General features: G+C 38.1%; 2 protein-coding genes and 1 long non-coding RNA gene across 3 annotated transcripts in view; 2 read left to right on the forward strand and 1 right to left on the reverse strand.

Annotated features, from left to right (window-relative positions):
• Positions 1–4,681: 4,681 nt before the first annotated feature.
• On the forward strand, positions 4,682–25,405 carry LOC136845110 (uncharacterized). The gene is made up of 2 exons (XR_010855077.1): positions 4,682–4,805; positions 24,625–25,405. It is a non-coding gene; the product is annotated as an uncharacterized lncRNA (long non-coding RNA).
• On the reverse strand, positions 12,261–64,308 carry LOC136845109 (mitogen-activated protein kinase kinase kinase 4-like). The gene is given in 30 exon segments (XM_067114938.1): positions 12,261–13,577; positions 13,775–13,954; positions 16,002–16,102; positions 17,446–17,568; positions 18,463–18,631; positions 19,159–19,346; positions 20,020–20,190; positions 21,587–21,666; positions 22,498–22,614; positions 22,969–23,075; positions 25,532–25,747; positions 26,360–26,524; positions 29,952–30,101; positions 32,124–32,329; positions 32,871–33,097; positions 34,841–34,956; positions 34,958–34,988; positions 36,024–36,181; positions 36,328–36,501; positions 37,453–37,668; positions 39,012–39,159; positions 45,575–45,631; positions 48,130–48,944; positions 50,877–51,002; positions 51,890–52,075; positions 53,634–53,824; positions 56,252–56,284; positions 56,920–57,032; positions 59,436–59,609; positions 64,046–64,308. Coding segments are annotated over 30 exon segments (4,983 nt in total). The 5' UTR covers positions 64,207–64,308; the 3' UTR covers positions 12,261–13,493.
• A 42,011-nt stretch (positions 64,309–106,319) lies between these two features.
• Positions 106,320–144,179, forward strand: part of LOC136845111 (uncharacterized) — a 90,608-nt gene continuing 52,748 nt past the window's right edge. Inside the window, exons 1-2 of the mRNA XM_067114939.1 lie at positions 106,320–106,829; positions 143,631–144,179. The exon at positions 143,631–144,179 is cut by the window's right edge and continues 455 nt beyond it. Coding sequence (XP_066971040.1) covers positions 144,067–144,179 — 113 coding nt within the window. The 5' untranslated portion in view covers positions 106,320–106,829; positions 143,631–144,066. The remainder of the gene's footprint in view (positions 106,830–143,630) is intronic.

Genomic DNA, 144,179 nt, shown 5'->3' on the forward strand with positions numbered 1-144,179 from the left:
AGAGAGAGAGAGAGAGAGAGGAGGAATCCTCTCTCTCTCTCTCTCTCTCTCTCTCTCTCTCTCTCTCTCTCTCTGCACCACACACCCGCCTCCGCCGGCGCGCACTAAACAATGAATATATATAAAATCTTAAAATAACGACTTTTTTTTTATTAGAATTGAATATATATCATTTTGTTAACTTGAAATTTGATATTCCTGATAAGTGTAAACCTATTCTGCCGTGCTGTTTTGCTGTGTTTATTTATCTGATTACAGCACTGCTGCACAGTAGGCCTATATAATATATATCAGTGGTTCTTAACCTTTTTATTACACGGCCCCCCCCCCAGGAAAATTCCCCCCTCCCCCAGATTTAAAGGAAAATTTTAAAAAAGGTATTTTTATTCTTTTGGGAATTAATTAGCGACATATTTAACTCTTGTTTAAGAGAATAACGAATATAATTAGAGGATTTTCAACTTCCCCCCTGGGGTTCGTGCCCCCTTGGGAAATAGCTGGCGTCCCCCAGATTGAGAACCACTGGTATATACGTATTTTCCTATAATGTATTGCGATATTAACTCCTTCTAAAGTGTACATTATGTATAAAAATCTTATTGTATATAGAATCTTTCTATAATGAAATGAATAGTCATATATTTTCCTAAAATAAACAGTTATGGTACTAATTCAATACAGAAGTTTATTTAATAGCTATTTTTAATGGGATAAAGTATATTGAATCTTCTCTCTCTCTCTCTCTCTCTCTCTCTCTCTCTCTCTCTCTCTCTCTCTCTCTCTCTCTCCTCGATCGAGGAAATGCATAACGAATTAAGTAACTTTTACCAACGTGTTTTCAAATTTGATGACAGATAAGTACATACAGCACTCATCTTTTATTCAAAAAAGAAAATATCTCATCCAGTGAACATAAAAAATATGAAAGACACGTTCGTTCCTTTTACTGTACCTCCTTTCATATTCTCTGTCTTCCATCTTACTCTCCTCAACCCTCTCCTAACAACTGGATTCATAGTGCAACTGGTTTGAGGTTTTCTTCCTGTTACTTAACCTTTCAAACCTTTTACTGACAATTTCGCCTTCGACCTAAATTTAATATTCAGTTCAGTTCAGTTCAATACATTTTTATCTATTTATTTTTCTTTGGGAGCTTAAATTCCAAGTCAGTGGCCCCTTTTGTGGGGGTGCTTGTTCCATAATAATAATAATAATAATAATAATAATAATAATAATAATAAAGTCTGTTGTTTTGTCAGGCGTTGCGAAATAATATGGCAAAAAATTGTTGGGAAAAGTATCACAGATTGGACTGAGATAAGATGAATTTTATATTTCGCAGCGCTGACAAAACCAGACATTATTATTATTATTATTATTATTATTATTATTATTATTATTATTATTATTATTATTATTATTCAGAAGCTGAAACCGATTCTTATGGAACAAGCCACCCACAGAAGGGGCCACGGACTTGAAACTTAAGCTCCCATCGGTTATTAGAACAGAAAAAAAATATGAATTTACAGACATGATTAAATCTATAAACATATACTTATATATTAGATATATTTCCTATATGAAACCACTTTTAAATTTATTTACTTATACCTATAGTTACCTATTAAATTTTATTACGGCGCCAATAACCTATAGGTGTTGTGACGCCAGTTGTAGCAGTCGTAAGTCAATCTCTCTCTCTCTCTCTCTCTCTCTCTCTCTCCCATGACAACGTTGAACCAGGTGCAGCGTCTGTATCAGAGAATTTTACTCCTTAAGTCCCCGTACCATAAGGTTGAACATTACAAATCTCACTCCAGAGCACAAATGAGTATGTTACATAAGTAAATGGTTTCTTCTCCTTTTCTTATCAATATAACTGATAAAACACCTATAAAAATTATACATATCAGTATACACACTAAGCAGTCTGTATGTATATATATGCGTGTGTGTATATGTATAAATACATACATACACACACATATATATACACATACTGCTTAGCGTAGATTGATATGTATATAATTTTTAAATGTGCTTTATCACTTAGCTATATATTTTTAGAATAAAAATACGAGAAAGTTCTGTTATATAGAAGCTACGGGTGGTGAGGGACCCTTACTTTTTTCTCTCTCTATGAAGATTTGCACAATACTTTTACAATATCTAATATTCCTCTCTCCACAAAAGAGTTTTGTTTCCCTACTAACAGTGAATGACAGTGACTGCCTATGTGAGTGGCCATTTGAGACTTTAGGCCTACATTTCAAGTTATAGGGGTCCCTCTTCATGTTTACTGCACTTACCACCCAGGTGACGCATGTATTCTCTCGAGCTCCGGCCCCCATCCCCAGACACGCACATACACATACACACACACACACACACACACAAACCAGCGTTAAGACCCACTCCTACTAACTCATGACTTCTCCAGTTCAGATACGGGAATACACTGGTCTACACACACAGAGGTACACACACCAGGAATACACTGGTTTACATACACACACACACTAGGAATACACCTGTCTACACACACACACTCACACACACACACTAGGAATACACTTGGCTACACACACACACACACACACACACACACACACACACACACACACACACACACACACTAGGAATACACTTGGCTCAAAACCACACACACACACACCCCACACACACACACACACCCACACTAGGAATACACTTGGCTACACACACACACCCACCCACACACACTAGGAGTACACTTGTCTACACACACACTAGGAATACACTTGTCTACACACACACACACACTAGAGATACACTTGTCTACACACACACACTAGGAATACACTTGTCTACACAGACACACACACACTAGGAATACACTGGTCTACACACACACACTAGGAATACAAGGAATACACTGGTCTACACACACACACTCGGAGTACACTGGTCTACACACACACACTAGGAATACACGTCTACACACACTCACTAGGAGTACACTGGACTACACACACACACACACTAGGAATACACTGGTCTACACACACACACTAAGAATACAAGGAATACACTGGTCTACACACACACGCACACTAGCAATACACTGGTCTACACACACACACTAGGAATACAAGGAATACACTGGTCTACACACACTCACTAGGAATACACTGGTCTACACACACACACACACACACTAGGAATACACTGGTCTACACACACACACACACACACACTAGGAATACACTGGTCTACACATACACGCACAGGCAGACACCATTAAGTTAGACATAATATTTAAACCAGTCTCTTGTTTTCCATTTTATTAACATTAAAATATTATGATCCAAATAATTCTCTCTCTCTCTCTCTCTCTCTCTCTCTCTCTCAGGATCGTCGGCTGTACAAGAATGATAAACAAAAACGAAAAGACGAGTTATTTAGTAGACGTTAAATATATCACCACCGATACCAACGCCCATATGCCCATGACCACACCCATACCCATTCCCACACCCGTACGCCTATACAACCATACCCACATAGACTCATGGATACCCTATAGACGATTTCCTTAAAAAAAAAAAAAAGTGAACATGGAGATATTATTTTGATTAATAGGACTTTTACTTTCATGTGATTGTATAATTTATACATATTATCAATATTCTGTTTCAAAATTAATATATATATATATATATATATATATATATATATATATATATATATATATATATATATATATATATATATATATATATATATATAGATATAGAGAGAGAGAGAGAGAGAGAGAGAGAGAGAGAGAGACGAAGAATAAAGTGCTGAGTATAATATTCATAAGCAATGTGTAATATTTAGGCCTATATTTGTGCGTCTAGTTGTGTAATAATTGTCTCTCAATTTTTTACATATTTTACAATCTATCTGCCACATACGTTCATTCTTTCCTGTATTTTACGAGTTAACTGTATACTCGTATCGTTATTTTACAACGTAATTAATGTGTAATGCGTAAAAAATATATGACAAACTTATGACGGTCTTTTTTGTATAAGTTAACTAAAATTCATTTTCCGTCGTCTCGTAAGTGCAAGATGATTTAAAACGTAATTAATGCATAAAAAGTTCATTTTCCGTCGTCTCGTATGTCAGTGCAAGGTAATTTACATCGTAATTAATGTATAAAACGCATAAAAATCTGTGACGCATATATTGTACACATGACGAAGCCGACGAAAGAAAACGGGAGGAATTGAAACGCAAGAGAGAAAGCGTTCAAGATCGTATTCATTATTTATTATCAGCGTTGCTCATTTATAATAAGTATCGCAATGTTTCGATCTTAATGTATACATAAAACGTATAAAATGTATGACGCATTAAAATGTATAAATGACGAAGCTAACGAAAGAAAACGGGAGGAATTAACGCTCGAGAGAGAGAGCATTCAAGATCGTATTTATTTTTTATTATTTATTGCTCACTTACAATAAATAACGCAATGTTATGATCAAATTTAGTATTGAATTCTTTTTATCCTCCATTATAGAGTTTGATTCTATTTATTCCATCTCGTAAAATAGACTTTAATTCCTTAATGGGTCGTAGATTCCGATGCTCGTTTGTTCCATATCGCGCCATTTATACTGATGACGCTTTGATTGGTCCGCCAGTCGCCTTATCAACCACATATCAGCGCAACCTGGTTGGCGGGAACCTCAGGAGATCACGATGGCCGCGAAAATCTTTACGAATTCGATGATAGCGACGGAACAAGGCATCACATCTTTATATTCCCAGTGAGTATCTCAAGCGGAAGGTTGTAGTTGTTGTTAGGAGTTGTTATATAGGTTGTGATGGCTGCCAACAACCCAACATCAGCGGAAACATGTGGGTGTTGTTGCCTGGTAGCAACAAGCAAGGCGGACATTTTGGGACGCTGGTTGTTCCACGTGAGAGATCTCGATTTTTAAAGTCTTATTTTTCAGTCGTTTATTCCTTCTGAGTTTCTAGTCAATTCTCGGTCATTGATTCCTTGTGAATTACTGTTGTTTTTTGCGCCTATTCAATTCCCGTGAGTCGATATGCTAACCTGTGTGTTGTCTAGGTCCTGATAACCATCGCAGGTGTCTTGGCATACGTTTTAGTATCAGATGTTATGATAACATAAGTTATCATAAACTATGTTAACACATGTTATCCAAGTTTAAGCTCGGCTACAATAGCCTAGATTTTCATTGGTTATGCCAACAAAGTTTATCATATGTTATGTTAACAAGAATCTGATGACCAAGATTAGCATGGGCAATGCTCACCAGCGTTAACATACACTATGCTAACCAGCGTTATGTTGGCATATGTTATGATAAGTGTTATATACCACATGTTACACTAATTAGTGTTAATTTGTTACCCTAACCAGTGTTGTAATGTGAGCATATTTTTATTGTTTAAAGTTGGAACATATTTCATAGTCCTTCAATAATAATAATAATAAAAAGCTTAATGGTTTTCTTGGCATATTGGAGTGATTTTTTTTCTTGCCATATTGGAAATAAATATATGACTGGAAAATTATAGTAAATCAATCAATTTACTTCCAAATCATTTTATCCTATTTCGTTTCAATTTCATTATTCAATTAATTGAATAACCAAAATAGAGTATAATTAGAACCATTCAGAGTTCGACTATTCTTTAATAAAAGTTTAATAACATATATATTAACTAAAAAAAGTTACCAAGTACTCTGTTTTTGAATTATCACGCAGGCGTAGAGTACACAGTCTAGCCTTTTCATAAATACCTTAATTAGATTATTTTTCTGTTATCTATTTCACAATATCAAGTAATATTAACCATTGGTAATACTTGAAATAGTTAATATAACAAATATCAATTTCTAAATGAATATGGTGAGCTTTCGTTAAGATTGACAGTTTTTGGGAAATGGAATTCTACACTGAACCTCATCTAAAACTTTGACCACCGATACTTGGAAATGTTGTTGCAGACACTCTTTCAATTTGTAAATGAATAAACATAATGGACTTTCGTCAGCTTATGGCAACAATCCACTTAAAGAAATCTTATGTTGCAAGAGAAAAACTTGGGGGAAAATGAAATCTCTAAATGATGTTTGAATGTCTTTCAGAATTATTTACGCTACTGGGAGTGAGGAAAGTGAATGCAATATTTTACTACGATAAGAAGTAAATTCTATTCGCAAATTGAAAGAATTGGGACGATCATTTTTTGACAGATTTTTCTTTATTGGCACAAGGCCTCTCTCTCTCTCTCTCTCTCTCTCTCTCTCTCTCTCTCTCTCTCTCTCTCTCTCTCTCTCTCTCTCTCTCTCTCTCATGTTACACAAAGGAGCGATAGTTCTGGTGTTCTCTCTCTCTCTCTCTCTCTCTCTCTCTCTCTCTCTCTCTCTCTCTCTCTCTCTCTCTCTTTCATGTTACACCAAGGAACGATAGTTCTGGTGTTCTCTCTCTCTCTCTCTCTCTCTCTCTCTCTCTCTCTCTCTCTCTCTCTGCGCAAAGGAGCGAAAGTTCCGGTCTCTCTCTCTCTCTCCCTCTCTCTTTCTCATGTCATAGTGCTAGCTTAGGTCACGGGGAGGAAAAACGTGAAGTTTTATGTTCCATAAAAAGTGAAATTGACGGCAAAGTTTAAATACATCCAAGTGACTGCAAAAGCAACCTGAAAAGGTTTTAAAAGCGGATGCAAGCAACTAAATAAGTGATAAAACTCATTTGGAAAAGGACACGTGCAATATTTTGTGATAAATGGTGAGTATTATAACCAAACAGAACAGACCATACGTGTGGATGTGTTAAGAAACATCTCAGCCTCAGGCTAAAAAAACTCTTCAATGATCATGAACATCAGGATATCAATACATCTTATTCCTGCCAGCTTTAACTTTTTTAATATGTGTTGATGAAACCAGGTTAGTAAGAATTTTCACGGTTCCCTTTGTGTCCAAGAATAACATATATCAAATAAAAACCCCTTTGGAGAATTATCTGGGTTTTGTAATTGAATGATTTTGTGGTCATTTGAAATAACAGTGTGACGGATTCTTTTGCAAAAACAGTAGAAATGTTATTCCTAATCCGAGACCCTCATTTGTTGAAGACATCTTAGAGAGTTTAATTGATTGTCTCGGCCATTAAATGGTTACAGTAATGTAGTTAGGTGTTGGTTAGACTGGCCGAATTTAGGAGGTGAAAATCTGTACTAACCAATACTCATAATGACACCGATATTTTGGAATGTAAAGGACAGTTTTATTTGAATTTGGTAAGTTGACCGGAAATAATTTTAGATGAGGGAAATTCAGTTCTGAAACTAGTGGTACAGGGCCTCTCTCTCTCTCTCTCTCTCTCTCTCTCTCTCTCTCTCTCTCTCTCTCTCTCTCTCTCTCTCTCTCTTTGTGCTATGAAAAGGAGCAATTATTGCTTGCGCTGTAGCAAGACCATCTCTCTCTCTCTCTCTCTCTCTCTCTCTCTCCCCATGGGTTATTCAAAGGAGCAAGTGCTTATGCTGTCACAAGATCACTCTCTCTCTCTCTCTCTCTCACTCTTTGTGCTATGAAAAGGAGCAATTATTGCTTGCGCTGTAGCGAGACCATTCTCTCTCTCTCTCTCTCTCTTTCCCCGCATGGCTTATTCAAATGAGCAAGTGTTTACGCTGTCACAAGACCACTCTCTCTCTCTCTCTCTCTCTCTCTCTCTCTCTCTCTCTCTCTCTCTCTCTCTGTCATGCAACTCTAAAAGTCTAAATAGTAAAATCAAATGTTAGAGTAAATCTGGAGAGTTACTCTTCTCCACAAAAGTGATAAAGAAGATGACAGTGCATACAAGGAGTTAAATAATCAATAATACGTCTCAGGAAAAGGATTCGCGAGATATATTGCGATAAAATATAAACACTGTTACAGGTAAGGGTAGTTAAGCAGCCATTATTCTTCCTTGGACTTGTGCTTTTTCGAGTGCTCAAATAAACATAACAGTTCACAGGTCCAGGATGAAACTCGGTAGTTATCGAACGTTGTAGTCTCTTTCTCATCCCGACACAAATCGGTAATCATAACCACATTTTACGAACAATTCTGCGATCACTTCGACTCTACGTAAAGCTACCGGCCTTGTCCAACACTTATCAAACACATCACTGGTAACTAAGTTTTCCTTACGGTCTTTGCATCAACCAGAATCGAATTGCGTCCTAATCGAAGTATTAAAACCTTATCTCTTATGTGAAATGTGTCAGCAATCTCTCTCTCTCTCCTTTTCTATCTCTTGTTATGACGCCAGTTATGATAGCCATAATCAATCAATCGCTGTCTCTTTCTCTTCCTAACACAAATCAGTAATGAAAACCACATTTTACGAACAATTTTACAATAATTTCGACGCTACGTAAAGCTCCTAGTCCTATCAAACACTTATCAAACCCTTATACCACTCCTAACTAACTTTTTTCTTACATACTTCGCATCAACCAACGTCTAAAAACGTCGTATTCGACGCTTTAAAACCTTAACTCAGGGGTTCTTAACTTTTCGATGATTCCAGACCCCCAGTGGGTTGTCCAATATGGTCCCATACCCCCTTCACTTGACTGTCGAAATACATTAAATACATTAAATAAAATAAATACCAGTACCCAGAGATCGAGTCCCATACCCCCAGCATTTGGTTCCCATACCCCCAAGGGGTATGGATACCCCCGGTTAAGAACCCCTGCCTTAACTCGTATGTGAACTGTCTCAGCAATCTCGTCCCTACCTCTCTCTCTCTCTCTCTCTCTTTGTAACGCCAGTTTTAATAGCCATCAATCAGTCTCTCTCTCTCTCTTTCTCATCCTGACAGAAATCAGCAATCATAACCATATTCTACGAACAATTTTACGATTATTTAGAATCTTCAAACCCTTATCAAACACATATATAACTCCTATATGACGTCAGCTTTAGTGGCCATCAATCAGTCTCTCTCTCTCTCTTTCTCATCCTGACACAAATCAGCAATCGTAACTACATTTTGCGAACAATTATACGATTATTTAGAATCCTCAGACCCTTAACAAACACTTAAATAACTCATGACTAACTTATAAAACACTCATATAACTCCTAACTAACTTTTCAAAAACTGATATCACACCTAAGTTTTTCTTAATACTTCGCATCAACCAACATCTAAAAACGTTAACTCATATTTCTCGCCTCTCAATAAAAAAAAAAGAGAAAATATTTTATATTTGATTCACTTTACGGGGCCAGGAACGCTATAGCCACCTATTATCGAAAAAAGAAACTGAATTCTTCTTCGATGCCGTTTATCCAAATGTGCCTAAAATACGCTTGTTACGTTATTTATTCCATTTCCTGCCGTCGCGTCTGATTTTGCATCGTATCTGACGTATTTTGAAAGAGATTGCGACTAAATTGCGTTAATATTTACGGAGATAATGCCATTTTAAAGTTTACGCATTTAAAAAGGCGCGAAAGAGTGAAGTCTTCGATTTAATTCAAATTGAAAACCAACGAATTCCGTACCTTCGTATTTTCTTTTGATTTTCTCTATCTTTGTACGAGAACTAGTGAGTGGTACGATAGCATAGGGGGGGCCATCTTTCTAAAGTTTGGATGATTGTAGCGCGTTCGCTCGCGCGTAAGGTTAAATAAATTTAAGAATTGTGATTATTATTAATTACTCGCTATAAATATTATAATTTACTAAGTCTGAATGTTTTAATTATCTTTTGATTTCCTTTTTATTTTATCTACTTTCCAAAAGTGTTTTCCCCCGCGTCTTCTTCCATTGCCTAGCAACCATCTTTCCCACGTGACGTCACTCGTTGTTTTGAAATTGTAATCGCCTGAAACACGAATTTTGACTTCTACTATGATAGTAGAGTAAAAATTCGACGAAATAACTCAAATAGTAGTACTATTTGCCGTTATTTCGTCGTAGGGTAAAACGATGGGGCATGAGACACATAGGTGGCAGAATTTTCACTTTTCACACCGATATTTAATTGGGGAAATGAAAAAAATTAAACCTTTAAGAGAACCTTTCAAAAGATTGAAGCCTCATTATCAAAATGAGCTATAGGAAACTGCCATACGAAATAAAATAAGCATGTGAAGTCTTCGTAAAATAGGTGTTGAAGGCAATTTTGAAACCAATATGGAGTCCCCCCAAACGCCGATACCCTGAATGGCGCTTGGACACTTCCTTCCCAGCGATCATTTACCGATGTACTGAACGCTAATTGCATGTATATGTAATGTTTATAGATATTACTCATGATCTGAGTTGTAATCAGCACGATAAAACAACATTTTGTTGCCTACACTAGTGAAATTACGAGACATGGATTTTTACCTTGTAAATCCGTGGTTTTATCCTTACTAACATCACAAATAAAGCTCCACAGTGCTTATTTGATTGTAGTTATACACATTTCGTTCTTGATTCACTCAAAGTATCACCTAAAATACGCGAGCATGTTTCTTTACAGAACTTCACTCCTTCAAATTAGCGAAACTGTGACGGGAACAATTTTCCAGCCTTATTGTACATCTGGCTGCCACAAACATCCGAGAGCGAACGACGCATCAGTGAATCGTTCATAATAAAAACGTATTTTGTTGTTAGAACTTTTCATTGATTTAATTCCATATTACTATGTACACTTCTGAGACATGTAATGTGTACATATGAATGTTACCACTTTGGCAAAAATGCAAGAAAGTTGAGTTATGACAATTTATATGGAATTGGTACGAGAGTCAAGATGCCATGACGTCAAAATACGGGTTTGAAATAAAGGTTTTAAATCCAAAATTATTACTTAAAACACCACTATATTTGACAAAACTTACACTGTGTATGATATATATATATATATATATATATACATATATATATATGTAATATATATGTAATAAATTAAATAAAAAAAGATAGGAAAAGAAAGTTAAATAATTTACCCCCTTAGAGGGTATCTCTTTGATCTCCTGGCTTGCCGACATTTTGGGGCATCAAAAATCTCTTGCTCCATTGATAGTAAGCAATGCTTTGCATTTCCTGTGACTCTGTGTTATATTCTGCTCATCTTATTCTATTCCAATTTACAGGCACTTCTAATCTTTCCCAGTCAGTTAGTTTGAGTTGCTTCTAATGACTTTCAATCCTTCCCTCTATTCCTCTGTTCTGCATTTCAGACATATCCACCACCTCCTCTTCCGGTTGTGCAGTTAACACCGGGTCGTTGGTATCTGTCAGCTTTTATGGGTTCCCTACTCTGCACTGATATGTAAATTTTCCATTTTTAATTGTAATAAAGGATTTACAGTCTACCAAGGTTCACCACAATTTATTTAAGTTCTTCTGGTATGTCTAGATGTTGTGTTATGATGCTGTGACATAACTGGCTTAATGTGTCTTTCCAGTTAACTGTAATAATCATCTAATTGTGCTTTCTGTCACCTCACATAAACAGTTATTTTGTTATCTAAGCAATGGTTTGTTACAAATGAACTTATAATAACTTTGGAACAAGAGTATATTTTGCAGATAAAAAGCATTACCTTAAGCCAAGTCTACCCATTCCCTTCGATTTGGCACAGACATCTCGTTTTTGGAGTATGCTTCTTCCAGACAGGAGTAGATGAGATGTTGAATTGTTGACCCTACCAAAGGGGCAGGGGTCTGCAACCACCACCAGACCAGAATAATTACCTTTTATTCCTTAGACATGGGTATGCAGTGAACTCTTAGAATCAAACAAAAGCCAATTGAATGCAATGGTTTGTCCCCTGTAGGGGGTTAGTGCCGTTAGTGCACCTCATGCGGTGCACTGTAGGTGTTACTTTAGGTTTTTTGCAGCATGCCTTCGGCCCCTAGCTGCAACCCCTTTCATTCCTTTTACTCTACCTCTTTTCATATTCTCTTTCTTCCATCTTACTTTCCACCCTCTAATAACAATTGATTCATAGTGCAACTGCGAGGTTTTCCTCCTGTTACACCTTTCAGACCTTTTACTCTCAATTTCTGTTTCAGCGTTGAATGACTTCATAGGTCCCAGTGCTTGGCCTTTGGCCTAAATTCTATATTCAATTCAATGGTTTGTATTTATAAACCATAATATTCATTTTCAAGGATTTCATTTCATTTGAATTCATTTGAAAAGTATACAAAACAATACAGGAAAATATTTAAATATTAAATACAGTGTTCATTTCTTTAAAGTTGTTATTAACTAAAAACCACATAAAATATATAAATAACAAAACAAAAATGTATCATATTTGAGACACTATTTATAATAAAAATAAAAGGGAATTAAGGGTATAATTCTGTAGTCTGCAATTCTCTTGGATAACATTCTGATATCTTTTTGTTTCCTTCATTCAAAACAAACTTGAATGCATTATGAAAAATTGTTTTTACTTTTGAAGTGAACAACTTTTCTGAAATTTGAATTGAACAAATTGTCTTAAATGTTCGTCAAATTTTGTAAAGGTGAAATGTCCAACATTTTATGTACAGTACATATATGCAATGTTAGATACATTAAGTCATTTTCCAAAAATTAAATACTGTTTTCTAAAGCATGTGACAAATTTTTCTAATAACTGAAACCAGCTTACAAAATGTATGAATACAATTTGTTCTGTAAAACATATAGCAATCTCATAAATAAAATAAATTTACACTGTCCACCTTGAAATCCAAAGTTTTATAAAAAAAAAAAAAAAATGAAAAAAAACTTAAAATGCTAGATTTACATCTTGATGAAACCTTTAGAGACACAATGGAGCTTACAACGTCATATTCCAAAATGCACTTAATCCTGAATAGGCAATACACTGCCTATTTGTTATCATCCCCTGTAGTTTGCATACATGAGCATGAAACCACTGCAGCAATTAGCTAGCAGCAAAGGTCGAGGTAAGTTAGAATCCAGAATATGCAAGAAGCTAAGATAGCAGTGGAAAAGAGAGAACCCGTACCCAACTTCCATGTTAACATTAACTCCTCCTGATTAGTTATTTTCAAATTTATGAGCAAGGTTTATCACATTTATGCACTATTCAGGAGGAGATACTGTCTAACCACATGGACATTCTCAAACGGTCTGCACAAAATATCCATGAAAAGTACCCCTTTTCATTATTATCCTCACAATGAAATATAAGATTATAGGTTATTCTACGACAGATATATGGTTGGATTCAGCAGGGAGAGTTTTAACTGCACCCGTTTTCATGTTCCTATATACAAACCCTTCAAGCAATGACATAATAGTTTCAACTTATTTTTCATTTCATAAATGAAAAGGCATAAAAACTTAGGCACAAAAACATAATATAATTAGCCATAAAAGCCAACTAGGATGCAAGATTATACTGTGCACCAATACAAACTACCAATGGAGATATTCTTTGTAAAACGTAAATAGTAAGTTTAGGCAGTCGACAACTTCATGTAAGGCACAAAAGGTGAATTTGAAAAAAGAGGTAGTGATGTACAGTCTTCCCCTGTATCCACCTGCAAAGAAATAAGTGGTCAGTTTAGTAAAATAAGAATCAACTTCTGTTTGCATTGTTCATTTTCTGTTGCATACGAAAAAATGAAAATTCACAAAACAGCATTTAAAATGAGTAAAATGAAACAGCAGGAGCATAACTTACTTTTTCTTACAATGAGATGCTTTAATAGGCATGAAAAATTTTAGAACAACTAACCTTTACAAATGTATGGTCTAGCAAATGTGATGTAGTTGCTCGTAATTTTGGATCGTGTATGAAGCACAGCTGCAAAAAGGTATGACCTTCATCTGAAAGTGACTTTGGTATAGTGGGGGACTGCCCCATTCCAACCCTGAACATAATCTGCACACTGCTATCGTACTCAGGCCATGGACGCTGAAAGATGATAATTAACAGTCAGTATACAATATAAATTCAACATACAGTATAATCAAATAAGCCACTCCGTGGCAACTGAAAGTTTTTCTTTGGCACTATATATAAATCAGTTTCCACGAAAAAAGCAGGCATCTGGTTTGGTGGTATATAAAACACGCACACACAGAACATCAATCTTTACCTCAAATATAAAAGGTCAAGAACAATTTTAGCTTATGGACTATGAGCAACTGGTTTTGGTGATGCTGTGATAAATTTTGGACACTTCCCTTACAAAACTGGTTTCAGAGTATTTTAGAAGAGCTATAAGTGACTACTTTATGACTACAAGTAAATATTATCTGTGTGGCTGCGACTAAGTGACCCTCACTTGTTTCCCAGACTTGAGGCTCAAGCACCTTTATATAATCCTTGACTGCAAGACACTGCAGAGAAAATTTCCATTGCTATCAAGGCCATGGCTCAAGGCATACCACCCATGTTCAATTCCATTACATTCATGAACTTGGAAGAGTTGGTCCTCAAAGGACACATTTAAGCAAAGGATACCAAGACGACCAGAAGAATGATTCAGTCAGTAAGGAAGAACCTTAATCCTCTATATACAGTGTACAGCCATTCCTTTAACTACTAACAAACATATGCAAGAGAAAGAAGCAGCCTTTTGGGACCTTTCCGGCTTCCTTTCACCACTAAATCTGTGGGACTCCACTTCCTATTCCCAAAAGATTTCTTCAGGAAGCTGGACAATACAGTGACCAACACAGTTACAAGTATTCAAAAGGTGGACTCCAGCATGAACATTCTCCCCACACGCCCTTTCAAACTCTCAAGGGAGCAAGGGCGGCAGCTAAGTCTCAGGGTGTTGGAAGAGGATTAGATTGCCCTTCCTACTCCATCACCTTTTTTGTTGCTGGATGAGTGTCAGGAGCACTAGAAATCTGGACAGATCCCGAGGCTGGGGTATTCCAATCCTTTCAACTGAAGATTTAAAGAAAGAAAAGAGAGAGAGAACTCTTATCCTCAGTGCCCTATGGGCAATCAGTCAAGTCACAATCCAGCCCAGAACCGAGGGGAAAGTATGAAATAATTCTTTTGCCTCACTTGACCATATCAGCGACTCAAATTACATGCTTGAGAAGGCGTGCCATCCACATTCATCCTTTTCACTTCCTGAAATATTCCAGTCCATATTCTACTACAAGCTTATATTACTGTAGTGGCAAAAGATCAATCCGGACAGTAGGCAAAAAGAAAATGTGGGAAAATGTCACAGTTCAGAACAACCACTTCGGGCAAAGTTGAGTCTGATAAAAATAGTTGTTCTCCAGAACCCCCACCCGGCAACAAAGCTAAGATGTCTGAGGGGGATCTGGTATCTAAAGGAACTGACACTCATGCATTTGTCATCAGTGTTTAAGGGTGTTGTTAATTTATAAGTATAATCAATAATTTGTTTAAGACAGCTGCCACCTACCAAGAGCACCCACGATGTCTCTTTGTTCTGTCACAACTGGTGACCATGCTGGGAGAACTTTCTAGATATTCACCTCTGTTTCAACATGTTAAAGGTTGTCAGTCATATGAGAGATCAAACCAAGCACTGACAGCAAAGTTGGACATAATTTTTTGCCATGCTCAACCAGATAAACTAATTGAATGCTAAGGGTGAACAGGAATGCTCTCTATCCTCACCCTCCTCGATTCTAGAAGTAGTTCAATGCATATTCAACCATGCACTTGTGCTGGTAATGAAAGGTCAATCCTGACACTGGAAGAAGATAAAATGGTACAGGAAAAGATTGAGACCACCTGACTAATATAGTTTTTAAAGCTAATTTACTTTAGTTTACGAGATGAAACCATGCAGCTGCTCTCTAAACCCCTCTACCCAGACACGGGGCAAGTAGTCTAAGGGCTCTAGTATCTAAAGGACAATATTACAGGGCTTTGAACAATTATCAAATGAATGTATTCAATTGATTAAACAAACATTTATAAAAACCTATTTATCATAAGGACAGAGAAATAATTGTACACACACCTTTCCAGTTGCCATTTCAATAACAACACATCCCAGTGACCATACATCAGCTGCTCGACCATGTCCTTCGCTGGACTGAAAAATCTCTGGTGCCATGTATGCTAAAATGGAATAAGAATTGAAATATAGCAATCAATGTACAGACAAAACAATTTACTCATCAACAGATAATGTAAGCAACTATTTATTAGTGTAATCTTGATGAACTAAAAGGAACGATACACAGACGGTTCAACTGAATACAAGGATGAATTTAATGGAAGCTTGTTAAAATAAAAATATTATTCATATATCAGCAGTATTTGAATACAATGGGATACTGTTTTAGAGAGGTTAATACCACTTAGACATAAAAAGACCCTTATGGAAATGTCTTCCCCCTCTCCTAATCAACAACAAAAATATACGAGCATAAGGAGCTGCATACGTTAATGGTTTTCTGGTTTCCAAACACACAGGATTGAAACTGTTTTTGAGTTGCCAGTCGTGCATACAGTACTATACTCTGAAGGACTGCTCAAAGTATAGTTACCTGCAGCAAAGATTCTACCTAGATGGAAAATCCATGTCTGAAAATGTGAGAAATGATGCAGATATTCCTGCACCCATCAGCTTCTTAAAAAGCTGTCAGGAGTTTTAAAAGAAATATTTTATTTTCACTTCTACTGACCAATATAATTCTCGCTTTCTAGAGCTATTTCCTTAATGATAAGAATAAGTGTATCATTTCCCTAACTTACTTATTTTGTTGAGGATAAGCATAGTGTATGAATGATTCATGAGAGGAGCATCACTAACTTTGTCATATATCTAGCAATAAATGACCCTTGGAGTTTCAGTGTTTGGGCCATGTCCTTAAATTTCATTCATTCATCCACGCTTTGTCCTTAAATTTCAAATATTCATTCACAACAACCACAAAAATTAACAATCTCAATATTTTAACATTTACACAATTTCCTAATTCAATACTAAACACGCCATGAATGAAACATCAAAATGTGTCTTCTGGTTTTCATGAATAAATAAATAAATTAAAATATACGAAACTATTGACATGGCAATAAGACCATTCTTTTTTACAAACCTTTAAGAAATTTTTAAAATGAAGACTACCATTTTGTTGTATCACTGTCAACTTACAAATCAATAACTATGAATAACATGGCCTATAAATAATTGCACATATAATCAATTCACTTTCATATGCCTAAGCAACAAAAATTAATTACAGATATAAGAATTACATTAAGAAAAGAATATAGTGAATGATATTTTTGTAATGGCCATAGTAAATGAGGCAACTTCAAAGAGACATATATTTCATTAACAATGAAAATGAAGAATTTTACTTTAATATGAGTCTATGGCACAATTCAGATTTTAAAAATATCATAACATTACTAGTAATAATGTTGATCCTTATAATTCAAGCTTTCCTTACCATGTGTGCCAACAATACCCGCCAATTCTCCTACTTCAGTCTGATGACCCCTGAGTCTTACGGCACAACCAAAGTCTCCCAGCTTCAAAATGTTGCCTTCTGCAGTTAAGAATATATTGGCACCTGCAAAAATGAAGTATTAAGAATATTTTTCCTTAAAAATTAAATGGATCACCATCGATGCAACTGAAAAATACTAAGCCTTGATTCGGGCTAACTTAACAAACTCCTAACATTTGCATTCCAATAATCTGGTCAACACGCAGAGTAGGCAGACACAACTACGAAACAATTCTACATCCCCTGATTTTACCAGCAAACTGTGAAGCACTGTATATGAAAATAAGAAAGTAAAAGTTCTTGAAGCAAATTTTATGTTGTTTAATACACGCTTGAAGCCAAATGTTTACAGTGCAACAGCTAAAGAGAGTTCATCGCCAACAGCAAACTGCCAAAAAGGTAGAAAATTACGTTTGGTGCGTGCGTGAAATTTTGAAATGGTGTGACCATAGAATGTAAACATTCATGGCCTAAGTATGGAAGCTCATAACAAGAATGAGGAATTGGTGGAAAGATGTAGTATGAAGCAGCTGGAAAAAATTAATACTTCAGTTCTCAGAGATTAAGAAGCATAAGACATGTGTTGAGAAGGGATGAGAAGCAGTTAGATATAAAATCAGTATAAATGGAAGCAGTAAAACAAAGACCTGAAGGAGGACTCAAAAAATCATGATGACCTACAGTAAATGTGATGGGAATTTAGATGGACAGGACACAGAACAGACAAGAGAGGAGATAACTCATTTTATGTAGCTAACCTCATTACTGAAAATCTGAAGATGATGATATTTACATTATTGTATAAAAGAGGGCAATGCAACCGAATCCAAATTACCATTTTAAATATCTGAATATGCAGAAAATTGAGACATTTGGCCATTTTACTTTCAGCATTGCATAACTACCTAATTCAATAAGCCATCTGGATCAATAAATGTGAGGGAACACTCTCCATACCTTTAATATCCCTATGAACGATATTTCTCTCATGCAAGGCATTCACTGCCTCCAATAGCTGCCTTGTATATTTTCGTACAAGTTCTTCTGGAATGCCTGTTTCTGTGCTGATAGCTAAACTCTCTAACGTGCCTTCATCACAGTATTCCATGAACATTAACATTTCATCCTGGAAAAAAATAAACTTGCGTAACTTATAACCCACAAATCTCAAAAACTTCAGTTCTTATAGTGGTAATCATGAAATGTGATGCAGAAAAGTATAAATGGACAATATCTTTTGGGCTCTGTGAATAGAAACCTTGCAATGCTTATTATCACACAAGCCCTTTACTCACTTCCCCGTACAGGTTAGTACAGTGCACCTCAGGTAGTGCAAAGGGTGTTTGCAGTCACTAAAATGTCCCTTTATCTACATTTCAGCTTCATTTCTCCCAGTTTCCTTTAGATCACTCTTCTATTTTCAGAATCTCTTTCTATTGCTTACCAAGTACTCAACCTATTTTACCTTTTCATTGTCTTAGGTACTGTATGGCTGAAAGTCCACCAGTTCTTATCTATATGGCCTAAACTTCACAATTCATGCATTCATTCCTTTACTCACTTTCTACACATAACATTCATAGCTCCAATATTACAAAACAGATACTCTTCTCCTTATTACATGTATGCAACACAAATATGTCCACCACTTACATTATGGATTTCAACTCCATAGCACTGAACAAGATGGGAATGTCTAATTCCCTCAAAGATTCTCAGTTCATCTGCAACTCTTCGGATGGATCTGTGGTCATTAGGCTGTAGTGGTAACACCTTCATTGCCATCAATTCTCCAGTGTTGTTATTAACTGCTGTGTAAACTTTCCCAAAACGTCCTGCACCTGAAAGTCAAGAGGAGTTATACTATACCAGGTTTAAAATTATGGAACATATAGCCATACTGACAAAATTATTCAGCAAGGAAATTCAAGTTAACCAATTGCTTAAGATGGTTCATTTTTTCACTACCACCATAAACTATTCCAAACTTTTAAACTATTCATAAACTGCTAAACCTCTTCACTGCCCCATAGTGATTGCTTCTTATAGCTTTAACCACTTTTTGGTCCTATATTTAAGTTTATATACATTTTGAATATCATAGTTGATTTCTAGTGTTATTTCTTAAAATGACAAATTTTTAAAGTAATTTGTATTTTTCCTAACATACAAACCTGAGGTCTTTATGTATGGGAAAGTTGATCCCATATGTAAAGACCTCAGTTTGAATGTTAAGAAAAATACAAATTTCTGACATGAATAACATAAAAGTCCTATCTGGCCTAAACCACACTCTTCTATTACAATAAAGTCTCTCCTCAACTATCTCCCTTCGATTGATAAGCATTCTTTTTTATACTGTACTACCAACAACAGCTGAAGTTTAAAAATTAAAAGTTTACATGATCCTAAAAAACAAATTTCTACAGAATTTAAACTTTCAAAATATGTAAAAACAGTCTGATTGTCAACAACTAAAGAAAAGAATAAAGCAATGCAATGCAGCGTACTAACCAATCTTAAATCCACGCTGCCAAGAAAAGCTAACGTTACGTGGCTTGAAAGTTATCTTGTCTCTCTGAGTTGCTGACACTCTCCCGATCACCTTGTCTTCACGGAGGGAAGTCTCAATTCTCTGGTCCAGAATTGTAATCTTCCGTTGTATCCGTTCAATTGGTTTTTCTGCTAAAAATATAGAATGAAGTGAATGTCATGATCAAATAATACTCTGCAAAAGGAACAAATGCAAACTTAAATGAATAATATATCTCTGTGCAGTAAATTTGAGAAAAATATCTCTTACCAAATAAACTTGATTTACCTTGAACTCTATCCTATCATCCTTTAGGGTTGAAAACCTCAAAATTCCTAGCTTTGGGCTAATTTGGCTCAGCATAAAATAAATTTTAAAATGTTACCATTGTCAGAAGCTAAGACATGGACCAACCAAGATCTTGTCTGATCTAGATTTTGCCTGGTCCTCTGACCAACTGAGTGAAAGCTGCACTAATATATATACGGTATACCAAACTTTTTATGGTTCCAAAAAAAATTCCTGAGTTTTACCTCGTAGTGTGTGTACTTCCTTCTGCCTTTTACTCTTCATCCAATTTCTTTGGTCATTTCCTACTCAGTTGTTCAACTTCAAACTTAACATTGCTCCAATTTTCACCTCTCCCTTCAGAACAAATCCTTTGGGCAAGCCTCCTAAGTCTCATCAATATGAATCAATTGCCCCTAAACTATTTCATAAGAATCTATTATAATCCGCAAGAATAAAAAGTATGACACTGGTCAAATTCCCTTGCCCATTACTGTATGATCCATGGTTGGTAATAACTTTCCTACTTACTTTCCCTTAATAATATTTGACAGCATTATTTCTAATGTTAACACATGGTCTTTCCACTTATTTTTAAGCTTAGGCAGCTTATTAGTATCAAATGTTTGACTTTAACTCTCCTCTCCTCATTCCCCTGCGAACAGCTAAAATCTGCGAATACTTAAATCCCCTCTAAAAACACTTAAAACTGCCCATTTTGATAGTTTAAACACAAAAAAATCTAAAAATGCTTATACCTGAGTATTTTAATAGTTTTATCACAAAAAGTGCATTTAGTCATGAAAATGATATAGTAAATAGTGAATATTTCTCAGTGAAAAATACAGTGAATGGGTGAATTTTCTGCAAATAATGAGTATATACGTTCCACAGAGAAATCTGCAAATCCGTGAGTCCGTGAATAGTGAGACCACAAATACGGGGTTTATTGTATTTAGTGTATCCTTAACAAGTCCCCTTCTATAATCATGTGTCTCCTATACCCTAGTTCGTTAAAGACAGCCTTGAATTGTACATTAACTGCAGTGACTGCCATTTGCCAAAAACAAAAATAATAATCTTGTCACAATAAGGAATTATCATACATAGATAAAGCTGCAAAGAGACACATACAAAAGTGAATAGTCAAAAGAAGGCACGAGAATGCTGATGAAGTTTAAAAAAAAAAGGCAGTTTTTACCCTTTCATTAAAAAATCTTAAGTAATAATGACATGTAAAATAACAACAATAATAATTACCCGTGGTGCCTGGAGAGCTGCCATCATTTGGGTCATTTGCCTTCTCCATACTATGACAACTTCTTCGTAATACATTTCGCCTGTTTAAGAATTTTCATATATTAACCTCTGGTAAAAAGGTGGAGGCTGAATTTACAGTGTTTCAAAGCAATCAACATGAAACATTAATTCATGGGTGCCTTTGCACTACAATAAAACGTCATAAATAAATGTCAGCAACTTATCGCATGCTCATCACAGACAGGTTGAATACGAGTCAACAACTTGTTGGTAGTCCTAACTAGTGCATTTATCAAAGGATTTGTCCTCCACTTATTGTCACATTAGCTTTCAACATGTTCATGAGTCAACAACTTGTTGGTAGTCCTAACTAGTGCATTTATCAAAGGATTTGTCCTCCACTTATTGTCACATTAGCTTTCAACATGTTCATGAAATGTAAATGACTATGTTTCAACATGTTCATGAAACGTAAATGACAAGTTGCTGACATGTGTTTGATGCGTTTAACTGTGGTGTGGACACATCCTATGATTAGTACAAGTCTGAAGCAATGCTGAACTAGCTTTATAAAGTAATAACGTTTTTAAAGCATGTGTAGTAATTTTTTCATCACCTTTCATGTACTGGAAACAGCAAAAAGTAATCTCTGCAACTCTGTTCATAGAGTAAAAAGTAATTTCCGTAACTGTCCATATAATACACAAAGATGTCATCCTTGAATTATTACAAAAACACAAGTGTGAAAGCGAACAACTATTTGTTTTAAAATTACAATGAATTAACAAATAATGATTATTATTAATATTATTCAGATGATGAAACCTATTCATGTGGAGCAAGACCACAAGAGCTACTGACTTGGAATTCAAGCTTCCACAGAATATGGTGTTCATTAGGAAGTAACTTACCTTATTAGTAATGGACTGTCTGTTGGATTCACTGCAGGAGAGTTTTCCCCGGTGGCAGGTGATTGATATAAGGATTTATCTGGTGGCAACTGACTGAGTGATGAAGCAGATGAAGACCTGTTAAAGACGAAAACCCTTAGAAGAAATCGGTTACACGATGTGTACTTGTGACAACTAGTTTTGCTGAAAGAAAAGCTGTGTCATGGGTAAAATATGCCATAAAACATTAGCTTTTGACCATTTAAGTGGTAAGATGTGACCTGGGAACCGTGAAGGAAAAACTGTAGTGTTACACATTGGCGTCTACTCTAGTTTACAGTATTTAAAAACACTCAACGCAAACCAGTGTGTGTGTGTGTATAGTACACTGAATGTATAAACACATCATGAGACATCAAAGAATGTAACATTCTTAAAAATACGTCTCAGCAAATATACTGTAAATGCAACTTGCTCACAGAAATACCTCACCTAAAGTGCCGTGGTAGCACAGGTGTCAAAGGAGTTGTGGGTTGTGGTGTTTCAGGAGCAGATCCAATTATATACAAACGACAGTCTTCTATTTCTTCAACAAATTTCTGTTGGGGAAAGTAATTAGTTTTTAAACATCAGATGACACAAATTGCACTCTTCTTTGACAAGATAATGAATATAATAATAAGCAGTTCCCAGTCCCCATTACTTCTAAACTTAATCCTTAATCAAAGTTGCTGGTTTTAATGAGCCTCCTCCAGCACTGACCATTACTACTGCTGATACAGGAGTCTTCTGCACAGAACCTTTTGTACAAAGACAAACATTCTTCTGTACAGAACCTTTCGTACAATAACATAATGGTCACACAGCTTACGGTGTGCTTTGTGAGGTACGCTACGGACGGCACTATACGGTCTTTTTAGCATCCCTTTGAAACTTAATGTAACTCAAGCGGTTTTCTTAAATTCATAATAATTCTATCCCAGGGAAACACCACATATTGTTAATTTACCAAAATATTTTCTGTAACTTCTCTTAACTTAAATAGTGCATGTGAAATGAACATGAAGTCAAATGATCCACAACACATGAAACTTTAATTCAAATACTTTGTAAAATGCATAGGACAAAATTCTCTAAAAGCCAAAATTACTGTCCTAAAAGTACACAATACTAATCTCTGTTGTGATATCTGTACAAAACTTGATTGACCATCTCATGGACACTACTGCAAAATATAGTTAAAGCAACTCAAGTCTGTTACCTTTCTATCATTACCCCAATCTAAACCTTCTCTACTATCTCTGATAATCTATGAGAATAGCAAATGACAAAAGTGAAAACATACTACCTTGTAGCACCCCACAATTTGCCGCAAATTCACTTGACAAGGCGCCCTCATCAAAATCAACATTGGACCTACTTCACTCATGGTTCATTTCAGTTAGCTTTAAACATTTAACAGGAATACCATAGTGACACAAAGAACTTCCATAATATTGGTCTGTGGATGCTGTCCACCTTCCATGATACTGTTCTGTGGATGTTGTCCAAGTGCTTTCTTGTAATTAACAAAAGCCAACAGAAGATTTTTAAAATTTCAAACACTGCTCCAAAATACATCTTTATCACAAATATTTTATCAGTGCAACTCCTTCCTTTTCTAAAATCAGCTTGTTCACCTCTTAAGCTTTTTATAAGTCCCTTTCTCCAGCCTATCAAAAATTACCAAAAAGAATATTTTCATTGCAATCACCAGGTGTAGTGCCTCCATAGTTACCAAATTCAGTCAGGTCAGCTTTCTTTGTTATCTTTGCAATAACTCCAAATTTCCAATCATACAGCATTGTTTCCTTATTTCATATTCTGCAAAACTTTCTAGTTAGTATACAAGGTGTCATTTCTTATTTGCTAATACCATCTCTGCAGTGATTTCATCAAAATCAGGTGTTTTCTATCTCCTAAGTTTATACATAACTGAATCAACCTCATAAGCTGTGAGCTAAATCATTATTACATTCCAGTCTTCTTCAGATTGTAGTGCATCTTTCAAATTTCCCCCCTTACATCTCTAATTCATGACCTTAGAAAACTGTTCTGCACAACCCTGATCTTCTGATGTTGCTATTAACCCATACAACATTTTGACAGGTATGCACATGAGAGAAGAAAGTTGCAGGAAGAGAAAACTGAAGAATTTGGATAACACGGATAGAAGAGGCCAAAGAAATCAGGTAAAGGGCAAAAAGCAATACAGCTGGAGTCTGGACGGATGTCCTTCATCATTTCACAGTAACCTGGGTTGATAGTACCCTAAAAGGCTTTAAAGTTAAGTACAGTAAACCCCCCGTATTAGCTAAAATCCGTGAATACTTAAAACCCTTCCAAAAACACTTAGAACTGCCTATTTTGATAGTTCAATCACAAAAAAACCCTCTAAAACTGCTTATACCTGAGTATTTTAATAGTTTTATCATAAAAAGTACATTTAGTCAAGAAAATGTTATGAAAATACAGTAATTAGTGAATATTTCTCAGTGAAAAATACCATGAATGGGCAAATTTTCCGCGAATAATGTGCATATATGTTCCACAGAGAAATCCGCGAATAGGTGAGTCCGCGAATTGTGAGACTGCAAATACGGGGGGTTTACTGTAATATCTTATTAAAGCTGTGAATTAACCTATTTTTCACTGAATACCAAAAAACTAGGACATGCATATAGCTGCATGAATATTAAACCAGAAATTACTAGAAGGACCTGGCCCCTACAAAACAATACTTTAGCTATAAATAAAGTTAACTTGTTAAAGTGTTATACGAAGGATGCACCTGGAAAATTGCTGGAGGAAGCACATGAGTCCTTAAAGAATATGTTAAGTACAGAATTTCTGTGAAGAGTGTCTAACACTAAAATAAAATTATCTGTTATACATTTTCTTGTGTAAATCCACCACTTACAAGTCTGTTCAGACCAAGCCATGAAACTACATTATGAAAACAAATCTTTACTGAATAGAATACCCTACATGCAAAAGGCTTAATAAACAACCATACCTTGAAGTCTTCATCAGTTAAGTGCACTGTATTGTTTGGGTCACAAGTGAACACAATGAACTCAAGGCCGGCATTCGCCCATCGTGGACGCTCTCCTTTCCCGCTAGCATAATGGGTCTGGATGAATTTCATCCACTTCCTCGCCAAGGAAACCAAAAGAGGTGCAACACTAGTGCGGTAATGGCCTGTGACTAAGCGAGTCACCTCTTTGTGATACTGGAAAGAAATAAACAACAATCTGTTATTGTCATACATTAATTCTCCAATTAAAAAAAAAAAAGGGGGGGAAACTCTAGATTCTCCAGGATAGCCGCAGCTCTTGAGCAGAAATGGGAATGTGCATAAAATAAGATGCACTGCAAAGCTACAAACCCACGACACAATCCAATAATATTTCATCCCGATACATGTATACATAAAGTAATCAAGTTTAACAGTACAGTAATTTGTTGGCATCTTTATGTCTTCACTGACTATGGTAAACTATTCAGAATGAGTTCTGCCACTACAAGGACATATACGTCAGTCAATCAATTAATTAAATTCATACGAGGGTAAAAACTAGGTTAAAACCATAGTGAAGAAAGAGTCACTGAGAGAGTAAAAGGAATGCAATGGAGAAACAGAAATGGACAGAAACTAAATGAAAAAAAAAAAGACATGGAGCAAAATAATAAACAATTCCTTGCATGAGCAAAGGTTGATAAGAATTTATAAATTTTTCCCTCCTAACCACCTGCTCATATTTGTCAGTCTAGAAAAATGAAGCTTCAGTATACTACGACTAAAAAGAAAAAAAATAGATTCTACAAGCGACATAAACCTCACCTCAAAACCAAACATGTAATACTGATGCACAACATCTCTTGTTACGAGGCGTAGCTGACGACGTTCGATGTCGTCCACATCTGGAGTAACCTGCTCCAGATCAGTCATGTTTTCCACTTGATCCAAGTTCTTCAATAAACTTCTACACAGCTCTAAAGCCTCTTTCTGTTTGAATGAAAAGATACCTCCTTTATATGACAAGTCAAGTGTCAAACATTAAATCCAGTTTTCCATAAATGAAAGAGCAGAAAAATTTCTTACCTAAAACAATTTATAAAAGAATAAGAAAATAAAATTTTGCATGAATATGAGCTGAAACATACATGATATATTATCCCCTTACTTATGTCTAATGTCAATAATATGACTTGTCTGGTGATCAGGGACATTCATAATCCTGGTTAAATGTATGAAGTGTGCAATAATTAACAAAACAGGCTAACTTTTCTTTATAGAATTTTTCTATAGAAAACACCAGTTTCCCTACACTGTGCTGATTAAAAACATAAGCAGTTGATGTTAAAAAGTCAGGTCAACTCGAGCTGCCATTCACAACAACCAGCATAAACAACAAAACATTTAAGTATTTTGACGGCCTACAGGGAGGGAACGTAAAATTGGAGCTCTCTTCTCTTCATTGGTGTCAAATTGCAAACTGAGCACTGTGCCTTCTCTAGAGTGGGCACTTAGCATTCTCAAAACAACTTTGCATGATGTTTATTCATTGTAACCAATTGCCCTGATGGGTTATGTTTTACTGACTAAGCAGGATCTGGATCAGTGACCCTCATCCCCGTATTGATCTCATCCCTCATGATTATGGCACACAATGCACGAATCCAGGTAAAAAAGTCACAGGGAAAAAAAACTGAAAAAAAGTCACAGGAAAAAGAGTCACAATAATCTTTCCTAGACAGTGACCCCCAAGGGTTTTAACCTGGTATGCATCCAACTTTGCGGCATGTTTAGGACAAGCCCGTTGGGGATTGATTTTGTTAACCCGGTATGTACCCACCTTTGCAGCATGTTTAGTACAAGCCTGTTGGGATTTCCATATAAGCCTAAACAAAAGACTGTAATTATCAAAAAGATAATGACCCCCCAAGAAATATTGTGAATTTTTTCCCTGAGACTTTATTATCGGCCACCATATATTAAGGCAACTTTTTTTCCTACCCAAAATTGTGACTTTTTTCCTGTGACTTTATTACCGGCCACCTAATGCACAGAGAGATATACATTTACTAGGGTGCCTGCCCTTACAACTAGTAAATCTGAACCTATTCAGACCTTAATTTCAACTATCCTGTACAACTGGACAGTGTACTTGACACCAGATAGATTCTATTTTCCTTAGCAATCATAAATTTCACTAACCTCAGAACCCACAATGAAACTCCTGAGTATCCATATTCTGGAAAGCTTATGATGATAACCTATGCCACAGTTTTGTATTCATCTGGTTATCATACAAATAAGAATGGAGAAGTATGTTGATCCACATCCTACTGGATTGAATTGCTTATGGTGAAGAGGTATGAGTGATCTTTCAAATATAATCCCCCTCTACCTACTTGCATAAGCCTGTCCATTGCACATTGGTCAAATGATGGTCAACCCTAAAACACACTTAGGCTAAGTGTCACGCCTTGCCTCAATAAACAGTGCAAAAGAGTCAGAGTGCTTATCTTTCCAGCAATGTCACTAACTCCCTGCCCCCTTAAACAAAGAACATAATACTGTACCATGGTTACTTAATCAAGCAGTGGAAACTAATGTCTATAGTCTAAATGAGCTCCTTGGAAAGCTAATACTAATACAAAAATGTAAAATGTGGATAGGCATATGTACTCTTTTACCCCAAACAGGACACACTGAGCCTGCAGTATTCCTTCAGCCTCCGGCTGAAACGTTCTCTGCAATGTAATTTCCATCTATTCCCTTTGATTTCTTTCCATTTGGTTTTCAAATCTCAATATTTTATGGCCTCAATGTTTACATCTTAGAAGTGAATCACTTGGGCAGGCTCCACAAAAGCCATAAATTTTGACTAGATGATTTGCTCAACCTAATTATATCATCATAAACATTTGCCTTTGTGGGATTAAACATGAGATGAGTTTTCTCCACACTCTTCTCTACCAAACTCTTGTTGCCTGAAACCCTATAAAATTTAGTTCATCTACCCCCTTTTCCATGACTTCCTGGACCTTCCTACAGGCCTTCATCTTGCCACTTCCATATCTACTGCTTTCCTGACTGAAACCAAATTCAAATGACAATAATAACAAACAGAAAGGTCTGAGGGTTGAACATAACAAAAAAGCAAAACCCAGAACCAACAGAAAAATACATATATAATAATGCTCACACAATGACATATTCACAAACACCTTATTGAGCTCTACCCACAAGCAAACGACAGTACTGTACCTGGGAAAGCCATCACCAAAACTCCAAATTTTGTAAGCATATCCCACTCTTTCACAAAACAGTCATAACAAGACCATCACTTGCATGAAGACAGTATGCACACAAATGCAAAGCACAAGCATATACACCCATTGTAATTATATTAAATGCACTCACCAACATTTAAATTTATGAAAACCACTATAATCAGTCACTACACAAAAACTAAAGGACCAACAATGAACAATGAAGATGACAGTGGGGATGAACATACGAGTGGAGAAAGGGTATCTGCAAGTAAATGAGTGGTATATTATTATTTTTATGCAAAGCAGTTTAATAAAAAAACTAAGTGGCCCAAAATATTTGTTCTTAAATGACAGGTGAAAATTGGAGCAAGACAGAGTTAAAAGATGCTAGCTGCTAGGTGAGAAAAAACCAAAGAGAAATGACATATAGTAGACGATACAGAGTATTGCAGGTGTGGCCACGAGGACACTATAAAAGACTATTTTTAGCACTGTATACTGTGCCAACCAAGGTACTGTAGGATAATGAACAATAAAAAAAAAAGCCACTCCTTCGAATGAAAAGGAGATCTTTCTTCAGCAAAAGATGTCTTACTGCTATCTGAGCCTTTTCCCGTTAGAAATCTTTATTTCTAGACTGGTCTCTGACTGACCAGCAATTATAGCAGCAATAGGATAATGTTTCTTTTCATAATCTTCTTAATGTTTTTTTTAAAACTTACAGCTCCTATCTTCCCATAAACGCAGTTACAGAATTTACCTGCCAAAATTTCCCATGCATATCTATCAGTTGTTTTCAACTGATATAGTTTTGGTTGCTGTGACTATGAGTACTGTAGTAGCTTTAAACTGAGGCAGAAATAAATACCAAATATTTTGATCAACTGAATTATAAATTACAAGCCAAAGGAAGTGGAAAGTTACTGTAAAATATTATATATTGCTCATTTCATGCAATTCTAAAAACAATTGGATAACATCATAAAAAATGTAGCGACATTACAAAAATTGGACAAGTTCCAAACAGCATCTATTTCAAAAATTCTTTAAAAATTAAAACTCAATAGCAAGTCTTATTAGTGTAAAATGTTACCAACCACTTCCCTTACAATTCTTTATACGACACCAAAAATAATAACAATTAATAGTACCTTTAGCTCGTCAATGGAATGTGTGACTGCCTTATTTGGTGCTGTCTGATCCCTTACTAAAACAACAGCGCTTCCCATTGACCGCTGAAATTCCCTTCGTACTGGAGACAGCATCGTACCAGAAGGAACCACAATCATGAGGCTTGACACCTGAAAGATATATTTATATATTATCTACTTCCATGAAATTATAAGCTACACGTTTTTACGACATAAAATTTTGATCAGTTAAACAAAAGCTCAACAAATGAAAAGGGTTGGACTCAGGAAGGACATTCATCCTTAAAACATTTACTTTAACAAATTACGAAATGAGCCATGGAATAGGCTCCTTAAGAACAGGAAAACTTCAATGAACCTTATGGACCATCTTAGCCTTACAGCTCCTTGGCATTGTAGTGATTTGCAAATTCAACAGTTCACTGTAACACAGGGACTCTGCTGGGAAGAACAGAGAAGCACACACGAAATATAAAAATGTTCAGACTACAAATGCCATGACTTCATTTCTTTTTACTGATGCCTTGCTTCTTGCCACAAGACTTCAGTATCATCACACCTACTCACACAAGTTCTCCACTAGGAGACTTTAGTAATGCACCACACCATGAAACTGTTCCACCCACACTGATGTGGGAAGAGATGAGTACCTCTCCTTCACATCTACAAATTAGATGGAACAATTAGTATTCAATACTAAAAACATGTTCTTATGAACCCATTAATCATAAAGAGCCTTATTTGGTGCAAACACCTCCAACTTGATAGACCTTGAAGGATGAATATCCCCCTTAACACACCCAAACTACACTCTACTGTTCTGGAGGGTGTCGTTTCACTCCTCGACGAGGCCTTGCTTTAAACAGACACATGCTGCTGTGTTCTCCCAGGATTAGCAAAATTTTGCTGTTATTTTGACGTGCTACTGATTTTTTCATTCACCCATTTCCTTATTAATTTTAATTCATTCTGAATTATGTGTGTAGTGGTTGGTGGTGTGCTTCTCGCTGCTGTGTTACTGTGAGTACTCACTTGTGTTTTGTTACTTTATCAATCTCGATCCAAGGGATTTCCGTTCTTTGATCTCCAGTGTTTGGTGATTTTCACGAATCACGAGAATCCTTAAATTTCTAGCATGTAATTTTCTTTATTTCACCATCACAGTATTTTGTTTTTTTGCCACTTGTTCAGTATGGGTGCTTACCAAAGTCCCTATTACTTGCATTTCCCTTGGCGTTTACTTGTTGCCACTCATATTCTGTGAGTTTCTGCAACTTTCAGATTTTTGTTTCAACAGTTCATCGTAGCAGTTACCTTCGGTTCTCAGTTTTGACCCAAGTCTTTCACTGTGCACCTGAGCACATTACTTTTTGCTATTAAAACCATTAAGATGTCGTTGCACGTGATCTGTATCTGTCCCCTTTCTAGTGTTTGTTGTTTGGGGATGCATAGTTAACCCTTAGAGATTTCGATGATGCTGACATCATCCTATTCATAAACCCTAAAATTCCAATGACACCAGCTGCTGTAAATTTTTAGCAACTCAGAGTCCTCCTCTTTTTTTTACATTTTTAAATAATACAATAAAATACAGACAGTCCACTTGAAAATGACAGAAAAATTAGCTTTATGCTATACAAATGAATTCACAACAATAAAAATAAAACATTGCCATGTCTATAATCGTTCAATCTGGGCTTCGCCAAAGACAGCTTTTGGAACCCCCCACAGCCTAAAAGGGTTAATTCATATTAAACATGCCACAAAACCCAATTGTTGCAAGTCCTGTAATTCCTTCATGTTGTCCAACGATAAGGATCAGTATCTAACGTGCCCTTTATTCAAGCGGGCAATAGTATTCACTGCAGAAAATCTGTACAGTGTGTGCGAGTTGGTATGTAAACCACCAACTCCTCTATGCTCAGAGAAATGAATGTGAGCTCTCTCTAGTCTGAGCCGTGTCTGTCTGCTTCCTGTGGTACAACAGGGTGGTGTCACTGGGAAATCATAAGTGGGAAAAAAGGCATCTTATGATAGATGTTTATGATTAATGGGGTTGTTGTGGACACTCGTATACCTGATTAACTAATTTACAATAAACAAACAGTAATGCAAAAATTTATTGCCATGTACTTATAATAATGCATGTCAACAGCTTATGGGAAACATTACCTGCACCCGTGACAGGGTGATTGTGCAGTCAGCAGTTGGCTCAATCTTGATTATATCCCCAGACCACAGGCCTGAGAGGGAGTTAGAATCACACCTCATAAGAACCAAATAACCTCCTTCTTCATCTGCTTCGTGTTCCAGTCCAATGCCACCTACTCTCATATCAAGTAGGTGCCAAATGTATTCTCTCTTATTCTTAATTCGACCTGAAAGAGCAATCTTAAATTAGGTCTCTGCTGTTTCCTAAATTTCATCAGCTGACTATCATGAAACAGGTCTCACGTTGAACTTTGAAAAGATTACAATACTTAAACCTTCTAATACAAAATATTCAAAAGAAGCTTTAATCTTGTAATAAGTATGTAAATCTTCTTCACAAACTTAAAGGACATAACCCATTCATGAAGAACCAAATGACTCTTAAATTTATGGTACTACAAATATTCATAAACATTAACTGAACACAGCAAGGACAGAATCTTTAGCAGAGTGACCCCATTATTACTTGTTGCTGATTTTACATGAAAAAAGGTCTCACCAAAAATACAGGCCTCGATAAAACACAGACCATTTGATGGTTTGAAATATCGAAGAACTGTACCCTTAATTATAATTTGCCCATTAAACACAGTAATACCTTAATGAATCTACGATTATGGTACACTTGCAAAAGACCTGAGGGACACCAAGGTTCGCCTCCTGAAAGCAATGCACTACATGATACTGCAATAGTCAACAATTACCTACCAGGTACAAAAATGAAATGATTATGACTGTGCGGAGCAATGACTCGGATATGCCCTGTAGCCTGTAACCTATCTAAAACGACAGACTGACTCTCTCTCGCGTCAAATTCAGCTGCTACCTCGAGGTCCTTCCTCAACATCTTTGCCAGACTTGCAGCTCTCAATGACCTTTCCCGTGTTTCACCCAGCAGGACTTGTAATGCTCTGCATCTTTGGAGAAGACGCTTTCTGAAAAGCAGAAAAAAATGAAAAAATAAAAGAGAATTGCATCAATTTCAAAATACAGGCAGTCCCCGGTTTATGACCGGGGTTCCGTTCCTACACCGTGTCGTAAGCCGAAAATTGTTGTGAGCCAAAAAATTGTTGAAAATCGTCAAAAATCCTAAGAAAACCTTACTTTTAATGCTTTGGGTATATTGAAAACTATCTAAACTGCATTTTTATTGAGTTTTTCATAAAAAAAAACTCCAAATTTTGATTATTTTGCCGTTTTGTAGCCATATTTCTTCCGTTGGATCAGTGTTGTAACCCCAGAACGTGCTGTAAACCGGGAAATAATTTCTGATGAATATATTTGAAAAGTGTCGTAACCTCGGAACGTCGTAACCTTGGAACGTCGTAACCCAGGGACTGCCTGTACTGTATTGTATAAAATGTTATTATTACTTCGATAAATGGCAGACACCTTCCTTACTGTCCTAAAAACCAGTCAGGCTTCGATGGAGAAATGCCCCACTCATTACATCAAGTAAAGAACCCTGCCTTCCTCTGGTAAAGTTAAGTGGTAGAAGTTCTGCAAGGAGTGGTGCTAGCTGCCACATTAACCTCTTGGAAACCTCTCACCCTCAGACAGCATGTTGGATAACCTCATGCATGAAGATACAACACTTCTGGATGGTCATGAAACCAATGAAGGTGAGGCTACCTGAGGAGGCAACTTAAAAGTAGGAAGAAGCCTTGGACAGATCTGTAAACTACAGTAATTGTAACCTGTTCATTTACAATTTTTATGATGCCACCTTCCAGCTCCTGGTAGCAACTGTATGGGAGTCTTTACTCTGTGTAAGACCATTCAACTATGCAATTTTAAATAACTATCTGCAAATCCAAAAGTGGGAAAAATGACATTTTTATAATAAAATAGTTTTATATATACTCAAATAATTACATGATCGCTATGTAATTATTTGGTAAGTTACTTATATAAAAATGACATTTTTATTAATAAAATAAAGTTTTATATACTTACCAAATAATTACATAGTGATCATGTAATTATTTTGTAAGTTACTTACATAAAAATTAAGATTAGCCTACTCAACAAAGATTCACTGATACACTTGTATAAACATCTTGTCCCTAACACACTCCACAACCAAGTGGGACAGGCCATTTCCACACAGTTTGGTTGTTAAAATGTCACTTACATGGTTTTTACAATAAAAGACATGAATCTACAAACTCACTTAACATATAAATCTTTTTTCTGAGAAAATGTCCCAAAGGGGCTCCACCCACTCCTCTGTGTGGCTGTTTTACTGTGATGTGCAATTCACTCTCACTCAGCTTTTTACTTCTCTTCAATTCTTATACAATCTAATGTGTGTTCTGGAGTGATAAGCATCATCATCTAAAATGATTGTTTTTGCCTTCCAGGCTGGTGGGTCTCTTGCCTCTCTATACAACACCCTAGAACTAAAAACTAATACTGGACAATTGAAACCCTGGGAGTTAAAAAATGAACATTACACATAACGGCAAAATCAATAGGGGCACTTAATGGACACCAAAAGAACATGTCTCTGTTTTATAATTAATGAGGAAAAGGCCATAATATTCCTATCAGGACTTAAATGAAGAGTTTATGTAAGGTGCAAACCACATATTTACGTCATGTGTGCCTTCCACATAATAACAAATCATAAAATATATTAGAAGAACTATTCACAAAAAAAAAAGAGAAACTCTTACTTCTGAATGTCATCCTGCTCCATCTCTTCTTCATCAGAAGAGTCATCAAAGTTTTCAATAGTAGAGTCTTGCATGGCTGCCATCTGATCATCAATTCCCGTGTCAATGAAATCTCCCGACACTACACAGCATATGGCATGCTATGTTACTGAAAAAACACAAGACACCATTTCTATACAATTATCATTTACGAAGTCTCTCAACATGAAATAAAAAGTAAGATAGCATTACTTTACAATTTGTGTATATCAACAAGTATAACTCAATGTTTCAACCAATGATATAGGATAGCCTACGCTCAAGTAGCATACATTTTTTAGACACTGCAAAGATTCTGTAAATTTTCAATTGCCTTACCAAATGAATAACAATATTGCTATATTGCAAATTGAATAAGGCCTGCAAACACATGGGGATTTTGATGAAATGTTAAATTAGATTTTTATTTAACGTGGCTATTCCAAACATGCATTGCAAAATGGTAACTCTTGCGTCAGTATAATTTCAGACAATGCACATTCACACAGCAAATATTCTAACAAGTCTTTGTTACTTAACAAATTTTGTCAATTTTCAGGAGGCCAGACCCCAAACTGCCTACCACTGTATAGGCTGAGATGCAAGCACACTCAAGCAAGCTTTTACTGAACATGGTCAAACGATTGAAGCAGATCACAGGGGGAGAAAGGTCCCTTTCTTGTAAGGGGTCTTATCCTCCCAAAACTAATGCTTCACACATTTCAAAACTTGCTCTGTCCTCATTTAACCGAAAGAGTATTCATCTATAATATTACTAAGGTCTTGTGACTTGTATGATTACTCACGCACCACATTTAACAGATTATTGATACAAATGAGGCTTGAGGCAGACGAAAAGAAATGCATTTGTATCAACAGAAATAAACGCAACCTTTTGCAATCCATGTCAAAACGTTAAGGCTTCTGGCAGTTGTGAGGAACCTACCCTCTGCTAGGTTGGGTCATACCCATCTTTGAAGCGTCATAAAAATCATAAACAGTGATTTCATAAATAATCAGTTTGTTCACTGACCTTTGTACTGAATCTTTTGTAAAAATAATAAATTTGTAACTTAGCATTTGATACTTCATCATAAAATTTAAAAGACAAGCAGATAATTTACACTGTATGTTGATTAACGCCTGAGTAAAAGTTTCAGCTTACCAAAACCGTGTTGCTGCCAAACTGTCCCCTTCAGTTACATGCGGGCAAGTAGCCTGAACAAAACGCCACTCTTCTTGAAGGAAATTGCGCTGTAGTACTGATGCATGGGGCTCTCTGTGAAGCATACATACAAACTGGTCCAGCCATTCCAAGTATACCTGTGAATAATGTGGACATAAAAACACTGCACTTGTAACACGAAGTTATTTATTCCAACATCTGACTTATAATTTATATGGTAAATATATAATTTCAATAAGGCAATTCCAAAACTTATGACACAAATAACACAAAAGATACCTACTTCTAACATTCTTTTGATGTTTGCATCCAGTTCCTCTATTTGTTGATTTTGTCTTAGTTCTAAGTTTTCTTTTAAAGGCTTACTAAGATTAAAAAATAAAGCTTTGCAAGCCCGTAAATATTTTTGTCTTACAACAACTGCGAACTTCACTCCCTCTTTGTACTCTCGCATTAACTGTAATATAAAAACGGAGAAGAACGAAAATTACAAAGGCTTGCGCTTTCCGAACAATTTCAAATACGATACAAACCGTAATTTTACCAGTGTATCCTATTCACATATCTACAGATGCATACAGCCTAACATGAATCATCAAATCAATGCAACAGTGTAGTTTGAAGGATAAAATAATGTGGGAGTGAGTGCCACCTTAATTGTACATTTTTCATAATTGTTTATATGTAAAGAATCATTACAATTTTTCCAAAGAATTTATTAAATACCTAAATTAAAACAATACACACTCTGGATAAGACATGGATAATTGCACCTACTGTATTAAGTGCTCAGTGGTATAACAATGTGATTCAAAGTCAACAATGCAATCAGCATCCAAAAACATAAATCTACTCCTACAGGATTATCAAAAATATCAAACAAAAGTAATATACAGTGATGCAATATCACTAGAAACTCCCCTGTTAAAAAGGTGTTCTTATCTCGATGAAAAAGAATACTGGTGCACACTGTCTGGCAACACTGCCATTACAGAAAAGGTAATACCACCTGAACAGAAGCAAACCTGTTGAACTTCACTGCAATGCACACTAGATAATGAGTGAATGAAATGAAAAACAAATATACAGCAGAAAATTATTATTGAGAAAGAGATGTAAGCGTAACCCAAAATTTACTGGCCCTAATACCTATGCAGTCTTGAAAATGATGAAATACAAAGATGTACAAAGAATGAGTTAAACCAAACCCTAATGACACTGAACATACAAATACCTATGATTAATTGTTCTTCCTCTTTAATTTCTACTGGGAGCATCACTGGACCCTTTAGAGTCTCAAAGGATTATATTTGCATGATGTCATTAGAATCTCAAAGGGTTAAGATACAACAGAAAAAATTCTATGATACTATTTAAAAGTTAATGATACAGTCAAAATCAAACTTACCTCCTTAATACTAAGCCTCGATGGCTTCTCAGGCATTTGCTCAAGCCGAAGTTTAAGACATTCCCTCATCATCTGAAGGGAAACAGATGCTAAGAAGATATACATTGAGTAAAATGGTGGCAGGTCCATCGCCAGAAACTTAGGACCCCACGGCCCATATCTGTACAGTTCTTGCAAACTTTCAGCCAAAGCACAAGAGAACAAATCGCCAGAGTTCTGAAAGACAAGATAAAACAAACAATTTAATCACCTGGTGGCTAAATGCATATCAGCATAAACAATATAGGCTATTGTTAACTTCTGGTGATGTGGAGCATTTACCATTACAGAAATATAACACTGCAAAATTTTTTCACCAAAATGATAACATGAAGCAACAAAATATACAAGTGCTACACTGTATTGCACAGGTTAAACAAACTGACATTGAGTACTACGTGTCAATTCAAATGTCTTCTAGGTACAATTTCCTAATGTGCCATATTGATGCTAATTCACGTCAATGATTGGCTTGAACAATCTAGCTTCCATGAAAGAAAACCAGTTAACAGATATCTGACAGGTAGCTCTGCACATGAGTATCCAACAGTCAGTTGGTTTCCTTTTGTGTTCTGTGAGAACCTGTTCACATCTAACAAGATTCACCAGAATTTCACTTATTATTTCTGGGACTGGCTGGTATCTGCTTTATTAGTTATCATTTCATCATTCCTTCTTCATTTAGTATAAAGCAGTGATTTTGAGGCTTTGTGTTACAGTACTGTACTGTGATTGTTTATGATATTTTTCCCAGGTAGACAACTCTGAAGCCTCTACTATCTCTGTAATTACTGTACTAACTGCAGAAACAATACTGTTTCCTGGTCCTACCTGCCATGACTGGCCAGTTGCCAATGAGGAACCCTATGTTAAAAAATGTGTTCTCGGCCAGGAAGCCAGCAACGGATGTTTCAGCTTTGGAGTCTTCAGCTTCTGTTTCTTGCTTTGTAGTTGGAACTTTATCTACAGTTGTGGTGAAGAAAGCTTTCAAGCTTTCTCATACAACTAAGCTTCACCCAAGGCATGAGATCAAGTTAATAGGCAAGAACATCATTACAGCTCCTATCTCATTCAGAGATGCAACCATGATTGAGCCTGTGACCAGAGGTTTACAAGTGCCAGAAGCCAAGTGGGCTCTATAAGCACAAACCTGGTGCTATAGGATCACTGTGACCAGAGAACAGGAGACCTGTGCTCTAGCTATGTAGTTGAAGAAAGAGAACCAAGCCCAGTCCTGTCCCAGAACCAGTCATGCTGATGCCAAACTTACCACAGATCCAGAGTTACTGTGATGCCAAGGGTCCTATAGGGACTATCTGTACACTACATCAAATCACCAGAGTTCAACTAACAATACATGGGTAAGGCTACAAAAGATGGCCACCTCAGAAAAACCTAGGTCATCTTTCAATACAGAAATTTTCTAAAAAATTCGACGTATAAATTAATCAATCTATATGTTTCAAAATTTTCTTTTATTGTATGCAATACTACAAAGATTAAATAATCTATATTCTCACCTTTTTACTCATTCCGTCTGTGTTTTTCCCATGATGGGACTCTTCCAGAATACAAGTACAGCGATACATGACATCTCGTATCACCTCATTAACCTTATCAAAAGTCTTCTTCATGCCTTTGTTTCGCAACAACTTTTCAACATACTTCCTGTAAAGATTAAAATATTTTGGTTTAATTGTTCAGATTCATAACATGGGAAAATATTCAAACCATGCAACACTTGCCAATATGGTACAATGAAACAGAATTCAAAATCTTATAATGCAGGAAGAAATAACATTTACAAAACTACAATAAATCATAAAGGAAGGGACACATACAGAAATGGTACTTTCTCATTACCTTGCTTCTGCAAATCTATAATCAGATGTAAAAACATTTATGATGATGATCAAGTTGGCAAAACTCCAACCAATGCTATCTAATAGAAACAAACTACTGTAGCTATGATCTCTAGCACTTGAAACTATTAGCTGCCAACATCATTCAGCAACAAGAAAACCTAAGGAACTAATGCAATCCCAAATGAAATGAAATATCACCAGAAGTTCTCTTGGTAAAAAAAAAAAAAACTTGTACATAGAATCCCTTCAGAACTACAAACCAAGATTATCACTACAGAGGTGTATTGAATTAAAGAATTTAAATCACTAATCATATAAAAGTAATTTTTATGATAAAATATATTTCTTAGGTACTTACCCTCTATCAGTTGCTTTATCTCCAACTACTTGGTGCAGGTTCAAAAATGTTAAAACTGAAACAACTGTTAATGAACACTCCCCTTTGGAGGGTGGAGGTAAGACAAGGATTGTTTTGGTTGTAATTCTCCTCTTAATCTCTTCAGAGAGGAGGAGGGAGGGATCTCCATGATCGGGTAAGTATCTAAGATACTGACTTTATCATAAAAACCACTTTTTTAGATGAAACTCAGCCTCCATCATTTGCTGACTCCAACACTGTGCACTGAAGGAAGGTTAGGGGTTTTCCTATAACCAAATTATCAATGTTATTAGAAATATCCTTATTGCTGCTTCCCCGGTGGATGTGATCCCGCGGCAAGTACTTGTCGGATAAGGATCTTCATCAGGTGAAGTCCACAGTACGAGGTTGATGAGTGTACAACACATAATGACAAGTTAGGTGTCTGTACCTCAGGCATGCAGAGCTGATGGGAGCTACAACCACAACTACTGCTCTATTTCTTCCAAAGTCCAATCCTTGCGATAACAACGGTTCTCTGAATCACAATTTACACCTTGATGATTAATGCATATTTCATGCGTATCATACCTCAATGAACATAATCTTGTCTTACCTTATAAAATCTAACAGATTTTAGATTGGGAAAACTGAGAAGAGGAATCAATATTGCCAATAACAAACCAAAACCAGACGTTCCAGTTTGCTGACCAAGGAAAAACAATTGAAATTCAGAGCACCTGCCTACACAACTGGTAGTTTCATCGACATGGGAATAACAACCAAAACAATCGCTGTCGTACGCCCAAACTACAGAGAGTGGGGGTAACTAATGGGAGCACTCATAAACAATCGTTTCAATTTTAACACTTTGTCAAACCCGTGCCAAGTAGTCACAGATAAAGCAAATGACAGGGGATAAGCTTTACCTTGAAAGAAAAAATAATAAATACAATAAAAGGAAAAAAACATGTATGGTAAAGGTGAAAAAGAAAAAACATGAGAAAAGCAATCCATTCAAAAGCTTTACTACATAATTTTGGGAATGTGGTACTCAAGAAGAGCAATCTAACTTGCAAGCCTGGAACCAATTGATCTGACTGAGCTGTACTCACATACATGAGTAACTCTTGTCCTTTAGAAAATTTTTGTGAGGGACTTTTCGTGACATACAAAAAAGGGCACTATAAGTAAATGGTTTGCTAAGAACAACTGTATTTATCATACGATAAATTGAAATTTTTAATTATACATCTATTCCCTTTACCAGGAGTGGTTTTGAAAGGTGTCAAGACTTTCAGTTCTCGGGAAAGCTTTTGGGAGGACGTTGCAATCACATGCCATTTTCCACCATTACAATCCACCACAGCCAACTACCAGGTAGATCATTTTAATGATGCCTACCTTACTCTTTACAGGATGAGTCACATGCTTATGTAACATGCACCAACACTATACACTAGGATTGCAGAGTATGCAAATATTACATTCAAGATCAAACATACCATACAGTTTCATTGTAAATTGAGCAAATGTGGAAATGTACAATATTGAACTAGTGAGAATTAGAGTTGTTAGCAATAAATCACCATTACCATATCATCTTACTCCTTACTTATCACAGTATTTCACTTTTCATTTGTAGTAAATGGTTAAAAATAAGGTAGCATGGTATTAAAATACTGTACCACAATGTTTTTAAAAAGGTAATACTGTATACCTGTACATGAACAAGATTACAGAGCTAAAATCACAATAGATAGCTGAAACACAAGTTGCACCGACATACTGGACTGAAGGTGGGTCCATATGTGTCAAAAATTTCTCCAGTGAATTGAGAGAGAGAGAGAGAGAGAGAGAGAGAGAGAGAGAGAGAGAGAGAGAGTTTCATGGCGTTATCAAATTTATTTACTAAGGTATTCAAGTACATACATGGTCTTCACGCATTTAAATACAAAAAGTGCATTTGTTAATTCATCTTAAATATTGCTATTGTTGTTGCCAATAATCCAAGCCTAATTTAAATTTTTTGTCATCCAAATAATTAAAGTAGATTTGACATGAAATATATGTCACACACATGAACAAAATTAGCCCATATGGGTAATAAGTATAAAATTTGGTATGCTGTGTCTATGTTTCAACTGGAACTACTTTACAATCTCACAATAACAAACCTTTCGTCGAGAGACTTTGGGGAATGGCCACTATCATTTATTTTACAGCATTCTTGGGTGTGTTACTGCTTTCCTAAATGTACCTGTACATGACCTAGAGTAGATGCTAATCAGCTGTGCATGAGTGGGCAAGCTTGATTGGCACACTGCTTGGCAGTGAACTGAAGAAGATAAGCAGATCTATTTGGTGATGTGATACTTTACACCCTTTACGACTCCCATTATTTCAAGCCTCATTGTTAACTGGTAGTTTATCCTGTGCATCCTTCATGATTGTGCCGTGAAAACGTTCTTGCACAAACTGTTTCTGTGCATTACAAAACATCACCACCTTGTGCATCAGCTGTGCTGTGAGTGCTCTGTATAATTTGGGGGGAACCATCAAATGCAGCCACTGTTACTGCTGTTATAATTACTTCTCTTTTTTAAATTTCAGCCAATTTCATTGAGGTGTGTACACAAAAGTAATTTGTGAATTTTTACATAAATACAGACCCTGATTTTTTGCATGTATTCTTCAAAGCATTTATTTACTGCCTAAGAGTTTTTATTAAATGAGTTATGAGTTTGGGCAAGCAATATACTAATGGACAGGCTTAAAACCATTCCTTTTTAATGGTCGTATTTTATTGGTAGATGTCCTTAATCCCTAGAAGTTAGTTCTTACAAAACTTTTCTGAATTATTACTATATTTCCCAGCAATAAAGACACTCTTTTCTGAAGTAAGTGTCAAAAATTTCCCATGTGTCCTAGAAGCCAAAGGTCCAATTTTTCAAAGGCCTATCCTAACCTGTGAGGAAACTTATCTTTGCTAACTCCTGTATATGACTTCTGAATTGTGTGTATAATTTAAACTTACTTAAAACTGAATTATGAGTATAATTTACACTGACTTAAACCTGTAAATTAACAAAGTACCAGCAGACTTCCATAGATGAGCCAACTGACAAGCATTAACTTATACATTGCATATCAATATTAATGGTATTTTCACTCTTCTCAAATGAACTGGACTTTAAGGTAAAATTACGGATGACAAAAGTAAAACTGGTACATCTCACCAATGCAAAACTATCTTAATCTAACATATTCATGGCATGTTCTTGTGGTGCTTGAAGAAAATTTAAAAGTACCAATGTGCAAAATATTTTCAGATTTTCAAGATCAAAATGTTTTTCTTATTTGTAATACAAAGCACTGCAGATTTTAATCTCAATCATTCTGTTCTATTTGGGATGTGTTTTTACAGTGTACCAGTGCGATAAAATATTATTCTGTACTGCTTGTGATTCAAAAGCAATGCTGCAAAGCCTACATCCAATACGTACCATCTACTGTACATCTTAAAATACTTCACAACTGAGACACTGTTGGCCAAGACAACACAGCTAGGCTATTTAAAACAATATGCTTTTTGATAATCTGGTCAAATTTTTCAGTCAGTTGGTACATCAACTTCAGGAAAGCTTATTAGATATCAAAATCAATGAAGTTGAAAACGCACAAAGTATTTTTAAAGTACACGACCTGAAAAAATTGTAAGTACTCGACATGGTTTATTAGTGCTTCAATGCACCGAGATTCTCTAATAAGCGAAGCTCACCAACAAAGTCAGAGCCTTCAACTTACAGAAGTGATGTAACCTTTTTTTTTTTATTTTCCTATTCAAAAGTGGATGCCTTTTTGAGGTTGGAGTGGCTTTGAAGCTGGGAAATACAGTACACATATGCTCAATTAAATATTCTTACACTTCAATACAGTAATCAAAGGTTATTACATTAGTCTTTTATAATTCTAGGGGTTACTCTATTATTTAATACTAAGGTTAACTCTGTTATTTAGATCAAGTCCATTATTGAGATAAATCATATCTCCAATCAATATATTTGCTCCCAGGTTCTTGGTCTTGTGCATTTGTGTGCTTTGCAGATTAGTTGCATATGCTGTTTAGAGACAGGGTGAAGTAAGACAGGGATTTTGATGTTTGCTCTCACAGTACCACCGACTCTGTAATCATAAAAAGTCTTATTCTATGCAAAATTAACCCACATGCTCACACTTGAAGAGGTTTAAAAGAAGAAACCCCACGGTGCATGTCGCATCAGATTCCACTGGGCTGAAACGTAATGCTTCTCTCATTTTTCTGTACATCTCTGTAGCGCTTGGATGTGGAGCTAGGCTTCCCAAGACCAGTGCAGTGATTTTCCTGTTTATGCGCTGTGCCATTTATAGATTGTCATTTTCCATTAATCATTAATTTTTGTTTACCTTTATTCACTTTAGCAATTAGTAAGTTAGCCACTTTTTGAAAGTTTTGCTGATAACTGCTGAATTGTCTGAGTCACTACAATAGTCCAGTTTTTCAATTTTTTGTGACCACTGCACTAAATTTCAGCGATTTTCTGTAAATTTCATCAAGTTCAGAGTTCTAATAATTCTTTTCAATATGTAATTCTAGTTTGGGGTTCACTTTGAAAGTGTAACAGGCTATGCAGAGCAATAAATTCTTATAGGGGTAATTTGTTTATTCAATTAATGTTTTTGCCTTTGCCTGTGTCACAGTAATAGTTCTCCATTTTGTCTCTGCTGTAATTTTTTGAACTTTGACAGTGGTTCCTCACAGCTGCTTCCACATTCTCTCCCTCATGCTACAGTTTGCCATCTATTGGCTGGCATCTCAATGGGTCCATCCATTACGATCCTCCAGTCATCTCTCTCAAATCTCCCGGAATCCTTTCAACCTTTTTCTTATCTGTCCTGCACATGAGTCATCAAAATTGTCCTGTTTCTGAGAATTATGTTATTATTGGCTGTGGGAAGTCATTTCATGGGCATGTGTGGATATTTCTCAAGAAGAAATATCCACATCGTTCAAGTGCTCTTCTCTTCCTGAATTTTAAATATATCTTGGAACTCTGCATACTCAAAGCAGGTACTTGGCACTGTCAAGTCTTCTTTTGCTAGATTTTACCCACATGATATTACTCATAAATCTCCTGACAGGGACCCATTGATGAAGCCAGCTATGTACTTTCAGTTGAGAGGGATCCAATTTATTAATCCTCTTCATCTTCATGACTTAATCCTTCATAACCTGACACACACAGAATAATTTTTCATGGAGTACCAGTCTTTATCCATTTTGTGCTCTTGGGGTTGTTTTTTTCAGAGCAAATCCATTAGTTATGGCACCATCCGTGAATTAAAGCTTTACTTCCAACTCCACTGTTTGCACTGGGGGAATCCGACTTCTAGCAACTACATCTACCTTTCATCTTAAAAAGGTTCCTCTGTTTGTCCTCTCTCCAATGTTGCAATACAAGCCATTCACAGTTAATGATTTCATTATAACAAATGTTTAAAAAAAATTATTATACAAAGCCATTAATCACGATTTCCTGTGCACCCCTCCCTTCCCCTTACTTCTCAGATGGAAGACAGCACAGGGAATTAGAGAAGCATTGCCTTGCAGGACAAAGAAAGTTTGCTGACACATGCTTGTGGGGTTTCTTCTTCCAAATTTCTTATACAGGAGAGTTTGGGTCCATTTTACAAAGAAAATCTATTTATGATAAGTGGATTTATATAAAAACATGTTTTACTGTACAAACATCAAGCGTGTCCATCTTACTTTCAACCTATTTTGTTACGTGCTTTAGACTAGAAATAAACAGAAATTAACCTGCAATTTTTTTCTAATATTCTTGAAGACCTCCTCTCTGTCTCACCATGCCCAAGGCTGCAGAGAATTAAAATCATACCCAATTGAATATGTAAATGTCTCATAATTTCTGGTATGCACTTGCTTTTGTAAAGAACAGTTTTTAGTTTCTTCAACAACAAACAAAGTTTCTAAAATAACAATTGCACCACATATACAAACCATTACCTAATAAATTTTGTGTCTTTGTTTGAATGAGTATATATAATTTTCTAATGTCAAGTACTTTGTTTGTCAATAACTAGTATTAGAAATCAGCCAATCAGACTATCAGGAGAGGAACTCCCTTCCATTTCTCATGGATAGTTTGTATATAAGCCAACTGCTGTACCATAAAATGAAAAAGTAGTTTGCATATAGGCAAAATAGTATAAAATTTAAAATTAGATTCATACGAGCCACACACCACAAATTAAAAAATGACCAACATTTGGCTCAGCCACACAGATCTAGTACTGCCAACAAGCTGTGCTTCAAGAACACATTCAAAACATTCACTGGGATAAGAGATGAGGAGTAAAATTGTTCACAACACTCCAAAACCTACCATTACCATCTCATAATATGTGTGTTACACTCCACTATCAGAATACAAAAAAAAGACACTTACAAATTTCAGCTTCTCTGACAAAACAGGATGGAGATTTTATGCAACACTTCTTACTTGTAATCTAAATACAAATCTCCTGAAACCAAGGCTCAAGCAAGGAATACACTTTGAGACATAGTTGACAACTTTAAAGCATCAAATTTCTGCTAAGTGAAGATGCTGTTAATGACAAAAAGGCTTAAAAATGTTTAAGCAACAACTAAACATCACCATCATCCCTTCCACTGTTATACGAAGCAAGAGCCTTGTGAAATTCTGCCTTTCATGCCTTGCCTGTGCTTTGAGTTCCGCTAATCTCCACTCACCTCAAGCCTCCCTTCTCACAGCTCTCATATAAATTCACTTAACATGAACCCTTTAAAATTCATTTTGCATCTACCTTATTAAAAAATTTCCATTACTTTTACATAATACTGCCTTCTCACAATACACACAAGTTCCCAGAAAGGATTTATAAATTCTACACATTGCTGCTCTATAATGTTTTACCCCTCATTCCACCTGTGCAACTCCTGTCTTTTCTAAAACTGTCTCGTTCACCTCTAAGCATTTTATCTTCCTACAACCTTGAGAGAATAAGCAAGATGAGTATTTTCATCGCAACTACTGTTAATGCAAGCCTCTAGTCTGGCTCTGTTTCCTCATTCCGTACACTGCGACAGTATCTAGTTAGTATGAGAGGTGTCTTTCATTTCTCACCTAAAATCACCTCTACAGTGGTTCCATCAGACCAAGGTGCTTTCCATTTTATAACTTTATTACTGATTCTACTTCAAAGCCCACGAGACATATAATTGAGGGATTGTTCAGCTTCTGGTATATCAATAAAATTACCTCACTCATAACTTTTTCCTGAACTAAAAAATATAATAATAAATAATTAAATAAACTCAAATGAACTTGGATTTAGGAATATGTAACCATGTTGAAATAATATCAACCTCAATAACAGCTTCATAACTGATTAGGCCTATTTGTATAAATAAAGTAAGGTACTCACTATAGGGCTTTTTGAACTTTTTGGCAGTGAAGAGCCAGAGAAAATAAAAGACTGACTGCAATGAAATAAACAAAATGCTATGCAGTGGTTACTAGCAAGCAAAGATGGAACTAAGAAATAAGAAAAATTAAAAACAATGAGTAAAAAGATATAAATTAAAAATAATACCCAATAAGCAATTCATGTGCTTATTGCTATGTAAACTTGCTGACTAAAGACCTGAAACTGAATACAAGAACTGGGGTTAGGGAATGGGGACGGAGGTTATTCAACGCCTTTTGAAAGCATAAGACAATCACCTTGGTATATTTCTATTTAGTCTGCCTTTTAGAAACAGAATATGCTCTAGTAATGCTATGAATTGTAATACATATAATTGCAGTAGAAGTACTGGACCCACTGTATATATGGAACACTCACTTGCTTAGAAAATGATACATAATAAAAGGATTATCAATCATTCGTTTGCTCATCATTACACCACTGACCACTCCCCATACTCTGTAATGCATTTACTCTCACTTTAGATGTGTTATTTAGTGTCACACTAGGACAAGAAAAAAGAAGAAAATTTGCATTCATGTAGGAATACCATCATTTCAACACTTTCTATTGTAATAAATGAATAGATTTTCAATCAAATAAGCAAGGTGATTGGTAAGAATCAAGCATTAATTAGCTATGTGCTATGAAGAAGTGAGCTGCAAGAAACAAGACTAGAATGGACAAAGCTCCACAAAGAATTTTTACTTGGAGGCCAAATGTGAAGATAATAAGCTTAAGCAAAATTTTTCATAAAAATATCAACAGTTATACAGTTTCAGAAAATGCCTTGCACATTACTTAAAAAGGTTACAGGGAATTACAAACACACAGGATGGTTTCACAAGACATAATATACTATACCTATAAGGATTTGCTTCAATAAAAATGTCGCTGAGGCATCGACGAAGTCCACCAGGCGGAGGAACTGAGGAATGCCCTGGTGGCATGAGGAGACCACTGTTGGTGCTAGCAGTTGTGTGACCTGAATCGGTGGAATTATTTGAGTCTGATGGGTTGGAGCAAGCATCACTTTCTACATAAAAGCGGACAGACACCGTCTTTGGTTGCACTATTTCTATCTCGGGCGAAATTTCCTCAGAGGGCGCCGGTAAAGGGGCGCCAGAATCATAGCTGGAAGTTGGAGTTGTGGATTCGCCGACACTAGTGCTGAAGGTGGGCCAGGGTATAAGTGCACTTGTCATATTTCCTAAGAGTTTTCCTAAAACTTCTATTTTCATTCTTAACTGCACAGTGGCATTATACCAAACACAAAGGGCCTTGTATCTTCCAACAAACTCTGGCTGTTCCCACTCAGGGTAATGAAATTCTAGTTTTTTTGTGGAAGGAAACAATGACTCCACATAGTCCAGTTTCTTCAGAATTTTAGCCACCTGTGACAACCCTTCAGTCTGTCTGTCCTGACATACTTTACACCATATGGAAAGACACCCACTGCATTCTTCCTCCCCTCCAACCATGGTGCTCATTCCCACCCCATCTGTATTATCAGAGGCTGACACAGAAACACCTGCAATCTTGAGGTCTCCGGTGTTCACTGCTGTGTCTAATGTGGAAATCTTAACTTCACTTGCTGCGGCCTCCACATGTTCTTGATTTTTCTCAGAATAATTGGGGTCAAATTTAAAGTTTAGTACTTCTTGGATAATATCATACACCTGTAAGATAAAGAGATTATGTTAGTAACGTGTTTAAGAGACCTTGCTCAGAAAACTGTAAAAATAATTATTTGTAATAAACCACATATTGCATACTGATACCGATTTCATATTATGACAAGAAATAACATAAAACTCATAACACAAATTTGTATGCTACATAAATACAAATAATGGTTTGCAAATGCCTTTTTCATTGATGACAGGGCCCTTCCTCAATGTGTCCACGAAAATAAGGAGCCATCACCAAAGCAGCATATTCCATCAATAGTACATCCTTGCTGCCAAGGAACTCTGTTCCAACCCTGCTGTGACACTGTCACCTGAAGGGTGGCCAAAAGGTCAACATACTTCCTCCTGCAAAAGGACTATCTAGCTCAGACAGATGCCACCCTAGATGATGAGAAGAAATTCAAGAGGACCGCAAGAAACCTCAAGGACATCACATGATGGACCAACAAAATTATAAAGGTGATTAGCACCTGTCAGGATGGTAAAAAGCTTCTCAGAAGAGCTGGGGAATTTGGCCTTGGCTACGTACACAGCAACATGAAGAACCACAAGGCAAGGAATCCACTTTGCCTTATAATTAGCCAGATTCACAACAAACCACTATCACCTGGTGAAGAAGTTTGAGCACACATTGACACCTTTCATTTCCTTTCTCTGTAGCATCACCTCCTTCAACAAGTCCTCAAACTTATCCATGGCAATAATACCAGTGGCAACATAGCTTCCCCCAACGTCAAAATCCTCTTCACAAACATGCTATTCAATAGATCCACCAGCGACATCACCAGAGAGGTGTACGATGATGGTTCCTTGCTCCCTATTATCAATATCCCAAAGAAGACCCTGAAACCCTTATTGACATCTGTAACCAGGAGACACCCTTCAGATGCATAAGAATGGGCTCCCCTATAGGTACGCTCTTTGCAAACTTTGTGGGTGCATCAAAGAAGTCTTCAGAGAAATGGTAAACAACACCTTTGTGATGATCACTGACAAGGATGCTCTCTCACATCTCAAGGACACCTTTGAAACCAAGTCTGGTCTATGCTTCTTGTCAGAGTCAGTGATAATGACCAGCTTTCTGTAAAAATGACATCAGGACTATGGTTTACATTCAGGCCACCAACTTGCAGCACTGCCTCAACAGTGCCAGGGAGTGCCCAACCCAATACCTGATGTACTTCTGATGAATGCATCAGAAGTACTCTTCCCTTTGCAGCAATTGCTACCCACAAAGATTGAGAGTAACACCAATCAACTTGTGGATGACAGGTTCCCAATAGCATGGTTGAGAATGTAATTAAAATGATCAATTGTTGGAACAATAACTATGGATGGATGGATGGATAGACTGACAAACAGACAAGCAGACAGATTGATAGATGTGTATAACCTAAATTTCTAAAATTTTGAAAAAATAAAAAAAAAGCTCTCTGATGGTAGGCTATATTGCGCAGTCTAAGGAAATGATGGCAACACTGCTGACATCATAAAGAGACTGAGAAAAGGCCAGCTGATGGTGAGCTGGGCATTTGCACTGTGACTTTTCTCCTTGCAAGATCTTGGAACCATCCACAGGGAGTAATGCTATTTTATGATCAAAGGCTTTGCAGACAAACGTATTTTATTGTATAAACATCATGTTCGTCAATACATAACAGTCAAGTTTCACATTTTCTTTAAGAATTATAATTAAGCATACTAATAGCATCTACATTCAAACTGATTTCTTAATACAGATCAGATAAGATAAGGTTTCCATTAATGAGACTATCAATATGCATTTCCCATCAGTTACAAATAAAAAAAAATCTTTAAAATTTTTTTACACAAAACTTACTAGTACAAACATACACTGGACAAGTAATAAGTAAAAACTTGACTTTAGTGTTAAAGTTCATCATTATAAACAATAAATACCTCTTGTCTCTGAGCAATGAGATGTACATCATACATATTTGAATCCAAATTTGCATGCCACGCCTGTAATTCAAGCCAAAGCATTTCATGCAGTTCCTGATGATACAGAACTTCTTCTTCACTCCTCTGCAAAAGAATTAAATGCTTTCATCAATAACAAGAAATGAGAAACAAATAAATATACATTACCCTCTAACAATAATTGTATCCAGTACACAAGGATTTTATGATATCCAAAACAATTCTTCAATTTCCCTCAAAAGCTAATTCTTTAGGTCCTTTACGAGCAGTAACTACACAAAAACCGTGCATACACAACTCAATCTGACAATCTGAAAGTTGAATGACAAAACTTTAACTGTTACAGTCGACCCTCCGGATTCGCAGGGAATACGTACCACTACAACGCCCCCGCGAATAGCTCAAATCTGTGAATACTTAAAATCCCTCTGAAACACTTATAACTGCCTATTTTGTTACTTCAAAACACCAAAAACCCTCTAAAAATGCTTATACCTGAAAATTTTAATAGTTTTATCACAAAAAGTGCATTCAGTCATGAAAATGATATGAAAATACAGTAATTCGTGAATACTTCTTTATGAAAAATTCCATGAATAGGCGAATTTTTCACGAATATGTATATACGTTCCACCGAAAAATTCCGCGAATCGCTGAGTCTGTGAATCGTGAGTCCGTGAATCCCGGGGGTTGACTGCAATTCTTTCTTGATTTTCTATAATGTTCTGATTTTACAAGTGAATAATAAATAAGGAGTACAACAGGATTAAACTATCTGTAAGCTGAATGACAAAACTTAGACATTTATTTCTTTGTCTAAAAATGTTCTGGTTCTACTGTAAAATAATAAATGAGTACAACATGATTAAACACTAGTTGAAACAAAACCTTGTTTTGTCCAGTACAAAAATATTTACATCAAATCCCAAACAAAAAACATTATTAGATATCTGCATCATATTCCAAGTAAAGAAAAATTTAGAATAACTTACCTGCCTCTGATGGATAACTTCTTGCGTGCCACTTTTAACCATACTTTGTAACTGGTGGAAATAGCTAACACGATCCTGAGGAAGCTCAGCAGTTGAGATTTTACGACTAGACTGTGAAAGTTCATACCCATCATCTTCACTTAGTTTACGACATGATACACTCATATATCGGGACTTGGAATCAACCTGTTGGTGATAAAAGGGTAGTTGAAAATGTAATTCATGGAAAAATGGAAGAAAATCTTAGCATAACATCTGTATTCCGAGAAAAAGGACATGTAATGTCAGCATGGAAACTTCCAGAAGCCTTATCTGGTTACAGATCTGGATTTGTAGGGAGTGTCACTGTGGTGACATACGTTCGTTTGTTCTAATGGGAGTGGTCGATAAGGCAAGTGTGAGATCTTTTGTGAAATATGGGGCATTGCTGTTGTTGGAGCTGGTTATCATTGAACGTGAAAAGATAAGCTCTCTATTACCCATTGGAAAAGTAAGCTTAAGACAGTTGGCGAACATTCAATGCCTTGTCGTGTATTTTACAATTTCTTAATGCTTGTGGTTTTTCTTATTATTATTATTTGTCCATTTTCTTTATTTGGGTTTTAATTATGTTATGGGAAATATCCCGCCCTGTCTCATATTTAGACTAATATAAGAATGTTTCTTGATTGACATGTTAATGGGATAAACCACGCAAAGGTGTGCAAATAGCATGGACAATGGTCGGGGTGACTGTTTTAGACACCTGTCCTTATTGCGTCTGACTAATGGACTTTTGTGTTAGTAAGGGACACTTAGTATCAATGTGGGAGGAAGGATTTTGGTTTCTCTTTATCACTTACATTTTAGCGATGTTGTAGGTGGGAGTTTAATAACCTGTTATTAGCAAATTTTTTTAATTTAATCAATCTCATGTTGAGTTTACGAAATAGTCTATTTTTGTATCCCAAGTTTGATTAAACACACCCGTTTAGATACAGAATTGTATCTGAGCTTAAGGGAGAGAAAGAGACAGTTTACTTTGGTCAGCTATCAACCTGCGTGATTTTTGCCAGGTAAGTTGAAAACAAGGTTTTATGAATATGAATGTTCATTTCATATAACACATATGTTCTGTACACATGAACATACATTCAGTTCAGTATTCATTCTGCTGTTGACACGTCTGTACCAACATTCAATCGAAAGACCGTTGAGGGGGGGTTGATGTCGAAGGCACAAATGCTCATTTTACTAAATGTGCTTCTTATATAAAGTGGGTCTATCTAAATAAAATAAGTTTGTTGGTCTTATTTTCTACTGAACTGTTATACTGAATATTCTAAAGGTCCTATTGACAGTGTTTGTTCCAAGAGTACAAGCTAAGTAGACTGAAAGGTCAGGTTGTGGTTTTGAGGTAGACTAGTATGGGCTAATCACAGGACTATTCCTTTAACTGCAATTGCATTTTTCTGCATCCTCCTCTGGTCCTACTAGAAAATTTAAGAGAGAAGTGGATGTAATTATTTTTTCACATAGTAACTTCTCATTGGAGTTCCAAATCGCATGAAATAAACTAGCTTCCTAACTCAAGAGAATAAGAATTCAATGCCTATACTGTAATACTTTCTAAGTTATGAGAATAAGAATTCAATGCCTATACTGTAATACTTTCAAAGTTACACTGTCATCATAAGTGAATTCCTAGTCTGATATGTATGCATTAAGAGAAACGTATAAATCTGTAATTATTCCTAGAACCAACCTTGACAGCCGGTGAGAGTGGTGGCAGGCTTTCCGAGCGATCGTCCAACTCTCCTGAAACACCCAGCGTTGATAAAAGCTGGGTAATTGTACTAGGTTCGATTTGTTTCAATTTCCATTCCCTGTCCTGACTCCTTTGACGGTCTTTTGAACGCTTCTGCTCTTTGTACTGCTGGCGAGTTCTCTCTGGAGCTGAAAAATCGAAATCATATACTTTATAACAGTATCAAACCCAGCCTAGGCTACTGATGCAATAAAAAAATATCTACGTCTGTACAGATACAATGAAGATTAGCCATAAACTCTACGTAGTAAACACAAATGGTACTTGGTAGATGACTAACTAATAGCCCATAAGCTGAAAACGCGTTACTACACACAACTACTCCTGTTTCTGCCATTTTAAAGTCACCGTGTGCTATAAAAAGAAGTGTAATGCAATCCACATTTGAACATAATGTCGTGCTTTCTGAAATCCTCTCTTTGGTAATATCCTTCATACCTGATTTACAACTTGTCAGTAAAACAGTGAAACATTTGCCTGTATTAAGAGGGAACTGAGTACGTTTAAGTTAGTAAGGAATAATAATAAATGATAATCTAGTCACTGAGGTAGGGACATGAAGCTCAATTACAATAAACTTGACTATTTAATTAATCAGTTAATAAAATACAAGATATGCACACTGAATCAACCCCAATGCTCTGACAGGCTCAAGAAAATCTTATAGGCTATTTAACAAAGGAAAAAATAGTAATTCATAGCTTCTCTCAAGTTCCATATATTGTTTCTGAAACCAAGTCAAAGTTTGGTAAAAGAAAAATCTATTAATGTTCGATACTAATTATGTACAGACTAATTTATGCTGGAAAATAGGATCTGCTCTACAAACAATCACACCTCAACTAATCAGACTTCTGTACTTATCAGCTAAATTGTTATGATTAATCATTATTTTGCCAGCTTTCCAGACATGATGGTATTTTGAATAAATCTCTTAACTGAATGTCAAATGTAAAGTAAAGCTTAAGAAGTAAAGTAGAATTACTGTGTGCTTCCAATATACTGAAACTGTTCAAGTGTACGCTATACTATATGGTTTTTGTTACCTATCAAGATGCCATAACCCAATTGCACTTGACAAGTTGAAGGATTACTGTTTTACAATGTATAAAACTATTATGCAAAAACACCATTAATAAATGAACATACATTAAGAGCAAAAGATTTATAAAACTATGAAATTTATTGATATTTCATTGTCAGTTAAGGAATTACGACATGGTAACCCTAAATATTACCGAACAGGTAAATTATACAGAATTCTTGGCAAAACATGCAGACACCAAGGAAGATATACAATGAGAATAAAAAATTGTCATTACCTAAATGTCAAATTACAAGAAGAATGGTGTCTAAACCAACTCAGTGGAAAATGGATAACTTAACTGAAGAAAAGGAGTGATATTCCTCTAAAACTGAAATCTCACATGAAAGCAACATTGACAGAATAATGACTAACCATATGAGTGAAGCATAGGCTTCAGCGTTAGGAAAAGGTAACGTTCTCTTGCTTGTCAACTACCAATAGTACTGACCCACTGGAAAATTCATAAACTATGAATGGCCTACTTTTCCAACTGCAGCAGATATAAGCCATGTACAGTAATGTCTCGAACATTCGCGAGGTTAGGTTCCAGAACCCGTTCCGGAACAGGAGGAATCGCGATTGTTTGTACGAGTCACTAAAAATTCTAATAAATGCTTATTCTAGAGTTTAAACCCTAAATATGACCCAAATCATGCTCCAAAAGCACTTTGATTTCATTTAAAAGTTAGCTTAATACATTACCCTTAAAAAAAAAGAAATAAATGGATGTAAAAATAGAGTACAGTATAGCCTAATGGGAATTTGCTATGCTAGAGCGTTTACAGTACAGTATACTAATGTTACCCCTATACTAATTCATTGGCTGCTACTTTTCTTTTGCACTCTCAGTAAGGTAAAACCAAGTAATGAATGGGTCTGCGAACTTAATGACTGACGTTTTCTTTGTTACTGTCAGGAAGGTAAACTAGGTAAACTTCATATATCACATTAGTTACAGAAGGAAGGTACAATTCAATAGAATAAAGAAAACATATACGTATTGTACGTAGAGGGTACAGGTATTCAATCAATTTAAAATTAATTAAAGGTGTACGGAGAAATAATAAGTTGTAAAAACGTATGAGCGCTAAGCATGAGAGAGAGAGAGAGAGAAAGAGAGAGAGAGAAAAAAAATTAGTTAGGTTCCAACGTACATTTCGCAAATCCATGAATTCGTGAATCCAGAAACGCAAATGCAAGAGGTATGACTGTAATTTATTACTACGATATGTGTATACTGTGCACAAACACATACTTGGAACTTAATGTCCATACACTACCCTACATCCATAATTTCTAATAACAGCTTTACTTCCTTTGCTACAATGCATATCTTCCACTTCATAAAATAAAAAAATCTATTTAAACTAAGAACAACTAGCATCTTGTCAAAAGCTATGGGGAATATTATGAAGCTGAGTACTTCAAACAGACCGAATTTATCATATTTCAAAATTGTCTGACTTACAATTGCACATGCTAATAGATCCTCGTAACAGAACTGAAAGAAAATTGAAACTAATTTGAATAGCAAGCACTAGTAAACACAGGAAAACTCTGAGAAACAAGGATAAGTGCAGAGCTTTCAATACAAAACTAAGACTGGAAATGTGTAACAAAACAATCCTCAATGAGAAATGGATGTGCTCTACAGATACTATTAATTTGTGTAAAAACAGCAAAGAATTCTGATTTATCAGTTGTTGTTACTTCATGCAACACAGTTATTTAACTTAAACTTAATCAGTGAGGGGGATTAGCACAAACGATATTAACATGCTGATGAATGCAATCTAATAAAAAATTGTATAATGAAATTCGGTTACAGTCTACATAGTCTATAAAGGCACCATTATGCCAAAAGTAATGACATTAGCATTGCTATAACAATACAGAGGATTTCTTCCGAAAAATGTATTCAACAGCATCTTCTTACCCCTTTCTTAACAAAAGCCTCATCCTTTCTAGAAAACAAAATTTTACAATTACTTTCTCATCAAAACTTCACTAAAATCATTGCAAAAAGGTAACTGTAAAAAGCATTATCTATGAAAAAAAAGAATTATTCCATTCACAGAAAGTAAGACATAGGCCTTACGAGGGCAATGTTCAGAAAAAAAAAAAAAAGTTTCTTACATGATTCTCTGATGGTTTCCTCCGATAATCCTGGAAGGGAGAGAAATCTCTCAGAGGTGTTACGCCTTTTAAGAGTTGCTTTGATAGTCTTTGCCGCTTCCTTTGCTTGCAAACTGAAAGCAAATAGGAAATTAAAAAAATGGAGACTTTAGGGTACATCTTGCTCCACGAAATAAATCTAACAAAAAATTGCCATTACTTAAGTGCACACATCTTCTTGGATATGATTCAAAACTGCAGGATATTGCTGGATTTTGAATTTCTGGTTCATGGATGAGTACTGTATTAGTACACCTGTCCATTCAAAGTGACTGTGCCAAAAATTTTGGGAACAGAAGAGAGACTACTAAATAGTAAAACTCGGCAATCAAAAACAAAGGGGATGTAAATGGTTTTGTTCTCAAAAAGTTTTTCAGGTCACAGCTGACATTTCTGACACCATTTAACATATTTATGGCAAACCACAACTCACAGGATTCTGAAACTGCTAGTCAAAAAGAAGCACAGTATAGCATTACAGGTAATAGATACCAACAGCTGCAATAATTACAGTTAGAGCAAAATAAACAGTTTTGATAGAAAAGTTCCTGAGCTCAGTCATTTAGCTGAATCATTATCAGTTTTGCAAATGCAGTCAAGCTGTTGGGTTAAGAGGGTTACTAAGGGTTCTCCAAATGTACAAGAGCAAATGGCTGTTATGATGCATATATAATCATAATAAAAATATAGATAAAACAGACAATATTTAAACTTTACAAAATCTGCAGATATGAACATACTTCCAAGCACTTTGGGAAAGTGCTTCAATAATCATTAGTGTTGATCTTGGAATAATTCCATGTCTATAACGACATAGCTGGAACCAACCCCGTATTCGTGGGGGATGCGTGCCCACAGCATCCCCCCACGAATAGCTAAAATCCGCGAACACTTAAAACCCCTTTAAAAACACTTAGAACTGCCTATTTTGATAGTTCAAACACAAAAAAAATCTCTAAAAATGCTTATACCTGAGTATTTTAATAGTTTTATCATAAAAAGTGCATTTAGTCATGAAAATATGAAAATACAGTAACGAATGAATATTTCTCAATGAAAAATAACGCGAATGGGCAAATTTTCCGCGAATGATGTGGAAATAAGTTCCACAAAGAAATCCGCAAATAGGTGAGTCAGCGATTTATGAGACCACGAACACGGGGGGTTTACTGTACTGCTCGGACAAAACCTTTTTCTTGGGAAAATCCTCACTGAAATGTCTAAACCAGACTGACAGTGGTTACTTCAATCATGGCTAACACAATCTTCCATCAATTCCATTAGTCCTGATGTACTTCAGCATTTCTACTCTAGAAGATTTATGAAAACACTATTCATGGCTCACATTTGGCAGGCTTCAGAGACTTGAGAAGAGATGTTACTTGTGAGTCCCAAGGAGCTGTTACAGAGGCGTAACCTCATGAATGAGCCCCTTACCAAAAGATAAGTCTCAGGAACTACAATAAGCACATCCTAGTAACCCTGGTAATGGAAAACAGCACCAATCCCAAAGGACTGATGGAAATATGAAAGAATTCGCAACCCCAAAGCAAAAAATACAACTGGCACACCATAACGACCCTTCAGAGGCAACTGCTGGGTATGTGGCCCAGTCTAAGAACTGTCCCTGAGAAAATTCAGAAATATAAAACAATAAAAGGACCTGGATATCTTAAAAAACTATATCATGTAGTCTATTTCTCCATTACTGACACAAGTGGGAGCCAACTCACAACATACATTCCATACCTTACCCTAAAGGGATGGCACCAACATAATTTGTGTGGCACAAGAGTAGACTAAACCCATCATATTTATATTGGAGAGCAACATGGAGTGTTCTACCCCAGGAACTAGCCCACCCCTGGAATTCATGGGCCAGCTCCAAAGGATAGTTCCATCGTTGCGTTGTCGTCATGACATCATGTTAACACCATTCATGTCTAAGCATTTCCAGGTGGTTAACGATCCCACTATAGTTTCCACTACTGTATTAGCTTTAATATGGACTCCAGTTTCAGCTATGATACCTTTTCCTGTAAACAAGGACAGAAAATTTTTATGACAGTGGAAAACTCAACACTTTAATCTAAATGCATACTTTAAGACTCTTGGTTTTGAACATGGAGAACAAATTCCAAAATGTTCATGTGGCTGGCTCCCTCCAACTAGGCAGTCCTACATCAAAGGAGACCAACACTAAAGATGAAAAGAATAAAATAAAGAAAGTAAACTTCCAAAAGCAAAGCAAGTCTAGCTACTTACCCTACAGAACAATCATCTTCCAACAGAAACTCATGCCTGGCTATACCCAACTTCCAAACACTAGGCATATATAAACTAAGAGGTCTGTCAGCTGTTTAGATATTTCTCCCTTAAGGGAAAAAAGTCATGAAAGAAGTAACCGTCAGTGTTGCTAAAGTAATTAAGGATATAAGTATGAATTGGAAACAAAAATGTCTGCAAGTATTACTTACCAGTATGCATCTCTCTCTTTCTGTCGTCGTAATCTGTATGTGCGAGGAGGAGTTCTGCCCAGTTCACTGAAATCTTTCATATAACGTGCAAGTTCCTCCTCTTCCTGTGAGAAGGAGTCCAGACTTTCAAACGTTTCTGTTTCTGTTTCAGCCACTTCATCACTGCCACCACTCCTGGAGAGAAACGTGTGAAACATTCAAGTTACAGTACTTCCACTACATTCAACTAAAGTGCTTTACAGATCTACTGGGAATTTAAGTTACACTCTGTTGCCTGCTATCACAAGCATAGTGAATACCTAGACAATTTTCCTGCACAGTACACTATAAAGGAAGATTCCCTAAAGCTTCGATGAACTAATCTTTCGTATAACCAGGGTCTTGTTGATAAAAAACCTCTTTTTAATGAAAACTATGGTATTGTGTCTTGAGGTGAGAATGTAATCTTATCACCAATTTAAATCTCTCTAATCAGTTCATAAAAGATAGCAGATTTCCCTGGCAATTTTCCTCCCAGTCTTATCCCAAACTCTTTACTCAGCAACATGTCCATTTCAAGTAAATGTTTTCTTTGCTGATAGAATCTCCATTTTCATGATAATAATGTCGGCCTCAACATCCACATCCAGGTTTATAATGCTTTTTGAGAATTTGAAAAACATAACTAAACAGCTTGTTCTTGGTTTCTCCTTATCTAACATTATAAGCACGGTAACAAAACCTGACAGAATTATCTACTAAAAACATGAGGATTATGATATAAATGCATTAGTCTGCAACATTCAACCTGGTGAAAGTTCTCCCTTACTGAATGTCAGCCCACAATACTCATATAAAGGTTTCATAATAATGTATTCAGTAGATATTAAATATATAGTCCTGAAACACAAAATTTATCTACAAATAACAAAAATGGAAATTTTTATCGTAGAATATGCATTAATAAAGTCTGAGAAACAGAAAAAATGAAAAAAAATTCTGGTTCCTGAGAAAGTACCTGATTTCAAACCCTCCAAACCAAAGGTATGATTGGTAGAATAAATTATCACAAAATAACAAGGAAATTCTATCCGAAAATCTGTTATACAATGAAAATATTAATTAGTAAGAGGTTTGTGGTACTTTTCATGTTATTCTTTCAGAAAAACACTTATTCCTATACCAGTACCTTACATGTTCTGCAACATAGCCCATAATGATTTATGGACAGCAGGATTACAGTATATCCACAGCAATTGAATCTTCTAATAAAGAAATTCTACAGCATTTCATTTTAATCCAACCTCAAAATTTCATGAACCATCACAGTGTCACTAATCGCATTCAAAACCCATAAGTGTGTTAGGAACAGATAAATATGCAATTTTTTCACAGGTTACCTAGATACAGCACAGCCTAGGGTAGCCTGGTCACTATTCCTCTAGCTGCGTTTGAAATATATGTGCATCCTCCTTGGATGTACTCTAAGTGGGAATGGTTAAGGGGGTTACTGTATACAGTATGTGGTGAATGGTACAGTCTAGGTAAAATTGAATCCAGTAGATGATCAGAATATTTAAAAACTTTATAAAGCATACACAATGAGCTAACTGAATAACAGTGTCTGAGATTTATACTATGAGTATGAACACAAAATCTTACAGAAATTAAGTTCTGGCCTAATAATTTCAAATGCAAGTCAGCTGCTAAAGACCAAACTGTGGAAAAACATTCAAAATATAGTGAAAGAAAATACCAATACATACAGTATTCTGTGCAACTGAAATGCATATACACTATTTAGTGCTTCTCAAAAGTGAATTTGCAGCCTACAGTGACACCTAGAATGACTTCCAGAAAACTTTCTGAGAGGGAAGCTCATCCACCATTCACAATTCAAGGACAAATGTAAATAAAAAATAAAAATATTAAAAGATTCGGGTCTGTGGGTGTGTTGGAAAGGTGTTAATGCGTAAATTACCATGTTTTTCTCTATTTTTTAACAGTACAGTAATGATATCTACCTAGAAAAACTTTTGAAAAAGTACTTTAAAGGCTAAAACTATCATTCTTTGGCTTTAAATTACCAAACTTTAGCTATCAGAATTAAAATAGGGGAGCTTTCAGTGCACAGCCCAACTGCTTGCTGAGGAAAAAGGGGGCTGGGGGTTTAAGGCCTATAAATACTTATCCAACCAATCACCTTACACCATTAACTCTTCATTGAGGAAAATTCTTCATACTTTAGACCAAACGGAGTGTTAGGAGCGAGCAAAACATTGGGGGATTCATACACCGAGTTACTTATATCTCTTTCTGTTTTTGTTTTTTATAATCGGCTTTTCTTTTTCTTACTTTTATTTCTAGTTCCTTATTCATAATTATTACCTCCTGTACACTAACGTGTTCCCGCTAGGTGACGTTTACCCTATAAACGTTACCGTACGACATTACAATTGAGGAAAGGCCTTGAAGAATGGGGCTGCACCCTACAGGAACTTTGAGGAAAAATGGGGCTTCAGGAGGGATTGAGAAACTTTGAGGAAAAAGAGGGTTTCAGGAGGAATTGAGAATTTTTTTCTCAGCATCGGAGGGGTTGCGGGATTCATATACGATTTTCACAGGTTAGCCCTACGTCTTTCCAACTATTACAACCGTCTGCTTTGTTGGAATCCATAACACGTACGTCAACTATAACAGTTTCTATTGGGCTACTTTAACTTTGTTCTTTTAATTAATTTAGCTTTTTTTCAAAGGGGGGGTTTCACCCCACCAGCCAGATAATGCGGCCTACTAAATTAGGTTAGGTTAGGTAGGCTATGTTACTATAATAACCTATAATTTATGTTTTCTGCAATGGGGGGTCCAGGGAGGGGCCAAGTACCCCCGGCCAGGTAATGTGGCCTGCTAGGTTAGGTTAGTATAATATCCTTATTTTACGATTTCTATAAACCCCACATTCAATTAATGCGGCCTACTAGGTTAGGTTATTATGATACCCTTTACAAAGCCTTTTCTTTAGCTGCTGTAACGTTTGGTGTGAGTTACAACATTCTGACTCTTCAGGTGCTACTGCGCTACCACGCGTTATCACTTGAAAAGGTTCTAACGTTCGTTGAAAATTTCCTATTTTCCTACGAATTTTCTTATACAAACCCCCTTCACTCCTTTTCTCAGTGATGTCATTTCCCCCCGCCCAACCCCTTCTGTCAACCTGCCACAAGCTGATTTTCCGTACAAAGGCTGAGTCCTTGCCTCCTTGCTCTCCTCAAATCCTATAACTCGCCATATTTTGCTGTTACTTGTGAGAACTGTTGCTTCCATTACGGGGAATTTACTGTATATTATTATGGCAATTACGACAGGGTAATTCAGCTGTGTCAAGATCACGGCCTGTTAAAAAATAGTGTTTTTGCCCCCAGTCGGTAGTGATACATTTCCAAGACCCCAACACCAGGTTTCACCCTTTTTTGAAGAAGGAGGCTGATTTGTATCCTCCAGTATTCTAAGGTGTATAAATCTTTTTGTGCTTTACATTTTTCGAGTAGTGAATGGTGTATTTTTGCAAGTTTATTTTATCAGTGCGGAACTACTGCGGACTGATTGGTGCCTTGGAAATTGGTTTTCCCCATACTTTAGGGCTGTTGGTAAAGATGACATTTTATTTTTTGCCGGCCTGTTATTCTCTAAGCCACTGCTTGTTGCTTAGTAGAGTTTCCTACCTTCCTAATGTATTCCTACCTAACCCCACCCTGTTTCGTTGCTTCCCACAACGGCTGGCTCCCTGGTGTTTTACACGTCTGAAGAACGCTTCCATAACGTAAACATGCCCGCTTCATTTGTGCGTGTTCTCCCCCGCCAAACCCTGAATTCTCAAAGTCTCCCTTTACTGTTAGGTAGAGATAAGAGGTGAATAACAGTTGACCGACAACAAACAACTGCATTTCCTGCATCAGCAGCCCTAAAAGTATAGGAAAAATTGGGAAAAACCAATTTCCAAGGTAACAACAGGTGCGGAGTTAATACTCAGAAATACCATAATTTCAAGTCAATGGTCCTTTGGTGGGCTTGTTCCACATGAATAGGGTTTGTCTTCTGGATAATAATAATAATAATAATAATAATAATAGTAATAATAATAATAAAGAACGAAACAGTAAACGACAGGTGTCAGGCTAAATATGTCTGGCGGTACTGTACTGCTTTTTCATATCTTGCCACACCCTGTCAGTCTCGAAGTTTTTGATGGACTAAAGCTCTTGTTAGGGCATTATTTAGAGAGAGAGAGAGAGAGAGAGAGAGAGAGAGAGAGAGAGAGAGAGAGAGAGAGAGCCATTCCAGCAGTGTGGGGTAATTGCCACACCCTATCAGTCTCGAAGTTTTTGATGGATACGGCTATTGTTGAGAGAGAGGAGAGAGAGAGAGAGAGAGAGAGAGAGAGAGAGAGAAGCCATTCCAACAGTGTTGGCTCGCTACAAGTTTATTAATGACAGTTCGGATATGGACTTATTCACCACCCAACCTTAGTAATGTCGCACCAGCATCGTCGAAGTAGCTATGTGGGACATCAAATGCAACATGCACCCATGCCATCATGACACTGGCGACCAACATACCCTCCTCATACTCACCTCCGCCTGCGGTCATGTTTGCTTTCTTCTTCCGAATCCGAGTCTGACAATTCGAGATATTCTGGCAGCTCTATGCCAAGCCTTCCCTTCCAGTCATCCCCATCACCTTTAGACATGATGGTCTGCACTATCACATCACAATAAGAAAGAGTTGCGAACATCAACACCACATCATCGTAGCTGTAGACGAATCGCCAGTTTTCACATCGACGACGACACTCCACTACGGATATCCTATAGTAAACAAACCTGATCTCAGCTGACAGATGTTGATGTGGCCTTGACGAAATCGGCTATGGTACGACACATTTTTTTCACCGGTCTTTACTGTATAATAACTCTCGTATTTCTTTCTAATGTTTAATAATATATTAATAATAATACTCGGTCAACTTCTTCCCCCTTTCATCGTCGTTTTTTCGACTGCAATACCAAAACGTGGGTCCGTTTTTCGTAAATTTGCAGGAATTTGTAAAATGCCGCGTATGCTCGAATGACACTTGCTTCGGTTTTAATCAATTCTTTTTTTTACATCTTTCAAGTACACTCCATCACGTAAGAGGCAGGCCAGTCTACTTCCATTTTCGAGAGATGAAAACTATTCCTATTATTAAAGAATGCTGAAGAAGAGTATCATAATTTATTGAAAGATCGACCCATTACTTATAAAAAGAATGTTAATACGATGCAAGCATTTTGTTTATTGCAAAGATTTAACCCAAATGTCCACGTATAACGGCGGCCCAGACAAAATAACTTGAAAGGTAAAGCCAAATACGTACCCAAATACGTTCATATTTCGCCTTAAGTTTTCGAACTTTTCTAAAAACTTGTGCTTAGAGATTAAATCGTGAGGGAAAAATCACATTAGTTACGCCACAGGTATTGATTAAATTAATGTATCGACATGTGAGTATGTGGTGAATCTTAAAATCACATAATTATGTCACAGGTATTCGATCAAACTAAATGCATCAACATGTGTGTATGTGGTGAATATTAATGAATTCATGTTGCTAATTCGTATGAAATGCTGTATAATGGAAAAAATAACAATAACATTGTACAGTGTACGTGCACCAAGTGGCCGACTGCAGAAAACATCACGGGGAATTTGTTTGTATGCTATCTGCTGCAAAAGTGTGGTCAGTCAGAATGAGAACGATAACGAATCTGCGATACGACCTGTAAACAGTAGGCCGAATGGTTTATGAATGAGTTTCCTTTCTGTTGCCATGTCAGACGGAGAGCAGTTCTCTACGCATAGTGTACATTCGTCAATCAAAACAGTTTTCTTCGCCATATTTCATTTCTTGATTAAATTTTCAGTATATAGGCTGCATTCATAACTACTAAAAGTATAATTTAAGGGGAAATTCAGGAACATTATAAGCAAACAGACCCAAAGCTAGATTCCACCACACGAACTCCTTCGTATTGGCTGAGTGTAATTCACATAACTAATTTCCATAATTATCACCTTCATATTTAACAAAGTTCTGCGAAATGAACACATTCTTAGGACTTGAATAAGATCAAGAGACCTCTCTGGCCTTAGAGTTTTGTGATTTCCGTTTTCTTTTCACACCTACGAAATCTTACAGAATTCGTTTTCCCTATTTCTAATCTTTTGGCCATCTGAGATAGGTGCATCTATACTGGGAAGTAACACTGATTTTAATGCTGTTTTTAGTGTACCCGCTATACAATTTATCATGCTGAACGACAATAAAATCCAATAATATAACGCAGCGGGGTAAAAGGAACATTGGTGGCTGTCTAGTTTCGGCACTGACTATTGTCTGAATTGTGTTAATTCAATCAGTGTGATCTCTCTTATACTCCATAAACCCGCTGTTCTGAATGACAATTTTAACAAGTGTTTTAGGTTGGAGATGAAAGGTTTCTCATTTTCACGAGCACATACGCAGTTTTACCGAGAAGGTGCCGTCCATAATCATGCTCCTGAATATTAACTATTTCCTCCAGCACTCAACACTGTCACAAGGAATGAAACTCGTTCATAAACAATGCAGTCCTCTGTTCACCCAGCATGAAGCGGACGCCCTACCTTCGTCTAGCTAGCTACAGTTTCCAAACACGTACACGTTACGATGGCAATAACAATGCTATGATAATGACACTAATAACGCTAACACATATTTCCTTCCGGCTGTTATCACATAACAATGCTGTATTCCTTATTGCCATCTTACGAGAGTTCCTCTTGTCCCCGTGAAAAAGATATCTGTTTGGCATGTATTAACCCTATTATATTTCACATACATCACTTTCGAGCTTCAAAAGCTATCGAGCCTACGGAGTGAGAGAGAGAGAGAGAGAGAGAGAGAGAGAGAGAGAGAGAGAGAGAGAGAGAGAGAGAGAGAGAGAGAGAGAGAGAGAGCGTGTGTCTTGGGGGAAGCTTAAGTCTGTTTTCTGAAAATTCCACTAGGTTCACGTCAGTGTTTTCAAGAGTAATGCGTGCATGTAGCCCTGAATATATCAACGAAACAGATGTTATTAGGATTATAGATAAGAAATCAAAATATCCTGATGTTGCATTATGCGCCGAGAACAAGACAACAAAAATACAAATTAAAATCTTGATAAGGCCTACTGAAAATCTCCTGCATTCATGTTATCTGTCTTTTAGTAAAACGAAGTATAGTCTTAGACCGTAACCACATTTATGCTAAGAAGTGATTTGTGCCATTCCAAAAGAGACCCTGCCCAAATCGAATCAAAACCCTCAGCTGTTTCATCTTGCGGATTCGTGCTGAGAATCCTGACGAACACAAGCAACTAGTTTTCACCACCAATCTTGAATACTTTGGGAAAAATCTGGCGACAAGATGTAAAATGAACTGAACTGAATATAGAGTTTAGGCCAAAGGCCAGGCACTGGGACCTATGAGGTCATTGAGTGCTGGAAAGGAAACTGAGAGTAGGTAGGTCTGAAAAGTGTAGCAGGAGGAAAACCTCAAACCAGTTGCACTATGAAATATTTGTTAAGAGGGGGTTGATAGCGAGATGGAAAAAAGATAATATGAATGGAAGTACAGTAAAAGTAATGAAAGAGGTTGCAGCTACGGGCCGAAGGGACGGTGCAGAGAACCTTTAGAAATGCCTACAGTACACCGCATGAGGTGCACTGACGGTACTAACCCCCCCACGGAGATAAGAAGTAAAATTAAGAAGAGTGCCCCGTCCGATTGGCAAAAATCTCGTGCCAGACAGGTTCTTAATTTTTCCTTTCGAAGAACATATCTGCTACACAAACTCCATAGTGAAGTGTCAAATTCAATTTTAGTATATGAAAGGCAGAATTCGTGGGAGGAAGAGTATAATTGCCCCTCACACCCATCCAAAGTGTACACAATAAGGCATTTGTTAAGTAATGCCGTTTTTCGCCGTCTTGCAAACTGGGCAAGTAGAAGTTCATTCGAAGTCCGGTTTGAAAAGCAATATGTAAAATTTTAATCATGCGCTCAGTATTTTGAAATTGCTCCAAAATAACTACTACAATATCTAATTGACACAAACCATTTATAAATTTTATTTTAATCGTCCTTGTTGTTTTAGCAAAGCACTTAGCTGGTGCTTGTTTATAAGGACTGCTGCAAGAGCAAGGTGCCATATTGGCATACTGCCAGCTCAGTGAAAAATGAATATTTCTAAGGCTTCATCCGTTACGTGCCTTGATTCCGATTCTCGTGTTTCAGTTAAGCTTGAAAAACCCATGCTCTTGTTTTATATAACAAATAGGCAGTATATAACTTTTTATAGAAGTATAAATTCAAACTTACTATTCCGGAGAGATATGAGGAAAAGTAACCCAGTCAAAATTAAGTCATTTGAATAGATCTTCATGTTTTAAAATGGAAATAAAAATGCAAAACAAGGTCTGACAGCATCGTTGGACGACGAAAAACTTTGTGATTCATGTGTGATTTGATGACATCGATGCACGACACTAAAAGCAATCGAAGTATCGTAAACTCTACAACAATGCTGACGAATGTGCTAACTGTGATGTTAAGAGTTACATTTAACGATGTCTGATAGTTTACCATAGCATAGACTGCCCCTTAATTGCTGCCATTTATATACATGATTGGAAAAATCGTTTATACACCAAAATTAAGGAAAAAATGTGTACGCTAGAGCGACTTGACCATTAAGATTTGAGAGCGCAAGAGAGAGAGAGAGAGAGAGAGAGAGAGAGAGAGATGCAGACGGTCCCTTCTCCTACAATAACAGCTCTCTCTCTCGCCACCGAAAACAGATCTCTTTCGGTGGTCTCAGTTTAATGCTGTGTGAGCAGCGGCCCATGAAATTTTATCCACAGCCCGGTGGTGGCCTATCCTATATCGTTGCTGGAAGGACGACGATGGCTAAATTTAACCTTAAATAAAATAAAAAAGTAATCAGGCTAGAGGGCTGCAATTTGGTATGTTTGATGACTGGAGGGTTGATGATCAACATACCAATTTGTAGCCCTCTAGCCTCAGTAGTTTTTAAGATCTGAGGGAGGACAGAAAAACTGCGGACAGAATAAAGTGCGGACGGACAAACAAAGCCGGCACAGCAGTATTCTTTTACAGAAAACTGAAAAGGATCAGCAAACTCTCAGTCTTCTTAGGCTAGCCTACGCTCGAATCATGCTGATTTTCACTCGGTGACGATCTGATCTGTTTAAACAAACACAGTGGATGTACTTAATTATGGAACAACATTCCCTAAAATGCAAAATACCTTACGTTCATGATGTTTGCCTTCTTGTGCTTGCTTATTTGCTAACGAACGATCGTACAGAAGTACAAGTTTCAAATACCTCAGATATACAAACTGCTCACCAAGACGTTGAACCACCAACTGTAAATTCAAGGAAAATCTTGCAACAGTTCAGAACACACCTGACAGAATGAGCCGATGAAAATATTCTGAAAAATTATTTTTGTAAGTGCGAGAAACAGTTGTGTTTCTTAGCCACATGTGAAGGAGGAGAGTGTTATACATGTAAGATTCCTTATTATATGTAATGCCACATGCAAATGCTTATGTAACGAGTAAGGGAACAAATCATGCTTAAATTTATTTAAGTATAATCAGTTATCATTGTCTTAGATCTACCTTCGAAAATATAGAACATCCTGACAAAGTTGCGAACGTGTCTTTGGGATTTGGCAATGAATGCAAGTTATTCCCAAGGTATAGTAAACTCGATATTGACTGTGGCTTCTTAGTGACTAAAAAAAGTCACAGGAATTAAAGTGACAAACCTTCAAAATGAGCCGGGTATTACAAATTTGACAATCAGATATCATGGTGATGGGCTGTAGATTCGAAAGTTTGGAGACTCTAGACCTTGATCGATTCTATGTAAAGAACTCGAATTCGACAAACTTATGTACAGAATAGGATTTTACACAGATTTTGCTGGGAGGAAGAAGTATGATCTACCCCCTCACACCCGTCCAAAGTGTATACACAATAAGGCATTTGTAAAAGTGATACCCGATAATGGAGGGTGAACGCAGCATCAGTACAACGACATGAAAAGTCGAGTTTGCAGTTTACGATAAAAAGTTTCCAAAAATTGCCCAGTATTTTACAATTCCACATCAAAACTATAATATTTATTATAATTAACGATAATACAATTTACAAATGCAATATATAGTTGTAATATTTCATTTTTATAGTTCCCTAGTTTCTGCCTCGTTCCCCATACGCTTTGTTTGATTCGTTTTACTCTGGGAAACCCGAAGAAGGGAACCTCTTCAAAGAAAATATAAGCCAATGGTTAGGTCAGGATGTACCCCTGCTGATATATGCCTTTGATCTGCTTTTAAGCTGACGGCGACCCACGGAAATAAAAGCACAATTCCTCCTAACCTTTACCCAGTTATAATTTACCAGCTGCTGACACGAGCGACAATCTATGCAGGCACATGGCGACCTTATTCCAGTAATAGTAACAATGAGTATATATGCATTTGTTTTATCTTGTTATTAAGCTACCAAACTGACTGATTTATAAAAACTAGACTACGAAGTCGTGCACTACGGCATTTTCAGCCATTCGGCTCCCGCTCAAGACTGTAAAGAGGAAGTTGGAGTGGCTGGACAGCAAGATAGAGATCCAGAAAACAAAAGAGACGAAGTACAAGAATCTAAAGGTGTGAAATTAGGGGAAAATCCCAACAGCTGCACTAAGAAGTAACATCCAGAAAGGTTAAACAGCAAAACTTGAAGAAAGCAAGCGGGGTAGCGGGTCAAGTAAATGGATAAAAACTGGGTGCAGGTAGACGCTGCTAACTACGCTTAGTAATGCCTACAGTGCACCACGTGAGGTGTACGTGGACTAAACAGTTGATAAATTAGTTGAGATTTATCTTTAAAAGAGGCTGAAGGTAACTTGAAGAGAATCCTCCACACTTTGGTCAAGTCGTTCACTTTCAGTCCTTCAAGTCCAACATTTCTCTCTCCTTCACCGGAGAGTTGGAGGCCATACTAATGATTCCGAAAATGATACCGAAGGTTGTGAATAGTAAAGGTCTACCGAGAATACTTGGTTAATTGCGTCTGTGCTGTTTCCATTTGACGTTTTTTCGGGTCAAATGTAGAATATGGTCCCCTTATTCTTTTGAATGAGCAACCTACAAATCTGCAGGCCAGTAGCAGCCATTTTTGCCGGGCTAAATTATGATCTGGAATTTCGATGATAATAAAAAAAGCAGCGATTACATTCCAACAAAGGGCAAGTGAATTGATATACAATACTACTACGCCCCATAATGTCAAGAATGGATCAGAATGACTGAGAAAAGGAAGCATTTATATCCTACGGAACATGACGAATTAGCCATCTTTGCTGGATGCATCAACAGGAAAAGGAAATGGGAATTAATTACTCTGAATTCCCTGTCTCAGAGAGTACAAGTGAACGCTCATTTATGGCACTGAAAAGAAGATACACATTTCAAAAAAAAAAAAAAAAAAAGCCTGTTGCTCCCTTGCAAGTCTCTACTTTTTTGTCTGACCTTTATAATAAACAAAAAAAAAAAACCAAATTAATATGTCTTAAGAAAGAACTTTCCTGTGATTCATTCATTATAAAATATTAATTCGCTTTCTCCGATTTCATAAGAAAACAAATAAAAAATGCGTCGAAGTTTCTTCAGCACAATCGAGTTTTCTGTACAGACGCTACAGCCTATAATGAAGGCCACCGAAAATAGATATATCTTTTTAGGTCCCGGTATAATGCTGTATAAGCCGCGGCCCATGAAACTTAAACCACGGCCCGGTGGTGGACTGTCCTGTAGCTTTGCCAGAAGCACGATTATGGGTAACTTTAACTTTAAATAAAATAAAAACTACTGAGGCTAGAGGGCTGCAATTTGGTATATTTGATGATTCGAGGGTGGATGATCAACATATCAATTTGCAGCCCTCTAGCCTCAGTAGTTTTTAAGATCTGAGGGAGGACAGAATAAAGTGCAAATGGACAGACGAAGCAGGCTCAATAGTTTTCTTTTACAGAAAACTAAAACTAGATTATATATACAATTTGGAACCCAGGCACCCAAACAAAGAGGGGGACCTCAACCTTCCCGAATGCAGATTAAGGCTGGCGCCAGGCTTCCCCAAGTGTAAAATACAGAAATATGAACAATAACTAGCCCCCAACACAACAGCACTATAAGGTTGCAATGTGGATTTTTCCTGCACACACCAATTTAAAGTTTGGGGATGCAACAGTCTTCTTAGTAGAGAAAATAGTTGCTAATCAATAAATGAGACTCTTGGAGGACAACAAACCCAGCTAAATCCCTAATCTGGGTTGCGGTTTTTAATGAGGCTTTTCCAGTCCGTGCTGCAAATATTCTCCTTCTGCTACTCTCTCAACTGCCTCACAGTCCAGTGTCTCCCCAAGGTAAAAGAAATGCTCTGCCTCCTCCAAGAACTGGTCAAGTGAATTTGTTGTAGACAGTGGAGTGTTAAAAGAGAATGTAAGTTCACAGATTTTATAATGGAAAAAGGGGTTGGAGATAGAAGAGGTGGTTTGCTTTGGAGTGCCATAAATATTGACTTTAAAGAAGAGACTTGCCCTTTCAAGATCAAGGAACCAGCTGTGAAAACCACGACAAAGAAGCAAACAGCAACCCTCTTCTCATCTGAGTCGGACACAGACAACACCCATTGGGAGAATCTTTCCTCTGATGATGAAACCAACCAGTAGAAACCTGGAAAACAATCAAGAAAATCAAGAAGACATTCCTGAACACCAAGAAAGTCAAGAAAATCATCAAGAGAACCATGATGAGGAACCAACCCAATTTGAGGAGGTCTGAAAGGAAGAAGAAACCAAAGAAATGCCAATGTTGCAAGGTCAGGACAGATTTCCAGCATTTGTCAAAAGATCCATTGACCGTCGAAGAAGCACTCAACTGACCCGACAAAGACAAGTGGGAAGCTGCCATGCTGCAAGAAATGGACAGATTAGAAAGCATGGGCACATGGAAAATAGTCCCAAGACCAACAGAACATGAAGTGATTGGACTGCAAGTGAGTATGCAGAAGAAAATACAACGAGGCCATGGGGTTCTGCCTAACACCTGGTATAGACTATCTCGAGACTTATCCATAGTAATGAGAAAATCAAGCATTAGACTGCTATTGGCCTCAGCTGCTAAAAATTCATGGTCTGTTGAACAGCTTGAAGTAAATTCTGCCTACTCCAACAGTTGGACATTAAAACACATAAAAGAAGTGTGTTTTTATTACTCCAACTCACAAAGCAAAGTGATATCAACAGTTAAAAGGGCCGGTTGTAGCCAAATTAGGAACTGGTAAGCACAGCTGACATATGTAGAAGGGACAATGAGCATGATGGAATTAGTAGGTAAGGTAAGCCAAGAATTCCCATACAGCTGATGCAGTGGATGTCATACAAGCCTGTAAAGCAGGATCAGCAGCAGTGACAGAAAGAGTGGGAGTGACTGGAAAAGAGGTGTCTAGCAGGCACAGTGGGTACCACAGACATAACAGTGATGGTAGGACTGACAGCCAACACAATAGAACAATAAGAACAACATGTAAGAAGTCCCAATAGGAGGAGATGATAGTGCAGTAAGTATAGCCAACATAGAGAACATACTGAAATCAGAAGACAAAAGCAGAAATAACAGTATATGCAGCCATAGCAGAGCCAAGCAGTAGTAGAGCAGACACAGCAAGCTTGGCACAACAAGGAAAGCAGTGCAAACAGCAGAAAATGCAGTGAACATCACAGAAAATAAAGGAACAAACTCAGTCCAAGAAACGACTTGGTAAAAGCAAAAGAAATCAATGATGACATCAATTTATGGCCTATCCTCAGCCACCTACACACACACACACACACACACACACACACACACACACACACACACACAGTGGCTTTTCTCAGCAAACCCTAAAGTCACTGGTACCCTATAACTTTATCTTCAGAGCTTGAGCTGGCATGGTAAGCACATCATTAAGGCTTCTAATCTGAGCAGAAGTAGGGCAACCTGGAAGACTAATAGGAACCAGCCAGATTTGCAACATAATCCTTACTGCACATGACAAAGGGGAAAGCAGTATAGGAAAGCAGGCAGGAAGTGGGCAATCATCAAGAAGAGCTGGTTAAGAGTGGGCAAGTGGGACACAGTACACTGCTAGAAGACTGAAGCTCCTTAACTTCATTGGAGTCATGTGTAGGTTGGTCCTCTTATAAAAATTCTTCCAACGGCCACAACTTTATGAAAATTCAGTTTATTGCTATGTGTTTTTTTACATAATAATTATAATAGTTACTTTAGAAAAACTATATTTACCTATTTTAATACTGTACAATTAACCACACCCAGCAATTTTATCCCATGGCCTCCAAGAATTTCTCCATGCAGTAAAATAATTTGGTCAAAGTAATCCCAAACATATTTATAATTCTTCAACCATAATAACTAGCTTCTAAAGTCAATAATGATTATAATAGTAAACATAACAATAATCATAAAAGAATAATAACAGTAATGATAGAAGTAAATATACAGTAGTAATAAAATGATCTGAAATGGGTCTTGCCTGCAATTAATAACAATGTAACTCAAACTTAATAATAATGGAGTTATAAAAACAAGTTCAAGTGATATCAAAGCTATTATGATTAGACAGGGAATTACTGTTAGTCTCACTCTCTTTCTCTCTCTTAAATTTCTTCCATGCTAAAGTATTAGATTCTCTGTCAGATGATATTTCAATCTTATTATCACCTGCACTAGGCAAATATTAATCAAAGGAATACCCAAACAAATAAATTCAGGCTGATATGATCACTATGAATAATGCGTGAGAACAAGTCCTCTTCATATGGACTATAAAAAACAGGTAAAGTGATGCAGAAAGCTATTAAGTAACATGATTGTGACAATCTGACAAGGCCAAGAACATCATACAGAAGAAGAAAGCATTAGCTTTAGTGACAATCTGACAAGGCCACATCATGTAGACAGCCAGCTAGCCTCACAGGGCCTATCAATCTAACCTCACCTAACCTTGCCTGATTATCCATAGGCTACTTCATCCTTCCTAGCCAAGGATTTCACTGCCGAAAGTTCCTCATAAGCCTATGCTCCTCAGAGCCATTCAATCAACTGAGCTAATAATATGTGAACTGAATTGAATATAGAATGTAGGCCAAAGGCCAAGCACTGGGACCAATGAGGTCATTCAGCACTGGAAAGGAAATTGAGAGTAGAAAGGTTTGAAAGTTGTAACAGGAGGAAAACCTTGCACTATGAATCAATTGTTAGGAGAGGGTGGAAAGTAAGATGGAAGAAAGGGAATATTAAAGGAGGTAGTGTAGAAGGAACGAAAGGAGTTGCAGCTAGGGACTGAGGGCATATTGCAAAGAAAAGTAATGCCTATGCTCCTCAGCCATTCAATCAACTGAACCAATAATATGTGAATATTCCCAGATTTGGTAGCAAATAAAAATCAGGTAGGGCTACAGTAGCCTGGCCAGGATAGTTCAGTTAGACCGGTTGGTCTTCCACCCATAAAAAATGGATGCAATTGCCATGCCTGCATGGACCGGCAGAGTGCCTGGGCCAGTGAAATTCGGGCTACAAAAGAGTTTTTAAGGCAAAACTGTACTTACCTGTATAGCACACAATGTCTGACACATAATTAGGTGTTATATAAACACATAATTGTCACACGACAAGTATCTAAATACGATCAAAGCTTCGAAATTAAGATACGGCTGTCAGACGAGGCACCCACAGGACCACAGGTCAGGTATGTTGAGTTTCATGAAAACAAACTTTATGTGTTATGTAAACAGGGACAAAACTACAAAACTATACTTACCTGCATAACACAAAGTCTAACACATAATTAGCTGTTATAAACACATAATTGTCACTAGACAAGTATTTAAATACGATCAATATTCCGAAATTAAGAGCCAAAGACGCCTACAGGACCACAAGTTATGTTGAGTTTGATGAAAACAAACTTTGCTTGTTATGTAAACAGGGACAAACGTACCTGTGGTGTCATCTCTTTTGTTACAGTAGGTGCGCCGTGCGCGTGGCTTCTCTGGCAACGTTCACTGACTGCGATTTCCTAAATCACGGTGACCCCATAGGTTTTTAACCCGGTATGTATCCACCTTTGGATGACTGTAAAAACATGAACAGAATACTGTAAATATCATAAAGATAATGACCCCCAAAGGAATATTAGTCCTAGATAACGACCCCCAAACTTTGCTGGGGGTCACTGTCTAGGAAAGATCCCTGTCCACGTAAACAGGAGAAAACACGAATCTGTGTGATTTAACATGTTTATAACTGCGTTGTTGTAACTGGTATCAGTTGTTCTTTGAATTTGCTAACTAAAGTGTGACAATGAAAGCACCAGATATGCAAAGCATGAGTAATCCAGTTATGTGAATTCTTGACATCATCCCTAAGGTGTTTTTGATCACGCACAGGACCTTAAAAAGCTTTTCCACTTTCTAACAAGGTAAGTTACTCATATATGATAATTTTTTAAAAATTAATTGTGGACATAGCAAAGGTATTCGAATGTGTTTCTATAACTACATAAATTGATGTTTATGCCGGGCACAAAGAGGACATTTTGCTGTTCCTTATTACAATAAGCTTTAGCTAAGAAATTACAATTCTTACATCTTACGAGGGAATGAGTAAAATGGTGGAACGGAACTACGGGAATTCATCTTTAACCAGTGTGTCCTATAATAGGACGGCTTAATGTCTTTTCGTCTTCCTTTTCGTTCTGATACTTTTATTGCAGCAACACATCTGGAAGATCTGATCACAGTTATTTCTGTTGCTTTACATATGTAATCATAGAACGATTGGCTTCTCCTAGACCTATGCAATTGTCTGCTCTAATACTGGACCAGGTAAAATGAAGAACTGTGTCGACTGGTTGACGAAGTAGACTTTCTGGTGAATTGACACCATTTCATTATTAAAATGATAAGCCGAGGACATAGACCAATGAAAAATATTATTCCACAATTACTTTCATTTCGTCCATTAGGTGGACTCCCTTGTTTTATTTGCCAGATTCCATCATTCCTTGAATCAGTTAATTTTTTTTTATGTCGTAGCTGTTTCTGAATCAATTCAGTAGCTTAAGACGTTGGCATTTTTTATGTTTGAAAATCCAAAAGACCTCCTATCAATATTTGTGCCATCTCTTTGTTCTTTTAGTATGTAGGCCTATTCATCTCTGCTCAGACATGACGTTACACTTAGTGTGCTACGAGGTGCAGAGACGCCTCCTAAATATTTTGATTTTATACTGTTTAATAAGTTGTTTTATACAACTCATATTTTACATTCAGTTTAACTATTACAGGTAGCCAGTGGAGCATAATAGGAATGGGTATGACTCTGTTATGCTAAGATTTACTCATTATCGATTTTGCCGTCTTGTTAGATAGGCAATATAACTTCTTCAGTAAGTAATTATAAAGGCAATTGATTTCCTCTAGATTTTCAAGGCGATGCATAATTATTCATGAATTTAGGAACACACGCACATGCACACACACATACACGCACGCACACACATGCACACGCGCGCGCACACAGTTGCGGGCACACTACACCACTATTCGCAGAAATCTCTGCTTCTGTAAGCAGATAAACTGCTCTTTTTTTCAGATTTCAGATTTTTCAGAAAGTGGCTGCTAAAGAGCAAGAGCCCGTGCCAGGTTCCTACCTGGTTCCTGGCTCCTAAGCGCTCACTCCACAAACACAGTTGCGGGCACACTACACAATTCGCGTGAGGTGCAGGGCTTTATTCCCTTTGTGTTTTTTTTCTACAGTCTCTGCTTCTGTAAGCAGACAAACTGCGCTTTTTTTGAAAACAAACTTCTGTTTGCAGATCTGTCGAAAGAAGGAACTGAAAATAGGAAAGAAAACTTAAACAAACACACTTAAGGGAGCGGTGAATTTGGACTACCAAACCGTAGGATTACCATTTGTGAATAGGCTACAAATATAATTAAGTGTCTGTCTTAGACACTGCAATGGAATGCAGATTATGAAATGGTTTGTTTATTAATATTTTAGATATTCTACAAGTCGGATAACTATTAAACCATTCATTTACTTTTTCTTCAGAGCACATCCATTGTAAGTTTCACAATGCACAGATAACTAATACTGTAGCCTATATCTTTACAGAAGACATTTAAGTAATAAAATGTATAAGATGATTTGATTTAACTATAAATAATGTTATTTATGATCAAATGTGATGAAAATTTTCGTAAAATGGAGAAAATCCGGTAAATAAACATGATTTCAAAGCGTCCCGCCTAATACGAATGTTTATCTTAAATAATTCAGTTACAGTTTTCTATTACTGTTTATCATCTCAGAAAACGTACCATGATGATAGGCTAGAATAACGTTAGCTCCATCCTCTCTATATCTTTCCGTCACTGAGTCTTTTAGAATAGACATAGATTTTGAAAGTGTTCTTCCCTTCATATATCATGGACATTTAGATATGGTGCCTCTATACCCTGTCAAGTTATTGGATTTAGGCCATGAGGGAGGAAAGGTGTGGAGTACAACATTATCAGATCACCGTAATTATTGTTGTAAAAACATTGTCTATTTGGAGATAGGCCTAATTAACAATTTTAAATCAATCCAACGTCACTGCCGATTATCATACTGGTACGAGCTATTAATCAGGAAAAAAGACCCTGAATTTGCCGAGAACTCTGAGACCTGTGTATGTATACTACACACACACACACACACACACACACACACACACACACACACACACACACACACACACACACACATATATATATATATATATATATATATATATATAATTCTGTTTTTTTATCGGGAATCACATTAGCTTATTATAACAGCAAAAAGTTGGCAAGCAATGACTAGCCCATAATAATAATTCCATTTTGCTATGGTGTCAAGGTATCCAGAATTTTAATCAGTTCAGGAAATGTAACATACCACAAACTAAAGTATCATTTGTTCTGTACGTAAGTCTGTTTTTAATACATACATGGCTTCAATCTGAAGGTCCAGCTAACTGTAATAAAACCATTCTGGAAAATATGTAAGATTGTGATTTCACGAGATATCAAAGAGTAAGATTGCGAGACATTATTTTGAAAGTGGTAAATGTTGAGGCCAATAATTGTATTATACTTTAAAATCTGCACTCCTGGGGGTATTGTGAGTAATGAAATAATGTTTTGATATAAATAGATGGATTTACACCAAGGTGAAACAAATATCACATGAAGGTTAGTCATGGAAATAACTGGGATGGCGCCTCTCTCTCTCTCTCTCTCTCTCTCTCTCTCTCTCTCTCTCTCTCTCTCTCTCTCTCCTTTATGAAGGTATAAGTTTGTTTTTGACATTTTGTTTCTCTTTTCTCTTCTCTCTCTCTCTCTCTCTCTCTCTGCTTTATAACTGTCATAACTTCGATTTTTTAAAATTTGCATGCACCCCTCTCTCTCTCTCTCTCTCTCTCTCTCTCTCTCTCTCTCTCTCTCTCTCTCTCTCTCTCTCTCTCCAAAGAGTCCATAGACTAGGAGGCGTTTCCTATAGAGCATATCTATTTTGATACTCTTGTATCTTACATCTGGAGTAGTTACTGTTGATTAGCAACGGTGACTGACATCTGATATATCTGTAAATTACACGCGCTTTTATTAAAAATAACCAGATGTTATTTGAAAGATTAGTAAACCACAAAATTTGGCTTCATTCCTGATTTTCTCTGAAAACAACGACCTTTTGCACGATCCATGGACCATGGATCCTCATTCCTGATTTAGGGTATATACCACTAGCCAGACTGGCGTACGATCGACCGCTGACGATCGTATTTCGAGATTTTATTCTTTGTTTTTATTTTATGCTCGTCTTGTGCGTGTTTTATTTTGTGCAATACTTCAGCCAAATGTTCCGCCGTTTCTTAAGGATTTATGTAAGTGGTTATTCTGATTAAAATATGTCACTTTGGTTTTTGATAGTTATATTTGTAAGGTGTAGTCTAGACATGCCAAATGCCCATGGGCACCACCAGTATGCTTATATCCTTATGGCCGTCCACGCTATTGGCCGTTCCCTCGGTCACTTCCACCTGTTCATATTTTCTCTCGCATATGATTGCCCGCTAGTGTGGACTGGTCTTTAGGTGCTCATTAAATTGCGAAATACAAATTCTTCATCGAACAAGTAAATCACTGGTAAATATAAAGGAGAGGGCTGTACTAACATGTATTTTTCTGACTAAACTCGTGTATTCCGTATTTCAGATTACTGTTTTAGTTTCCAAGTAGCTTAGGCTATCTGTGTAGGCTATTAGTGGGTTAATCCCATCGGGAAACCATTGTAATCCTTGTCTACCCTATGTTGGGTTATCCAAAGTTATTAAAACTACAGGACCCACGTCAAAAAATTACGTTGATTTTCTCCCTTACAGGCCAACAGCTGGAAAGCAGGCCCATTAGCTTACTAGGTAATGATAAAGGGATTACAAGGCCAATTATTATCCTAAGCTACAGGGATGCATCATATTATAGGTTGTCTTATCATCCCTAATAGTATTATGTTTATTTCTGAGCAAGAGCTTTGCACGGACTATTACCTTGGAAATTGATTTTTCTTAGTGGTAAAGCTTTACAATAGTTGCGTGGCCTGATTCCCCCAGACGTCGACTGGGACAGGTTCCTCATACATAAATTTTCCTATAATGCCATGTCCTGACCTGCTACCACACCTTACCCACCTAATCTAACTTAGGGTGACGTGGCCTGACCTGAACCCCGCCCCACCCCCAAGAAAGGTGGTAACCTGTCGCAGTCAGTGACTGGTGGGAGCCAGGCTGCGCAACTATTGTAAAGTTTTACCCTTTTAGTGTTGCTGATGAAGGAGGTGGTGGTGTTTATTGTCCATCAATTATTATTAACCTGATAACTATCCAACATAGTTGGGGGACTTTGGGAATGTGGGGTTTTGGGTGGGGGAAATCACTGGGAGAAAGATCGGCCTGTTACGTTGTTGTTATGGAATGGTTCCGTGCATGTGCAAGTCATTAGGCTAGGGAGCTGTATGTTCAAGAAGGGATTGGCTAAGGAAACCTAGTCTATTATAAAAGGAACTATACTAATCTAACATACCCTAACCTAACCTAACCTAACGTAGTAGGCTGTGATACTTAGCCGGGGGGCGGACCCCAGCCGAGGTTAACTCCACTTTTTTCCAAAAGTTCCCCTGTAACACTGCGCATGCATTATAGCATTCCAGGATGGCCAGCATACAACTTCTGAGGTTAATTACAGTCGACCAACACAAAAAAACAGTAAATGGTTGATAGGAGACCAAAACGCTGCAGGAAAGATCATTTTCCAAATTAATACCCAATGCGGAGCTATTGCTTAGTTCTACCTTATCCTAGGCTATGTGGGGTTATCCATAGTTACTAAAACTACAGAACCCATATCTAAAAAGCATGTTGATTTTCTCCCTTATAGGCCAACAGCTGGAAAACATTAGTTTACTAGGCAAGGACAAGGGATTACAAGTTAAGTATATCTTAGTTTAACCAGACCACTGAGCAGATTAACAGCTCTCCTAGGGCTGGCCCGAAGGATTAGATTTATTTTTACGTGGCTAAGAACCAATTGGTTACTTAGCAACGGGACCTACAGCTTATTGTGGAATCCGAACCACATTATAGCGAGAAATGAATTTCTATCACCAGAAACAAATTCCTCTTGTTCTTCACTGGCCGGTCGGAGATTCGAACTCGCGGCCAACAGAGTGGTAGCTGAGAACGGAACCCGCTCACCCGGCGAGGAACTAAAAGGCCGATTAGCATAAGCTACAGGGATACATCATATTATAGGTTGTCCTATCATCCTTAATAGGTAGTATTTTACTATATACCATTATTAGGTTGTGGATTTGAAAATATTTTCTTGTTTCAATGTGTTTTCAATGTTTCTTGTGTGGGCCCAGTGTCATTTGCCAAAGAGTACTTTTAGAGATAGGATTTGTGGACCCCACCCTTACATATCCTACAATTCCAGGGACCATAGTGGTAAAGCAGGGTTTCTGGGTGTGGGGGAAAAACAAAACTAGCCTATCCTTGCTAGTTCTCATTTGGATTAAGGGTAAGGACTGGGTACGTGAGGTCAGGTTATATGTGAACAAATTGAACATTGAAAATGTTTATGTATACTCTAGGTTAGGTGAGGTTTGGTCATTTTTGAACAAATTGAACATCAAAAATGTTTATAGTGCACATAAAATCGTAGAAAAGTATTTACAAGTCCAAAATATGTTAATGGCTTAATACAGATTTTACCTTCACCGGTTTTGTTGTATTTTTGATGATTTTGAATGGTCAAAGGGTAAAACTGAAGACTACAGTACTTGAATATCTAAGAGGTACATATTTCCTTTACAGTATTCATTTTAACTTCATAATATAATTAGGAAATGAGTGACATTGTAGAAAAGTTCTATAAATTTTATTGGGATCCCTCAACTTCTTAGTTCCTGAGTTTGTAGCACAAACTTAGAACCCATCAACACCTGATGAGTAATTCAGAACTTTATCAATACCCTCCCTCCAAGACTTCATTGTTGGTGTCCCAGACAAGGTGCTCTTATGGCCAGTGCTAATAATAAGATGTTAATTGAAAAGGGCAAGCTCTGCATCCTTTTTGGTAACACAGACAAGCACAAGAGGAGTATGTAGGTGATCATATGAGCTTTTGACTCCATTTAAGGAGAACATCCATCACCCAACTTTACAAGAGCGCACTAAGTCAGGGGTGTGGGCCCATCCCTAGGCTTTCAGAAATACTCTTTGGTTTAAAAGGTAGTGAAGGCAGGACCAATTACAGACAGGAAAGTATCGCTTTGAGCACGCAGTCTTGGTATAGATTGTAAGATAACTCTCCCTCTGTGTTCCCTTTTAACAGGGAAGGGTGAGATAGAGCCAGAATCTGAATGCATCAGTTGGTTTTAGCCAGAATTAGCTTTCTTCTGTCTAACAATCCCCCCACCTTTCACTAGGGATTTAATGAGTCTTGAAGGTTTTTCTCAACTTGAGTGACCCCTCTGAAGGTCAGTGTCAGTTATGCCTGGGGCGCTATCACACTGTCATCCCAAATGCCAGATAGAGTAGAGTAAGAGGCTACAGGTGTCCTTGGATCCCTGCTAGAGCTTTGACCCCACATTGTGCACTTCTGTTCATATATCCATCTCAAAGATTTCTGTATAGGATTAAAGACAGAAGTCTTCAGTTATGGCAAGATCATTAGAGAGTGTAGGCCAAGGAAGCCATGTGTGAAGTAGTTTGCTTGAAATATAATTTTTCCAAAATGTTAGGGTAGTTCTGTGTAATGAGGCTCCTGTTTCTGTTTAAAAGTATGTGATTTTTCAGTGTTGTACTACATATTAATTGGTTTTTATTTCTTTTTCAGATGGAGTATGTAGAGGTAAAGTACGCACTTCAAATGCAGACTGACAATGAGACCAACATTAATCCTATTAAGATCTTTAGAATGTTGCCTTGCATCACACTATCATCCCATTCAGTAGTTGTGAGCCCCAGGGAGACATGAAATGAGTGTTTATACATTTATAATGCATAATTAAAAATATTTTGCAGTTTATCATTTTGATCTTAAACTTTGAAATCTAACTACAGTATCAGTTTTGTGTCTGGCTGGTGGCCTCTGCACGTGGAAACCTGGCGGTGGTACATATTAAAGGATTTTGGCTCCTTTAATGTAACAGTAGCATGCAGCACCACTACTGACGTAGGTTTCACCCACTAGTACCTTAATATCTCATCCATTTACTAACTCGGTAGTTAAAAATCACCTTGCAAGACGTGTGACTCTGACCTTTTGGACATGACAAAGTTTTTAAGGAAAAAAAATACTGTAATTATTGCCTGTGGATTTTGGTGATTCCTTTGCTAAAGAGTCTACAGTAACGAGGGATTACTGTTCTGTAACAGGTAGTATCACAGTTTCCTGGTTGAGATTTTCCAGCCAAAAATCTTAAATTTTCCTTGATCCCATTGTGGTTTTTTGCGGTTCAGCCGGCAATGTGACTGTCACACGGACGTTGGAACAATAATTAGTATATATTAGGGTAGATGAGCTTCACCAGCAAAGATCCTAAACACAAGAATTAGGATATATTAAAAGAAAAACCACAAAGGTAAATGAGTGTGCAAGGCAGAGGTACTGTTTCCTGCCATATGAAGTGCACTTTTTGTATCCAAAACAAAATTTCTGAGGGGTAAGTTGATGGGTTATGGTTACCATTTAGACTGATGCCTGAATGCCACTGTTTGACACCTTACAGATGAATCAAGGTGCCTTCGTCAACCTTGCTGATATTTGAATTTTAACTGGTAATCACGGAATTTAAATTTTAACTGGTAATCACGGCAGGCAGTAGGGAATGAGGGGTCAGTTGAGGATGGGAAAGAGCTCTTTTAAAATACAACATGTGAAAAATGGACGAGAGACCATCCGTCGATGGTCGAAGTCATAACTGCTGGTATTAGGAAACAGAAACTTACCACGAACCACTCTATCTAAAAGAGAGAAATCTCTGGCAGAAGCAGACATCTATATTGGAGAACAGTATTTTACTAAAGGAAGGACACATGACCTAAAACAGGATGCATTGATTTTATCACTGTTGCAAATATATGAGGTCTTTTGTGCAATAGCTAACATTAGTGCAGCTTTTGCTGACACTTTTTTAGATGTTTCTCAAAAGTAAGATGTGAGTCAAAAGTTATACCTTGAATAGTCAAAGCTTCAGACTTATTCAGCAGAGTTCCATCCATCTGGAGGGGAGGATGAGGTGGAAAATCTGTACAAGATCTGCTAATCATCAGTGTTTTTGTTTTACTGGAGTTCAGCCTCATACCCCACCAACTACACCATTCGCTGATCCGCTCCATGTCCTGATTGAGGCCGAGGGCAACTTCATTTTTACATGATTTTATTTAACTTGACTTCTGCGTCTGTCTGTCGCTGTTTGGGTCAAATCTTGTAACTCAGTTTTCGACCAGGTTCCTTCGTCCGATGGACTTGAAATTTTGTTTGGTTACTCAATTCCGGTGACAATACAACCTTAACATGATCAGTAGGTCAGCAGTGACCTCCAGTGACCCTACAGTGACCTCTTCCAGTATCTCAGGATTTGTATGAAACTTCGGATTTTCCACACACAACTTCTTTGACTCGGTAGAATCTATCTTCTCTATAACCCCTCCCCCTTCCCTCATCAACCCCCCTCCCCTCCCCTCCTTAGCACATGATCAAGTGTTAATTTAGCTGTGTCCTCCCCTTCCCTTCCCTCTTCAGTCTCCTACCCCCTTTCTTCCTCCATTCCTCCCTTCTACCCATTCCCCTTCCTTCCCTCTTCCCCCTCCCCCTCCCCCTCCATATGATCAAGTGTTAATTTAGCTGTGTCTACCCCTCCCCTTCCCTCTTCAGTCTCCTACCCCTTCCTTCTTCCATTCCCTTCTTCCACCCATCCCCTCCCCTCATCCCCTCCCCTTCCCCTCCCCTTACCTCTTCCTCCTCCCCATCCTCCCCCTCCCCTTCCCTCCCCTTCCCCTCCCCCTCCACACGATCAGGTGTTAATTTAGCTGTGTCCCCTTCCTCTTCCTCCTCCTCTCTCTTCCCTCTTCCATCCCCCTCCCTTCCCCCTCTCTTCCTTCCCCCTCTTCCCTCCCCCTTCCCCCCTCTCTCCCCTCTTCCCATCTTTCCCTCCCCTGCCCTTCCACAGCACATGATCCAGTGTTAATTTATGTGTCCTCCCCTCCCCTTCCCTCATCCATCCCCTCCCCTCCCCTCCACCTTCTGAAGCATAAGATCAAGTGTTAATTTAGCTGAGGCCTCCCCTCCCTTTCCATCTTCCCTCCCCTCTTCCCTCCCCCTTCCATTCCCTCCCCTTTTCCCTTCCCCTTCCATTCCCTCTTCCATCCCCTTCCCCTCCCCTCCCACTTACCCGTCCCCCATCCGGAGCACACGATCAAGTGTTAGTATAAGCTGTGTCCTCCCCCTCCCCTTCCCTCTTCCATCCCCCTCCCCCTTCCGGAGCGGGCGATCAAATGTTAAGATGTGTCCTCCTCCTTCCTCCCCCTCCCCTCCCCCTTTCAGGAGCACATGAACAAGTGTTAATTTAGCTGTGTGCTCCCCCTCCCCTTCCCTCTTCCCTCCCCCTTCGAAATAAAAGCATATAAGCGAAAATAAAAGAATTCAAAATACTTTTTCTCAGACCATATGATGATCGTTGCATCGGGGTCGAATTTGGTGACTAATTAGTCACCAAATTCGACCCCGATGCCTCGAGAGAGAAGTGACGAGATCTTGGCACTGTGAGAGACAGGAGGGGCTGAGACAGAGACTGACACGAGAAACTTGGTGAAAAGTGGTTGGAGAGAGAGAGAGAGAGAGAGAGAGAGAGAGAGAGAGAGAGAGAGAGAGAGGAACTGCGTCTACTTCCAGTAAAAGAAATGTTATTTACATTCTTTGCTAAGGTGGTTTTGGACTTGCGTGGGGACTGTTTAATGGTGAGATCGAAGTAACGTTTTTATCTCTCTCTCTCTCTCTCTCTCTCCTAACAATTGTTTCTTAGTGCAACTGCGAGGTTTTCCTCCTGTTACACCTTTCAAACCCCCTTACTGCAAATTTCCCTTCCAGCGCTGAATGACCTCATAGGCCCCCAGCACCTGGCCTTTGGCCTAAATTCTATAATCTAACATTTCCAAAATTGGAACGATCCTCTTACAGACGCGGGCCATTAAAATCAGTCAGATGAGGCGCATCAAAGGAGAGCGTTCACATCCCAATTCTTCAGCGCTGTTTCCCCAAAAATGGCATAACCCACATCACCCCCGAAGCCGTATATCTGCTCCCATTAGCGGTTCAGTTCACTATAAACGTCGGCGTAACTTCAGCAAGGCTTCTATGAGTGTGTCAGGAATTGCCCCCACCTCCTTAACGAGGCTTTCAGGCCCGCACGTCCCACGAAACCGCGGGCATTTTCGGAGTGACCCGGGACTTCTTTAGGGAGAGAAGAGAAAGGTTAATTTACGGGGCGAGAGGGCTCGTGCTTCCCTCCTGTGGCTGTGGGAGAGTCGATCCTATTCGCTCGTAGTTTTAGGTCTGAATTTATATAACGAGGATTGAGTGACGTTCAGCGTAAGTCACGTGGTATTTATGAAGTTGGTTGGTCGGGCGGCCATATGTTCTGGTGTATGAGGTTCCGAACGGGAGAATTTTTATTATATGAGGGGATCAGATGCTTTTCTCGTGATTGTTGTACCTTTCCGGTCGTCTTGAGGTCTTTATCATTGCCATTGCAACATTTTTTAAGTTAAGGACACTAGATCTCTGTTTCCGACTGGTAGGAGTCGTGGGGCACTCTGCCGTGAAATGGAAGACTGCAGTATCTGCAAAAATACAAAACTGAGAAAAATGGTAGATACTCCCTTGCCTTACTGCTGATTTTGCAAATTCTGCAAATGGGACCCCCTAAATACTCGTGGAAAGCATTGAAGAATCACTCTGAAACTGCAGTAACTTGTATATTAGTGTTTCACGAGCCCAATAGGTGGCATATCTCAATTTCGAAAATTCTGCAGATACTGCGAATGGGACCCCCTAATTACTCGTGGAAAGCATTGAAGAATCATTCCGAAACTGCAGTAACTTGTGTATTAGTAGTTCATGAGCCCAGTAGGTGGCATATCTCAATTTCGAAAATTTTGCAGATACTGCAAATGGGACCCCTTTTTCTCATTTTTGAAGAATCATTCTGAAACTACAGCAACTTGCGTTTTTGTGGTTATGAGCCCTAGGTATATATTTTGAAAATTTTGTTTGCATTTCTCATTTTTTACGCGGTTATTCAGTCTTTTGCGAATTATTCAGCTTTCGCTATTTACGTTTATTAACTGATGGTCTTTATTCCTCTGACAGTTGTCAGTTTAGAGAAATGTTATGTTTTCCACATTGAGAAAATTTAAGTTTCCATCAAGGGGTTATATACTCCAAATAATTCTAGTCATTGCTCGATTTTTCATCATTACTTGCAACACGTAATGGTTTCCCTTCGGCCATATGGACGCTGTTGCTGTCCTTTAATCTTTATGATCAGCGCTGACAGTAAGCACGAAATATATCATCTTTAACAGCTCAGGAATCTGACAGACCGATGGCACCCTGCGTGATTAACATTTTACTGCTCGGGTCGACGCCCACTTCGGACTACTGTTTTGGTTTTGGGTGTCGTTGATTACGCCGTGATGGGTTCAGGTTAGGCTCTCTCTCTCTCTCTCTCTCTCTCTCTCTCTCTCTCTCTCTCTCTCTCTCTCTCTCTCTGTGTGTGTGTGTTTTAGCCAGCTGAATATGACGGAACTTGTAAATATTCACTTGTGACAGGTGAAATTATTTTTATCACATCACCGTGATTCATATACAAGCATTAAGCTACAAACGTCCTTTGATATCCAATTCACTCTTTGTTTTTTTTTATTCACTCTACCTCGGGAATAATATATTTTCATATATGTTGCCCGAGGAGTATATATAAAGATATATAAATATATATATATATATATATATATATATATATATATATATATATATATATATATATATATATATATATATATATATATATATATTTATATATATTTATATATAATATGAGTGGGAGTTTGTGTTCGTCACGAAAAACGAATTTCTCGATTTCTTCGGAAAAATGTGCGATGCCTTAAAAAAAAAGGGTCAGAGTTTGATCCTCGACAAATCCTTTTAGGTGAGGGGGGAAAGTTTGGGCGACATTCCTCCAGCCAGTAGAAGGAAGAAAGGGAGGAAGGGAGGAAGGAGAGACCAGCCTTTTTGCTGAATCCTTCTCAAGTCGCCGAGCTGCGACAGCACTCCTAATCCAGCCTCCATTTACGACGCTGTTTGTTGTCGTCAAAGGCCACAGTGTCCGTCTCGAAGCCGCTCGCACTATCTTCATTGGCTTGGCAAATGAGGTTTTCTTACTTTTGTAGCCGCATCTCCCCCATTGAATACATTCCTTGCGTCCTCGATGGGAGGTTCTCAGTTTCAGGTTCCACTTTTGGCACTGCAATAAGTGTTCCGTGGTTCCTGTCTGTTCATTCTGCTTTCTCGTTCTTATTTTCTCATATCTTCTCCACCTGTTCTTTTATTTTTTTTTTTTATTAGGTTTAAATGCCTCGGGGAATGATATTTGAGGCTTAGCCAACACAAGCCGAAAGTATTAGTAGCTAAATGTGGCAGTGTTTATTACTGCTTTTGATTGATAAAACCGGAGAGAGAGAGAGAGAGAGAGAGAGAGAGAGAGAGAGAGAGAGAGAGAGAGAGAGAGAGGGCTTAACTACGCTGGATATAATGTTGATGGCTGTCAGTCAATGTTATTTATACAAATTGTAAAAAACAGACGAAGTGTTAATAGATAATAATTAATCATTATAATTATATTTTAATAATTAGTAATTAATTAATTAATAAAAATAAATTAATAAATAAATAAATTAATAATAATAATAATAATAATAATAATAATAATAATAATAATAATAATAATAATAATAAATAAGTAAATAAATGTTGTATTTACAAGATGAATAAGCTTGAATAAGCTTCAGTGAATCCGAAAGTCCAGGGCAAACCCGATTTAAAAATTCGCACCTGCGGAACAGATGGAAACCTCATCCAGCTTTCAAAACATGGTCGTAAGGTTCCTTGCAGCGTGCCTTCGGCCCCTAGATGCAACCCCTTTCGTTCCTTTTACTGTACCTCCGTTCCCATTCTCTTTCGTCCATCTTACTTTCCTCAACTCTCTCCTGACATTTGATTCATAGTGCAGCTGCGAGGTATTCCTCCTGTTACACCTTTCAGACCTTTTACTGTTAATTTCTATTTTAGCGCTGAATGACGTCATATGTCCCAGTGCTTGGCATTTGGCATAAATTGTATATTCAATTGAATATCAGTATAACTATGCATGCATGTGTGTGTTACACACGGTAGCCTTCACGCTTTATACATACCATTGGAATCTGAGAACCTGTCTTTATGCAAATGCGCTTTCACATTCACTTGGTAAGATAATCCTGTCTGAAGCAGTTTGATCTTAATTCATGTAATGCTCATTAGACAGCAAACAAGGCGACTTTAGATAGATATAATGAAGCGAAGTGGACCGAGAATGACCCAGTTAAAAATGGCGATGAAAGGCCCACTTCAGATGTGCATGACTACACACATTGTGCACCAGTTTTGTTAACCTGGATGTCTAGACGTAATTTTATATTTGCATCTCGAGTTCGTTTGGTCTACTCCGTCTTCTTTCTAGAGTTAGTAATTCGTAAAACTGGAAAGATGAGTGCTTTAACTTTAAGAATCTCTCTCTCTCTCTCTCTCTCTCTCTCTCTCTCTCTCTCTCTCTCTCTCTCTCTCTCTCTCTCTCTGGGTGGCAGCTCGTCTAGCTGACGACCATACAACACGTTTTCGAATCCAGAACAGGACGGGGAGGGACAGGTGGGCGCGTCCCTTTAAAAATTCTGTGCCTCATTTGACTTATGCTGCCCTAAAATGGAAAACTGCAGTATCTGCAAAATTTTCGAAATTGAGATATGCCACCTATTGGGCTCGTGAAACACAAAATACACAAGTTATACTGCAGCTTCAGAATGAATCTTTAGTGCTTTCCAAGAGTATGCAGAGGGTCCCATTCGCAGTATCTGCAAAATCAGTAGAAAGGCAAGGGAGTATCTACCATTTTTCTCAGTTTTGTATTTTTGCAGATACTGCAGTCTTCCATTTTAGGGCAAGTATAGGTAGTGAATTACGTACCTAGTTATCAGACAACTGTTGGTCGCAGCTAGAGAGAGAGAGAGAGAAAGAAATAGTCAGTGTTCACCGCTCTGTCAAAATGTATACCATCAAAAGGGGATGAGGATTACCTCGACGAGGTAATCCTCATCCTACTTATATAGGAATCTCTCTCTCTCTCTCTCTCTCTCTCTCTCTCTCTCTCTCTCTCTCTCTCTCTCTCTCTCTCTCTCTCAGGAGAACCACTCGAAATAGCTATGAAAGTAATAGGATTAATTGTTCGAAGAGTGCAAATGAGAAGTATGGTGATGACTTTGTGGGTTTTCCATCGCTTCGGTGGTGTCCCTTGTAAGGTGAATTTATGGTTCCTTAGTTGTCTTATTTACGGTCGTTCAGCTGCGAATCTGACGTTTCCAACACCACTTGAGGCTGTCATTATTGCTTGGCGCCGAATCAAAAGACGTTTATAGTTTCATTGCATGTTCTGCAGTTGAGATGGCTCAATAAAAATCTGCTGCGTAGTCTTGAACTTAAGGCAAAGGCCTTTGGTGTACTACCATTCTCTGAATTTTGGTAAAGGTTTGAGTTCTGGAAGTTGACTGTCCCTTGATATTCAGTTTTTTTTTTTTGTGTTTGTGTGCGTATGTGAGTGTTTGCCTTGCTCATATACGCGCAGGTATTCTGTACTGCTTGCGCAACAAAAAATTATCATATATATACACACATTATATATATATACAGTATATAATTATATTCTCTTCGGGCTCAACTAAAGAAAGATATAAACTCACAGCGATTAGTAATGACATACCATTTATTATAGCGTCCTCTGGAGTTACCTTCGCGTAGAACCTTCCAAAAGGTGGTTTTCCTTCACCCTGGAGTCATGGATAGTAGGACCTTGCAGACGCCAAATTAACCTTCATGAAATTATCAAGCCCCGGCGTCGTCGACAAATACATTTACTAGATAAAGCTATAATAGATCTTGCATCATACCGACAATCCCACAATCACCCTGCTGGCATTGGCAAGCCTTCAGAGATTTATTCCCTCCGATATTTCACTCTGCTGGAGGCTGTGACGTAGAGGGGGAAGAGCTTTTTGTTTAGTGGTTGTTCTCCAGGAGGAAAGAAGAAGGATTCTATGTACTTACCCCCCGTAGGAGTGTAGTGCCGATAGTACACCTTACTAAAGGTTCTTTGCGGCGTGCCTTCGGCCCGTAGCTGCAACCCCTTGCATTTCTTTTACTGTACACCCATTCATCTGATATTTCTTCCATCTTGCTGTCCACCCTTTCCTAACAATTATTTTAAGGTGCAACTGTGAGGTTCTCATCCTGTTTCACCTTTCAAACCTACCTACTCTCAGTTTCCTTTCCAGCGCTGAATGACCTCATAGGTCCCAGTGGTTTATCTTTAGCTTAAACTCTGTATTCCATTCCATTGCAACGAGGAAAGGAAAAGGATTCGTTGTACTCGCTGAACGGAAGGTGAATCGCATCTCACTTGAATAGGTGCCGTGGTTTTCACATAGATATTAAGAAAAAATCAAGCTGGCGTCAATGAAATATGAACTCTACTATACTCTGTATGCCCGTGACTCTGAAATAGTTATGAGTATACAGAACGAATCACGTTGAATCAGTGATGAAAGTAATAAGTAAAAAATGCCCCGAAGTTTCTTGGGCGCAATCGAGTGTTCTGTACAGCCGCTACAGCGTATAATCAAGGCCAAAGAAAATAAGCCTATCTTTCGGTGGTCCCGGTTTAATGCTGTATGAGCCGCGACCCATGAAACTTTAACCACGCCCCGATGGTGGCATATCCTATATCGTTGCCAGAAGCACGTAAATAAAATAACTACAAAGGCAAGAGGACTGCAATTTGCTATGCTTGGTGACTGGAGGGTGGATGATCAACATACCAATTTGCAGCCCTCTAGCCTCAGTAGTTTTTAAGATCTGGGGACAGAAAAAGTGCGGACGGACAGACAAAGCCTGCACGATAGTTTTCTTTTACAGAAGACTAACAAAAAGTACACATACATATTAAATGAACCGTCTTTTCCCTTTATTACACTGAATATAAAAGTTGCTGAGTATAGTACATATATCCTTTTTAATAAGCAATGCTGAAGATCAACCTTTGTGATATCAACAGCTACACTTTTGCCTGTTTGTACATTTAATTTTATCACGAGCATTGACTTGATGCTGAAGGATTATCAACGACTTTTCACCGCGCTTCTGGTTGCAGCGTTATCAGAGCGACCATTAATTAGCCTGTGATGACTTACCAAGATGCAAGAAGCACATCACGACCAATTAGTAACACTACGCCCATCATTTAACCCAGTAACCACTAGAAGTTGGTTCTTGGACTACGCACCCAACACTCGGTACATTCTATTTGACCTGCTTTTTGTTGTCACTGCAATAACTACAACTATAAAAGACCAATAAATTGTTTAGGAAGACTTGAAGGAGTGCTCTTCCAAACTTAGAGGCACCAACCCAAACATTAACCATGACCCTCATTGACCTTATATTGAATGCAGGGTTGTAAGAGTTATGGCGAAGTCAGTGCTAATGAATGCTTGAAACTGCAAAAATATTAGTACGCAGTTTATAACTGACATCGCAAAGGTCTTTGCTAAACACGAAAATTTAGGTATTTTTTTCCAAAGTCACAGCAACCAGGCCTTATCTTCAGTTTGGGCTGTTTTCTTGTAGGTAAATTAGCATAATGGGCGCGAGAAGTACTGCCCATTTCTCTCTCTCTCTCTCTCTCTCTCTCTCTCTCTCTCTCTCTCTCTCTCTCTGTCTTGCTGACGTTGTCATCAGCCAATCTATGTGCTCACAGGAAACCGTCCAACTAAACCCTTGCGGGATTTGTGAACCTTAAGTAGAGAGCCTCGCATCAGATCCCCTTATGCGGTGCACTGTAGGCATTACTAAAGGTTCTTTGCAGCGTCCCTTCGGCCCCTAGCTGCAGCCCTTTTACTGTACCTCCGTTCAGTTCTCTTTCTTCCATCTGAGGTTTTCCTCCAGTTACACCTTTCAAACCTTTTAACTGTCAATTTTCCTCTCAGCGCTGAATGACCTAATATGTCCCAGCGCTTGGCCTTTGGCCTAAAGTGTATATTCAATTCAGTTCATTAAATAGAGAGCCTCTGCTTCAGATGGCTCCGACCATCTGGTGCCGCCACCTTGTGGTTATGAGTGCTTTGTCACGGAGCGGTTGGCGGGAATATCGCCCGGCCTGGATCTGCATTGCTCTAACGATGCCCCCGGGGGGATTCGATGGGCCGTTGCCGCCATGAGTTGCCCTTGGACATAATACGTCTTCATAAGAGCAGTCTGTTAGAGTCGAGGTCACTTCAGATGACCCCGTTGGATGAACTCGGAGGAAGCCTGTTTCATGATGGACGGCCTGAAATTCAGTCATATCTCTTGCTGAATATAGCTGTAGTCAATTATGATGTTTAATAATTGTATAATTAGCTCTTCAGATTTCCTAAATTGAAATATTAAGTAATTCGAGTACATATTGTTTTCGTTTTGGGGGAGATGTTAATGACGATAAGACTTGTACTTCTTTTAGCAAACTTTTTTAAAATGAAATTGATGATGATGATTTCGCTAATAACTTAGCTGTAGAATGTCAGACCGCGATGATTATGTCGAAGGTGAATAATAATTAATCAGTTATGACTGCTGCCGTATGGAATCGAATCACGCATATCCCAATCATAAAAAATAAACTGTGCTATGCCTAATATTTTCATAAACACATACCATACGTTCCAACTGGCTTTTTTGCTTTAGATGATAAACCAGATTTTATTACAGGAGGAATGACCATTAAGATGCCTTTCATTTGGTACAGTTATCGCTGTTAAAAGGTGTTAACTACCGGTTCTAAGCACCGGGTGACGTCATAGGTCGCCAGTTGCTAACTAACCGCTTTTCCAAGTCTTGTCCATAGACTAGCTTACCTTCCAGTGAAAGAAGCCTGTCAGGGTTAAGGTTAGAGTACTTGAAGTTCTTTAACAAATGCCATTATTTTGGGTCTTTTAGGGCCTTTGATTGACTTAGGGGATAAATGATATTAATTTTTGTATAGGGGAATATTATTTCTATGTTTAAGTGATCATCGGTTTGTCAAAAGCTATGTTAACTTCCGTAGGGGGTTAGTGCCGTCAGGCATTACTTAAGGTTCTTTGCAGCGCGCCTTCCTTAGGCCCCTAGCTGCAACCCCTTTCATTCCTTTTACTGTACCGCCATTCATATTCTCTCCCTTCCATCGTACTTTCCAACACTCTCCTAACAATTGATTCATAGTGCAACTGCGAGGTTTTTCCCCTGTTACACCTTTTAACCCTTTTACTGTCAGTTTCCGTTTCAGCGCTGAATGACCTCATTGGTCCCAGTGCTTCGCCCTTGGCCTAAATTCTAGATTCAGTTCAGTTCCTGCTCTCTTATTCTTCCGCTTGTGGTACCTTAACCCGACTGAAGTCACCCGACTCATAAGACAGGAATCTGCAATTAACAGTCCATCTCCTCCCACATATCCAGTCTTCACATATGTAAACCTCTTCTACATCTGTACTTTGATATATCGGGTCTGGGGATTACTTGACTATGCCATGCTTAAGGCCAGTGCTATTTTGCATCGACGGTTGCATTGAACTTCTTCAGTTAGGGGATTCGCTATAAAGCTTTGTTTAGTTGTTATTTCTGGGGGTCTGATGGCGTCTGTGGTAATTCGTTTGTTTATTCATCTACGCTGGGTTTGTAGTTTACATTCATTGTTAATTTTGTGATCAGGTATGACAAAAGGTTACTAAATAATTCTCAGTTCACTGTACGTCATATGATTATGAATTACGATTATTTCGTTATTGATTCAGCCACAGCATTAAACCCTCTTGGTTATTCGGCCCGTAGGGTGTTAGTGTCGTCAGTGCACTTCATGCGGTGCACTGTAGCCATCACTTCAGGATCTTTGCAGCGTCCCTTCGGCCTCTATCTGCAACCCCTTTCATTCCTTTTACTTTTGCCTCCGTTCATATTCTCTTTCTTCCATCTTACTTTCCACCCTCTCATAACAATTGATGCATAGTGCAACTGCGAGGTTACACCTTTTTCAAACCTTTTTGCTGGCATTTTCCGTTTCAGCGCTGAATGACCTCGTAGGTCCCAGAGCTTGGACTTTGGCCTAAATTTTATATACAATTCTGTTCAATTCTATTCTGTTCTATTCTTTAAATGCATCATGCAAGCTGGTCACACCAACAATACCAGGAACATCAGCATGGAAAGCACTTAAGCATTTTTACTACTGCTGTTGCTTAACAAGGAAAAGACTGTTGGCTTCAAATTTTACTTTGGTGGGCGTAGCTATTTTAGTCTCCCCCCCCCTCCCGCCCACCCCACCTTCCTCCTGCACGTCCCCCCCAACCCCTCATCTTTTACTACTCCTCCTGGTCTCTTTGAATTGTTAGCAAAGCTAAGCCGGTCAGTGCCATCTTGGATCTCTGCCAGCTTTGGTGCTTGATAACTTGTGTTTATTTTGACACTTTTATATGTTTCATTGTTTTCCCCCGGGGGTTTTATTTGCCCATTATCTCACTCGTCATCACCATTGGGTGATAATGTTTCATCTATTTTTGCAGATGTAAAGGCCATATTTGTTTTGGTAATTCTTTTTTTTTTATTATTTTCTTTCACTTTCCCATGTGGCTTTTATCTCCACAGTGTGCAGTAATCGTTCTCGATGAGTTTTCCTATTTTTCTTTTAGTTTTCTGCTAAAGAAAACTGTTGTGCCTTCTTTGTGTGTCCGTTCGCACTTTTTCTGTCTGCACTTTTCTCTGCCTATCCTCAGAACTTAAAAACTACGAAGGCTAGAGGGCTGCAAATTGGTATGTTGATCATCCACCCTCCATTCATCAAACATACCAAATTGCAGCCCTCTAGCTTCAGTAATTTTGATTTTGTTTAAGGTTAAAGTTAGCCATAATCGTGCGTCTGGCAACGATATAGGCCACGCCAACACCGGGCCGTGGTTAAAGTTTCATGTTCCGCGGCTCATACAGCATTATACCGAGATCACCGCAAGATATATATAGATCTACATTCGGCGGCCTTGATCATACGCTGTACAGAAAACTCGATTGTGCCGAAGAAACATCTGCGCATTTATTATTTATTTTTTTATTTCTTCATCTCCAATATTGACTCTCCCGACGCCCACGCTTCGCTTAACCTATTCATCACATGCAATTAATAAAAGAGTAAATCGGGTCTTCTAAGAATTAGGTTTTATCTTTTTTTTATTTTTTACCGTTCTGCCTTAAAAGGTTCAGCAGGAAATACCTTTCTTAGGTTTTATTTGATTTTTTTTTTTTTCGGATGGGGCGCGGTTGCATTTTGCTGTGGCTGCATCTGACTTTATCTGGACTCGGACGTTACTGTTATCTAGTTTTGAATGTTGTTGCTTCGATTAAGTGGTGGTAAATATTTTCTTTAGAACTGAGTGGTATGAATATTTATATGTATATATAGCACATTATATATATATATATAATATATATATATATATATATATATATATATATATATTTATATATATAAATATATATATATATATATATATATATATATATATATATATATATATATATATATATATATTTATATGATATATATGTATACTGTATAGGCCTATATATACATATATATATATATATATATATATATATGTAGTGTGTGTGTGTATATGGTTTTAATTTATATTATACAACACGTCAATGGAAAACGCGTCGAACAAAACTCCAGAGTCAAGATAATGCAATTCATTCTCACTTAGCTCAACAATCATACGGCTATTCACAGGTCTGACCTTTTTTTTTTAAACCAGCCAACACCTTTCTGGAAGAGGGCGGTGTCGGGGGTTGTGCCCCCACCCCGCCGGAGGGGTTAATTGAACACAAGCTAATACACTTTAACACACACGGGGCCATATCCGATTTAGTAAGCTTTCATTAATTCTCACCTTAAAAGATGATCGTTATTCAGGTCCGCTTCACACACCAGGTTCCGTAGGAGGCTAGTGACGTCAGTGAACCTCATGCGGTGCACTGTAGGCATTTTACTTAAAGGTTCTTTGCAGCGTGCCTTCCTTATAGGCGCCTAGCTGCAACCCCTTTCGTTCCTTTGACTGTACCTCCTTTCATATTCTCTTTCTTCCATCGTACTTTCCTCAGCCTTCTCGTAACAATTGATTCATAGTGCAACTGCTTTGAGGTTTTCCTCCTGTTACGCCTTTCAAACCTTTTACAGTCAGTTTCCATTCCAGCGCTGAATGACCTCTTAGGTCTCAGTGCGTGGCCTTTGGCCTTAACTCTGTATTCCATTGCTCACACACGCACGCCATTATTAAATGAAATAAAAACACACAGACCACTAATAAATGAAATAAAAACACACACCATTAATAAATGAAATAAAAACACACACACCATTAAAAATGAAATAAACACGCACGCCATTAATAAATGAAATAAACACATACACACCATTAATAAATGAACACACACACACCATTAATAAGTGATATAAAAACACACACACCATTAATAAATGAAATAAACACACACGCCGTTAATAAATGAAATAAAACACACACACCATTAATAAATGAAAAAAACACACACGCCGTTAATAAATGAAATAAAAACACACAGACACCATTACAAAAAGAAATAAAAACACACCATTAATAAATCAAATAAAAACTCACACCAATAATAGATGAAATAAACACGCACACCATTAAAAATGAAATAAACACGCACACCATTAAAAAATTAAATAAATACACACACACACTATTAAAAAATTAAATAACAACACAGATATTACGCAGAAGAGGAGTCTGGAGGTTTTTCAAAAAACTACTTATTTCTGCTACTTTTATATTACTCAATTACCAGACGTCCACTTACCAGTTCTCCAGGGTATTCATTCTGCTCGTCATCAGAGCTTCTACAAATATTTCCTTCAGTGAAAATGAAGCGTTTAAACAGGAGTTTTGAAGATTTTAATTGCCCGTAATTATAATTCAGTAGTTCTTTGATGAACCGTCTTGCTCTCTGCCCCGCAGGGCGGTTAGTGCCGACAGTGCACCTCATGCGGTGCACTGTAGGCGTTACTTTAGGTTCTTTGCAGCGTGCCTTAGGCCTCTAGTAATTTTGACTGCATTGCATCTTAAGCGTGCCCACCCGTTCTTTTGACATATTCAACTCTCCAAGCGACCTATAAATATGGGCATTGTGACCTATGAATATGGGCATTCTTTCCTCCGTCAAAATGACTTAGCAAAGTATTTTTGCCGCGTGTCATAGCAGCGTAATAAGCATACGAATGAAAGTTTCTGCGGCATCATTCCTACGAAGAATGAGCTTTCAAGATATCTCTGGCCTTTAGAAAATGACTTTTGAAGTCTTATGGCCCTCCCCCTCCTCTTTTGGGACATTCCGTAATGACATTTTTATGTGAGTTTCACGTCCCGGAGACTACTTGGCAATATGACGTCACATCCGTCTGCAACTTTTTGTTTTGTGTAGAAAAATGCCGTTTCGCCTTTTGGGCCTAAAGTCTGTTTTTAGTTTTCTGTAAAAGAAAACTGTTGGGATGGCTTTGTCTGTCCGTCCTCAGATCTTAAAAACTACTGAGGCTAGAGGGCTGCAAATTGGCATGTTGATCATCCACCCTCCAGTCATCAAATATACCAAATTGCAGCCCTCTAGCCTCAGTAGTTTTTATTTTATTTAAGGTTAAAGTTGACCATAATCCTGCGTCTGGCAATGGTATAGGACGGGCCACCACCGGGCCGTGCCTGCAAGTTTCATTAGCCGCGGCTCGTACAGCATTATACGCTGTACGGAAAACTCGATAACGCCGTAGAAACTTCAGCGCATTTTTTATTTGTTGAGCCCACTTCTGTATATATATATATATATATATATATATATATATATATATATATATATATATATATATATATATATATATATATATATATTTATATATATTTATATTATATATATTTATATGATATATATACATCTACTGTGATATATATATATATACATATGTAATGTATGTGTATGTATTATATATATTATATATATATAAATTATATTATACATTATATATATATATATATATATATATAATATATATATATATATATATATATATGTATATATATATATAAATTATATTATATATTTATATATATATATATATATATATATATATATATATATATATATATATATATATATATAATGTGTGTGTGTATAATCTTCATTGCAATGAAAGAGGGACGGATGAAAACTAACCGGGTCATTTACCATAGAATTTTATTATCTATCGAATTTTTTGTAAGTGTGACGCTAATGAAAAGTTAAGACCTCATATATATTCGATATTATAAACTTTTCCCAAATTTTTATGTCGAATAACTCCTCGGTTAGTTAAGAAAGAATAAGGGCCGTTTACATGCAGCAGAATTTAAGGAAAGTATATTTTCCGTCATTTTATAGCGGTATCATAATTTTTATTTATTTTTTTTTTGCATTGTAAGTATTTCCCTCTCTCTCTCTCCCTCCTTTATGAAGGTGTAAGTCTGAGTTTTTACATTTGCATGCATTCTCTCTCTCTCTCTCTCTCTCTCTCTCTCTCTCTCTCTCTCTCTCTCTCTCTCTCTCTACTTTATGAAGGTATAAGTCTGATTTTTTACATTTGCATGTATTTCTCTCTCTCTCTCTCTCTCTCTCTCTCTCTCTCTCTCTCTCTCTCTCTCTCTCTCTCTCTCGTTTCCCTTTATTTATGTTTGATTTTTTACTTATGCTTGCATTTCTCTCTCTCTCTCTCTCTCTCTCTCTCTCTCTCTCTCTCTCTCTCTCTCTCTCTCTCTCTTTTCCCTTTATTTATGTTTGATTTTTACTTATGCTTGCATTTCTCTCTCTCTCTCTCTCTCTCTCTCTCTCTCTCTCTCTCTCTCTCTCTCTCTCTCTCTCTCTCTCTCTCGTTTCCCTTTATTTATATTTGATTTTTTACTTATGCTTACATTTCTCTCTCTCTCTCTCTCTCTCTCTCTCTCTCTCTCTCTCTCTTATGTTTGATTTTTTTATGTTTTGATTTTTACTTATGCTTACATTTCTCTCTCTCTCTCTCTCTTCTCTCTTTATTTATGTTTGATTTTTATTTATGTTTGATTTTCTCTACATTTCTCTCTCTCTCTCTCTCTCTCTCTCTCTCTCTCTCTCTCTCTCTCTCTCTCTCTCTCTCTGGTACCATTCAGCATCTAATGCTTGTAGAAAGCAGCTTTTCGGTGCAACACATCTGTGAGCACACCCTGCATACTACGTTCCAGTAGCTTATCAGATTGCCTTATGAGGTGCTTCCACAGTCGTGTAAAAAAAATTTGTCTGAAGCTGTTCAAGCAATGATTTGATGCTATTGTGTGGAGTACCCCAAGGCGCTCCTTTGTCCCAGGAGGCAAATTCCTGAGATGTATGCTAGTATTGCACTAGCCCCGGTTTCATTTTGCCATGCCCCTAGGTTAGGTTATGTTAGGTTAGGCTAGGTTAGCTTAGCTAACTTAGCTACATCCTGCAGATGTTAGTAACTTGGGTGTGGGAAACATAATGAGATTGTTTTCAAGAAAATTCTATGGTTAGTTTTTAAGATAGGGCGTCCCGCTTTTTTCAAGGAAAGGTCCCGGTACTCGGTTACATCTCGGAAAATGCTCCCCGCAGAACGTTTCATTTTTTTTGTTAACGCTTGTACAGGAGTGGGCATTAATGCCCAGACAATTTACTTAACGTTTTTTATGCTATTAGCGATTTTCAGTCAAGCGTGCGCAAATTTTGGTACGAGCACTTTTCTATTTTGGTTACTTTAAAAATTTTAGTTACATTAGTATTTTTTTTTTTGTAATTTCTTCTAAGACGATATTTCTGAACGCTCAGTCTTGTCTCACCTTCGAAGACGATATTTCTAAAGGAGTGATCTTGTCACAATCTGTAAGACGATATTTCTGAACGCGCAATCTTGTCACATCTTCTAAGACGATATTTCTGAGCGCTAAATCTTGTCACATCGTGTACGACAGTACTTCTGAACGCAGTTTCCTTGTCGTTACGATCCGTCGGACAATTAATGTTCTTGTTGCTCATTGTGAGGCAATTGCCGCCAGAAAGCCTTGCGTGTCCCTGAATAGAAGAAGCCAATGTCGCGGTCCCATTTTATGCAAATCTATGCAAATGGAGCGCTTGTGAAAACGCACGCTAAGTGACACAGATTACCTGTGAAATATCGCGTGTCGAAAGCGCGTTTTAGAGTGGTCCCCCCCCTCTGGTAGCCTGTATACACAGATGCGGGAGAGGCTGTGTTTGCAGAAAGCCAGAAAGCTCTATGTCTGTGTGTGTGTGCGTACCAGCTCGTGTTGCCTCCGCGGACAGTTGAGCAAAGGTGGTTCGCCAAAGGCCTCCAGGGCAGGGCGGCGGAATGTCCCTCCTCTTTCGCTCGCTGGATTGTAACTGGTGTGTTCTCTCTGGGATGTTCCCGTTAGAAGAGGCATTAGCCCGCATCTTGATAAATGCTAATTTTGATATTATGGTATTTTCACTTCTCTCTTGTCCTTCCTCATACCGTTTCTTTCTAGATTTTAGAGTAGTCCATTGTTTTCCCATTTTCTTTAGTCCCCGTAGGCCTGTAATGCCGTCAGTTTACCTCGTGCGGTGCACTGTAGGCATTTCTTGAGGTTCTTTGCGGCGTGCCTTCGGCCCCTAGCTGCAACCCCTTTCGTTCCTTTAACTGTACCTCTTTTCATATTTCTTTTTCTTCCTTTTTCTTTTTTTATTGATAAAAATTCCTCAACCCTCTCCTAACAATTGATTCATAGTGCAACTGTTTTGAGGTTTTCCTCCTGTTACACCTTTCAAGACTTTTTACTGTCAATTTCCGTTTCAGCGCTGAATGACCTCATAGGTCCAAGTGCTTGGCCTTTGGCCTAAATTCTATATTTAATTCAGTTCAATTTTTTTATAGTCATTATCAGCGTGCCTTGTCCACTTTCCTTTTGCAACACTTGTCTTGATTCTGTTACTCTTCCTCACATTTTTAATACCTATTTTTTATTGTTTATGATTAGGCGAGATAAAAAATGATACAACGTGTGAACGTTCCCTAAATTTATTCACTTATGACATTTGTTCGTTTCTGAATCGTTTTAAAGAAAATTAGAAGAAACCTTTCCCCAAAATCTTTCGGTTCTAATTATGTATGTGTAAGAAGGAGTTGGGCTGTACGACTGTGGAGTTGTTGGTCAGGTGTGACTGGGTGTGACTACGCTACTATGTGATGTTCAGTGATTGTGTGAGGCTCGCTCTGTTTGTTCTTCTTTCTTTGTTCTAGTGTATGTGTATATATATATATATGTATGTATGTGTATGTATGTATGTATGTATATATATATGTACTGTATGTATGTGTGGTTGTAATTGTATGTGTATATATGTATTGGTTAAAAAGTTAGTCTTCTTGGGACTCTGTAGGCTCATAGGGCAGGCGCTGATCTCCTGTTTCTTAGGCCGACAGCCATTGGAGGACAGGTCCCAATGCCTGTGTATACACACACATATATATTATTGTGTAATTAGACAGGTGTATGCATGTAGCATATGTATGTATGAAGTATGCACATACATGAGAATGTGTACAGCATGTATGCGTGCAGGCATCTAATTGTTTAACATATTTATAATTGCCGGCCATTCTCTATACTTTCTATCGTAGAAAGTCGTTTTAGTTTTCTGGAAAAGAAAACTTTTGTGCCGGCTTTGTCTGTCCGTCCGCGCTTTTTCTGTCCACCCTCAGATCTTACAAACTACTGAGGCTAGAGGGCTGCAAATTGGTATGGTGATCATCCACCCTCCAATCATCAAATGTACCAAATTGCAGCCCTCTAACCGCAGGAGTTTTTATTTTATTTAAGGTTAAAGTTAGTCAAAATCGTGCTTCTGGCAGCGATATAGGACATGCCACCACTGGCGCGGCTCATACAGCATTATGCAGCAACCACCAAAAGATGGATCCATTTTCGGTGACCTTGATTACACGCTGTAGCGGCTGTACGGAAAACTCGATTGCGCAGATGAAACTTCAGCGCACTTTTTACTTATTTGTTTATCTCAAATTATATCATTTCTGTTCATCCTCCTTGTCCGACCAAGTCAACCTTACTTTGTTTTTTTTTTTATCTTTATTTATTTATTTATTTTTTTTTGGACCAAGGAACCAGGTTCGACTCTTCCCAGTTTTTCTCATGGTTAACTGCGCTTCTTTTCAAGCGGTTTAGACTAGTGTCCATCAATCCTTTATTTCTTCCCGCCACCCGACGTGATCTCATTTTTTCCCGCCAACTGGGCCGAGACCCTTTTGGCGGTTTTCGCACCCCGCTGTAGCTGCTGCTAATGCTATCACGGTTGCTACTGTCGTCGTTAGTCATCTTAATGTTTTCTCGCAATTCGTTATTGTTGTTTTTGGAGCGGAAGGAAGAGGAGGTAGGTGCGGAGATTGATGTGGGAAGTACGGGGAGTGTAGGTACACAAATGAGAGTAAATGGTATACAAAGTAAGATTCCCCTGGGGTATATTACACAAACTTACGTAAACACATGCAATTAACATGAGGGCAATGGTATACAAAGTAAGATTCCCCTCTGGTATATTTTACACAAACTTACGTAAACACATGCAATTAACATGAGAGTAAATGGTATACAAAGTAACATTCCCCTCGGGTGTATTTACACAAACATACGTAAACACATGCAATTTACATTAAAAAGAAAAGGAAATGTGTATTTTTGCAGACTGTTCATTCAGGGTTTAAAATAAAAGGAAATGTGTATTTTTGCTGACTGTTCATTCAGAATATTTTGACGCTGTACATTTAAGATGACTTGGTATCTTTGTATTTGTACAATACGAGTTAAGTTACATACAGCATAAACTAATCATGGCTTCCAGGTTTTAATCCAATAGGCAAAAGCTCATTTGGGTGTAGACGCAGTATATTAGTGGTAAACAAGTGAATATATTATCATGATCTGATCAAATACTCTTGTCTGATAGAAATGATTGTCTTATGTTCATCAATGGCATCAATAGGAAGAGACATATTTGGAAGCAGCAAATTTATTGACAAAAGTGACAACGTTCGCTGTCCAGTCCAGAACTTCCTTGGGGTCCCTGCCTCTTTGGCCCGTAGGGCCCCTTGCTGCAACCCCTTTCGTTCCTTTTACTGTACCTCCTTCCATGTAACTCCTTCCATTTTACTTTCCACCTTCTGACAATTGATTCCAAACCACCTTACTGTCAGTTTCCGTTTCAGCGCTGAATGACTTCAAGGATCCCAGTGCTTGGCCTTTGGCCTAAATCCTATATTAAATTCAATTCAGTTCTCTGCTTTGCGTGAATTTGATTAAGTTTACGGCTTTGGACAACCTTATCCGTGAGCGAATTTAGACATTCGCTTGGTGGCCTCTGCTGCGATGCTTTGCTCATTCTCTGGTATTCTCGTTACCGATTGCTTTCGCATTCATGTACAGCACTTGATTGATAGCGCTCGTGGTTGAAAATGGTGGAGGAGACTCGTGTTTTACTTTTAGCTTTTTTTGGTTTTCTGTAAAAGAAAACTATTGTGTCGGTTTTGTCTCTCCGTCCGAACTTTTTTCTGTCCGCACTTTTTCTGTCCGCCCTCAGATCTTGAAACCTACCGAGGCTAGAGGGCTGCAAATTGGTATGTTATTCACCCTCCAATCATCAAATATACCAAATTGCAGCCCTCTAGCTTCAGTAGTTTTGATATTATTTGAGGTTAAAGTTCGCCATAATCGTGCTTCTGGCAGTGATATTGGAAAGGCCACCACCGAGCCGTGGTTCATGGGCCGCGGCTCATACAGCATTATACCGCGACCACCGGAAGATAGGTCTATTTTCGGTGGCCTTGAGTATACAATGTACAGAAAACATTTTTGTTTCATTTCCTTAACAGTATTGTAGTCTATTTGGATTTTTCTGTTTCGAATTAGTGATTCAAATTTGAAATGATTTTGAGCCATTCCTTCATCAACAGTAGTTCAGCTGGTGTTCTTATGCAGGAATATTCTCTCTCTCTCTCTCTCTCTCTCTCTCTCTCTCTCTCTCTCTCTCTCTCTCTCTCTCTCTCTCTCACATATCTTCATCATCATCATCATGTGAATGTCAATATAGGTGGAGGGGAGATTGACAAGAAGGGTAAAAATCACATTTGAAGAAAAATCCCACCCTGGACCCATAAACTCGACCCACCTCTGTCCACACTGACACACAGTTCCTGACAGCCAGCGGAAACCTCACTCGAAGTAAACAGTCGAACGACCGTCAACTTATCCTTGCAAGGGGCTTGCAAGAACTGGTTCTCTTGGGCAGTGGGCACTCCACCCTTTGAAGGGAACTCTTGGGGGTTTCTCCCTCCTAGGGGATGCCCCGTGCCCTTCTCTGTGCCTCATGGAGAACAGCCCTTGCTTCTCTCTCTCCCTCTCTCTCTCCGTCCGGCGGCACTCCCTCTCTGGGCACCCTCCGCCCCATACCCCCCACCCCACACCCACCACCCCCCCTTTCACCCCTTCTTGATAGCAAGGGCCAGAGATGGTTTGACCCGAAACTTCAGTCTTCACTTGACTTCGCTCGACTCAGTCGTCCTTCCTGCCCGTTCCTACTCGGTCGGAAGGATGCTTCGAAGTGTTCCTTGTTGAGGGATCCTAGCACCACCACCACCACCACCCCCAATCCTTGACTCCCCCACCCCACCCCGTATGCCATACCGACCTTCGTTCCCACTTGCGCGCCGTGCATTACACGTGGTTGGCGTTTGGAAGTGATTGTTTATCGTGTGCGCGGAAATTAGATGTTGGTTTGAGTGTCATTTCTCCATTCGTTGAGAAAAGAAAAACCCGTTTTCGTTACTTCTTAAGATGAAATCACTTGGGTGATCTACAGTGGCGTTTGGATATAGCAGAGAAGTAAAGAAAATGAGAAAGTTAACTTCCGCTACAGGTGGCGAAGGAAATAGAGGAGAATATCAGTGATTAGTGACGTATTTGTACGAAAATTTGTTATTTTTTTTTGTCGTGAGTCAGCGACAGCTAACTTAGTAACACCGAACCGGTAAGACAGCTTTGCATATTATTTTTACTTTTACCTGTTTTAAATGTTTAATAGTGGTCTTGTTAGCGATAAATTCAACCTCTCCTAACTGACGTGTCTATTGGTTTCCCAGGGTAAGAATATAAAGCCCTAGAATGGAAAACTGCACTATCTGCAAAATTTTCGAAATTGAGAGATGCCACCTATTGGGCTCATGAAACACTGATAGCCAAGTTACTGCAGTTTCAGAATGATTCTTCAGTGCTTTATTTAGGGGGTCCCATTTGCAGTGTCTGCAAAATCAGTTTTAAGGCAAGGGGTATCTACCATTTTTCTCAGTTTTGTATTTTTGCAGATACTGCAGTCTTCCATTTTAGGGCAGTATGGCTGTGCGCACTGTTGTTGTGACTGAATATTTCGAGTACAGTGCTCATTCGCACCTCCTTGATAAATCAATTGTTTATCAGTGAATGACAAACCTTGACTGGTATTTTTGTTCTTGTTCATGGTTAGATCTTTGCAGTAATTTCAAACCGTTCGTGACGGTTCTTAGTTGACTGGCTGGCAGAAAGCATATTGAAGTAGGCAGAGAGAGAGAGAGAGAGAGAGAGAGATTAAACTATTTAAACACTAATTAAACATTTAAACACTAATTAGACATATATATATATATATATATATATATATATATATATATATATATATATATATATATATATATATATATATTATTTTGAGGTTGTGCCTGGAACCCGCAACGTTGACCACGTTTGTCTCGCTATCAATCCCACAACATAAATATTTTTATGTTGCCACGCCAGGATAGAATCAGACTATCTCGACATTGCGGAAGACAACATATAAACACTTACGCATGTGATACTGGTATCAGATACTTACGGATCTCTCTCTCTCTCTCTCTCTCTCTCTCTCTCTCTCTCTCTCTCTCTCTCTCTCTCTCTCTCTCCTCCTTGGGAATAAGAAGCATGAGTTGTCATTCAGGGAGCACTGATAACGAACAGGAACTCAGTTTTTTCTTGCATATACTATTCTGTGTCCAAGTTTTGTAATTGTCGCTTGATTTGCAATTACGTCTATACCCACAGGTCACATACGACTTTCTGTATTACATTTGGTCACCTTGTTATTTGCAGACGAAGGGTAATTGGGGATTAGTTTACTAAAATGGCTTCAGTCCTTCTCAAGTTTCTTTTGAATCAGGCACTTTTCCTTGTGATACGATATTTGCTTTTGTTGTAGTTTCTTGTTACTCGAGATGGAATTGCTCATATTCTATTTTATCTTTTTAATTTATTCATGTTTTGTGTCACTAAATAAGAGAGAGAGAGCCTAGATCCTTGGTTGGAACGGTGGCGTAATATGACAGTTCATTTCATTTTAATGTAATTTTAGCTTCCACGCTACTTATAACTGACGTAGTTATTTTTTTTTATTCGTAAATTTGGTTATGTTGTTTTTAATAGTAAAAGCTACACCATAAAAATCAAGCTATCTGTGAGTAACCTTATCATTAAAAAGATGCACAAAATACAAAAAAAAAAAAAAAAAAAAAAAAATTGAAATCATTTTAGCGAGTTAGATGGGAGTGAGGAAAATCATTATAGCGATTCATATGGGAACGAGGAAAATCATTATAGCGAGGTATATGGGAATGAGGAAATCATTTTAGCGAATGGAATATGAGGAATGAATTTGTTGATATTAAGAGTCTATAACGTATTCGAATTATTAGTGGGTTACTTTTAGATAATGGTATAAAGTCAGTGTACACTTGTTATATCTACTCTGTCCTGAAATGGAAGACTGCAGTGTATCTGCAAAAATACAAAACTGAGAAAAATGGTAGATACTGCAGATTGCCCTTGCGTTACTACTGATTTTGCAGATACTGCAAATGGGACCCCCTAAATAAAGCATTGAAGAATCATTCTGAAGCTGCAGTAACTTGTGTATGAGTGTTTAACGAGCCCAATAGCTGGCATATCTCAATTTCGAAAATTTTCCAGATACCGCAGTTTTCCATTTTAGGGCAGTACTATTCTTCTACTTTTGATAAGTATATTATATCCTTATAGATCGAAGGGAAAGTCATACAATATGGTAGATACAAAACAGAAATGGAAGTTTGCGATTGTAACTCTTCGAGTATAGATTGTGAGTTGTCACTTTATGTAGTTCAGGTTTTTAGGTAACCGATTCCGATGAAAGTTTTGTACTCTGTGAGTAACTGATTATTTTTTATAATATGCTAATGTTCCATTCTAGAATTCATAAAAAACTGGACAATGAAAAATTAAATTGTACAAACTTTGATGAACAAGTGAACCAAGCTTTAATTTGTAGCCTTGTGTGTTTAGAGAGAGTGTGTGTAAACATGCATAAACATTTTGACCTTTCATGTAGATGGCATGGTCTCACAAGAGCCGTGCTATGAACTGACACACACACACACACACACACACACACACAATAAATCCGAGAGGCATTGTGTGTAAACATGCATAAACATTTTGACCTTTCATGTAGATGGCATGCTCTCACAAGAGTTGTGCTATGAATTGTCAAACACACACACACGCACTTAGATATCTTTAAAAAAATCCAGCTGAATTTCCCAGTGACTGACTTGGATAAAAAAGAGAGGGTCTTGTGTTTTAGATCTTAGTAACTGCTCCGCCGTGCGATCTTGTGATTATAGAGACTTATGAAAGGGATTGGTTTACTTAAATGGCTTCAATCCTTCTCAGGTTTCTTTTGAATCAGTCACTTTTCGGTGATATACGATTTGTTGTCGTTTCTCGTTACTTGAGAAGGAATTGCTCATAATCTTTTATCTTTTAATTTATTCATATTTTGTGTCACTGAATAAGAGAGAGCCTAGATCTTTGGTTGGAATGGGGGCGTAAGAAGACAGTTCATTTTCGTTTTTAATGTAATTTTAGGTTCCACGCTACGCATAAGTTTTTTTTTTTTTTAACTACTGTTGATTTTTATGAGCATGCATCTCTTTGTAAAAGAAATACATATTATATAGGCATGAAATATTTGTTTACGTAAGAAATATTTGAGGACGTATTTTTTTTAACTTCTGTTGATTTTTGTGAGCGTGGATCTCTTGTTTGAAAGAAATACAGATTATATAGGCATGAAATGTTTGCTCACTTAAGAAATATTTGAGGACACTTGGTCTCCAATTTATTCATCGTAAACAGCACAAGCTTTCAGTCAAATGCCCCGAGAAACTTGCGAAGCATCGAGAAGCACGCAGCCAGACTCATCACAGTTAATTGGTTCCAGAAACTGACCTGCCTTCGGATATATATATATATATATTTGCCTAAATTGACTTAGCCCCGTCCTCCCCTTGAGACAGGGAAAGACTTAATTACCCCTCAGACTGCAAACTGCTCGAATATTCATGAGGGTCACATATACAGCAATCATCCCTCAGAAGATAAATGCAGGTTGACTCTCCCCAGGCTGCAGGTCTCTCGGTCAATTTTACTGCCTGTCCGATGCGCGTCACTCTGGTTCACTTGAAAGGAGTTTCGGGAGATTTTTGTGGACACACAGGCGCGCGCACACACACGTTTATATATATATATATATATATATATATATATATATATATATATATATATATATATATATATATATATATATATATATATATGAATGAATTTTTATCACATCATATGTGATTCATATACAAGCATTAAGCTACAAACGTCCTGTAATATCCAATTACGCTCTATACTACGGAAATAATATATTTTCATATATGTTACACGAAGGGAATATTTTTAGTTGATAAAAAGTTCGTCGTATATGGCTTTTAACCATCGAAAGACAAGAACTCAGGACTACAAGTGTCCTTTAATATCCACACGGCCAACAAGTGTGAAAATGATATATATATATATATGTTATATATATATTTTTAGTTATAATAGTTATATATATATATAACCAATATATACAAGAATCAGGATATATATATATATATATATAGTATATATATATATATATATATATATATATATATATATATATATATATATATATATATATATATATATATATATATATATATATATATATATAATATATATATATATATATATATATATATATATATATAATATATAAACGAATAAAAGTGTGTCTGCTTGGAAGAGACACAGACGATCTTTCACTTAGCTTGCAGAAAACCCAGTCCGTCTCCGCAAAGGGCTTCTTTTAAATCTCTCTCTGCATCAAATCGACCTTCTGGCATCCGGGCTGAATTCTAATTTCCTATCCTGCACCGTCTGCGGATATCATCATCATCATTTCTAGAAGTCAGGAATGGGACTCGCGTATCTGGAATCTAACACGTACAGCTGTTAAAGCAACACTGGCTTTACGAGGTGATGGCATCTCTGCCTTTTCTCTCTTGAAGTCGTTCCGGCTTATACTTTCAAGTTTTCTGTCCGTCCTCAGATCTTAAAAACTACTGAGGCTAGAGAGCTGCGAATTGGTATGTTGATCATCCACCCTCCAGTCATCAAACATACCAAATTGCAGCCGTCTGGTCTCAGTAGTTTTTTTGATTTAAGGTTAAAGTTAGCCATAATCGTACGTCTGGTAACTATATAGGATAGGCCACCACGGCCTGCTGTGAGTTTCATGAGCCGTGGCTCATACAGCAATATACCGAGACCACCGAAAGATAGATCTATTTTCGGTGGTGTTGATTTTACGCTGTACAGAAAACTCGATTGCGCCGAAGACACTTCGGTGCACATTTTACTTGTTTCTGGATGATTGCTGCCTTAGCTGATTCGTTTTTTTTTTTTTTTGTGGTGGGGGAGGGGGCTATTTTCTGAAACTTCCTCGTCCAGATTCCTGAGAAAACAACGCAGATTTATTATTAAAGTCTCGCTCGTAGCGAAACGCCCAGTGATGTCATAGGCGCTGTGTCATAATCACAGCGTGACCGGAGAGAAACGATATACCTACGGTACTACTAGAACACAAGGTGAACGAGCAATTCTCTCTCTCTCTCTCTCTCTCTCTCTCTCTCTCTCTCTCCTTCCTTCTGATACGAGCAGGAAACTACTGGTCCTTGTCACATCACTTGTCTTCATGCTGTTTTATAATTGCTTCTTGCAAGTGCTTTGCTTGCTTGCACGTGGGTGAGCTGGGTGGCTTCCGGGAATCTAACCCTTAGACCTTTCACTGGTTGAGGCGAACTGCCTAAGTGTTGTGTTATGATTCTGTATGATTTATTGTTTGCATAATATTGCTGTAATGTTTCCAGTATTCGCGTGTGCATTTTATAGGTGCAGATGGCCACGCTTTTCCTGGTCGTAGTTCGTGTGTTGAAGTCTCTCTCTCTCTCTCTCTCTCTCTCTCTCTCTCTCTCTCTCTCTCTCTCTCTCTCTCTCTCTCTCTCTCTCTCTCTCTCTCTCTCTCTCTCTCTCTTTGAAGTAGTTCGTACTGAATCTCTCTCCGATATGGTTAACTTTTAGCGTAACATTTTCTTTTTCACCCTTTCACTGAAATAAGTTTTTTCTATTATCCGCTGTGACATATGGTTAGGCTGCGGCAAAAACTCTGCTGTGGTAGCAGTGCAAGTTGTGGATACTTTTTATTTACGTATCGTAAGACCATCACCTGCATGTTACGCCAACGCTCGATTTGTCTGAACTCCGAGAGTCGCAAGTATGCCTAAAATCTATAAATCACTCAGTCAATCTTTGGTCGATTTGTGTCACTTTGTCTTGCGTACTTATTGTGATGTTAGAATTCACATCGAAATCTTTTGGGCGGTATGTATTATCCATGCATCTTGACAGTGAAATTGAGGGTCGTGACGTCAGTGCACCTCATTCGGTGCACTGTAGGGGTTACTTAAGGTTATTTGCAGCGTGTCTCGGCGCCTAGCTGCTTTCACTGTACCTCCTTTCATATTCTCAATCTTCCATCTTACTTTCCACCCTCTCCTAACAGTTGATTCACAGTGCAACTGCTTTGAGGTTTTCCTCCTGTTACACCTTTCAGACCTTTCTACTGTCAATTTCCCTTTCAGCGCTGAATGACCTCATATGTCCCAGTGCTTGACCTTTGGCTTATATTCTACATTCAATTAACTCGGTGAAAATTATATTACAGCGTAAAATTTTAACCCAAGTTGGTTTTTCACATCCAAAGATTCTTGGCATTGTCATCTTAGCTGTACCCTCGAGGTTCACAAAATGTTCGGAGTGACTATAAAACCGGCTCCAGATAAGGATGATTCGCACGCAGACGCTGATGTCCTCTAGTAGTGATCTGACAAAATTTGAAGGCCCTGGACACGTTTGGTCTGAAACCATCACGTAGACAAAAAGGTGATTTGGAATTCAAGTCAAGTTGGATGACGACAGTAGCGGTTCATTCAGAATCATAGCCTACAGGCCCAGTGGGTGCGGTCCGTAGGGGGCTAGTGTTATCAGTGGTGCACTGTGGGCATTATTTAAAGAACTTTTGCAGCGTCCCTTCGGCCCCTAGCTGCACCCCCTTTCATTCCTTTTACTGTACCTTCGTTCATATTGTCTTTCATTTTACTTTACCCCTTTTAAAGATGTTTCATAATGCAACTGCGAGGCTTTCCTCCTGTTACACCTTGCAAACCTTTTACTCCCAATTTCCCTTTCAGTGCTGAATGATCTCATAGGTCCCGGTGCTAGGCCTTTTGGCCTAAATTCTGTAATCCAGTTCCAATTCCACTCAGGGTGAGAGTTACTACGCAAAATTCGTAAGTCCTTAGTTGCTGAATCCGGTAATGTATAAGAAATCTGAGTAACCTGTGAATGGCTGTATTTTCTTGGGGCAGTGGTTAGGGTAGTTAAATTTAAAAGCATGTTTACTTGAACTTTCCCGAGGATGGCGGGAAGTAATTCTGTAATCAGGTAGGACTTAGGACTTTCCCCAGGATGGCGGGAATTAATTATTAATTCTGGAATCAGTTAGGACTTTCCCCAGGATGGCGGGAATTAATTATTAATTCTGGAATCAGTTAGGACTTAGGATTTTCCCGAGGATGGCGGGAATTAATTCTGGAATCAGTTAGGACTTAGGACTTTCCCCAGGATGGCGGGAATTAATTATTAATTCTGGAATCAGTTAGGACTTAGGATTTTCCCGAGGATGGCGGGAATTAATTCTGTAATCAGTAAGGACTTTAGGCTAAAATTTCCCAGGACATAGGGCTGAAATTTCCTGATATTTCAGTTCATAGTCTGTGAAATGGTGTTGTGGGGATCGTGGTTTGCCAATGCTGTGGCAGTGGTATTTAACCAGTGATTTAGCACATTAGCTCACAGGTTATTCCGCAGAAACTTAGTAGACTTAGTACAGTACAGTAGTGACAGTAAGTTCAGTCTTTGCTCTTGTAGCAAGGGCAACAATGGTCCCATAAACCTGGATAACTTATGTGACATCCGTTCTCAAGTTACTGTGTTCGCACTGCATGGTACCGTGACTATCCTGATTTGCTCGGATGGCATTGGTCAGGTTACATCACAAAAAATTGGGCATAGGTCCGTTGTCTTGAAAGTTTCATCTCAGATCACGGGAAGTAAGTTCTCTCGTAGATATCCTGATGTGACGGTTGTAATTTACTCAAAGGTATATCAATGATAATTCTTAAATGCGCTTTTTAGTCTTGACATGACAGTTATAATTTACTCAAAAGTATATAAAGGATAATTCTTAAATACGGTATTTTTTAGTTTTTTTTTTGAACAAAAACTCTCAGACGGCTTTTTCTGTCCGTCCGCACTTTTTCCTGTCCGTACTCAGATCTTAAAAACTACTGAGGCTAGAGGGCTGCAAATTGGTATGTTGATCACCCACCCTCCAGTCATCAAACATACCAAATTGCAGCTCTCTAGCATCAATAGTTCGTATTTTATTTAAGGCTAAAGTTAGCCATGGTCGTGCGTCTGGCACCGCAACAGCACAGGCCACCACGGCTGGTTAAGAGTTTCATGGGCTGTGGCCGAGAATTTCGTACAGCATTATAAGCTGAACAGAAAACTCGATTGCGCCGTAGAAACTTCGCCTCATTTTTTACTCGTTTTATAATATTCGTAACTGAAACTTACGAATTAACAAACAAAGAAATGCGTACTCTTCTCAATCTGCTTTGGTGCTTATTCTGTCCTCTGATACCAGAGGTCTGTTATCGCATGGGAGCAAGGAGACAGCCTTTGCTTGTTCATTGTTGCTCCTCAAATGTCACATGGCGGGGGTCGTTCTTTTTCTGTTGTTTGCTTAGCCTATTGTTCTAGAGCCCACTCTCCAGTCGAGCTTTGTATGTGCGCGAGGATTAATGAGCGTGATTGATTCATTGTTGTGGTTAAAAGATGGACTTATATTTTTGGCAGCGTGGATGTGCACACGCAAATGTCTATATATATACATATATATTTTTATATGTATATTATATACATATATGTATATATATATATATATATAATATATATATATATATATATATATATATATGTCTATATATATATATTATATAGCATATAATATATATATATATAGTCGAGCTTTGTATGTGCGCGAGGATTAATGAGCGTGATTGATTCATTGTTGTGGTTAAAAGATGGACTTATATTTTTGGCAGCGTGGATGTGCACACGCAAATGTAGCCTATATATACATATATATTTTTTATATGTATTATACATATATATATATATATATATATATATATATATATATATATATATATATATAAATAAATGCATAAATAAATATATATATATATATATATATATATATATATATATATATATATATATAGAGATAGAGAGAGAGAGAGAGAGAGAGAGAGAGAGAGAGAGAGAGAGAATTTAAATCCAACCAAAATTTTCAGCGTGTATCACTTGAGTCCATTAAAGCACTTTTAGTAAATCATAGGATATCTCGAATGTGTGTGATAACAGATAAACGAGTGTTTGTATTTCTCCACATCTGAATAAAATCACGAGAAATATGTCTGTGGAAATTCTCGTTGAATTGTCCATAATGCAACCAGGAATCACTGAATGACGAAGGAAGATGATTGACTCTGGAAATGTGCGCAGTTAAGGGCAGAGATTCTCAGGAGGCAACTTCAAGAAAAAATTATTATTTGATTCCGGGAAAAGAATTTTCATTTTTTCATGCATGGTAAGACATTTGGATTTTAAGAAAGTGGTCAAAATTTCGTTTGAAGATTATTTCGAAACGTATAAAGATATCCTCACATTCCCTAATGATTGTTTTTGTCACGCTACATTTCGGCAGAGGGGCGAAACGATATTGAATGTAATATAATGGCTTGATTAAACTTAGGTTTTTAACAGCCATAAAAAAAAAGCCAACCGAAGTGCTTGCAGATCGCAAGAAGCCAAATAAGGAAACACCACCCATCACAAGAAATACGTTGCTGGTAAAGGTTTGCGGGGGGGGGGGAGGGGCGGTACTTACCGTCCGAGACATAGCGAAGCTACAGAATGAAGCTTATTGAGATGGCCGGCAGATAAGGCAGGTGTATATATATGCTTAACTGGAAGACGGCTATCCAGCCGCATCTCGGGTTGATCGGGTCATCTGCTTTGCAATTTATTACGCGTCCTTTACTTAGCTTATTGCCCTGTGGCTCCCACCCCCACTTCCTCTGCCCCTTCCCTCTCTTTTCACTCCTCTCCGTTTTAGTGGGCGGCGGGTTGTGAGAGAATGGGTGATGCGGCCGACCCTCTGTCCAAATAAGTTGAGAGGGGCTTAGTGGCCTTAGCCTGATATTTCTTTTTTCGTTTTCTTTGCTTGTTTATGTCAGTCGTTTGTCTGTCCATGAGCAGTTTTGAATCGGAGACAAAGTGTGGTTTATTTTCTCTCTAACGGTACAAGTGTGCGAAAAAAAATCTCCACGCTTGGGATCTGGTCCCATTTTCTTTCCGTTCCTTCTGACTGTTTTTTCTTTTAAACACATTATGTGGAGTAAACACCATTCAAAAACTATAATTCTACACTCGTCCAGTTTCTTAGGCTTATCCGAGACACAAATTTAGCTCGAGGAGCTGTCAGCCATCGCTCACTATTAATTTCATATCACTCATAAAACCAGTTGTCAGGGCAGACATTACTGACCTGCCTTGAAGACAGAAAAACCGGAGGGCCGCTCTGAGGGTTACACCCCTTAAGAGGGTTAGTGCCGTCAGTGCACCTCATGCGGTGCAATGTAGGCAAAGGTTCTTTGCAACGTCCCTTCGGCCCCTAGCTGCAACCTCTTTCATTTCCTTTACTGTACCTCCATTCATATTCTCTTTCATCCATCTTACTCTCCACCCTCTCCTAGCAGTTGATTCATAGTGCAACTGCTTTGAGGTTTTCCTCCTGTTACACCTTTCAAACCTTCTACTGTCAATTTCCGTTTCAGCGCTGAATGGCCTTAGTTGCCCCAGTGCTTGGCGTGTGTGCCTAAAATCTATAAATCAGTCAATCTGAGGGTCACAATGACGGGAGAGGCGTTGGCACAACACACCATTGCGATCAATTATCTAACATCGGAGATAAATATCAGGGCGTCAAGTGCAACAATGTCCTGTCAATTCGGCAGGAATCACTTGCCAGGTTGCCCTGAGTTATCTCTCTTACCCCCCCGCGGTCAGTGATTGATATTCCACCGACGCATCGCTGGGAGTTCGAAGGTAGCTGTGTACTGTAGATCTTCCATCAGGTTGCTGTTCTGGAAAAGGTCGGGCGTGTTTTCTTTGGTCTGGTGTTATGGAAGTCCGTCCAATTGATATTATGTCCGCTTGCCTTTGTGGATTTACAATTACGACAGAAGCTTAGAATGGAATGGAATGTAGAATTTTGGCCCAAGGCTAATCACTGGGACCTATGAAGTCATTCAGCTCTGAAACGGAAATTGACAGTAAAAGGTTTGAAAGGTGTAACAGGAGGAAAACCTCAGTTGCACTATGAAAGCAGTTGTAGGAGAGGGTTTAAACAGATTGATGAACAGAGAGGGTGGAAAGAAAGGTTGCAGAAGAGGCACGCTGCAAAGAACCTTAAGTAATGCCTACAGTGCAATAGGTGCACTGACAGCACTAGTTACAAAAGTAAAATATTCTCCTCCCTTATTTTCTTATGATCTGTCTTGGATATTTAGATATTTTCATAACTACTCCCTGTAGGGGTAGATGCCGTCAGTGCACCTCATGGGGGTACACTGTAGGCATTACTGAAGGTAGTTTGCAGCGTTCCCTCGGCCCCTAGCTGCAACCCCTTTCATTCCTCTTAACTGTACCTCTATTCATATTTTCTTTCTTCCATCTTACTGTCCACCATCTCCTAACAATTGATTTATAGTGCAACTGCGAGGTTTTCCTCCTGTTACACCTTTCAAACCTTTTACTGTCAATTTCCGTTTCAACGCTGAATGGCCTTAGTTGCCCCAGTGCTTGGCATGTGCGCCTAAACTCTATATTCCATTCCATAACTACGCCTTGCTCAGTTTTAGTTCCGGGTGAATACATTCAACCAAAGTTTGTTTATTTTTATATATGTAAAACCAGTAGTCAAAAGCATAATATATATTACAGTACTTAATTTTTTCCTCTTGAATAGTTGACCAGTAGTTTAGCTCGCTTCAGTGGGGTTGCGCTTCGTGATTTATTGTTTAAACAACACGGTGATTTATGGCTGCAAAGGACTGGCTTCACCAGTGGAGATTTATTGATGCGATTGCCACAGTTGTTTTCCTTTTATGGATGGCTCTGTATGGAGGGAGTTATACATACCAATAAACTTATGAATATATCGTTAATCCGTCTTGTTAGATGCATATTAATTTGTACGTATGTGTAATATATGTGTATATTTATATATTAATTATTACATATGTTTCTGTGTATTTGCGTACATATAAATTGCATATTAATTTTCGATTGACGTACATTTCAAACAAGTTAAAAATTGCGCCGAGGTTTCTTCGTCGCAGTCGAGTTTTCTGTACAGCGTATAATCAAGTCCACCGAAAACAGATCTATCTTTCGGTGGTCTCGGTATAACGCTGTATGAGCCGCGGCCCATGAAATTTAAACCACGGGCCGGTGGTGGCCTGTTTTGCATCGTTGCCAGACGCACGATTAGGGCTAACTTTAACCTTAAATAAAATAAAAACTACTGAGTGTAGAAGGCTGCAATTTGGTATATTTGGTGATTGGAGGGTGGATGGTCAACATACCAATTTGCAGCTCTTTAGCCTCAGTAGTTTTTAAGATCTGAGGGCGGACAGAAGAAGTACGGACGGACAGACAAAGCCGACACAATAGTTTTCTTTTACAGAAAGCTAAAAGATGTATGTTTTATTCAGTCTCTATTCCGTTGCCACTTTCCTTATTTAGGAATAACAGGTGGAGGTAAATTGTAAAGTATTCCCTCTAGACACCTACAGGCGGACAGAAATAACCAGTTTACAGTCCTTGGTATCCAGTCATATGAACTGTGTTGTACAAATCTTCATGTTCGATAATGACAGTAATTGAATTATCTCCTTTTAATGGTTTTAAGGTTCGAATTTGTAAACAAATCGGTTACATGCTTGTACCGAGATAAAAGCGATCAGGAACACCAACCTACCCGACAGGTGTGCGGGGTAGGTTAAATTGAGGGATGAACAGGGCTAATTGTCTGACAAGGTACAGGACAATTTGCTGTGGGTTATCAGTACAACAAAGATTGTTTTCCTTTCATGCTAGTGTACAGGTAAAGGTAGATAACAGGTTGAACAGTTCAGGAGGTAAGGACAAATTAAGAGGTGAGGACAAATTAGGATAAAACTGACGGGAGAAGCATTTGGACTTTACTAGTACAATTTTTTTTATCATTTTTATCATCATCATCGGCTCCAGTGCCCTGTGACGCCTTGCAAGGGCTCTGTAGAATTCCGGAACTCAAACGTCTCTCCTGTGCTTTATCTTTTACAAATCTCCATTCATCTCCCGTTTCATAGTTCTTATCGAAGTTCATGAAAACAAAGATGTTGATGTCACTGGGTAACTATAAATATGTAGCCAGCTTTTGTGTTTACCCTCTGATATGAGAGAGAGAGAGAGAGAGAGAGAGAGAGAGAGAGAGAGAGAGAGAGAGAGAGAGAGAGAGAGGAGGGCTTACGGATGAGGTTATGGGGTTAGAGAAAAGAACGTGAAATTACTGTTAGATTCGACGGGTATCTTAATGACCTCTCCAATCCGTGAGGAGGAAGACGAACAGGTAAACACGAGAGAGAGAGAGAGAGAGAGAGAGAGAGAGAGAGAGAGAGAGAGAGAGAGAGAGAGAGAGAGAGAGAGAGAGAAATCATCAGTTATAGTATGGTGCTGTAAAGCACAAAAAAATGTCACTTAATAACGTAAGAATTATATCCGCATAAATTTACTTACTTGATAATGTCACCGTTGTTATCTATCCCCGGGGGGGTTAGTACCATCGGGGCACCTCATGCGGTGCACTGCAAGCATTACTTAAGATTCATCGCAGCTTCCCTTAGGCCCCTAGCTGCAACCCCTTTCATTCCTATTACTGTACCTCCGTTCATATTCCCTTTCTTCCATCTTCTATCCACCTTCTCCTAACAATTATTTCATAGTTCAACTGCTTTGAGGTTTTCCTCCTGTTACGCATTTCAAACCTTTTACTCTCAATTTACTTTTCAGCGCTGAATGACTTCATAGGTCCCAGTGCTTGGCCTTTGGGCCAAAATTCAATATTCTATTCTGTTCTGCTCTATCCCGGAGGATGGAGAGTGTGGTGGAATGAGTGACTGTGTCCCCCTCGTGCATATTAACTGCTGATTCATTTGGCGAATGTGACATTCGTGCTAAAACAGCTGAATATTTTTTTTCTCTCTTTTGTAGTGTGGTATATTTGAAAGTGATAAGATTCCCAAGGTGTAGAAGAGGCTTTCTCTCTCTTCCATTTGGTGCTGTTTAAATTTTATTTATTCGTACAAGCAGTTTGTGAGTAATCATGTATATAAAAAAGAATTTTATAAGAACTAAAGGTGGTCTGCCTTTATAGTAACGGCATTTTCTGATATATTTTTGTCGCATATTTATCAGTGCTTTGTGTTATGTTAATTATAATGCCTTTTGCTTTCCGTCGTTGGAAAAAGTTTTATATTTCTGAAAATTTTGACAGAATTTGTATAAGAAGTTTTAAGAGCTGTAAATTTTGAACAGAATTTGTAAAGAATATATATATATATATTTTTTTTGGGGGGGGGAAAACGTGCCATTATAGTAATCATCTGTATCATTGTTTTTACAATCATTGTTGTGATTGAACTCTGTAGTTCTTCCTTTGACTGTAAAATTTTCTGACCAGATTAGATATTTCACGATAAGTCATACATTCAGGAAAACAGTCCAAAAGTTAAAACAGCACTGTACCTCATGCGGGCATTACTTAAGGGTCTTAGCAGCGTGCTTCCGGCCTCTAGCTGCAACCCCTTTCGTTCCTTTTGCTGTACCTCCTTTCCTATTCTCTTTCTTCCACCTTACTTTCCACCCTCTCCTAACAATTGATTCATAGTGCAACTGCTTTGAGGTTTTCCTCCTGTTACACCTTTCAAACCTTTTACTGTCAATTTCCGTGTCAGCGCTGAATGACCTTACAGGTCCCAGTGCTTGGCCTTTGGCCTAAGGTATATTCAGTTCAATTCTATATTCAGCTCAAAGAATACAGGTTTTATCTCATGATACAATCCAAGGCTAATATATATATAATTAACTTTTCACCAGTTTAGGAGCTCACTGATATAAATAGTTGGCGGAGTGCGCGTCAAATAGTCAGCCGTAATTATAAGATGTTACAAGAAGACTGGGTATTGTGGCCTTGAGCTTATGTGTGCAGTAAAAACCAAAGAGTCATGTGCCGGATGGCGCAATTATCAGTAAGCTACTTTCATTCTTGGGCAAATTTAAAAGGATTCGCTGCAACATGAGATGTGGATGGCAGCTGTCAGTCTGTCGTAAAACAGCAACAGTTTCTTTTTGGGTGTTCTTTGTTTTTGTTTATTCTTGGCTAATTTGTACTGTAGCTTGTTATCACGACAGCTTATTAAAAAACGTGGTGTTTATAAAGAAGGAAAAGAAAATCTTCAGATAAAATGGTCTGAGGATGAAAAACTGGAAGGGAATCATTAGCAAGGACAGTGGAGGAGCCATTAGGAAAAAATTATCCGTCAACAGGATGATTTGAAAGAAAGTATTTAAAATAAAACGAAACATGTAATTTTAAGTTAAAAATGTTCATAACGAAGATTTTCAACTGAATCGTAGAAATGAAATCCTCTTAAATAGTTAGAAAGTCCTTCTAGAGCAGTGGCTCTCAATCATGGGGGAATTACCCTTAGGGGCGAATTTTAGAGTTTCAGGGCAGGCTCAAACTGGCTCTAGGACCACACAAAACGCAGAGTGCATCGCTCCGCACTGCTGAGAGGTCACGCTGGGCTCTCTCTTTGCTAGCTTGTATGTTCATGTTAGTATTTTGCTGCTTATTATTTGAAATGCACCTTTCGAGGCAGACAATTTTGGAAAGCGGACAAGGGAATGACATTCTGACATAATGGTGAAAGGGTGCCTGGCTCAAAAAAAAAGGTTGAGAACCACTGTAATCTAAAGAGAACCACGTTCAGCCTTCTGTCTACGCATGCGTATTCTGCAAGTGGTATTTTCCTGACTGCATGTGACTGACAAGCATTGGTGTTGACTGACGCTAATGAATCTTCATGACAAATTGTCCCGATGGCGCGACAGCCATCACATGATGTTTGTTTTGACGTCTGCTGAATTCGCTCGTCTGCTGCTGTTTTGATCAGAGCCGATGCAAACCTCTTGAATTTTAACGTTCTGTTGTGTATTTGTTCTTTTAACGGAGAAATTCTACAGTCAAAATACTTAAAAACACAGGTATTCATTACTATTGTGCATTTATTCTTGTAGCGGAGAAATTCTACAATCAAAATCCGTCAAAACACTGGTATTCTTACTGTGAATACCAGTTTCTTACACTTAGGCCTATCCTATACGAAATTTTATAGCATAGTTTTGCCATCTTTAGCTGATGAAATGAGATTATGAATTTTATATTCATGTCCCAGTGAATAGGAGAGATAGCGCAGGAATTTTTTTCTTTTTCTGCTCTGAGTATGGACGAAGAGGCTTAGAAGAGAAATATTTTTTTTTTTTTTTTTTTGTAGGGACTCAGGCTATTTAGCTTTGGGTGGGTGGGTGGGAAAGGCGAGGGTTTGTTTTTGTTTGTTTGTTTGTTTGTAGTATTATAGCTTTATTTCACATTAAAATTATGAAAAATGTCATATGTTTATTCGATGTTAGTTGTGTATGTATTCACACATTTACACATACACGCGCACATATATAATATATTTATGTATATATTTGTACTGTATATATATACATAATGTATATATATATGCATTATAACTATACTTAGTTGTAAGTTATTCCCAAGGTATCATGAATTCGATATTAAGGAGATTTGTGGGTTAATATTCATACAAAGACATGTATATATGATATATATATACATATATTTATACGCATCCATATACATATACATCATACATCATACACATATACTGTATATTAAGCCACTGTTATTCAATATCCAGTTCGCTATAAATGGGAATAAAGTACACCTAAGGGGAATTTAAACTAACAAGCACATCAGCCAAACAGGATTCGAGCCGGGGTCTTGGGTTTAGATACAGTGATAAACAGTAGACTTCGACCATTCGGCTGTCAAGGGCAGATGCTCTTATTAATTATAATTCCCTATGATGTGAGTTATTCCCAATCTACAGTGAATTCCATGTTATTATATATTTGAGGATTAATGTTAGATATATATATGGAAGTCACTTGTATATTGAATAACCTCTCTTGCTTGACTGGACTTAAGAGGAAAGTAAAACGTTGGTATTGTATGATTTTACCATTAATGTCTCCCGTAGGGGGTTAGTGCCATCAGTGCACCTCACGCAGTGCACTGTAGGCATTACTTAAGGCTCTTTGCAGCGTGCCTTCGGCCCCTAGCTGCAACCCCTTTCGTTCCTTTTACTGTACCTCTGCTCATATTCTCTTTGTTCCGTCGTACTTTTCCACCATCTCCTAACTTCGAGGTTTTCCTAGTGTTACACCTTTCAAACTTTTTACTGTTAATTTCAGTTTTCGCACTGAATGACCTCATAGGTCCCAACGTTTTATATTCCATTTACTATTAATGTCAGATTTAGAAGATGGCCTTGATTTCACTGTGAACATTCATGGGCTCCATGTCCTTTTTTCCACAAAGGAAAGTCGGATCCGTGATCGGCAATCTTACGAACATTCCGTCTGGCCTAACAAATCCTTCAATCCATCCTCCCTACAGCCTTTGGATTCACCCACCACCAGAATCTCACCAGAAAGACTGCCAGCCAGAGAAAGGTTTTCACAGATTTCACGGAATTCAAGATGAATCGTCCAATATGGACCTGAGGTGCCATCATATCTCGAAGGGGTCGCGAGCGAAGTAATGTGGGATCGATCGCAAACAAAAGCGGTTGTGGTATATGGTGTGTGAAGGATAGACGCTTTCTGATAGCTTTGGGGTAAAATTTATACAAAGGGGGTTGAATTATCCAGGTTGTAAATTTCAATTAAGGTGTCGGAACCTCTTTTCGGTTTATTCGTCTTATTACACAGAGTTAGGGACTAAATGACCCCTCTCTCTCTCTCTCTCTCTCTCTCTCTCTCTCTCTCTCTCTCTCTCTCTCTCTCTCTCTCTCTCTCTCTCTCTCCAGCCAATACTAACATGATTCTCTCTCTCTCTCTCTCTCTCTCTCTCTCTCTCTCTCTCTCTCTCTCAGCCTCTCTCTCTTTCTCTCTCTCTCTCTCTCTCTCATCTCTCTCTCTCTCTCTCTCTCTCTCTCTCTCTCTCTCTCTCTGAGCCATTACTAACACGATCCCGCTTCCAAATCTTAAAGCAGTTTATCTCCGAGAGTGTATGCTTTTATCATTTCGGTTTATTTGCTTCGTTAATAAACACTGTTGCAATAGTGGGGTGGCGAATCAAGTCTCGTGATTCTCATTTCAGGAAGAATTTTTTATCCAAGAATTTCCAATTTCTGTTGTAACATCTTTGATTCATGTTACGAGGTAACTCCAGCCCCTGGCCGGTAACTAATGTTCGAACCGTCTGTAGAATCTTGGTTCGACCTGAATGTTACTTTTTGTTCATTAGAGAGCTGTGTCAGCTTGATGTCGAATTGTACATGAAATGTATTGTACATGAAATACAAGGGGAATCAGGACTCTTAAGGTAAAGTTTACGCAGAGAACAAAACTAGAACTGGATTTGTTATCTTGTTTGTTCTTACATCCAGATTTGATATTTCCAGTCGGCTGGAAATTTTAAGTTAGAACACACTGACAGTTTAACCATTTGAAAATGGCATTTCAATAACTATGCCTTTCAAATTCAGTATTCTGCTCCTCTTGATAAATTCTTGGCTTATGTATCCTCCTTCACTCGATAAATTCTTGGCTTAAGATCATGTACAGAACGAAACGGTGATGTAAGAAAATCTGTGGTGAACACGAACATTTAATTCTCCGTTGCGTTTATTTGTTTGTGACCGTTTGTACATCTTTTTATTTTTCCAGTGTACCCATGTGTTTTCGCGCAACGTAATTATTTGCCATGTGGGCTGAAGGCTGGCTGACTGACTTGTGAGTTCTTGACATTTCAACAATATTTGTTGGTCTCGTTGATGCTGAACTTCTTATCATTCCTCGTGGCCAAATTTAGCACCCTGTCATTAGTCTTGCTTCGGTGCTCCGTGTTTGGCGCCAGATGGTGTCATCCTCAGAGCAAGACCTTCAGTGGCCTGTAATTTGGGGCTTCGCTTCTAATTGTTTTTTTGATTCGAGGACCACCATATTGTTTGCAATTTGGGTAATGTTTGTGCGTTAATTAATCCTTTCTTCCTTTCTGCGTTTCATCTATAAACAAGTAGAAAATGCGCTGAAGTTTCTTCTGCGCAGTCGAGTTTTCTGTATAGTGTGTAATCAAGGCCACTGAAAATAGATCTATCTTTTGGTGGTCTCGGTATAGTGCTGTATGAGCCGCGGCCCCTGTAACACTCAGACGGCCGTGGTGGCCTGTCCTATATAGTTGTCAGAAGCACGATTATGGCTAACTTTAATCTTAAATGAAATAAAAACTACTGAGGCTAGAGTGCTGCAATTTAGTATGTTTTATGATTGGAGGGTGGATAATCAACATACCAATTTGCAGCCTTCTAGCCTCCGTAGTTTTTAAGATCTGAAGGCGGACAGAAAAAAGTGAGGACGGACTTTTCATTGTAGGCATACCCCTTTGGACTTTTCATTGTAGGCAAATCCCTTTTGACTTTTCATTGTAGGCACACCCCTTGAATATTAAAAAGAATGAGAGAAAATAGGCATATGTTCAGCTACTACCACCACCCAGCTACCTGAATGTTTTGAGGTCCCAAACACACAGGCGCCTGTGTTTTGGAAGCTACGCAGAAGATGGCGGGCGTGCAATAACAAACAAAAATCCTTAATTTAGACGTGTGTCTCCTGTAGGAGGATGTAGATTGTGTGATGTTTTGACGAGGTAGACTGGGAGACATCACACCCATAAAGCTTCTCGTCCCTCCCTCCCTCCCTATCTCCTCCCTATCTCCCTCCCTCCCTCACCATGGTTCTTTCTCTTCTGTCTCCGTCTCCCTCTGCTAATGGCGTTGACATGGTTCTCTCTCTCTCTCTCTCTCTCTCTCTCTCTCTCTCTCTCTCTCTCTCTCTCTCTCTCTCAGAGTATCCTCGTTTTTTCCTCATTTGAATATTCACCTTACAGGTTGTATTCTATACAGAGAGATTTTTATAGACTGATCAGCTAATCTCCCCTCTTGTTTTACTTTTTACTGCCTGATCAGCTAATCTCCCCTCGTTTTACCTTTTACTGCCCAATAAAAACTGATCACGTTTTAAAGTTATGATTCGACAAGCCTTAAGATTTATTGTCCGTATTTTTATACGGCCTCCTATTATGTCTTTTTAAAATTCAATCAAGCGCCTATCACTTAGAGCTAATTCTATGGGCTGGTTTTATCGACATCGTAAAGGAACTGAACCTGTTTATTAGTTTGGGTTTGAAATCTTTATAACCAATCGGAGCAAACGTGAGCCCATTGACTGCGGGACTAAGAAAGTCATTTGAATGACAATAGGTGGCGTTGAAACTCACGATGTTATTGGTTGTAGTATTTTCATTTTCATCTCTCTCTCTCTCTCTCTCTCTCTCTCTCTCTCTCTCTCTCTCTCTCTCTCTCTCTCTCTCTCAGCTCTTATCATAGTACTGTAACGAAAGATCAAATTGTTAACTTTTGTTAGCGTTTGTGGTCTTCATTATTTCTTCTTTTTTTCTGTAAAGGAAAACTATTGAGATGGCTTTGTCTGTCCGTCCGCACTTTTTCTGTCCGCCCTCAAATCTTGAAAACTACTGAGGCTAGAGGGCTGCAAATTGGTATGTTGATCATCCACCCCCCAGTTAACAAACCTACCAAATTGCAGCCATCTAGCCTCAGTAGTTTTTATTTTATTTAAGGTTAAAGTTAGCCATAATCATGCTTTTAGCAACGATATAGGACAGGCCACCACCTGGGCATGGTTCAAGTTTCACGGGCCGCGACTCATACAGCATTATACCGAGACCACCGAAAGACAGATCTATTTTGGGTGGCCTTGATTATACGCTGTAGCGGCCGTACAGAAAACTCGATTGCTCCGAAGAAACTTCGGCGCATTTTTTACTTGTTATTTTTTCTCCTCAAAGGGATATCGTCAGGGCAAAGCGAAGGACAGACAGACATTGTATACGAGCGCTTTACGAACTCATCGTTCAAGATCGAGGAAAAAAGAATAATCCGCTTCCTCTGAAAAGGAAGAGAAAGCAGTGACAGGAACAATAGACCCCGAATGTCATGTAGGTACTTGATTGGCTTATTCGTATGCCGATGAGGGCCTCTTCAACTCTTGCATATCGGCGCAAGGAGATACAAGCCGAAGGGTACAACATTGCCTCTTTATCTCCCCGAGTAAGATCGTAAAATCCTTCATGGAAATTTGTATGTTGTCGGGGTACAGCGGAAGGTCGTGTACCTTTCATGTTCATTATATTGCCTGCGAATAAATAAATCGGTAAATCTGGGCTCATTATCCGGTCGGTACAATAAGCCGACTGTGAAGTCCCCGGTGATCGGTTATGTTTATGTAAACTATGGCCTGATTTATTTCTCATTAAATGAATATCCCAACCGACAATGGCTAATATGACTCGCAGCATCACCTCCCCAACAGACACGAAACGAGTTTCTGAAGGGCGCCTTTTGACGGAGGGAGTTTCAGAGATTCTGGCGGCGGCGTCGGCCATGTTGAATTGAATTGAATATAGAATTTATGCCAGAGGCCAAGCACTGGGACCTATGAGGTCATTCAGCGCTGAAACGGAAATCGCCAGTTAAAGGTTTGAAAGGTGTAACAGGAGGAAAACCTCGCAATTGCACTTTGAGAGGGAGTTAGATGGAAGGTTAGAGAGTATGAACGGAGGTACAGTAATAGGGATGAAAGAGGTTGCAGCTAGGGGGTGAAGGGACGCTGCCAAGAACCTTAAGTAATGCTTACAATTCACCACATGAGGTGTACTGACGGCACTAATCGGCCATGTTGGTCAGTGTTCACTGACTCCAGAAAGAGGTCTTCTCTCCTTGCATTCTTCCTTTCGATCGTCTAGGGCTGCTCAACGTTAACGAGTTCATTCTTCACCCGTCCTAAGATCATGTTCTCGGAGCGAGATTTGTCTCGTGTCAGTAGGGATTATCACCGCTTTCTGTCTCTCTTAATTCGTCGTAACGATGAGTCAATTCTTCTGACCCCCGGGTGAGAAGTGGGTTTACTTTCCTGAATGATTTTGTATCCTGTGTCATTGTCTCAAAAGGGTGTATGTGTGTATGAGAATGCTTGCGCCAAATACACCAAGATACGATGGAGTTGTCAGGAAAAGGGCATAAGTAGCTTTTCCCCACCCCGTGATCGATCCCGGGACTCGTATGTTAACCTAGGCAAAACTCACTGGGAAGAAAAGCTTATGATGTAATTACTCCGTAGTGGGGTAGTGCCGTCAGTGCGACTCACGCGGTGCACTGCAGGCATTGCTTGATGTTCTTTGCAGCGTGCCTTCGGCCCCTAGCTGCAACCCCTTTCGTTCCTTTTGCTGTACCTCCTTTCTTATTCTCTTTCTTCCATCTTACTTTCACCTTCTCCTAACAGTTGTTACACCTTTCAAACCTCATTCTTCGATTTCCGTTTCACTGCTGAATGACCTGATAGGTCCCAGTGCTTGACCTTTGGCCTAAATTCTATATTCAACTCAACTCAACTATGGATAATTATGATAACTATGGTGATGGTCTGGGTCCGATAAAAGCTGTAATAGACGCTTCTTCTTACACATAAATATCATGCTAAGAAAATAGCATGCTAAGTACATACAGTCCTTACTGTCTCATGAATATTTTCATGAAACTTACTAAGCAATGCGTGCTGGAAGGTTATAAGGTTTGGGAGAGATATGCAAATCACATAATGATAATTGCAATACATAACTGATTAACTTGTCGGGTGACCGGTTAAGGGGTAATTACTTTAGGTAACTTAACTCATTTGACTGTTATTAGCAGTACAATTGTTTAGATTCGGTTGATGAACTCAGATGTCATTTTTATTACGGATAATTACAATTAGTATTCAATGTTATGGCGAAACCTTGATTCATGTAGATTTCTCAAGAATTTTAAGAGATAACGTAACATTGCTCCAAAGTATTGTTTGTTACAAGAAACGGTTATTTGTAAAAGCAGAAGAAAATAACGAAGAAATGATTCTTGATTCCAACAATACCAGTAATCTTCAAAGCTCATGTATTATGTGCCGTTGGTTTTATACTCATAATCTAGTAATAAGGCTAATTTGGAAATTATTTGGTGTTATCTTTCACCTTGATATTTTTACCATTGTCCATTATATTACAAAACTAGTTGTCAGACATCACGAAGACCTCGTCTTAGAAGCAGGTATTGAATTGAATTGAATACAGAATGTAGGTCAGTGGCCAAGCACTGGAATCTATGAGGTCATTCGGCGCTGAAACGGAAATTAACAGTAAAAGGGTCGAGAGGTGTAACAGGAGGAAAACCTCGCAGTTGCACTATGAATCAATTGTTAGGAGAGGATGGAAAGTAAGGTGGAAGAAAGAGAATGTGAAAGGAGGTACAGTAAAAGGAACGAAAGGGGTTGAAAATAGGGGCCGAAGGCATGCTGCAAAGAACCATAAGTAATGCCTACAGTGCACCGCATGAGGTGCACTGACGGCACTAAATACTTACGGGGAAAAGCAGGCATTATCCATTCCCTATACTGAAGCATTCTAATTTACACAACGGAAAAGCAATTTGCATAAACTGTGCTTCTTCTTGCCTGCGCCGGTCCTTGCATACCAAAGTACTCGACCAGTTTTTACAGTATTCAAGGGACGCGCAGAAAAAAAGAAAATACTAAAGACTTTTTTTGTGTTAAGAGGGTCAAGTACTATAATTAGTTGAAAGAGTGAGAAGGCATTCAAGAAGCTACTGCTTCTGGTGGGCTATACCTACCGTGACCTGTAAGAAACGAGTTCTGTTGCAAACCGGAATGCTGGAAATTGGTCCGTTCCAGTTCGTCTGCTCGAGAGCAGGATTTGTCTTGACTAATACTAGGAACGAAACGCTCTGGAATTTAATCCCAAATTAGCTTTCTGTGAAAGAAAACTATTGTGCCCGCTTTGTCTGTCCGTCCGCACTTTTTCTGCCCGCCCTCAGATCTTAAAAGCTACTGAGACTAGAGGGCTGCAAATTGGTATGTTGATCATCCACCCTCCAATCATCAAACATACCAAATTGCAGCCCTCTAGCCTCAGTAGCCTTGATTTTATTTAAGGTTAAAGTTAGCCATAATCCTGCGTCTGGCAGCGATTATGATGTTGATGAATCAAAACTTCCATCTGCTGCTGCATTCAAACTAAAATAGAGAAACGGAACTTCTTCCCTTCCCAGGTAGGCCTAAAAGAAATGGGGCCAGTGAAGCTAAACCTTAACCCAAAAGACTAGCTGAGAACCGGAAGGGCTTCCCCTTTATGGTCTAACAGAATTTCCCTCAAACTGCGGAAAATTTGGAGGCCTAAAAAAATGGGGGGAAAGCACGCAAATTTGCGAATTAGCATTCAATCTTTCCAAAGTTCCTAAACGTACAAAGTCAACAGAGTTCCTTCGCCCCAAAATATGCGGGAAGATTCCGCGCCCCAGCTTGTCATCAAGGGGGCTCATTTCCCATCGTTCGAGCTGAGATAAAGTAAGGGAGTGCGGAGGGAAAATAAAGAGTAAAGCTGTAAAATGTAGGATGTAAAATGAAAGGATAAATATGCGGTTATGTACATGTACACTGTCTAGTGTGTTTATGAGTTTGCATGCGTAGGAAACCACCAGTCTAGTCTTGGCTACGACTAAGCTTCAAATAGTAGTGTATTATATATATATATATATATATATATATATATATATATATATATATATATATATATATATATATATATATATATATATATATATATATATATATTACAATACAGATCGTGGATTGATTTCACGGATCGACTTTGAGGCGCAAACGACATCTGATGTAACGTATCCTTGCCGCAGTTGTTGAATACTTGATCCTATGTATGTGACACCCAAGATATTGATATCTGGAGCATATTGGTGTTGTCATCTTATGTTGTCTTATTTCTGATGGTTATCATCCTTAATAATTGTCTATCAGTTTTATTATCAACACAGAAAAGTAGATATCCTTGGAATGCCATTGTTTCTGTTGCCCCTAGCTATTTACATTACCTCCGTTCTGCTTCTCGTCTTCAAATCTTGCTGTTCAGCCACTCTAACTCCCGATTTCTACTGTCTATAGCAGTGGTTCTCAACCAGGGGGGATGCCCCCTTGGGGGAATTTCAGAGTTTGAGTGGGAGAATTGTGACCAAGGATTTTTAGTATAATATGCATATTATTTGGAATGCACCTGTTCCTGTAGTGGGGCAGTGCCGTCAGTGCACCTCATGCGGTGCATTGTAGGCATTACTTAAGAAAGTTCTCTGCAGCGTGCCTTCGGCCCCTAGCTGCAACCCCTTTCGTCCCTTTTACTGTAACTCCTTTCATATTCTCTTTCTCCCATCTTACTTTCATCAGCCCTCTCCTAAACAGTTGATTCATGGTGCAACTGCTTTGAGGTTTTCCTCCTGTTACACCTTTCAGAACTTTTACTGTCAATTTCCGTTTCAGCGCTGAATGACCTCATAGGTCCCAGTGCTTGGTCTTTAGCCTAAATTCTATATTCAGTTCAATTCAATGCACCTTTCGAGGCAGACAATTTTGAAATTTGGAAGGGGGTTGAGGAATGACATTCTGACGTATGGTGAAAGGGTGCATGGGCCAAAAAAAGCTTGAGAACCACTGGGCTAAAGCAATGAATGGCTGAAAGTGTCCCAGAGATTGGCTTTATAGCCAAATTTTCAAAAATCAAATCAAATCCAACCTAAGGTCAAGTTTTAAGTTTTGCAGAAAAGGGTCCCTTAAGGTTGTTACAGTGTAACTTTCAGTTGACGTCACGGTTGAGTGTTACAGGGTGTCCTTACATATGAACTTCTTGATTTAGTATTATTTTACGAGGAGCCCTTAGGGTTGAGTTTCGGTGTCTCTTTACGGTTGAATTTATGGTATCTGTAATAGAAGATGGCCTTAAGGCTTTCTTTCATGAATGAAAATGTATAACTAGTCAAGCGTTCTGAAAAATAATTCCATAAATGAAAATTTTAAACTGACAGTGTTCTGAAAATGCTTTATAATAATTCTATTATTGTCATTACACAATTCTCAAGGGCAGTGGGCCATGAGTATTTAGGGATGCCAAAAATGGGCCATGGGCACAAAAAGGTTGAAAACCACTGGGCTAGTATCACAAGGCGACTCAAAGAGGAGTTTAAGAAATAGTATTACAAAGCACCCTTAAGGTTGAGTGACATTGCACCTGTAAGGTAAAGTTTAATGTGTAGATTTACAATGCCCTTATAAAGGCGACCTGCCCCTTAATGGGATTCCTGAAAGTTCATAATATCTTTCGGAAAGTGATCGTGAAGAAAACAGGGTTAATGAGGCTTCAGAACTTGTTTTGATTTACACCGTCTGGTTTTAGGGAGAAGGACGACGATGATGGTTTCTGAGTAGGCTACTCGTTAGTCATAATTATTCCTCTCTCTCTCTCTCTCTCTCTCTCTCTCTCTCTCTCTCTCTCTCTCTCTCTCTCTCTCTCTCTCTCTCTTGTTTTATATATTCATTGTTTTTCGTTCTTGGGTGGGGAAGGGCGGAGTTTGCTTAACATGCCATTTCTCTAAGCTGCTTGAGAATTTGATTTTCCTCTCTCTCTCTCTCTCTCTCTCTCTCTCTCTCTCTCTCTCTCTCTATATATATATATATATATATATATATATATATATATATATATATATATATATATATATATATATATATATATATATATATATATATCACACATAAACATTATATATATGTGTGCGTATTTTCTCTATGCTATAAATTTAATATCTCTCTCTATATATATATATATATATATATATATATATATATATATATATATATATATATATAATTATATATATAATATATGTATACATATTATACATATAATCCATAACAACAGGGCAACTGTTAAAAAGCTGGCAATAGCAAGGTTACATAAATCAGCCGAGTATCACAACTTACGCAGCACAAGCAAGGAGTCTTTAACCTTACCTTAAGCGGGTCCAGCCCAGAAGACAAAAATGGCATAATTGGATCTGTTGAATATACGCCTGGGACTCTCACACGACATTTAGTACAAAGCCCCCTTCCAAGACTCGAAAGATATACGAGGCCGCGATTAGCGCGGAATGATGTGTTGGCAGCGTAGATATTCGTGTTTACGGACGTGTTTGTGTGTCTCTGGCGAAAGTTGTCGAAATTTTGTTTGGTCGTCAGTTTTTTTGAGTGACTACATAAGGGAATACGACTCCTTATATTTTCTTTCCAGTATTTTGGCTTGGCGGGTTTCAGGTAAAGTTCAGTGGTTATATTTTGACAGAATTTATTCTCTCTCTCTCTCTCTCTCTCTCTCTCTCTCTCTCTCTCTCTCTCTCTCTCTCTCCCCAGTAGCTTAGACACAGCTCTCTCTCTCTCTCTCTCTCTCTCCAGTAGCTTAGTAACAAAATCTCTCTCTCTCTCTCTCTCTCTCTCTCTCTCTCTCTCTCTCTCTCTCTCTCTCTCTATTACTGATGATGACGATTAAATTAAGTTGGAATGTTACCCTCGTATTCAACTGCGTACAATAATTCATCAAAAGTCGAATCAGACTTAAATTAATGGGGATTATAAAAGATAGGGATCATACATCCTAAAACTTGAAGGTGTATACTCCTTCACAAACGCTTACCGGCTGTAGCGTTTTATTTTTAGTTTTCTGGAAAAGAAAACTTTTTTGCCGAGTTCGTCTGTCCTTCAGCACTCTATTCTGTCCGCACTTTTTCTGTCCGCCCTCAGATCTTAAAAACTACTGAGGCTAGGGGGCTGCAAATTGGTATGTTGATCAATCACCCTCCAATCATCAAACATACCAAATTGCAGCTTTCTAGCCTCAGTAGTTTTGATTTTATTTACGGTTAAAGTCAGCCACAATCGTGCTATGGCAACGACATAGGACAGGCCACCACTTGCCCGTGATTAAAAATTCATGGACCACGGCTCATACAGCATTATACCAAGACCACCGAAAGATAGATCTATTTTCGGTGGCCTTGATTATGCGCTGTAGCGGCTGTACAAAAAACTCGATTGCGCCGAAGAAACTCCGGCGCATTTTTTTTTAACTTGTTTACCGCAGGTTCATTTTGGGCCGCTAATAATATTCACCACAAAATTAAGTGATTCGTCACAACTGCCAGCGATTAATCTTAGTCGTAGATAGCTTCCTAGGGCTGGACCAGATGGGGTAAGCAGCGTTCTTTATCTCTGCAGAAAGAGTTTTTTTTTTTTTTAATAGTTTGTGCCCTCCGATAAGCAGCCTAATTTTTTGCTATAACCTTTGATTAATAGGGAGTCGAAGGCCAGCCTCATTTTTTGTGTTTTCCTTTGATTAATGGGGGATTGGTCTTGCAGTTAAAATTGTCTCTAATTCTATGTTCAGTTGACATTTTGTTTGAATAAAGTTAATGTGCTGCATTGTTTTATGTAGCCGTTATTTAATACAATATCACAAAAAATAACCTGCAAAATAAACTGATAGTTATTGTTAACTTCGTCTAAAGTGTATATTTGCCAAGAATAAAGTTTATTTGTTATTTAGCCGTTATTTAAGGAATACAGTATCCCAAAAATAATTGCTAAAAAAGGATCAAGTTTACTTGTTATTTAGCCGTTATTTAAGGAATTCAGTGTCACAAAAATAACTGCAAATCAGAGGATAATTATTGGTTGAACAGACTCGTACGTGGAAAGAAAGTTCTTGATATAAAATAAACCATCTTTTCGTTTAATGCTGCGTAGTTCAGTACGCACATCCCTTATATAATTATGCTTGTCATGAGAGTACACACTTCACACGTATAAAAGCTTGCCTTTTGTGTTCAGAATTCTTAGCTTCACATATGCATCCAACTTAATGGCGGTTATCTTAAGATACTTGCACACTGTGGAACTGATGTTGAAAAAGTAGAATTCGAGTCTTATTTTGTAGCATTCTATAGTACTTAGGTAATTAGGTAATGCTGTAATCTATTGGCGTATTGCAATATTAATTGCTGGGAAGACTCTGGTTTGCTCAGTATATATTGTTTAACATTTCTTGATCAGGATACTTCCAGATTGCACAGAATTCTGGTATTTCATATGCAGTAAGAAAGAATTGTTTCTCAGTTATCATGTTTTACCATATTTAGGTTTGTGCGATAAGAATGCCCACTTAAAAAAATTCCACCATTCCTCGTGATTTAGTTTTCTGTTATAGAAAACTATTTTGCCGGTTTTGTCTGTCCGTCCGCACTTTCCGCACTTTTTTATGTCCGCATTTTTTCTGTCCGCCCTCACACCTAAAAAACTACTGAGGCTAGAGGGCTGCAAATTGGTATGTTGATCATCCACCCTCCAATCATCAAACATACCAAATTGCAGCCATCTAGCGCCAGTAGTTTTTATTTTATTTAAGGTTAAAATTAGCCATAATCGTGCTTCTGATATAGGATAGGTCACCACCGGGCCGTGGTTGAAGTTTCATGGGGCGCGGCTCATACAGCATTATACAGAGACCACTGAAAGATCGATCTGTTTTCGGTGGCCTTGATTATACGCTGTAGCGGCTGCACGGAAAACTCGATTGCGCCTTGTTAGACATTTGTTCTCTCATTCTTGTAGTATGATTTTAAAAAATCCTTGATAAGCTATGTGACCACCATAAACTATAAAGATCCCTTTTTTATTTGTTTACTGTGGAGCATATCACTGTTGTACTCCATTTTATCTTGCTTTTTGATGAGAAATTAATTTCACATAATTGGCATTTTTATCTTAGGATTTTTTATCTTAATCTGGTTGCCAGTGATAGCTGGTGCTTCATTATAAGTCGTGTAGTTTGCTGTCGTACCATTAAGACTATCGGCATACATCTCTCAAAAGTGGTGATTCATCGCCTTGTCTTGGTACAGTGTTTTAGTCATTTAAAGAAAATAGAGTTGATCCTAGGATAGGCTGTGGCGCCGAATACTAAATTTTTGTCTTTATGTTAAATGGTTTCAGAAGCCATTATTCGGTAGCAGATACTTATCGACTGAGGACATCTGAGTTGCTTTTGAAAGAGATCTTTCATACCCATATCCGGAGAGGCGGTGGTCATCTTGCGTGGGCGCGGATAGACGGCACGCGGCGAGTCTGGCGATTCTTATCGAGCATCGGTGTGTCTTTGCGAATGAAAGCAGCCATTTGGGTGAATCCTATCGTCCTCCTTTGATATTATCTAAGTGTGGCCATTATGAATTAACCGGGGCGGTGGTTTTGAGGGAGTTATCTGCCTCGGTAGTTGCGAGGGCAATTAAGTCCCCCTTCTGTTAGCGAGTGTGTCAAGTGATTTATTTGGTCAGATGTTAACTACAAATCCAATTACGGAATCCAAAAAAAAGTTTTTCCACCCTCTCTCTCTCTCTCTCTCTCTCTCTCTCTCTCTCTCTCTAAAACTGGGTACTTGACTCATTCGGGCTTAATCTCCGTCACTGTTAAACGCGAAGGGAACGCGTTACGACATTCGAATAAAACGCCCATAAAGGCGGGAGGGGATTAAGGGAAGGCGGCTTCTGTGTAAAGGGAGATTTGTTGGGCATCTGGTGGCGGCGAGCTTCGAGCTTTTTACGACGTTCATTGCTGATCGTCTCCTTTATATGGATTCCGCCATTTTTATTTCGCCGGATCGTCGTCGTAGGTGTTTTGGAATCTCTGAAAAGGGGCCTTTAGTGTTGCCCATTAAAATTTTGGGCGTTTAAGATCGCTTTGGATGGTCATTGTGTTGTGATACATTGTGGAGGGTTTTACAATTTTTTTTTCAGTGCTTCGTGGCTTGTAAACCATCGTTTTTTATTTTACACTCGCCTAAACAGAATATGACTCCCACTTTTGTTGTGGGAGAGTTTCTGGAGATTATGGGAAATGTCACTTTTGACTTTATAGTTTTCTGTAAAAGAAAACTATTGTGACGGCTTTGTCTGTCTCTCCGAACTTTTTTCTGTCCGCACTTTTACTGTCTGCTCTCAGATCTTGAAAACTACTAAGGCTAGAGGGCTGGAAATTGGTATGTTGATCATCCACTCTCCAGTCATCAAACATACCAAATTGTAGCCCTCTAGCCTCAGTAGTTTTTATTTGATTTAAGGTTAAAGTTAGCCATAATCGTGCTTGGCAACGATTAAAGTTTCATTGGCCGCGGCTCATGCAGCATTATACCGACACCACCGAAAGATAGATCTATTATCGGTGGCCTTGATTATACGCTGTAGTGGCTGTACAGAAAACACGATTGCGCTGAAGAAACTTCGGCGCATTTTTTACTTGTCTTAGTACAGTTAGGCTTCAGAAATCTTTATATTTTCAGTTTGTGTGTAACTGTTTTGAATATATATATGCATTTATATACAAACATATATATATATATATATATATATATATATATATTTTATATATATTATATATATATATTATATATATATATATATTTATTTATTTCCAAGGTCTAACTCTTGTTTTACTATAATGTTTCATCACTTAGTCTTGGGTTACGTTTCAGCCCTCGCCGTGGAATGGACAGTTTTATTCTCCATGCTTTTTCCAACAAGGAATTTTCCCGATTAATATCGAAAGGGATTAGTTTACCCAGTGTTTTTACGAGTTTCTCTCAAAATTCGCGTTTGGTATGGCGAGGTCATGTTACATTTCAGTGTGTTTTTGAGTGGTTTGAGCAGGTTCGATTTTGATGTTCATGAGAAGCTGTAATTCAGTTGATAAAATATAAATATAAGTAAATGATGAAATGCGAAAATCTTTGAGTCGTTTAATGAATTTTAAAAAAAAAATCTGAAAATGTTACTTATTCTGATTTTATATTTTTTATTTATGTATGGATGCGTGAGTAAATGTATTATTTGTTTTGTGCATTTGTTCCAGTGTGGAAGTGTGTGCCTTTGTGCAGTTTTGTCTGTCTGACTGTCCGCACTTTTTCTGTCCGCCCTCAGATCTTAAAAACTACTGAGGTTAGAGGGCTGCAAATTGGTATGTTGATCATCCACCCTCCAATCATCAAACATATCAAATTGCAGCCCTCTAGCCTTAGTAGTTTTTATTTTATTTAAGGTTAAAGTTTGGCAACGAATTTATACACCTAGCAACGATATAGGATAGGCCACCACTGGGCCGCGGTTAAAGTTTCATGGGCCGCGGCTCATACAGCATTATGCCGAGACCACCGAAAGAGATATCTGTTTTCGGTGGCCTTGATTGTACGCTGTACAGAAAACTTGTTTAGTTTTAATTTTCACTCATTCATCGTCACACCGAATGAAATATTCGGTTCCAGAGTTTGGCCTCAGGCTTAGACCTGGTATTTTATTCTAATCCTTCTCTCCAGCCCTATGAGAGAGCTGAAAGTCAGCTCAAGTGGTCTGGTTAAACTATTTAAATAATAATAATAATAATAATAATAATAATAATAATAATAATAATAATAATAATAATGAACAGGTTAATAATTATTGTATATATTCAGTCTGTTTCGCAAATCGATTCGATGAGTTGGTCACTGAAATTTCAGATAATAGAAATATTGCAGGTAAAAGGAAGGATGGGTTTTGCTTAATTGAATTGTGGTCTGGAGAGAGAGAGAGAGAGAGAGAGAGAGAGAGAGAGAGAGAGAGAGAGAGAGAGAGAGAGAGAAATGTTGGATTTCAGATAGTAAAAAGATGACCTTAGTGAGTAGAGAGAGAGAGAGAGAGAGAGAGAGAGAGAGAGAGAGAGAGAGAGAGAGAGAATATGTTGGATTTCAGATAGTGAAACGATGACCCTAGTGAGTATGGAGAGAGAGAGAGAAAGAGAGAGAGAGAGAGTGAAAGAGAGAGAGATGAGATTGTGATTGTAGAGTAGATGGAAAGGAGATTTCAGAGTGAAATGATGACCTTAGTGAGAGAGAGAGAGAGAGAGAGAGAGAGAGAGAGAGAGAGAGAGAGAGAAGATAGTATCAAGTGCACGTCACCAAACGTTGTTCCAGCTTCTATCGTACATCAAGGGAACGTTTTCGATGCTTTCTTGACAATAAAACAACATCTTAGATCTTCTCTTAATCCTCGGGATTTTGGGGCTTGACCCAGGAGTCGGGTGGGAGGCGGGCGGGGGGGGGGGGACAGGAGCAGAGAGGCCTTTGTTGCTACGTCAGTGAAACATTTTTAAACATTTTGCTTATTTTTTTCCCCCCAAAAATGGATGGCTGCGTTAGGCCTCTCTCTCTCTCTCTGTTTTCTGCTGTTGAATCAATATTGACTGGACAGTCAAGGTTGTACTTTGGCGAATTTTTTTTCATTAACTGATGGTTTTATCTTTCTTTCGAGGCTCGTTTATTAATCGTCTGCTGATGAATTCTGGGAACTAAAATTGTTTCCATCAGTTTGTTTATCTATCTGTCACTTCTCGTGTCATCACAGCTCTTAAACTGTTGGAGGTATTTCAACCTACAGTTAATATAGTTTTAGTTTTCTGTAAAATAAAACTATTGTGCCGGCTTTATCTGTCCGTCCGCACTCTTTCTGTCCGCCCTCAGATCTTAAAAACTACGGAGACCAGAGGGCTGCAAATTGGTATGTTCGTCATCCACCCTCCAATCACCAAACATATCAAATTGCAGCCCTCTAGTCTCAGTAATTTTTATTTTATGTAAGGCTAAAGTTAGCCATAATCGTGCGTCTGGCAACGATGTAGGACAGGCCACCACCGGGCCATGGTTAAAGTTTCGTGGGCCGCAGCTCATACAGCATTATGCCGAGACCACCGAAAGATAGATCTATTATTATTATTATTATTATTATTATTATTATTATTATTGTTATTATTATTTCAGTAGATGAAAGCAATTCACATGGAACAAGCACACCAAAGGGGCCATTGACTTGAAATTCAAGCTTGCAAAGAAATTTGGTTTCAACCTCCCATCACAGCAGACCCCACAGTGCGGCAGCAATTGATCATGATAAAGATCCAGTGATTTTTTCACCAACCTAACCTAAGCTAGCCTAACCTAACCTAGGGTCTAAAAACCGGGGTGGCAAAAAAACCTGGAATACTGGGAGATGATTACGAAAGTAACCTCAAGATTAGCAGTATTTGGTAAAACTTTGGAAATAGCCCCTTGTAGGTAAGCAGCTGATAAAGCGATATCATCAAGTAGAAAACTGCGAGAAGCCTGCCAGTGAGAATATAAGAATAATTTCATCTCTTAAAACATAGGTTTGCTTGTACAGAAAACACCCCAATAATTTCAGATTTCTTCCACAGCGTCTTCTTGAACTGAACGTTCGAATATGCTTCACCTTTAAAAATGGACATCAGCGGATCGCAGTACCTTAGTTCAAGACCACTTTACCCTTATATGTAAAGCAGGACTTTTTCCTTTCCTCTCGAGAGTCCTTTACACTATTTTCCCAAGAGATTTCTTTCCGCGCTTCTTCCCTGCTGATTTTAATGGCTGTCTGTCGTGCCGGAGTTTGAAAAGGAGAACCATAAAAGCCGCGGCCTCATTGAGTGTGCAATTGAAGGGTTGTTCGTAGTTGCCCGTAATTGGGCATCCGTGGCTCCTTTTGTCCGTACACACTTTTTTTTTCGCTGGGAAAAAGTACGAAAGGTCGCATGTTTCCTTTTTAAGTTTTCCATCTATTTGCGTGAGGAAAATCGAAGGAATGGCTCGGTTTTCGGAATAGTGACTATTATTGAATAAAGTTTTATCCTCCGGTAAGCGCAATGTATTCAAGTTCTTTTGGTTTTTACTGTTTGAAATTTTCAAGATATTTTGTATAGACATCAGTTATTATAGTCGTTATTTTCTCAAAAAAAAATTTTGCCACTGTCGTTATCTCCACTTATGTCTAAAAAGAATATTTAGTGCCAATGCCTTGTACACAGTATTCTGCCCTAAAATGGAAAACTGCATTACCTGCAAAATTTTCGAAATTGAGATATGCCACCTACTGGGCTCGTGTAACACTGATACACAAGTTACTGCAGTGTCAGAATGATTCTTCAATGCTTGCCACGAGTATTTAGGGGGTCCGATCTCTAGGATATGCAAAATCAGCAGTAAGGCAAGGGAGTATCTACCATTTTTCTCAGTTTTGTATTTTTGCAGATACTGCAGTCTTCCATTTTAGGGCAGTATGGCGCTGTAAACATTACCCAAACTGCCAGGCTGCAATGTGTACCCGTTTCCCCTGGTCCAGGGATCAACCACTTTCTCCAGTATAACATTTCTTTCTAAGAGTATTAGGGTACTGAAAAGCTACACTATACCCATGTCTTTCTTTTCTAAGATTATTAGAGACTTTTCTTTCCTTGGTCAACACTGAGCTTTTTAGGTCTCAAAATTTTGCATCTCACTTTGTAAAGAAGATTTAGTGCCAATGCCTTGTGCATAGTATTACTATAATTGGATTTTCCATACGTTTTGCCATCACCATCCTAACTCCAGCCTAACCCACGATTAGCCACTGATGCCGCAGACATCTGCATGAACATCAGCACCAAAGAAGCCCTTCAGATCTCCCCTAACACCCTCGCCATTGAAGTCTGCACGTAGCAGATGGAACTGATAGCCATTTGTCACGTTCTAATGATAGATTGAGATGTAGATACATGGACATACTGAGAGAGAGAGAGAGAGAGAGAGAGAGAGAGAGAGAGAGAGAGAGAGAGAGAGAGAGAGAGAGTATTGTTCGTTAATTCTTGCAACATCTTTCCATCACCTCCCACTCAGACAATATGCCCCTAACCTCATAAGGCGTTTGGTGAGGGGGCGGCGCGCTGTCCAGGGGGACACTTTGGAGAGGAGAGAGAGAGAGAGAGAGCTACCGTGCTAACAAATGGAAGTTCTTTGTCACTGTTAACCTTCGTTAAGGCTTCATTTCTTGCAGCTAATGAACCGGTCTAATTTATGACGTTCATTGTTTCGGCGACGTTTTGCTATTGTTCAAGTGTCGCTTCGCATTTGTTAATTGCATTGTTCATCGTTGGGGAAATATGATGCGCAGTTTATTTTGGTGAAGGGAATACAGTGTGTATCGGTTTTTAATTGGTATTACTCGGTGAATAAAAACTGGATATCAGGCGTTCAGCATTGGAAGGGCATCTCGCCCCAACTTTTGAAAGTGGCGTTTTTCGCCTGATCAGCTTTAAAATAATCAACCCTTTTTCCCAAAAAGGAGGTGGAGTTGAACTATAATTTTTTTTTCTATGCATACTATTCTATTTCCTGATGGCAAATACTTCATCTCATACAGAATTCAACTTTGTATATTAAAAATAAAGAAATTAGACCAGGTTGAATTTCCAGAACTTTTGATGACTTATAACTCAAAAATATTTTTTTGTGGCGAGAGGCCCTTCTGATGTTGAACGCCTCATATGGCAGTTTTTCTTTACATAATATGAAATAATTCGTATTATATTTTGGAAACGAATTTCTTGCTTCCAAATTAGATTTTAGTTTTCATACGTCATTTTTATTACTAGTTGAATATGAACTTTTTTTCAGGTTTTCTTTTAAGGAATCAAATAGAAGCAGGTTTACCTCTTTTTTTCCTTGGTCAGTTTGTTTATGCTCTTTATTAACATTATATATATATTTTTAATGAGAGATTGTTTGTTTCAGATTACTGTTACCTTAACAGAAAGGGCCTTGTACTAAATGATTTTCTCTTCTTTCCAGAAAATTGGAATATGTGACAGCTTTGAATTAGTTGTTCTTAAATTGTGACCCGGTTTCCAAAAACAGAAGTAAACTTTGTATTTTATTATCAGTGACGTAGTTTTATTGTTGTTGGTTACATGTGGTTAGCAGCTTTGGAAGAGCTAAAATGTAATATTGCGCTGTCGTCTGACAGGTGAAAATTAAAATAAGGCGAAACAAAAGCACCAGTTTAAATTCATGCGAGACGCAACTGTAGAAAAGTAAGCCGTTCAATTTGATTAGCATCTTGGGTTAATACGTCCGCCCCTCTTCAGAGGCATCTGAGGAGAAGCAAGGAGGCAAAACGCCGTTCAGGAACTAAGTGCGAAATCAGATTAAAAAAGGAATGATGTGACTCTGAAATACAGAATCTGAGAGCTCTTCGGCCACAGTCGCTTCCTCGTCCCTCCCAATCATGGATGGCCATTTGCTCTTTATAGTCCTGCTGGGATTGCTGCTGATATCGGGAACACACACCTTAGCCTGTTGGCCAGACTACATCGAGAAAGCCGGGAGGGATGCTCAGCT

Source organism: Macrobrachium rosenbergii, chromosome 13 (genome assembly GCF_040412425.1).
Source record: "Macrobrachium rosenbergii isolate ZJJX-2024 chromosome 13, ASM4041242v1, whole genome shotgun sequence".
Taxonomy (NCBI): domain Eukaryota; kingdom Metazoa; phylum Arthropoda; class Malacostraca; order Decapoda; family Palaemonidae; genus Macrobrachium; species Macrobrachium rosenbergii.